Genomic DNA, 144,179 nt, shown 5'->3' with positions numbered 1-144,179 from the left:
CTTCTAACTTGCAAGGAATAGTGTAGGTGCTAAGATGACCACCTTTCACACAGGAGATCACATATCAAGTTTGTCGACTCGCCCTTTGTTTTCATTTTTGCAATGTTTTTTTTAGATCGATAAAGCAGCACCGAATCTTTTCAGATATGTTGATAAAGCAGAACAAAATGCTGAGTAAACATTGCAAAATATTGTAAACTCAATAAAATTCACTTTGAGTCAACTAAAATATAGTTAAATTTTGACGTTTGACGTTTGTAAATTCAATCAAAAATATAGTTGTCAACAACTATATGGTATGGTTATGTTTAACAATATACTGTCAATTCAACTATATGTTTAGTTATCTCCAAATTAACCTTAAAATATAGTTAAATTGACCGGAAAAATGATTACGAACACTATATTTTGTTCTCCGTGAACTTTGAAAATTTCTTTCCACAGAGTCAATGTTTCAAACATGTGGGTAAAATGAACATGTAACGAAGGTAATATGAACATACACTTGGGGGTAATATGAACATACAATGGGGGTAATATGAACATATACTGGGGGTAAAATGAACATGCAGTGGGGGTAAAATGAACACCATTCAAATTGAACGAGTTGCGGCTTGTTTCTCGGTATCTGGTACATGATCAATGCGTATCTCACAGACATTCCGGAATCGATGGAATGTTTAGCTGCGACCATTTGGATGGCTGTCCATGTCTGTCTTTGTATTTTCTCCGGAAACTCTCGGCATTTGAAATAAAATCCGGTAGTATTTGCCCTACCATGGTGTTCATATTACCCCCATCTCGAGTGGTTCATTTTACCCCCGAAGAATCAACATAATCAAATCATTTGTTCTAAGAATTTAGAAGATAAAAATGCTTTCAATTTCCGTCTACTTATCATGAATACCTTAAAGATATGATGTACTGCGCAGCTCAATAGATTATTGATGGTTTTAGTCATAAAAACCTTAAATTCCACGAGTGAAAATTTACATCATATGAGTAAACGGAGAGGCGTATTTTGTTTTTGTTTACTTTTCCAGCTTTTGACAGTTCTAGATCGCGCTAGAGTTGTCGAAATAGTTTCTTAGTCTGAGGATTAAGGATGGTGCTATGTTTTGCATAGATTTATAGCGTAATTACCGTAAAACACAAACCTGTTCATTTTACCCCCCCTGTTGATTTTACCCACAGTTCCCCTACTCTTTGCCCAGGGAAGTCAAGGAAATTTCCATTACGAAAAGATCCTGGACCGACCGGGAATCGAACCCAGACATCGTCAGCATGGCTTTGCTTTGTAGCCGCGGACTCTAACCACTCGGCTAAGGAAGACCCATGTCCTGTACTATTTACGTCAAAATTGTATTTTTTTAGATTCATACGCTATGTGTCAGTCAAATTCGATAACAATCATCACTTTTAACATCACTTCACTCAAAAAGTTGCAAGTTTTTACAATAACTTTTCGAGGATCTTTAGTGTGTTAGGGGTTGTCCATTAATTACGTAATTGTATGGAAAATAAGGGGACTAAGCAGAAACCTATTTTTCTCATTGGAAATTGCAATGGTCAATATATTGTGAAACCTCCACGAGTCAATGTTCCATGCCTCGATACCGACTCACGGAACTTCCATGAGTCGATGGTCTCTTTAGATATCGACTCATCGAGTATGAATGACTGTATGCTACCAAAAAAATACAAGATGCACGTCTAAAACCAACAAATCGCTTAAATTACCCAAATTTCAACTGGTTTATATGATAGTTGAGAGTGGAAGTCCTTTATTTGAATAGCTTTTTAACCATCATAACATTTATAACATTTGTTTTGAATTGAGCTTGAAAAGATAAGTTTGCCCCACTTTACTCTACGTTAGAGTGTAGAGTGCGACTATGAGTCTTCTAGGAAACTGACATCCCTGCCCTGGGCCGTATTTACGGGGGGTCTAAGCCCCCACAATTTAGGGGCCCTCACAAAATACAACTTAAAAAATTATTGTTAAACATTTGAGAATTATTAGAAACCGATGAAATGGTGCCAACTTTTCACATCCAAATATTTGAAAAATTTAAGGTTTCCAGTGGCGTCTCGTCCTAAGGTGCACTTGGTGCACTGCACAGTCAAAGATTTCAAACTAACAAATTAAATATATATTATAATTCTCAATACTTCCAACATTCATAATGTGTAGTTGCTTGAAAATGTTGTTTGATTTCTTCACCTTCAATTGGTGCATCGCCCTCAGTGAACAAACCGTTTGATTCTCCCCCCCATGGTCTTGTTCAACCAGCAAGCGAAACAGCAAAGCAAACAAGACAAACTGCCATGCGTCTCCATCGTATTGCAGAGAATGTTCTTTTCAGCCGTGCACTCTTTCTTGTGCACGAAAATAGCGTGTATGGACACAGCAGGAATGTGCATTTGTATTGGCATTTCTAGAGCAACAGTGGCATTGTATAGGTAAAATATGGTTCACTCCAATTTGTGCACCCGAGAGAGAAATTGCCCATGACGCTCGCATTGGTTTGCAAGAATTGAAAAAGCGCGCGCAACTGGCGTCTCGACGTCTGCTGTTAGAAGAGAAAGCGTCAACGCCATACATGCTTTGTGTGTATGTATGTTGCATGGAGCTTCCAGGTGTCGCGCGATAGTAGGCGCAATATTGATTGGAACCAAAACTAGATGTTATAAACATATTGGCCAAATTGATTATGTTTTATCTTATTAAATATACAAAATTTATGTGGCTTTGAATAGATTCATAAACTATGTGTGAATATAGTGTTTCTTGCTCATAAAGTGGGTTTCAGCGTTCAACAGTCAGTCATCATTTCACTTAAAAGCTTTGATGTATCAACAAAAGTATACAAAGAGACACAGTTCGAACGAAACGTGTAAATTTCTGAGACATATAATGCACATAATTGGAGCGTGGAATATCATGGATATTTACATGATATGTCATGTAAACTTCAATTATGTGTCATGTAATCCAGCAGGATCCTGAGTGATTACATGACATATAACACATTTTTACATGATTTCAGATTTAAATTTACATGACGTCATGTTTACATGGCATAAATGAAGTTTACATCATTATTTTTAACTGTGGATGTACCAGCGCTGGACAGCGCCAAAAAGCTAAGATATCGTGATACAATTGACAAGCTGTAAATAATAAGAATTATTATATAGAATAACAACGTTAGGAATAAAGGAGATTCGGAATTTCGCGAAAGCCACGAAATCCACGGAATTTATCCTTCATCGCGAAACTTGGAAAATAACTCGTAAATAGTTGAATTCTGAAGGTTTATATGATAATCTCAGAAAAGTTCAGATTTTTGCTCATAAGAATGGTTTTTTTATTTGCAAGCCGAGTTTCATATAAAAAAAATGTGCTAATCGTTTAGTTTCAAGTTAAACGTCTTTCTTCTTGCTTTAAATTTTGTATTGATAATATTGCGCATTTCTTTCACCACTGGACTATCGCAGAAGTTTTTACAAGTGCGAAAATGCTAATAAAAGTGCGCGATTGTAGCAAATCGAGTCGGTGTCTTCAGCGGGGTTATGCCTCACAGTCCAACGAATAAGTGCTCTGAAGATACCAACATGATTCGATGCAATCCCGCACTTTTATTTGCATTTTCGCACTTATGAAGCCGCACTTCGCAGTCCAGTAGTGAAAGAAATACACAATATGATATATGATTATATGATATCAGTTCGCAAAATACGAAAAATGCTTGAAATTTTCGCGTATAAATCATTTTTATGTCAAATATTATCAAACTATGGGACCGCGATTATTACGCAAAATTTTTCTTTCATCACCTTGGTATCAGCGAAATTTTGAGAATTTTCCTTGTCCCTAAACATTGTATATTGAAATCATCCAAAATTCTTAAAACTTACAACTAGTGATTGAAACGAAGAAATCAAACAAAAAACACGTCCAATGAGCAACAAATATAAAAGCTTCCAGACACTTCAAGATTGCATACAGTATTGGAAATTACATTTTAAGGTGTTGATAATAAGACGGTTTGTGCGAGTCAGTGCACAGGTAATCAAATTCCTCACGGGACGCCTCTGAAGGTTTCTAATTTGAAATTAGTTTAATCCCTTGGCTGAAATCTAAATTATTTTAAGGCTTTTCTGTAGTGTGCAGTACCTACATTTGATCTATTAGTTTGGATCTGAGAGATTCAGTTTTTGTTTGTTTCTAAGAATTTTGTTTAGTACTCTTTTACATAAATCCAAAAATTAATAAAAATGAAAAAAATGCTGGATTACTGTGACGAATATGTTCACATTGTTCACATGTTGAATTTGAAAGAACAAATACGACATCAATTTCATACATTTCAAATAAGTTATATTGAATTATAATTGAGGGCCCAAAGTAAGTAAAAGCGACATATTGATCGATTTTGAGTTAGGTGTACTGGAATATTAAACTGTTTCAAGCTTTCCAGGAGGTTTTTCTGTCTCAAAAACATAACAATTAGTGGAAGATTGGCATGTTTTTAAACTCTCATACAATTTGCGTTGGCCTTCCTTATCCGAGTGGTTAGAGTCCGCGGCTACAAAGCAAAGCCATGCTGAAGGTGTCTGGGTTCGACTCCCGGTTGGTCCAGGATCTTTTCGTAATGGAAATTTCCTTGACTTCCCTGGACATAGATTATCATCGTACCTGCCACACGATATCCGTATGCGAAAACAGCAACTAAGACAAAGAAAGCTCTCAGTTAATAACTGTGGAAGTGCTCTTAGAACACTACGCTAAGAAGCAGGCGTCTGGGACAGAGAAAGGACGTAATGCCAAGAAGAAGAAGAAGGAGAAGAAGACAATTTGCACGGAGTAAAATATTTTAAGCTCGATCAATCATTTGAAAATGTAATTCGCCGAAAACGGATTTTTCTCAGTATCCATGCTTCGGAAGTTGGGCGCATCATAGCGCATCTGGATGCGAATCGAATGTATCACTTCCGAAGTTAGGTATCTAGCTAAGATTCTCAAAAATATCCAAAATTGGGGAGGAACGGTTTCTAACTTTTTACCGTGTCATGAATACTGTTGAAAAACTTTAACACCGTTTTTCTTACAAGTACGTTTCGTCACTTACACCCATTGATCTAAAATTGCGGTTAAGGGGTTTAAGCGGTTCAAATTTAACATCTGGTAATTAGAACCTCATATAAAACATAAGGCACAAAAGTAATGGGGAAAATTATTAATGAGAAGAGCATCAACATTATTTTCTGGTGAAAAGACACCTACAAGACTCTGGCCCCGGGGCCCCCACATTTGTAAATCCCTGTCCCTGCCTAAGTTAAAATGACTACCGGCCAATTTATGCAAATAAACGGATAGTGCCTGTTTTTTCAATAAGTTTAAATCGCTTATGAAACGAGTAAAATTCATAATGCCAACAATCCTGTCTTAAAATATCTAACTCAGTATCAGTAAGTTCAATGTCATTAATTATGAGAGCAATATGACTTAAAAGAACAGCCTTTGATTACAAGAAGGGTTAGCCTACGATGAGAATTGAAGCAGCTACAGCTATAACGCAGATAATCAACATATCTGTATGTATATCTTGATAGAATATCCCAAATTACAAATTCGAATTGTTAGTAGTGTCAAAGCATCAATAAATAAACACCTAATGTTACTTTGACACTAATAATCGACAATAATCTTCGAGCTGTTTAGTTGAAATCCTATAAATCGATGTTGAATTGATGTTTAGTCCATCTAAATTCAAGTGAATGGTTTTTAATTCGATTTTTCGATTTGATACATTATGAGTATATCACTTAGGGTTGAATTAACAAAATCAAATCTCAAATTTCGAATTAGCTTTGAAGTGTTCATTGAATTTCAAGAGTGGATCAGTTGAAACTTATTCCAAATTGAATGCAAATGCATTAGGTCTTAATTGGGGTGCTTAAATTTCAAGCATTCCTATACATCGAATCGATTTAGAAACAGCGATTCAAAGGATTCGATTGAATCGGTGAATTGATTTGACAGTTCAAATATGAATCGATTCAGTTACATCATAGTTTTTATCAATCTTGTCCAACACTACACTGCAAAAATTGCATTACTTGTGTCTCGACACTTATTAATTAAGATTAATCTCACACATCAAAACTATATAGATGAGCTCAATATTATACATCAAAAATGTGTGTAAATCCACATAGCAAAAATCTATGTTGTTTTACACATAACCCCGATATTAAAAATGAACTCATGAACGTCAACCATCAAATCAGATCAGACCCAAGTCAGTATCGGATCAAACATTTTATGAAAATTAATTAACAGTTGGTTCTTCTGTAAATAAAAGTGAGTTAAAAAGATATTTTGATTGTAATTTTGCTTAATCAATGTTTTTACACATTATTTGCAGTTCCTGTACCGATAGAATTACAGTATCTGCACCAGTCTATAGCGAAGGACAAATAGGTAGTGAAATTCGCAGAATTCCATATCCAATAGGTGATCGAAGTAGGAACAGTGCACAAAGCCAATATTACTGAGAGAAATCTATAAATTGAATCCCAAATAGTCACATTGAGTCACAAATAGTGAGCCTAATTATAAGTATTATTAGCAGTTAGGGGTCATGCACAAATTACGTCACGCTTAGAGGGGGGGGAGGTGGTCAAGCCAAGCGTGACAAGTCTTACAAAAAAATCGGAGGACTCATACAAAAAACGTGACAAAGGGGGGGGGGAGGTGTCAAAAAAGTTGAAATTTAGCATGACATAATTTGTGTACCATCCCTTAGTATCAAACTACATACTGCAAATTATAAGGTAAAGTTTCATAATTTTAATAGGTATACGAATGCGAGAACTAGAGTAAAATTGGGATCGGAAAGTCGCAGTTATTTACAGTTTGAGCCGATCTACAAAAACTGCTCCAAAAACTTAGTTGATCTTCATAACTAACTCGACAAGATTTGTGAAGATCTAGCGACATGATGCCACATACTTCAAACATCGCTAAAAGTGTTTGGGGAGTAGTGTGGGACAAAATTTAGATTCTCGCTCCAGTCCACTTCTTGAATTGCATTTAGGTCCCATAACAACTGTGCAAAATTTCAGCTTGATCGGAGAAACTATATTTTAGCGCCAGCCGTTCAAAGTTTGTATGGGATTCACTATGGGAAAACTTACTTGTACAAAGAAAAATCGCCACAGGTCGCCCATTGACCTCTATAAAAATTCTGAACATAGACCTCGATAGGTATTTTTACGATGAAGAATGTTGCCGAAGACCGCAAAGCAATCCGACGCTTGTGAAAAAAGTTATTCAATGAAAACCTTTTGGCAAGGCGAAGTTGAATAACACGTAACGGAATAACAATAATAACAAAATCGGGCAAAATTACCGGATAGTCTATGCTTAATAACTTTTTTCACAAGCATTGGATTGCTATACGGTCTTTGGCAATGTTGTTCATCGTAGGAATACCTATCAAGATCTGTGTTCAGAGCTTTTATAGAGGACAATGGGCGACCTCTGGCGATTTTCTTTGCAAAAGTAAGTTTTCCCATAGTAAATCCCACACAAACTTTGAACGGCTGGCGCTAAAATATAGTTTGAAATTTTGCACAGTTGTTATGGGACCTAAATGCAATCCAAAAAGTGGACTGGAGCGAGAATCTATTTTTTCATATATCCGTGTCCCAGGCTATTGGGGAGCCTGCTGATTGGAATTAGAAACGCAAGAAGGCAAAGTGCATTGTAAATACTGTCGAATTTGGTATCACTATTCATGCGTTGACGTAACGGGAACAGTGCCAATTGAATCAGAATGGTATTTTCCGGAATAAGATTATCAAAGTCACAAGAAACGAGACGATCAAGCATTGAGGACCAGAACGACCAAAACGAAAAAGAAGAAATCAGGAGATAGTCACTTAAATACATTCAGTGTGAAATATGACAGTGACCTCTGTCCACCATTGGATCGTTAACTAAGATCGCGACGCGAGAAAAACGGGACAAGTTAGAGGAAATACAGCAAGAACGTATTTTGAGGACGAAGAGATTGGAAAAAATTTCTCCAAAAGCAGAGGATAGAATTAGAGAACGATTTGCAAGAAAGATAATTACAGCAAGAAAAACAGCTACTGGAGGAGATTTTAAAGAAGAAACAGATTCATTTAGAGCGCATGAAGGATTTGCGTAAGTCGTATCAAGTACGTTTTTGATGCAGTCCAGCAGGAGTTGGATAATATGAGGCACCATAGGCCGAAGCAGTCAGAGAGATGGGTATCGGAAACCGTAGCTGACCAACCAATCCACGGTGTACAATTTGGCGGAATAGATGGAACAGAGAAATGCGAAGATGAAAGCACGGAGGAAACAGATAGTGAAATATCCTTTAGTCTTAGTGAAGAAACTGTGGATGAATTGGGAAATGAATATAGCAAGAAGTTTGCCAAGGGAACGGCGTCATACAAACAAGAGCGAAGATCGAATACTCCAACGAACTTGCTACACGAAACGGCATTTCTCATAAATTACCAACATTTTCTGGTAAATTAGAATATTGGGCACCCTGTGATGCCTGTGGGTTTTCTAACGTCGAAAATTTGATTCGTCTGCAAGAGAGCTTGAGAGGTCCGGCACTAGAGAGTGTTCAAGGGCAGCTGTTGTTTCCAAAAACAGTTCCGAATGTGATAAAAAGCTACAGCAGATGTATGGGCGACCAGAATTACTTCTCCAATGGCACCTGGAGGAGTTAAAAAATTTGAAATCTCTAAACTCGGATCAATTAGCCACCTACATTCCATTCGGTAATGCTGTAGATCAGCTATGCCAACACCAAGAGGCGGCGGATTTAAAAAAGCATTCAATCATTGAATTTCAATGAATCCTCTCCTCGTTCAACAGTTAGTCGATAAGCTTCCTACTAATGATAAACAAGAATGGATTCGTTTTAAGAAACAGAAGAAGAAGGTAACTCTCCAACCGTTCAATGAATTCATATCAGGAATTGATTGTTTATGTAGCGTGTGAAGCGAACGTTTGCTTAGAATATGGAATGGAACAGTTGGGAGTACGAGATGGGAAGCAGTGGGAGGGACGAAAAATTCCGCATAAACCTTGCTGCAAAGGGAGCGGTTTATATACATTCAACACCGCCGGTGGATTGCAAGTTCAAGGACAAGCGTTACCATAATCCCTGTAAACTGTGCTGCCGAAACTATCATCATCTTCGTTTTTGTCAGGACTTTAGGTCGATGCAGCTGGAAGACCGAATGAAAATAGTTGATGCGTGGGAGCTTTGCGTTTAATAATTGCTGAAGCTTTTCCTTGAAAAATCTGAGAAGAAATTTTTGAAGAATCTGTAGAATAGTCGCGTTTGAGTATCTGAAAGTTTCTCTGGAGCTTCTGGAGTTTTGTTCCTGTATTGACAGTGAAGAAAATGACTTAAGAGACCATTTTGGTTCGATGAGGAAGACTTTAGAGACCTGCTATCAACCCTGAATCGCTAGAGGTTTTGTCCGGCTAAATTCCGTCCCTGTCCCAGCAGCAGTGTGCAACGTTGAGAACAAAATAACCACTCCATACTCACCTCGGAATGTTTCTTAACGTGTCGCCTATACTGCCTATTATCTTCAAACTCCATATCACAGACCTTGCAGTGTCGCCCATTACTATCATCGTCGTCATTGAACAGCTCATCCTCATCTTCTTGCCATTCCTGTAGTTGGCCAACCGCTTGGACGCGTTCCTCATCGTCGTTTATCAAACAGTCAAAATTGTCCTGCTCCAACCGGTCTTGGACGGGATTGTTTGTGGGGGCTACCGATGAGGCCAGTTGCTTCTCCATACTCTGAATGTATTCTTCTGTCAGAGCGTCCTTTAGATAGTCAACGTGAATCATTTCATCGTCATCATTGTCGTCCAGTTCTTGATCTTTTGCCATATCGGCACAGCCACTTCCGATAAATTCGGACAGTTCTTGTTTCAGGTTCTCTATTATTGCGATTTCTTCTTGCAGTCGCTCTTCCGGTTGGGAATCGGGTAAAGGAGGTGTGGGTGCGGGTTCGTTTAAAAGTTCGCTTGGATTGACCGTAATAGGAGCATCTTCTTCTAATGGAATTTCATTTGAATTAGTTTCCGTGGCCAACATTTCGGTCGGAGTGGCAAACCCTACTTCCAGATTGTCTTTCGGAATGGTTATTTCGATGTTATTTGCTTTGACCACCTCTTCAAAGTTCGATAGCTGGACTGCATTGTTGAGTTCCATTATCGGAATATTGATTGCCTCCGAAGGAACTGCATTACTGATGCTTCCTCCATTCATTAGTTGGAAACGCAGTTCTTCAATCGGAACCACCACGGCGGATGTTTCCGTGTTACCGTTGGAATCGGTCAGTACAACGTTCAATACTTCATACTTAGTTTGACTATCCTGCTCGATTATTACCGATTTCTCGATTAGGTTCCGAATTGCCACATCGGATCGTTCACACATCTGTCTAAAGTTGACTATCCTCTCCACCTCCTGCAGACACTCCATACAAATATGGCATGGCAATCCGTCGGATTCTTCAATCGTAATATTCACACAGGCCATCAACGTTTCGTCCAGGCAAAACTCGAACAAATCCTTCAGCTGTTCCTTTTCCTTCTCGACCAGGCATGTCCGGCAAACCCGGTCCAGATAGATGATTTTCGGATTTCCTGTGGCACTCCCCGTACCTGCCGACGAGGTTGATGGTTGTTGAACCTGAAGCGTCACACTTGCTGCTGCTGGTGTTCCGGATTGTGGCTCTCCGGAACCATCACCGAGCGGAACAGCTGCGATTGTGGCAGCCGTCAGGTCGCTGTTGAAGCTGAGCCCGTGCGGGTGCAGGAAATGGCCATTCATTGTGCTCACCACTCGTACACTCGTTAGATGGGAATCTTCTACATTTTTCTGCTGATAAATAGCGCTAGAAAGGCCGTTTTTTGAGGAAAACTTGGGAAAACTTTTGATCGCGTACCAAACAAAAATGTATTTTCACTTCTGGTGACAGAACAACGTTGTTGTTTTGGCAATCAGTAATCATTGCGATGATCATCACGCGGTTACGTGCTTCACTTCCTACGCACTTAAAATTCACAAACGGAAAAAAATATCCAAAAACAAAAAGAGTTTAAGTGATGGGGATCATAGGCCTATTCACATGACGTTCCTAATCAGCTGATCGGGAAGCACTTTGACAGTTCTTCTATGGAAATGACAGCCTCGTGTTTGCACCGGTCCTCCACCGATGTAATCAAATGCATAAGCGGACCTGACACATGAAAAGGCCTATTGCCGTTTCCGCTATCATTTGATCGATTCACATCGGCCCAAACAGAGACCAAGTTGTTGTGTTGTGTTGCGGTACAGCGTATTGGAGCCGTACGATCTGCAGTAGAGCTTCCTGTTTCGATATGATGGATTCTGCGAGAATATCGTCAAAACGGAATGGAAGTGGATAATTTTATGTTAATAAATCTATATTCATCGCACAAACTTGTGTTTTATTATTGATAAATAAAAAAAATAATATGAAAAACAAACCTATAAATGGAAATGAGGAATAAAACCGTTTTATGCGGTTGTCCGACATTTCGTGGTAAACCAATCCGCGGTCAATCATTTCGCGGTTTATATCATTCTGAGGTTTACCGTTTTGCGGTTAGTACCGATTGTGTAACATTTTGCGGTAATCCGCTTCGCGGTATACCATTTTGCGGTTTGTCATTTCGGGGTACGACATTTCGCGGTTAGTAGCATTTGGCGGCATGTCAATTCGCGGTCAGTACCATTTCGCGGTGTATTGTCGCACCGCCACCAAACCGGATCGCGCCAGTGAGACTCGCGACGCGCCTCAACTCGCGCGATTTTGAAATCAGTTTTTTAGTGTGGCGCTGCATTCTTACGATTTTTATGAACACAGTGCACTATTCACATATTAGCTGCGACGCACGGGGCCTGAGAAAACAATAATTATAAATAAATGTTGGTCTTGATTTCTACCGGATACATAATACCGTTTCGCGGTTTGGACCGAGATGTTTCATCTATCTAACCAGTGAAATTTGAAGGACTGCCTGTGTTCAAGAGAAGGGTAATTCACCGATGAAAATATTATTAGTGATAATGCCAACAATTTTCAGTGCAACACGTAGGAAAAACCACACCGCGAAATGGTATAGACCGCAAAACAGCATACCGCGAAATGGTACTCACTGCAAGACGGTAAACCGCAAAATGAGACTAACCGCGAAATGGTACACCGTGAAATGTTTGACCGCGGAATGGTTTACCGCGAAATGTCGGACAACCATTGTAGGCATTATCACTAATTACATTTTCATCGGTGATTTACCCTTCTTTTGAACACAGGCAATCATTCAAATTGCACTGTTAAGATATATGAAACATCACGGTACAAACCGCGAAACGGTACACCGCGAAATAATACTGGCCTCGAAATAACATGCCGCCAAATGGTACAAACCGCGAAATGTCGTACCGCGAAATGGTATACCGTAAACCCCCGTTAATTTGAACGGTACCTCATGCAAACCAGCGGGGTTCATTTTTAATTTGAACATCTAGTCACCCTAGAAACGTGTTTCTGGTTACCTCTTTCACTGTTTTGTTTTGAACCTGCGTTCTGTTCCACAGCACTCCATTTCACTTTACTCCGTACCATGAGCTAAATGACGTTTGAACCATTTTTAATCTGAACGATGTGCAAATTAGCGGGGTACAAATTAAAAAGTGTTCAGATTAAATGTGGTCAAACCAACGGCCCGCATAATTGTAAACTATATTTCTACTATTTCCTTTATTATCCCCAACAATTTGCGACAATATCTGAATAATTTCATTTGACATCCAAAAAAAAAACAATAAACCAACCGTATCGCTAACGGTTTTGACAGTCTGGGAAATTGTAATTGCGAAAATCACAATATGGGGAATAGGCGGTTAAGTTATGTAACCATAAAAAAACGCCAATTTTCCCGAACAAATTTTAGCGTTTACAATTTGTCAAATTGTAGATATACCATCCATTTTTCGCTCATTTTACTGTAAGGCAAACAGTTTCAAAATAGTAAACCCATAAAGCCGGAAAAGGAATAAATAACGTACGTGTAATGATTGTTTAATGGTGCGTTATAGTATTTTCATCCCATACTATACTGTTTTCTTTTTCTTCTTCAAGTTTAATAACAACAAACACAATGTTGAAAAGTTTATAATATATTTTCACTTATAAAAATGAAATCATTTCCTGGATTTCCTAGATTTGCGAAGTTACACAAAAATCACTTTTGCCGAGCTCTTCTGATTGGCAAAAGCTGCTGAATTTCGGCCGGTGTCATTTCCTTATGCCGAAGGGAAACAGATCCTATGAAAAATGAGACAAGATGAGGTTAAAAAACACAAAACCAATATTTTCAATAGTACTTTACGATTACAAACTCACCCAACTAGGTACTTCGCGATCACATTTATAAAATGTGCTGAATATGGCCCGGGTTTGCAATGATTTAGGTTCGCCGAAAGTGTTATCCATCGAATGCTTGTTGTAGATAATCCGCTTGTTGATTGCTGGGGATCGAGCGGTAACGAACCCTACGGGGATATATCGATTGTGGAACATCGGTCCGATCGGGATGTTGTGTTTGAATTGGTTTTGATGCAGGCTTCACATCCGGAGGTTTCAATTTTACACAAGGCGCAGAGGTTTTCGTTCCCGAAAAGTAGTAGAAGCCTCATTGGAACACTTCTTTTTGAAAAACACAACATTCAACACAAATTGATTCACCTTTTTTCGCTTCACAACTTTTTTTTCTTTCTTTTTCTACGTCGGAGGCAAACAAACTTAACACGCTTAAAAAATTACACATTAGTTTCGAATTTTCACAGTCACAAAAAAGTTTTTTTTTTAATCCCGAACAAAAAAGTGAAAATAAGATTGAAACCGAAACAAAATTTGTACTATGTGAAACTCAAGTAAAAGAATGTCTGTTTCATGAAACCCTACTCAACCATTCTTTCATTTTTGTTGGGCGTGTGCAACAGAACGATGTTTTTTCCGTTTACGAATACCAAAACGTGATGCTGTTTGCCAAACTGTCGAAGATCTGTAACATACAGTGAAGTGTACGTGTAGTAGTGTGTTGCGCAAATATAATTAACAACAATTCGTCAGAAGGTAATGATATTTTTCTACCATATCTCGCGAGCCTTCATCCATATACCATTTAACAGTATCACGACAGCATAATAAATTGTTACTGTATGGCACGGATTACATAAACTTTTCTTTATTGTTTAAAATGTGGGATCTCGTATTGTTCAACATGAAATTGACTGTTTGTGATAAATTAACATTACCAGTTAGAAGCAATTTACTGTTTGGAATGTAAGGCAAAATGTATTTTTCTATGCGGGGGGGGGGGGGGGGTACCCGGTACCACGAAGTGAATTACCGCAAAATGTTATGCAATCGTTTTATTGCGGCGCTCATTTTAAATCCACATCCAGCGGCGACGGTAACGCGCAAAAGATATGCGCGCAATTCAAACGCAACGTCACAACTCAAGTAGGCTTGGATTTTTTCGTTCTTCAAGGACGCAAATGTTTCAAATTTGCTAAATCTTATATATTTGGTGATTTTTATTATCACTGCGACGGTATATCGACATTTCCATATAAACGCATTACGTGGATATATCTTGCAGAACACAATATGCATGACAATATTAATTACGCAATATACATGCTGTAATATAAATGCCATTACCATTATTACACACTTAGAAAACATCACCGACTCCGGTATTTTTTTTACCGAACCGAACGCATTGTTCGTAACAGCAGGCAGTTGGAATAGAATAAAACAATGAATCTTATCTCGATATCAAATTAATCGATTTCATTCGTGTTTCCAATTTTTTAATCGAGTAGACATGTTTGAGAAGTGTAACTGCTTGCCTGTTGGTGAAGCTGGGACATTGAAACCATCAGCAACATCACCAATAACTCGAACGCAGGCTTAAGGCTAAAGCACAGACAAACAGACGTCACACTCTCATCATTGACCATCGACCACCTTTTTAACGGTCGGTTCAAAAATATGGTAGGTGGCCGATTCACCACCCGCAGCGCTCGCATCGTTTTTGTTCGTGTTTGACGTTTGCACACTACCGCCATCTGTTGACCTATCGGCCAAATACACCGATTTTAGCATTGGGCGTACATGTCCTCGTGACTATGATTTTGATCGACATTTGTTCTAAGTGTTACGTCTGTTTGTCTGTGGCTAAAGGCTGAGCTACAATGATGGGAGCGGCAACGCGGCGCGGCAGGATTTGACAGTTAACCCATACATTTTCTGTCAAAACCTGCCGTGCCGCGTTGCCGCTCCCACCATTGTAGCTCAGCCTTAAGTAGCCCGTCATTCTTTTTGGCAACAATGATGACTTTTCAGCATGAATTTAAAAGTGATAAAACTCAATCTTGATAGTTTATATTGACTTGAAAAAGTATCACTGTACGCGCTAACATGCATAAAGTATGCTGATACCTTTTTCAGCTGTGTCGGTACAAAACCAATTGATTTTCTTTGATTCGAAATCGTGAGATGGATTAGCAACAATCATCAACGACGCGTACAAAATTCAATGACGGCCTACTTCGCCTTAACTTATAAGAAAATAATCCTGGCTCATTTGTAGCTGTTCACCGCTATCGAACAAAACCGGTGCCACCAATTCCCGTAATGGGTGATACTACAACAAAAACATTTTATTACATTTTAAAAATTAACTTTAACAACCTGAGGGTTCCTATTAAAAGTAACCCTCAGGTTGTACTTACGGAAAAGAAGTATCAGACGCTCATTCCCTGCTGCCTCAAATATAGAAAACCTATTAGACAGTATCGGATGCAATAAAATCGTGTTGACAAGCATTTCGAAACAAATATGGCGGCCTCAGAAATTTAAAGGTACCATTTGTTCGGTAAAGCATTGTAGCACTATGAACTGAAGTACGGTAAAATATTAAAGTCTACGGCGATTTTAAACGATTTACCGTTTTTCGGTACATAAAACGACGATTTCAGTAAATGTTGTTTTGGTATTTTATTTTTTTAAGGTAAAGATAAATCGAAGCCAAACCTCGAATTTTCAAGTGCACGGATCTGGAGAACCGAACACCCGTTTGAGCTGAAAACTTAATCGATTGGTCACCACCAGCTAGTAACCAATCGATTAAGTTTTCAGCTTAAACGGATGTTTGGTTCTCCAGATCCGTGCTCTCGAAATTTTGAGGTTTGGCTTCGATTTATCTTCACCTTAAGGTTGTTCGGTAAATCTCGTTTGTAATACCGAAACATCAGTAAAATATTTATTTACAGTACGTTTCCGGTAAAATAAATTTCCGAACAACGAGAAAAAAAACTAAGTGTGTATTATTATTAAGTACCGTTACCGTCCCGAGAACGATAGTCACGTCGCTGGAATTTCTCCTTCTTTAGCTGAAAATTGTGATCGTTTATATAGTCATTTTTACTATCTGTTTTACCCCGATCGATCGTGCGAAAGTATTCGTTTGGACATTTCGGTAAATTGTGGGTTAGAATCGAAATATATCTTAGTTGACGGAATCCTAGAATCACTATTGGTGAAAAATATTGTGACTGCTATTCCCGCACCAAACTATCGACTTTGAAGCCGAGCTCTATACCGTCTGTGAAGGAGACTGTGCTGGATTTTTTCATGCAAGTTGCGTGAATGAAGATGCGTTGTGCGCACTATCATCCAACATCATCTGGATGTGTGATGAGTGTATCAGAATGTTTCATCGAAGGAGAGATGTACGTCACGATACTGCTGATGATGTGATCGATTCCAAGATCAATGTTAACAAGCGTGTAGAAAATGTAGTGAACCTCCTGAAAATCACTGTGGCTGATTTTCAACAAGCGTTATCCAATACCGTAAAAGTATCCTCGACGAAAGACGCATCACTACTACATTCGACTTCTCTTTCAATTTCATCATGCGAACTATTCAACGGAATGGATGCATGTGGTTCAAATGCGGAGAGAGATGAGAATCAGCTCATAACAAATGACGACGAGTTCTCGTTATTTCTAACGAATATCGACGTGAGTGCTACTGAGCGAGATGTTGGTTTAATGATTTCCTGCGCGCTGGATGTTCCCGATCCCGAGCAAATTGATGTTTCAAAACTGGTACCAAAGTGGACTCAAAGGCGTTCGTGGGACTATATATCATTCAAAGTAGTTTTGGATAAAAACTTGAAATCCCAAGCAATGAATCCGGCGACCTGGCCAAAAAATATGAAGTTCAGAAAATTCGTAAACAGAAATAGGCAAAACGTAACATGGAAACCTGTCTAAATTTATTTTTTTTTAAGTTTCAAATGATTCTCTATAAATTGATCGATAATTTGAATTGTATGATGAATGTATTTGCTTTTAATGTATTAATATTTTTGTTTTAGTGTTGTATTGTGGGTTCCGTAATTTCTATGATTTGTAATTGATGTATTATTGTTAACATAGTAATAAGTCATTCAATGAGACCTTAACAGTCAGTTGAATTAAAATAATAAATAAATTATTATTATTATTATTATTTATACCGTTCTGATTCAAATTCCGGACACTCAAGATTGTAAGGGAAAGGTTTCAATTGAAATGTTTCAAAATGTGCCGTTCAAAAGCTCATAATTTTGAGACTCGTTTTATTAAGCTTTTTACATAGAAACCCATGAAAATTTACAATGCTCGACTGGTGTTGACGTTTTCTAACGGCTGGTAGTGTTTATTTAAGGCGAAATAGGCCGTCATTGAAATTTGTACTCGTCGTTAATGATTGTTGCTGATTTATCTTACGGTTTCAAATAAAAGAAAATCAGTTGGTTTTGCACTGACATCGCTGAAAAAGTATCAGCATACTTTAAGCATGTTAGCGCGTACAGTGATAATTTTTCAAGACAATTTAAACTATCAAGACTTAGTTTTATCACTTTGAAATGCAAGCTGAAAAGTCATCAATGTTGCCAAAACGAATGACGGGCTACTTAGCCTTAACGATTTAACTTTTATAACTTTTGCTTTTCACAAGCTGTCCGGAATTCGAATCAAAGAGTCCGAAATAAGAAACAAAAGTGAGGTGATGTCCGGAATAAGAATCATGAAAAGGACACACATTTCTCTTTATTTAAATTTATTGGAGTTGTGGAATTCAGATCTTTACCTACTGTTGCGAATTGCGCTAGCTCGGCCCATTGTCTGGTTCCATCTCAAGTCGGCGCGGAAGAATGTCGACGCGTTGCGTTGTACGCCAACGATGACACGTCGGTGACAGCCGCCCAATGATGACATCAGCAAAAATATCCACGAAAAAGTGATGATCTCATGAAGAAGCTAAAACTTATCTAATATTCTATAAAATTCTATTGTATATTATTAAATACCTTATTTCTAAACAAGTGAATTTTTTACCGTGAATTTGATCTAAAACAGTTGGAGGTTGGTGAAGATTATTTTACGTGCTAGTATGAAAACAGAAGTTGTAACGATATTTTCTAGGAATCTAAAGCTATTTCTAAAACATGCCTTAAACAACTACTATTATTTCTTAAAATTACAGTTAAAACAATTCTTATAAACTAAGCTGACTAAAAGCACAAGTTCTTAACTAGATAGTACGAACGGAGAAGTAAGTACAAAATAGTTACTCATTCAGTTAGTGGCAGATAACAGTGTTTTCTTTTATTATTATTAGCCTCTCCAACCTCAAAACTAACGCTGGAACGATTTTTGGACAGGTAGAATAGTTGGGAAACTAATTTGTAAGTTGATTACAATATTATGGATTGAAGTCGAAATCAATAAACTTTATTTTTCCAGTCGAGTTGCAGAAAAAACCGAACTACGAAAAGTTTTACAACACCTACCATTCGAGAGGTAAGTGTCCTGATAGCATAATAACGCTGAGATATCATATGGATTGATTTAATTTATATGCTTTTAGACGGCTCACGCTTCGAATAGGGCTTAAGTGGCCGTAATATGAATCAAAACGGTAATAGCGAATCACAATGCTACATGGCAAGGGGTGAATAGACCGAATATGGTTTTAGTATGATTGTTATGCTGTTTACCATATATTTTTTTAACCGTGTAATCGTATTTTGGATGAGTTAAGATTTAGCGTGTAATGAAATATTTCACACGTGATTCACTTGCTCAAATCCATTCAAATCTATTTTGAGCAGCTGGCAACTCTTCTTCTGAGAAAAACAAAAACTGCTGTCAAACGTCAGTTTCGTAACCACCGCACATTTTTCGCTTTTTCCATTTTCTCGCCTCAATCAGTGAAAACATCGGAGAATTTTTAGGATTTTAATGTTGTAAATTAAAGTGTAAGGCAAAAAATGCTGTCGCAAAGTTTCCGTCGCAATTTGCAGCTCATGCTGCGAAGCACGAATCGCTTATCGCTGTCGATGAGAGCCCTTGCAAATCCCAGCGAAGAGTACACGGCACAGCCTCAATACCCGGCAATCGAAGATCCTAGCTTTCGGTCCAAAAAGAAACGAGAAGCTGCTGAATGGCACGAACGGATCCAGCAATTGAGTTCTGTGGAGGAGAAATTGTTCGAAATCAATATGCCTAAGTATTATGGCTATAAGGCGCACATTATCACCGATCAAAAGTTTCCGTATAACGTTCTGCCTTTGGCACAGTACGCTACCCGAACTCATCTTCAGGAAAATCTGCCGGAGACCTATGGGAAGTTGGGAGAGGAAGCCAAAAAGCTGCTGGAAGAAATACGAGGCAATCTGGAGGATGTGATAGGGTTCGAACTGACGGGATACAGGTAATGTTTTAATCAGCACAAAATCAATAATTTAGTGACTAAAATTTTACTAGTAAAGTAAAAAGTAAAAGCGAAATTCCTTGGTAAACTTGACTTGGGATTCCTTACGAAGTTCCTTCAGAAAATTCGCTAGGAATTTCTCCAGCATTTTATTCAAGGATTCGTTCCGCAGTTCGTCCAGATATTTCTCGAGTATTTTGTTCATGAGTTCTTCAAAAATGTGTTCAGGTGTTCGCACCAGCACATATCTCAGAAATTCTTCCGATCATTCCTACCCAAATTTCTATCGAGATTCCGTTCTTTTTTATCGACTTGCTTATGAAAATCCTGCAGGATATTATCCAGAGAACTAATGTATTATTTCCAGCTATAATCACCATTTCAATACATCAAGAATATCCTGTAAGACATCCACACAAGTTCAGAAATATTTTTCAGGGATCATGGCAGAAGTTAATCAACTATTACAGAAATTTCATCGAAGATTACATTAGGTTTTCCTTAGGTTCTCTAGATTTTCTAAATACTTCCCGTATTTTTCATTAATTTCTAAAAAATTCTCTAGCATTTTCCTGAAAACAAAAAATGTAAGAATAAAATCTTGAAAGATTCGTTGGAGAATGTTCAAATAATTTCAGGAGTAGTATTTGAAGGAATCTGCAGAAATTCGTCGAGGAGTTCCTTAGAATTCCCAGACATTCTCTGACTTTCCAAGTAGTCGGCACCCTGTATAAATTACAGCTAATTTATTTTTATTTTTTTTTTTCTTACTTTCTAGTCGCTCGTACGGATCCATCGAAGAAATATCTCCGGAAGAAAAGGAGGAAATAGTCACTTCATCGCTTTTGACGGCCCTAAACCGAGCTTTGATTAATAGTCTATCAAAGAAATATACCCATCTGAATGAAGTTGAAACCGATTTCGATCCGCGACATGAATCATTCTGGTTTTTAGGCGGCATTCCACCCCCATCCTTGGTGAAGAAAATCAAAGAAGGAGTAGAATGGCAGAAAGAGTATGCCAACGATCCATATGATCGTAAAATTCAGTACCTTGGCAAACCGTACATCGCATTGAGGCACAAACATCCCTTGGATGTGTTCGCTGAAAATAATGTAGATAATCTAGACGCTAAACGCGATGGGGTAGAGATCCCTGAGTTCCGTTTCGACCCGATAACCCTAGGTTATAACACCGAGCAGCGACATGCTACGACTATTCCTGGCTTCTGGCCTGGAGATCAGCATGAATTTGGATTGGTTTCATTCCAGCGTAGAAGTCATGCTCACCTTCGTCCTTCGTATTGCGCCATCGACGACTTGCAGGAGGCCCTTCACGCTCAAGGTATTTTTTCGAGCTATGCTTGGACATTGGGACAAGCTTGCTACCAAGGATTCTCTACTTTCAACGATTTGACCTACCCACTGGCCACACAAACCGTTATAACTGACGGAAAAATGTGGTCATTCTATGCCTACCAACTCAATACCACTCTATTGCATTCGGATCAAGTTGATGTGAATCCTCGCTACAATCAATGCTGGGGAACGAAAGAGCTTCAGCTGTATGAGCATGTCGACGAGAATGGCAAAGTGCATGGGATGAACGACGAAGTTTTGCTGCATTTAATTTCATTCTACATGAACACTCCTTATATCCGCGAGGGCGTCGACCTAAAGCCATACTTGTGCAAAACCGAAACTCGAGTGGCCGACATTTTGGACGAGAAGCGTCGTGTCTTCATGGAGGAAAAGTACAAGCATGTGGCCGCGAATCGACCTCGACATCGCCCGGAACCGGAACTATACCAATGGGAGAAAATCTACAAGGTAGACAACAAAACACGCCAAATGGAACCGAAACGGAGACCGTTCGAACTCGGCCAGAATATGTATAAGCGGCGAATGGACGAGCACGCTCTGAAGTATATCCCCCGGAAGGTGCGCCCGGATGGGCCCAAGAGTAAGCCACGGTTCGAAGCGACGTACTATCCGAATGTGAGACGTTAATAACGATAAGTTTGCTACATTCGTTCATAGTTCTATTAAAAATAAATACAGATCATTTTATGCGTTTGTGCAGTTTTCTTCGAAACACCTTTTTTCTCTAATATAAATCAAGCGTGTGCTAGAATAAGGGCGTAAGTCGCATGATCGATTTCTCTTCATCGATCCTCTCTTCTGTGAATAAAAGTGACGAGATGCAAGATAATTTTTCTTCTCAGAATGCAAGATTGCATCGTCGCCTAGTATTCTGAAATGAAAAACTTCGGATCGTGCGAATGCTCCCCGTATCGTACTGCTTTCTCAGGAGCTCCAGAATGGGACAGGTGTACAAGAAGTGTTCAACAGAGTTATGCACCCGGCAAGTCTCACTGATTCTTCGGAAATTGGGTCCGCTACTCATCGAGTGGGAGACTCGCGTATGCCCCATTCGAAATCGGGAGAGGATAACTTGTTTCCTTCTGTCTGGGCGATTTTCCCATTTTCTAACATCCCCCTTAATTTCCCTGGTGAAGAGACTCCTTTCGCTATGCCATTTTTCCCTCCATTCGTTTTTTTTATTTTTTCCAGTAGCCACGTCGCTCGGGACGATGTCATTCAGACGCTCGCTGTCTCGACCGGTATTGACACACCTATCCGCTTCCTCGTTGCCCGCAACTCCGCTCTGATCGGGAACCCAAACAAGCGTGATGTTTTCTTCGTCGTCAAGCACCTCCTGTATCTCCTGAATTCAAGGGTTGGTGTCCGATAATATTGCTGCGATGGTGCTAGTTGAGTCGGTAGAGATGAGTACCGGTCGGATAAGGTCCAACGGTTGCAATATTGCTTGAAATATGGCAGTTGCCTCTGACGAGAAGACCGAGCATTGGCTAGGACGGCTCCTTTCCCAAAAGCCGGCGTTACAGTGTCGCTCAGATACCGCAGGTAGCTCTATGCCGGCCACGGACCTTAGGATCTGGTTGGCCTGTATTTCGATGCAGGCCTCCGATCCGTCGTTCTTGGTTCTTCCCAAGAAACTGATATCCCTACTGCCAATGCTCTTGACCAATTTGTATTGGAAAGGCAAGACTCCGATTTCGGCACAGGCCGAGTCGGTTGGCATAGAAGGCAGATGTCCCGAGATTATCGAGCTGAGATCGACGAGCGTTGTTTGTCGAAGCGTTGACCCGTTATTTCGATCCTGTAAAACAATCGGCTGTTAACGATTGCATTGGCAACACGGATTCTGGACGTTCGATCGCTTCTTTTTCTTTTTTCGGATATCAGCTTCATTAGGTTGATTCTGGACTTGCACGCCGATCGGATATTATTAAAGTGGACTTTTAAAGAGAGGTGCCGATCGAGGATGACGCTAACGATCTTAACGGTTTTCTTGTTTGGCATAGCAGTACCGTTGACCGTGATTGGCTTTTTTGGTGGTTGGTGTTTCGAATTATAGGTGTGGAGTCTTGCACATTTGGTTGCTGAGATTTCAAAGCCCATTTGGCGACTGCATTTACGGCTGCCTGCAATTTTCGCCTGACCATCTTCGGCTGTACCCCCGTGGCTTTCGGCAAGATGTCGTCGGCGTAGACCAGTACGTATGCACCTTTCGGCAAGGATTGGAAGACACCATTCATTCCCACCAAAAAGAGCGTAACGGCGATAACCGATCCCAGTGGAACACTGTTTTCTTCGGAGATTTCTTTGGATGGATGGGGTTAGTTAGAAAGTTTTTCACGAAGCTGGCAAGATTCCCAGTAACATCCCAGTTCGACGTTTTGTCTTTCTACTGATTGCCCCTACACCCTAAGTAGTTAAAAGGAATTTCGAATCAATGATTTGGGGACCCGGTTTGCCGAACGAAACTATTTATTTGGAAAAGGTAGTACCTAACAGTAATTATTTTCTTTCAAGCAACCTGTAAAGTAATTTCTGCGTAATGACCGGTTACAATGTTTGAACTCTACCTGGAAAATTGAAAGATTGTTGGCATTAAAAATTCACGCTGTAGAATGGGACGACCAAACGGAAATATTTGTTGTTTCGGGTTCTAAAAACAGGTACACCTCTTCCAATCAATGTTATGATTTAGTGTTCTATTAGTTGATTTCAAATCGTATTCTCGGTTTGCGTAAAAGAAAAATGCTCACCAAACTAGCTGTTGTAATTGTTGTAGTAGTAGTCATATAAAAATATAACAATTCGCCAAAACGAAAAAAAAAAACTAACGTTTATTGATTGCACTGGCAAAAGAATGTGAGATGGTTGTTCTTTGTCTCCAAGAAGACGCTGTGGATACGGTTGCCACACAGCACTTTGCCAGTGAAAAAAAAGAAGTGTAACCGAAAAGGAATAAAAAATAATCTGCTGAAGAAACTCAAGGATACAGAACTGATGGTTTCGCGATTCAATAGAATAGGAATTTAAAATTTTCGAAGAACTCGACTCATTCATCGCAGGAACATCTCCCAAACCTGTTCAGCTAACGGTGCTCCCTTCCGACAGGGATTAGGAACTCGCATTTCCGGTGCACATACAGTGAATCACGCTGAGAACCACGGTTGCATTCGATCCTCTACTATTCCATAGCAGGAAATGAGTTCTAACTGCTTGCTGCCGATGCTGCTGCTGTTGCTGTTGATGGTTCCAGGGAAATTGTCCCAGTGAGTGGCTGCTGCTTGTTGCATGAGAGTCGTTCTTCGTTTTCCAGATTCCTCCTCGCCTTTTCTTCCGATCCGACAAGACGACGATGACGACGACGAATGTGGCGAGGGGCCTAACATCAGGATACTCGCCAGGGAGGTTTCCTACCCCCTCCTAATGCCGTGTTCCGTAATAGGTCTCACCTCTTACCTTGCTGCGTGTTTTTATTCATTACTCGGTATAACTGCGAATTGGTGACTTGGCGTAGACGTAGATTTTGCTGTTGGCTGTTTCTGCTGCTCTTGTTGCGTTCTTCAGATTTCCCTGTGCGGACAATACGCCATTCTGGTTCAACTGATCCTTTATCAATACGGCTGCGAAAACTGATTTGGCGGCAGGTCAAATGCCAAACGCTCCACAGCAGATTGGCTAGGTCCAAAGTTGGAGTCTTGCGACAAAAGTCCATCGACTTGGGACTGATATTCGGCCATGTAATCCTGCGAAAAGTCCGGTTGTTGCGAGAGACTAAATCCAGGCTGCGACATATTTTGGGACATGCCTTGAGTTAGCGAACCAGTGCCAATTGCTCCAGAAGTGTTAATCTGACTGGACGGTGGTCCAATTGGGCGTGGTTTAGGTTTGCTTCCGATGACACCCGGTTTAATACGACGAGCTTGTTTGGCAGCCTGAACTGCTTGCTGCTGCTGGAAATAGCGTGGTTGAACATTTGGCATGTTCATGAACATTCCAACAGGTATCGGCATATTGTTCATGGCCGCTTGGACACGATCCGGTGAGATGTAACTGATGGGATCATGAGTTCTTGAAAACATGTCTAGAGGTTGATTTCTGGGTCCATTCATCATGCTACCAATTGGACCTGGATTACCAAAGGAACTACCGGAAAATGCTGAACAATGACCTCGTTCAAAGTAGCCAGTATCCTTGGCGTCGTACATGGTGTTGTTCATAAAATGCGATCCGGGATTCAAAGTATTGACAATCTTTTTCGGTTTCGTAAACTGGATCATCGATTCCTTAAGATTATTCAAGGATCCTTCGACCAACACTTTTTTGTCTTTATAGAAATTTAGTAAATGGTTCCATAATTGCTGCTTCGATAGAACCTTCGGATTGCCGACAATGATTATTCCATACTTGGCACGAGTCAAAGCTACATTGAGACGTCTTGGATCGTTCAAGAAACCTATTCCTTGATGTTCATTGGAACGAACGCATGACATAATGATGATGTCCTTTTCTCGGCCTTGAAACGCGTCAACGCTAGCAATTTCAATCTCCTGATACAGCTTAGAATGCAGCGATCCTTGATACTGCATGTACTGTACTAAGTAGGCTCGCTGGCCCTCGTACGGTGTTATGATACCGATCTGATCTGGTTTCACTCCAGCCTTCAAAAAGCGAGTCGTTATTTTTTCTACGTTCGATGCTTCTGTACGATTCAGGTAAGATGTTCCTGAACCTGCGATTTCTTCTTGCCCTTGTGTTACCAGGAAAAACATCGGCGTGTCCGGTGAGGGCCATGGGAAATCTACCTTCAGCTTACGTTCCTCGGCACAAACTCCATTCTGCAAACTTCCTTCGTAGAAAAAGTTGGAAGGGAACTGTGACAACTCCGGATGCATACGGTATTGTACTTCCAAACGGAATGGACGAATTCCCAGTACGACCAACCGTTCAAACAAACTCTGCGATAATCCAGCCTTGGCCGCCTTCTTGCACATTACAACAGGGCCAAGCTGACAGTGATCTCCGACCAAAATCAACTGCTTGGCGCCAAGAACGACCGGGACCATGCATTCAGGTTCAGTAGACTGCATCGATTCATCAATGAGAATGGAACTGAACTTGATACGCTGCAAACGAGGATCGCCAGCTCCAACACAGGTACAACAGATAACGTCTGCGGCCTCGAGAAGTTCGCGCTCAGCTTGCTTCTTCAATGAACGATAGCGTTTCTCATCAGACGAACTCAATTCACCTGTCTCATCCTTTAGTTGTTGCAGCTTCTTCAAATCACTGTTCTGTTCCATATTACGAATCTGGTTATGCAGTGCCAGGAAACTAACAGGCGATTCAATAGCTTCACGGGACTTGGCACAAACTCGGACGACTTTCAAGCTTGTGCGATGGATCTTCTCCGTCAATTGATCCACGGCAGTGTTACTTGGAGCGCACACCAAAACAGGACCACCATTCAAGCGAACCAATTGATACACGATGGTCGCTGAAGTGACCGTCTTTCCAGTACCGGGAGGTCCTTGAATTAAGCTTAGGGGACGTTGAAGAGCATGTTTTACTGCGTACACTTGCGAGCGATTCAAATCCGGTAAATTCGGAGCGCTGAAATGCTTCGGAAGATTATTGATCCGAAACGTAACGTCATCCGATCCATCTGCTCTACCATGGCCAAGCAGTCTCGAATAGATGTAGTTCGAAACACTGTTATCGTCAACGGCGAATTTGCGCAATGCCATTTGCATTCGGTCAAATGATGTACCCTTCCAAATGAAATCCACTGCAAAGTTTGATGTACACTCGATCGGAGCCTGGTGGTTATGCTTCAGTTCCAATCCAACATCTTCACCATAATTGTCCGGCACCTTGATGACGTGTCCAACGCAACTCCACGGCTTATGTAACTCTCCGGTGTATCTCAAACGCAACTCATCTCCATGCATCAGCTTCATATCGCCATCATTTTTAGCAAGTGTGAAGTAAGCAATCGTCTTCCGGTTCAATCCCGTATCCCAACGAATCTCGATGTTTTCCTGCGTTTGGCTTTCCTTCAACCGCTTGTCATAGTCCGCTTCCAGCTTCACCAACGGTCCAAAAATGTTCTGATATTGGTACCCGTCAACGTAGCGGAACAGAACCTGAGCCGGTTCCTTGTCGATTCCCGGCTTTTCCAAATCTTGGAATGTCGCATCTACATTCTCCTTCCACAGTTCTTCCAGTTTGTTAATCTGGGCAGCCGACACCTGCCTAGCACGCAGTTGCTCCTGCTCGGTAGGAACCTTCACCAACCAAAACAGGAAGCATCGATCGGCAATCAAGGGCTTCCATTGCTCCTGATCCCAGTTCATATCTTTGATGGAATTTTGAGCAGCACAGGGTTGTCTGAAACAAGACATTTTAAATTGAATTAAAAAAAATATATTCGTCAAATTGTCGTCCACGTTACTCACCTGCACAGCAGCACTACAACCGAATCCGCCTTGGCCGGAATGAATCCCAGCACAAACACATTCCTAACGCCGCAGGAGTAACACTCGAGCACCGTTTCTCCAAGCGGACCATCGCCATGCAGCGTCACTTCACGATGCTTAGCCCTCACCAGGTGGTTCACGATATGCGATCCCGAGGTGCTGCCACGTCCATTGCAGAACCACTTCTTGCAGATGTTGCACATGACGACCGTGCTCGGCTCGTGAATACCGCAGTAGCGACAAGCATGCGGTGGCAACTCTTGACTTTGGGCCACCGGGTCATCTTCGTCCTCCTCGAACTGCAGCTCACCGATAGCCGATGTTATTCCGGCGACCTTCACCTTATCCGAACCGCCTAGACGACGGCCAAACCCGTTAAGCTGTGAACGAAAGGTGAATAAAAGTACATTTTTGATTAGTAATAATCAATTCTGAGTTTCATCAATTGGCTAGAACAGCGGTTTCAATATCGTGCTCCACGATAGTTTTGAAGATTTGAACCAACGCGTTGCAACGCCCTAAAATATTTCAACTTTTTGCTTAAAAATATGCTTTTAATTATACCAGCAGAGCAAACGATCGCGCTGAAAATTTGGTTACTTGCTACCAATCGATCGAGTTCTCATTTAAAACCACTGTTTTGTACTTAAGCTTTGCACTTTTAAAAATTTAAAGTTAGTTTTGATTCATCTTCTTCTTATGATGTATTCGACGTTATGATGGTTGTAGATGATGATAATTTAATAGAATACAGTTTCAGTATATCTTCCAATGATTTTTCAGCTGCACTAATAGGACGACATGATTTATTTAAAAAAAAAACACACCAAGGTAAATCTTACAACAGATTTCTTCACCGTGTAAAACAATCTTTATATTTTTTTCTCTGAAAGATATTGATGAGAAAAGCAAATTGTGAAAGTGTCATCGTGATTGAAGCATGTTCCAATCTTCTGGAGCTTTTAAACTATTCGTATAACGAGCTTGTTAACCTCTGATTCGATTTTGAATTCTCAGAGCCAAAGGAACGAACGACTGTTTTGCGCTGCTTTCTTCAGAAATTCAACTTGCCTTTGCCCAAAAGGAACAGATGAATTCAGTGTTTTTGGATATTAAGGGTGCTTTTGACTCAGTTTGTGTTGATGTCCTTTCAGACAAACTCCACGCAAGTGGCTTTTCATCAATTTTCAACATTTTTTTGTACAATTTGTTGTCCGAGAAGCATATGAGTTTTACTCATGGCAACTTGTCAGTTTCACGAATCAGCTACATGGGTCTCCCCCAGGGATCATGTCTGAGTCCCCTTCTTTATAATTTTTATGTGAGAGACATTGATGACTGTCTCATGGAAAATTGCTCGTTAAGACAGCTTGCAGACGACTGTGTTGTTTCTGTCACAGAACCAACAGCAGCCGAACTACAAGGATCCTTACAAGATACTCTGGACAATTTGTCTACTAGGGCCATAAAGCTGGGTATCGAATTCTCTGCGGAGCAAACTGAGATGGTTGTCTTTTCAAAGAAACACAAACCTGCCAAGTTTCCGCTTACACTCATGGGTAAAACAATCACTCATAGCATGTCTTCTAAATATCTCGGGGTCTGGTTCGACGCCAAATGCACCTGGGGGAAACACATTGTGTATCTGACACAGATATGCCAAAAACGAATCAACTTCATGCGAACTATAACCGGAACATGGTGGGGAGCCCATCTGGAAGATATGATCAAGCTGTACCAAACAACCATCTTGTCGGTAGCTTTTGCTTTCAATCCGCGGCGAAAACACATATACTAAAGATACAGCGGATTCAGTACCGCTGTCTTCGCATCGCGCTAGGCTGCATGAACTCGACTCACACAATGAGTTTAGAGGTACTTGCAGGAGTACAGCCCCTGACAGATCGTTTCGCGGAGTTAACACTCAGGTTCCTCATCCGTTGTGAGGTTCTCAATCCATTGGTTATTGAAAACTATGAAAAGCTGCTTGAACATAACCCTCAAACTCGTTTCATGATTGTGTACTAGGGTCAATAGGGGCAGTATGGTCCACCTAAGCAAAAGTTCTTGAAAAGCATAGAAACATAATACAATTTAATGGATCCATAAGCTTAATTTGTAGTTTGAAGTATCTCTTTTTATATCACATTTGTATTTTGGTAAAAAGATTACTTAGAATTTTTTTGGGAACCTTTTTGAAAAACACTATTTTGAGTGTGACTCTACACTATACGGGGCGAAATGGTCCCCCCTACGGGGCAATATGAGCCACCATACTAAATATTATTATTTTAATTGGAAAACCGTTTGCAAGGCTTAATTTAGAAAAAGACAATAATGTATGATAGAGTTTAATACAAAAACTGGATTGAAGTCTGATTTGAATCATGAAATGGTATGTTTTGCTGACAGTTCAATAAATCATGGTTCTAAGAGCTTCAGTTTTCAAACATAGTCGTTCAAACAAGTTTAACAAGTTAAAAATTCTAGTTTTAATTGAAATCACGCGCGATAACAATATTGCAATAAAACTGCTAAAATGACATGCCATTTTTGGTTATCTATTTTTGTGATAAGATAGTTTTGACCGGCTATGACCATATTGCCCCGTTCCTAGATGTTTCATATAAATTATGTTTTATTGAAAATTTATTTTAGAATCTGTACAATTTCGTGCACATAATGCCTATAAATAATGGAAGAACGAACTGCTGTGAAAAAAATTGAAGTCAATAAACAAAACTTTATGCAAAGCTTATTTTTACATTCAAAATCTTATAAGATTTTCGTAGTAGCATCAACGTTTCAGATTTTTATCGATATATGAAGTTCAAAATCAGATTTTTGCGTAGTTTTCACGGTGGTGACTAATTGAAGCATACTTTATAAGGTCCTAAGGTTATCAAGATCAAAATCTGTGTTTGAAGCTCAAATGAAAGGTGGCCCATTTTACCCCGTATGACCATACTGCCCCGCCTTCCCCTACTGGTACATGACGCTGGAGGTTAGCCTATCTTTGGTTAACACCAATCGTGATAACTTCCTAGACTTCGACTGTTCCTCTGTAGTATTTGATTTGTCCATGAAGCAAGATATTCATGGTATACCAGATCACTTTCGTTGAAAGTTTATCCCTCCCATGTTTGCAAGTAAATTCGGACATGTCAGCGAGAACCGACAGTTCTTCACTGATGGGTCAAAAATGGATGATATCACTGGTTTCGGTGTTTACAACGTTTCTCATAGCGCCTCCTTCATGCTTCAAAAGCCATGTTCTGTATATGTTGCTGAGCTAGCAGCTATACGTTACACCTTAGAGTACATCAGTTCTCTCCCACCCGAGCACTTCTTCATTTTTTCCGACAGTCTAAGCTCTCTGGAGGCTGTTCGGTCAATGAAGCCGGTGAAGCACTCAGCGTACTTCCTGAATAGAATACGCCAAGCATGGAGTGCTTTGTTAAATCGCTCTTACACTATTACCCTAGCTTGGGTCCCTTCCCATTGCTCTATTCCGGGCAATGAGAAAGCGGACTCTCTGGCTAAGGTAGGCGCTAAAGAAGGCGATGTTTACGAGCGTCAAATCGCCTTCGATGATTTTTTTTGCATTGGCCCGTAGGGAAACCTTGATCAGCTGGCAACAGAAATGGAGAGACGGAGAAATGGGTAGATGGTTGCATTCCATATTTCCACAGGTGTCGAAAAAACCATGGTTTAAGGGGTTGGGCATGAGCCGTGATTTCATTCGTGTCATGTGGCGGCTTATGTCCAATCACTATTCGTTAAGCGCGCATACCCACCGTATTGGGCTCTCAGAAAGCAATCTCTGTGTTTGCGGCGTGGCTTACCAGGATATCGAACATGTTGTGTGGGGATGCGGTGAGCATCGTGGCATCAGATCTGAGCTGACTGAAACTCTCCGGATCCGAGGAAAACAGCAGAAACCTGTCAGGGAAGTGTTGGCGGGCCTTGATTTAGAATATATGAATTTAATCTATCTGTTTTTGAAGCGTATCAATATCCGAGTTTGATTGTGTTCGTTCCCTGTCTCTCTTTTTCCCCTTCAAATTGTCCTCTTCTCGTCGTGTCTCCCACAAACCGTTTCTGTTTAGTTTCATTACAGATCTGGACAACCTGTCCCTTCAAGCTTCATCAGCTTAGTAGTCTAAGTAGCTTAAGAAATTCCGAAAAATCCTTTCCTTCCCTGTTACAAATGTATTCACTAACCTTAAAACTTCCGCAAACTAACATAGTTTTTAAAATAAGTTCAAATTTCAAAATGTAAATAATCCCTCCCCTTGGTTATGCGACCTTGCCGCGATGGGAGGGCATAATCCATTAGCCCATATGATGGAAACCAAAGGCGTAACCTGAAGCGACTCTCCAGTGTAAAAATCTGGATGAGGTCACCGATGCAGCGGAGGTCTCGGCTGCCCTCAAAGAGCAGTGTGACATCGACGTAGCCAGTAAGGCCATCCACCTTAGAAAGGGCCCGCAGGGCACCCAGGTGGCGGCGATCAGGCTGCCGGTCGCAGAGGCCAACAAAGCGAAGAACTTGGGCATACTCAAGGTAGGCTGGTCTGTTTGCCGGCTGAGCATACAACAGCCTCCTGAAGTTTGCTTCAAGTGTTTCGGGAAGGGCCATAAGTCGTGGAATTGCAATGGTCCCGACAGAAGTAAGATGTGCAGAAAATGCGGCGCGGAAGGCCATAGGGCAAGCGATTGTAAGCAAATCGCTAAGTGCCTAATATGTGTCGACAGAGCAGACAACGGACACTTAACGGGCGGACCCAAATGTCCGGGCACAAGCGGAGTATCAAAGCAGCCAAAACGGAAGTAACACAGTTAAATTTAAACCACTGTGATGCAGCCCAGCAGCTGCTTTGGCAGTCAGTCTCGGAAACCAAGACTGACGTGGTGTTATTATCGGACCCATACCGCATACCAGCCAACAACGGGAACTGGGTGGCGGATAGGTCTCAACAGCTGGCAGCTATAGGGACGACAGGACGATACCCAATCCAAGAAGTAGTCTCTAGCTCAAATGACGGTTTTGCGATAGCAAAAATCAACGGCGTGTTCTATTGCAGTTGTTACGCGCCCCCAAGGTGGTCGATTGAGGAATTTTCCCACATGGTTGACAGGATGATGGCCGAACTAGCTAATCGGCAGCCAGTAGTGATAGCTGGCGACTTTAATGCATGGGCAGTGGAGTGGGGTAGCCGCTGCACCAATCAAAGAGGCCAGCTATTGTTGGAATCCCTGGCCGCATTAAATGTAGAGTTGGCAAATGTGGGTACAGTGAGTACCTTCCGCAGAAATGGTGCAGAATCGATCATCGACGTGACGTTTTGTAGTCCTAACCTTTTAGGTACCATGAACTGGCGCGTTGATGACGGTTATACTCATAGCGATCATCAATCGATTCGCTATAGTATAATACCAGGCGGGCAGAAGGCAGCGCGATGTAACTCGACCCAAGCCCGAGGATGGAAAACAGCGCGCTTCGACGTCGAAGTATTCACTGAAGCCCTGAGGCGCGAACGAAACACTCTGGACCTAAACGGTGAAGAGCTAGTTGCTATGATATCACGAGCGTGTGATGCTTCCATGCCGAGAAAAGCCCCTCCTAGAGAGAACAGGCCGCCAGTGTATTGGTGGTGCGAATCAATTGCAAATCTTCGAGCAATCTGCCTTCGGGCTAGACGAAGAATGCAACGCGCATGCACAGAAGCACAAAGAGAGGAACGCGGTGCAGCATTCAGAGAGGCAAAGTTGGCTCTCAAAAAGGAAATCAAGAGTCGAAAACGGGCATGCTTTGAAAGTCTATGCGAGAGTGCCAATTCTAGTGCATGGGGTGACGCCTACAGAGTGGTAATGGCTAAGACCAAAGGAGCCATAGCGCCCCAAGAGAAATCGCCCGAGTTGCTGCGATCGATAATCGATGTACTCTTCCCGCACCATCCCATAAGCCCATGGCCCCCAGCGCCGTATGCGGCAGATGAAGGAGAAGAAGTGGCGAGAGTGACGAACGAAGAGCTGGCAGAAGTCGTGAAATCATTCGCGTCAAACAAGGCACCGGGACCCGATGGTATCCCGAATGTTGCCTTAAAAGCGGCAGTGAACACGGATCCGGACATGTTCAGAACCACGATGCAACGCTGCATTGATCAAGGAATCTTCCCGGATGTATGGAAGCGACAGAAATTGGTGCTACTACCAAAGGCGGGGAAACCACCAGGTGACCCGTCGGCGTATAGACCTATCTGTCTACTAGATACGACGGGCAAGTTATTGGAGAGGTTGATTCTCAACAGACTAGTACCGTATACGGAGAGTGCGGACGGCCTGTCCAACAACCAGTTTGGATTCAGAAAAGGTAAATCTACTCTGGACGCCATCCAGTCGGTCGTTCAAACAGCTGAGGTGGCAATCGAGCATAAAAGGAGCGGCATCCGTTACTGCGCGGTTGTCACTCTGGATGTGAAGAATGCGTTCAACAGCGCAAGCTGGGAAGCAATAGCACACGCGCTTCACCGCCTCAAGGTACCGGTGCAGTTGTGTAAGCTTCTAGAAAGCTATTTTGATGGTAGGATTCTACTGTATGACACAGAGGAGGGGCAGAAAAGCGTTCGAATTACCGCGGGAGTACCTCAAGGTTCAATCCTGGGCCCGCTGTTATGGAATGCGATGTACGATGACGTACTGAGGCTGCCCCTTCCGACGGGTGTTAAGATTGTTGGCTTCGCCGACGATATCACCCTAGTGGTCTATGGTGAATCGATGGAGGAAGTAGAGTTGACAGCAGCGCACTCTATTTCCCTGGTTGAGGAATGGATAAAGTCTAGGAAACTAGGACTGGCCCGTCACAAGACTGAGGTGGTGGTGGTCAACAACCGCAAGTCCGAGCAACGGGCGCTTATCTCGGTAGGTGATTGCACCATAGAGTCCAAGCGATCCCTTAGGCATCTTGGGGTAATGATCGATGACAAGCTGAGCTTCGCTAGCCACGTTGAATATGCCTGTAAGAGGGCATCTACGGCTATAGCGGCGCTTTCGAGGATGATGTCTAACAGCTCTGCTGTAATTGCCAGCAAACGCAAGCTGCTGGCAAGCGTGGCGCTATCCATACTAAGGTATGGAGGACCAATCTGGTCAAAAGCGCTTAGAACGAACAGAAACCTAAAGCGGTTGGAAAGCACGTACAGGATAATGTGCTTAAGAGTAGCAAGTGCATACCGGACGGTATCTAAAGAGGCCGTGTGCATCATAGCCGGGATGACGCCCATCGGACTCATCATCAAGGAAGATGTTCAATGCTTCAACCAAAGGGGTACCAGAGGAGTCCGCGACACGTGTAAAGAGGAAACGCTCAGAAGCTGGCAGCAGGAATGGGATAACTCCACTAAGGGTAGATGGACCCATCGACTAATACCAAATGTGTCAGATTGGTATGGTAGAAGCCATGGGGAAGTGAACTTCCACCTGACGCAGTTTCTGTCAGGACATGGTTGCTATAGACAGTACCTGCATAGGTTCGGGCACTCAGAATCTCCTGCGTGCCCCAATTGTGCTGGTGTAGAGGAAACAGCGGAGCATGTCGTGTTCGATTGCCCCCGTTTCATTGTTGTGAGAGGTCGCATGCTCACTACATGCGGAGGGGACACGTCCCCCGACAATATTATAGAGAGAATGTGTGCGGATGCCGAGTGCTGGAATGCAGTAACTACGGCTGTCACTCACATTATGTTAGAATTGCAGCGTCTATGGCGCGCCGACCAAGAGTTGGCTGCAGAGGATTAGCCCTGCCGAGGCTAGTCCCTTGTAACATTGTTTAAGTCGGCTAGGAGAAGCAGTTTGCCTAGGCTACTTCTGCTACACGTGTTGTGCTATATGCACTGGTCCCTTCCCGAAGAAATACCGTAAGGTGGTTCCGGGGAGATGAGGGTCTGAGTCCAAGGGTCATGTCGATGCACTGTTCACCACTTGAGCAATTCTAAATGAATTGCTCATGCACAGTGCATAGGCTGGTTTTAGCGGGTCGTCGTTGGTGCGTCATCCCCGCATTCCCTGAGTTATCTTCTCAGGGGATCTGTTTGCAGATTTCCCCCTTGTAAAAAAACAAAAAAAAAGGCGTAACCTGTAGTGGTGGTATCACATTTTGGCACTTTTTGCTTAAAGCCGCGTCATAATTCATATGGCATAGACGCAATAATATCTCGGATGTGATCCAACGGACATTCTGCGTCATTGATAGAATTGATGCCCATTTCAAATAATTAATCTATTCGAAGTGGACATTAATACTATTGGTGACGTTCAGTTTGTCTTTTGCTAACCAGAATGATCCGTAGCCACTCTTACTATTAGCTAGTTCGATACATCGTTATCATATACGACGTAGGGAATACATAGAAACTCTTAGGAAAATGACTAGTAGATTCACTGAGTAGAAATAAGTGGCGACAATCTTATTTTAATATGGTTTTTACATTGCCATAATAAGAAATACCTCTTTTGTAACAGCGGTATAAATAATCTAATTCCAGCTTCATTTTCGCAAAATTTACAAGTAGAAAGTAGGCGTTGTGAAGCATTGCATTTGCCACCGAAAAGTGAATCATGTAGGAGACTGTAATAGAAGCCTAAGGTAACTTTACTCTTCAATATTCACTATAAAATGACTATGGAAAGTAAGACGCTGAGATCGATCATTAGGGTACACTTGCTTGTTTCGAAAAATTGTTGAACAGACAAGGAAAGCGACTTTTTTCTTTAAGGATATATGAACGTAATGATCAATAAACACTTTTAACAACAAAAAATAAAATTAACTAGAACTACTACTAAACAGCCTAATTTTGTTAAAACTTGACGACAATTGACATTTAAGACTCTAATCTTACGTAAAAGACAGGAGTAATCAGAATAGCACTTGAATGACAAATTATTCAAAACCATTTCGACTAGACAGTATTAGTAATGACACTACTACACAACTATTTCAAACAAATTCTGATGGAGCTGCTGATTTTCTCAATGCTTCCTTTTCTCAGAAGCAAGGGAATATGGGCACTTTTCAAAAACTACCACGTCACAATACTAATAAAAAAAAACAGTGTTCATGTGGGCGCCATTGCCTAGTCCGTCTGAGTATTGGTCCTGGTAGAGGGGAAACTTGGCAAAAGCCAGACCGAGGGTTCAGCCTTGACAAGTTAAGCTGTCAGGCAGCTCCAACTGAATACCATACAAAAAAAAAAAAAAAAAAAATCAAAATGTAAATAATGTAAAAAAAAGAAAAGATTTCGGATCTGTTATGCCCTAAGGCGCCTGAGCCTGCCAAATAAACGAGATAAGTAAAAAAAAACTATGGAACTTTCATGTACCTCTGATATTTTTACGAATATTTGCAAAACACCCAAATATAGTTTCATTTATATATGTGTGTTTTAAGATATTAAACAGCTTTGTAAAAGACATGAAAAATGTTCAAAATCTCGTAGAAGAGTTATGGAATTTTGAACAAAATTTGCTTAAATTTGTGTGAGAAAACTTGTTTGAAATCATTCTTGTCCATAACCTTTTACTAAGAATGTTAACATTGTTTATGTATTCTACAAAGATCTTAATTCTCAAAGATATCGTAAAACGCGTGTTTTTGTTGAACATCACAACTGTCTATCTCTCAAAGTAAAGAAGTTATCGCTCGATTCTGATTTCTTAAGACTTATTTGTTTGATAGTAAAAACGCACGAAAAGTCTTTTATAGATAAAAGATTTTTCATAATAGAAAAATCTTGGAATAAAAAATATGATTTTCAGGAGTCATTCGCACACAACGACATATATTTCAAAAAGTATAAGAGATAGTAAATCAAGCGTGTGCTAGCATAAGGGCGTAAGTAACATGATCATTTTCTTTTCATCGATCCTCTCGTCTGTAAATAAAGGTGACAAGATGCAAGTTTGTTAGCTTTTTTCACCTCAGGACGCAAGAAGGCATTGCAAGATGGCAACTTGCATCTTGTCACCTTTATTCAGGATCGATGAAGAGAAATCGATCATACGACTTACGCCCTTATTCTATCACACGCTTGAAATGTTCTCTTCCGCAAAGTTGTTTCGACAACTTTGTCGAAGACACAATATGTTCATTTTAATGTTATGAAAAAAAGGTCACTACTAGCAGCGCTCCAAGTACAAACTCCAGTTAGGTTCCTTAAAAACCATACGTCCACTACCCATCTTTCTGAGGATGAATCAGTTGAATCTCCATAGTATGAAACGTTAGTCAGCCCGCAAACACCAATGGAAACGTCTTCTGCACATCTAGCGGTCCGCTCCACCTCTACCAATGCGAGCCCCCACCTGAAAGCTTACCCGCCCGGATCTAAGGGTCCCTTTCTGTTTTTTTTTCCGGCCCAAAGGTAAACCGTTAAACAAATTGCAAATCTATAAAAAAAAATGGCAAAGTCGTTTGGGGGCATCGAGTCTGTAGATGCACTCCACCGTAACAAGCTCCGAACCACTGTCAGTGATCGTGAACAAGCCAATAAATTTGCTTCCTACGAGCTCCTATCGATGGAGTACAGAGTATACATACCACATCGAGAAATTGAGATTGCAGGGGTTGTCACCGAACCGTATTTGAGTTGCGCTGACATCAAAGCTGGAGGGTTTAAAAACCGTGCTGTTCCCTTAGTCACTATCCTTGATGTCAGACATGGCACAAAACAGCCCTTAAATTCGTTTTGGGTCACATTCTCTGGATCAGCGTTTTCGGACTACTTGGTGATCGGCAAACTTCGGTTACCCGTTCACCTCTATAAACCTACGGTCATGCACTGTGATAAGTGCCAACAGATTGGTAATACCACACCTTTCTGTTGTAACAAACCTGACCACGATGCGCTGAATGTGGTGAGCAACATGTTGGGGGTGTGCCTGCAGTACAGAACAAGTGTATATGCTATGGTCAAGCTCCACATGAACTCACCACAAGTCCTAGGTATATAGAGGGGGAGAAACATCAAATTCGATCCCTACAGCAGCGGTCGAAGCGTTCTTACGCAGAAATGCTAAAGAAGATCGCCCCAGCTGTTGCTCCGGCAGCCCATTCAATAGCTAGCAAGAATATTTTCACCTCCCTAGCTGACGATGAGCAAAGTTCTGACTATGAGGAGGGTGCAGAGTATACTATTGTGCAAACATGATCAAAGAGAAAGTGAGCTGTTGCTCGGTAGCTTAGACAACGTCAGCAAAATTCTCAAAACACACGGCAGGAACTCAGACCCTTCCTGAAAAAGTCAATGTCAAGAAGTTGTCACCACTCCGCAGAGGGCGCATGAGACTTGGAGACAAAAAAATTAGTAAAATAGAAAGGTAACGAGCATTGGTCCCCCGACCCTAACACTTGACCCTTAGCAGCAATCTGGTTCGATCAAAAGCGGACCCACAACGCTAACTTAAGCGAGCCATCCCAAACCAATAAAGAAATTACAGCTTTACATATAAAAAATGGAATGATCAATTAGGGTGTACTTACATTTATTGATGAGCTTATCCTAAAGTTGCGCTTAGCCTAATGTTCTGTTGAGTGTGGTGGGTGTGTTGAAGTGTATCCCACGGCGGAATTCTGTCCGGACAGTCGGGGGGAAGACTACCAGCGCCATGCCGGCCAGCCCCGCTGCTTTGCACGCCATTAGCGTATTACCATCACGACATCACCACTCGATTCAGAATCACCACCATGCTTGGATTAAAGAAAGGCCTATGAAGGCGTTCAACTTCACATTAGTATTGCACTAACAATCAATTTCGGAATCATGCTTTATAACCCCGTTAGTTTCTTACCGATCACATTGAAATCCTCTACTCCCGCCTATGCATCGAAATAGCAGTTTTAGCCATCATGATAATCATGCTACGTTCTGGGGGAAACAATTAAACACTTCTCGCGGAACATTACTAAAGGACCTATCTAACATTGAGAGGCTCTCTTTGTTTACTTTCTCTTTCATTAATAACTGAGTCACACTAACCTCTACTGTTGCGCTTTTTGTATGAAACGCTAGTCAAGGAAAGTGACTTTCGATCTATAGTGATAAACTTCCCAAAATCTTTAGTATTCCACTGTTATAATCGAAAGAGAACGAGAGAGGAGAGAATCTCTCATTTGTACATAGGTCCTTTAGTAATGTTCCGCGAGACTTGTTCAAAGGGGGTATACAAATTTGCACCACACAACTCACAATCGATCAGACCAATAAATTAACTGGGAGACACTGGGAATCTGACTGCACTTCTTTATCTGGCACACAAATGGTCTGCTTGGTGTTCAACCGATAACTGATGGCTTTGAGCAACCTGTGCAATGGTTTTATTGGTATCGATTGTATGCGCTAAGAAGTGATGGGTGAGTTTAGGTACTCAAACACTATCGGCCTGATGGTCAACGGGAGATCATTATCGATCCTATCAGAGAATGAGTGTCTGCTGTTAGGGTTTCTGATACCGGTGGATTTTTTTATGGTGGTGATGATAATGATGTGGATCAAAACTATTGGGGTGATTATTGGGTGGTATCAATTGGGTGATGTCGGATGAAAATTAATCTGATAGCAAAGCAGCCTGCGCCCAGCGGAGCATACATTCGAGGCATGCGGCGCAATTGATCGACAATTGGCAACGATCAATCTGATGAGTTGTTCTGTTGTTGGTGTTGTGAGAGTGTGATGATTCGACATGGTAAATCTTTAACCAAAACTCTTGTGTTGGTTGGTGAGGCTTTGAGCACCATCAGTGGCTCAATACACGAGTAGTGATCACCCGCTATAGCCACCAAGCTAAAGGAGCAGGTTACAAAGTGTTGAAACTACCATTAAAGAGAATCATCGAGATGTCAGTTCGATTTCCAGTTTTTCGCCCGGAAAGCCATCAAGCAAATATTCCATCGGCATGTCAGGAACGCGTCGAAGCATCCGACAAACTAACGCTTTCTGGGATTGTGGAAATCATTTTCAATATATTGGAAGTTTCTTCCGCAACAAGAAACCACTTCTGAACCGTCTGTTTACACAATGGCCCATTAATCCTACAGTAGAATTGTAGAAGCATTCTTAAAAATATTGATGCATTTGAATTTTTAGTTCACTGCACGCGTTGTGACATATTTGCCTTTAGTGAAACATGGCTCATTTCTGATAAAGACATTTCTTTCCACGATTTAAATATTATTCGTCAGGATCGAGGGGACGGTTATGGAAGGGTGTTATTGGGGATCCGAAAACCCCACTCCTATTATAGTCACCTTCCCTCCGATGGGTCTACCCCGTTTGGCATAATGCCATATGGCATAATGCTGTTTGGCATACAGTCGTTTGGTATAATAGCTGTTTGGCATAATGCCATTTGGCATAACGGTCGTTTGGCATAATCGCTATTTGGCATAATAGCCGTTTGGCATAATTGTAAATAGCATTGGTTTTGATAAACTGCTCGTGATCGCACATTCTGCTGTCAGTTATTATTAGGACATACATAAAATCTTCATTTTTAAAAGGAAACCAACATATAATGAAGCTCTATTATAATTGCATCATACATGACTTCCGGGGCCATTATGTACGAGATATTATAGCGCATTTTTTTAACAAATTGTGTCCAACGCCTGAGTTATGTCATGTTATTTGAAAAAAGAAGGAACATAATGTTTTATGACGCATCTTATGGTCCTGGATATTACTATACCATTGCAGAATTTTCTTTTTCAAATTATGCCAAACGACCATTATGCCAAACGACTATTATGCCAAACAACTGTTATGCCAAACGACTATTATGCCAAACGGCTTTATGCCAAACGACTGTATGCCAAACGGCATTATGCCAAATGGCATTATGCCATACGGGGTAGACCCCCTCCGATGACTGGCACCGAAGTAGTCGCATTACAATTCACGATATGAGGCAAAAGCTTTAGCATAGCAAGTGTTTACCTGCCGTCGAGCGCCAGGGTATCTCGCAGTGATCTTGCCGTTATCTGCTGTGCTAGGTCAGCTCCACGGTTAGTCGTTGGCGATTTTAATTCGCACGGTACAGCCTGGGGGTCAATGTATGACGATAACCGTTCGTCCTTGATATACGACTTGTGCGACGACTTCAACTTGACAATTTTAAACACTGGGGAAGCAACACGAATAAAACCTCCAGCTCCATCAAGCATGGAAAGACCTCTCGAATTCGCTGTCTTTGGATTGCACGTGGAAAGTGATTCAGGATCCCCATGGTAGTGATTACCTATCAAAATTTCAATTACCAATAATTCGTGTCAGGCCCGCCAAATCGACGTCGCATATGACCTCACTAAACACATTTGGGTTTATTCTACGAGTGGCGTGAGGTGACAATTTTCGACTCGAGTGAAGTGACTCTCCATTTGATTTACATTGCCCAATTGATTGGGGAAAATATGCCGAGGCGATCTCCGATGGCGCGCAGTCGGTCGATGTTCTTCCTCCGTTGGAAGACTATCAGTTTCTATCCGAGTTAACCCGTATAGGCCTGAGTGAAAGCAAAAATTCTAAAACCCTCACCGCTTAGCGAATTCTTAATGGATTCAAATGATTTTTTGTCAGTATACTGGCACACATATCTAGTTTCTAGCAGTGGACAGAGGAACTCGGAAATATTCTTGTGGCCGGAGTTATTCCGGTGGATCACTGGGTCAGGTCGGGTAAGAAGGGTACTGTGCGTGTGTGCCCCTGAAGGTAGGCAAATTTCAAGTCACGGATAATTTCCGAAATCGGCTATAATGTGGCCACTACATGACGGAATTTTAAGAAAATTGCTTCAGTGTAAACCTTTTGAGAAACGATTGAATTGGAAAACTATGAGTTTTACATTAGATTAGTCATACAAATGACCATTTTCGGGTCCCGGGACGCCTCAAACTTATGATAAAGTGGCCAATTTGTATCTGAACATCTGTGCCAAGCTTATGGGAACTCATTTTAGTGCACAGTTATGTTTGATTTCTACTTTTCGAGAGTTGAAACGGTTTAGTATCCAACGAATCTACAGCTGGTTCTTCCGGGCATTACGTCCGAAGGGCCACATCAGGTATATTTTAAACGGTGCAAAACTCTTAATTTATAATGTTGAATATCAGATCTTAATGATTTATGCAAATTAAAATGATTGTCATTGCAAATAAATGAAGGTTGTTTGGCATGTCCCAAAAAATAGCCCTTGACCCAGTGACCCACCGGAATAACTCCGGCCACAGGAATATTTCTGAGTTCCTCTGGCCACTTCCAGAAACTAGATATGTGGGCCAGTGAACTGACAAAAAATCATTTGAATCCGTTAAGAATTCGCTGAGCGGTGAGGTTTTCAGTATTTTTGCTTTCACTCAGGCCTATACGGGTTAATCATTAGCAGTGCTCTTCAAGCACAGCGTCGACCAATACCGAGATCGAAAGTTCGGCGCCGGTCACCCACCCCGTGGTGGAATGAGGAGTGCACCGCAGTGTACCGGGAAAAATCCGCCGCGTTTAAAGAATATCAGAAACGCGGCTCGCGGGAAAACTACGAGTGCTATACCTCTCTTGAACGCAAGTTCGGTAGCCTCGTCAAGGCAAAGAAATTTCGTGAACGGGCTCTCGAGGGAAACTTCGATGACAACATTATGGACCGCCGGAAGAAGAATGCGCAACGCATCGGTAAATGAAGACACAGAGCACTCTTCTCGGTGGATCTTCCAATTCGTCAAGAAAATGTGTCCTGATTCCGTTCCCGTGCACGAGACGGTTCGCGTTATTTTACCAGAGAGAAGAGAATTTGATAAACCCTATTCGATGCTTGAGTTCTCACTTGCTTACAGGATCACACAGGATCAGGGGCGGAGGGGCGGATGATCTGCTAAGACCACTGCAAGACGCTCTAGACAATTTGTCTACTTGGGCCTTAAAGCTGGGTATTAAACCTGTTCATTTTTGAAAAAAAAAATCTGGAAAACTCCCGGTCAAGCAGTATTCTGAATTCTCATACTAACAACAACGTCTGGTCAAATTTTCAGATCATTTGATATTACGGTACCGTAAAACGGGGCGAATAGAAAAAGTGGGGCGAATAGAAACAAAGCGACCTTTAGTTAAAAATGCGACTATTATGCAATGATAAACTTTAGAAACCTACTGAAATATATTTTTTTCATTAGTTCAATAACAACAAAGTATCGCTAAACTATTTTCAAATTAAAAATTTTGCTACATTTCTCATTAAAAATTTCAGAAGAAAATATTGAAATCTCAATCATTTTTGATAGCATGAAACATCCGCCATTTTGGCTGATTTCAAAAATGATCTAAAATTGAACTTGGTTTCAAAAATTTTAATTTTTTTCTTCACTAAGTAAATACATGTTGATATTTCTTCAAGATGCAGTTAAAAATGTGTTTGTTTTCCCATTTAAATAAAAAAAGTATTGATATTTACTGAACATTGTTTCTATTCGCCCCATTGCGGGGTGAATAGAAACATACAACATTTTCATAAATCTTTGTACGATATAATTTTTATTTTTTAACAGCGATTGGGGTCTTAGCAAAGGAAGACGCGACCCATATTTAAGACTAATAAAATTGGATTTTATCCACACGGTTTAAGTTGTACACATTCAAACATGTCGGAAAGTGTTTCTATTCGCCCCATTTTACGGTATGGTTCAAGTTCAAAATGTGTTTTTGGGCTTATTTCAAGTTTTGAAAAATCATAACTAGCATGTGGAAAATCAAAACCACTAGCTATGACCACTATTTGAACACTAATTCCATTCCGTTTAAGTTTGTCGAACACACTTATAAGATTAAATTGAGTTTTAACGTTCAACGCTCAGTCATCGCAATCATCGTCATCATCGAAACTTCAAAAGCAGTTTTTCTGTTCAAAACTGAAAATTATTCGATGAAAATGAGTTCACTGTGTTTCGGTTGGAGAATAGAATACAGTGAACACATTTTATTATAAATTTTGATTTTGAACGAAAAAACTGCTTTTGAAAATTCCGAAATCATTGACGGATCCTGCCTCCTTAACATTGTTTGATCCAGATTTGTCCTCCACAGTACTTAGAAATCACAGTTTTATCAATATATATAATATAGAAAACACAGATTGACATTATTTTTCAGGCCCTAGTCAACGGGAATCAAACATAATAAATTTATAAATTCATTGACCATCAACAGGTTACATGTTGCTCAAGGCAATAAATTACAATTAGGGTCAATAGGGGCAGTATGGTCCACCTAAGCAAAAGATCTTGAAAAGCATAGAAAAACAATACAATTTAATCGATCCATAAGCTTAATTTGTAGTTTGAAGCATCTCCTTTCATACCACAGTTGTATTTTGGTAAAAAGATTACTTAGAATTTTTTTGGGAACATTTTTGAAAAACACTATTTTGTGTGTGACTCTACACTATACGGGGCGAAATGGTCCCCCCTACGGGGCAATATGGGCCACCATACTAAATCTTATTATTTTAATTGGAAAACCATTTGCAAGGCTTAATTTAGAAGAAGACAATAATGTATGATAGAGTTTAGTACAAAAACTGGGTTGAAGTCTGATTTGAATCATGAAATAATATGTTTTGCTGACAGTTCAATAAATCATGGTTCTAAGAGCTTCAGTTTTCAAACATAGTCGTTCAAATAAGTTTAACCAGTTAAAAATTCTAGTTTTAATTGCAATCACGTGCGATAACAATATTGCAATTAAACTGCTAAAATGACATGCCATTTTTGGTTACCGTAAAATGGGGTGTTAAGGGATGAAAAATAATTTCAGCTCGAATTTCAAGCAACTTCTTGTATGTCAATAATTAAAAAAAGAACAGCCCTACCATTCTCTCGTCGTGTATATCAAAAGTCAAATACATTTATGAGGATCTTATGACAGATTTCTGAGATAATCATGAAAATATGTGATTTTTGATGGAAATGCAAAATGGGGTGTTAAGGAATTTGAGTTTCGTAAATAAAACCCTATTTTGCCAACAACAAAACATAATCTTTTTGGCCAATAACTTTGATGCTTTCATTCAATTTCAACTTTAATCAGATTATACTTCAATATTACAGTCGACTCTCTTTAGACATCTCTATGTTCTAAATCTCGATATCTCTCCCTATGTCGATATCTCCATATCTCGATGTGTTTCTGTTGATTTTTTGTTCCCAATTTTCTCACCATATGTCGATTTTGAACATTATCAAAATACCCTAGACCAGATTTACGTGATTCATACCATTTGGGAAACTCGAAATGAAGTTTGTTTGTTTATTATTTTCCTAGTAACGGAATGATTTTCAATCTAGTGTTCATTAAATTAATGTTCTTTGTCTCGATCTCTACCTATCTCGATGGTCCCTTCGATCTCGAGATGTGGAGAGGTGACTGTATTAAACTTAGAACTTCTGCAAACGCAAACCGTTTAATTTTAAGTGCTAAATTTTTCATAGTTATTGATCCTTTTGGGAGCTATCAATACATCGTAAAATTGTCTTGAAATAATTGTTATACTTATATGCAACATGATCTTACGTTTACGGATTCTACAAGCTATCCAGAGCACCTTCGTTAATAAGCTATCATATAAGGATAATTACAACAAACTTGTAGCTTTAATAAGGAGAATAGCCAATTTGCCCTGTAAATAAGGCACTACACTAAACAACGTATTTACATGCAACACCCAGTGGCATGGTCGAAAACATACTGAAGAAAAGTGTTCCAGTATGAAGCAGAAATCTAACGCACACTCTAAAGCATAATGCGCTCAGTATTCGACGAGGCCGCGAAGTTTCTCAAAAAGAGCTCAGGAATGACAAAATTTTTATTATTGTTTTCCACTTCATAGGATTACTACTAAAAGTATTAATGGCTTCAAAACCATTTCCAAATAAAAAAATCATTTCAACATTCCTAACATTATTCTAGTGTGATCGAACAGGTTTTGAAAATAGTATCAAGAAAATCCCACGTTGTCCCTACCAGTTTTACCGATTTTCGAGATTAGACATTTTTGGTGACATTCAGTAACAAATAAAATAGATCCCTTAACATTTACAATGTAGTTTTACTTCACGAAACAAGCCAAATGTATATTGGAGTATCTTACGACATAAATTGAATGAGTTTAGTAACTTGGAAAAAGTAGAAAAGATAACCCCTTAACACCCCTCTTATTTTCAAAAAGAGACTTCTTCCATAAAAATGATCAAAAATCGAAATCTAGATGAAATTTTCCAAAGCTTTTGTCGGCGTTATGATCTCAATTAAATATACTAACCTTCTAAGTTACTCACATATTTTTCTCAATATTGAAACATAGTTTTGTAGTTAAATGTATACAGCCTATAAAATTTTAACAAAAATGTTTTGGAACGTTTTCAATATCTAGACTCTACAATACTTTATTTTAAAAGACATCCCCTATCACATAATGCAGCTCACAATCCTCCGAACCAATGAAGCATTTCAGATGACTGAAATATCGACTTTCGACATTTTAGTGACTTGTCAAACTTGATGGAGAAGTTCAATCCCTTAAAACCCCACGAGTCCTTAACACCCCATTTTACGGTATCTATTTTTGTGATAAGATAGCTTTGACCGGCTATGACCATATTGCCCCGTTCCTAGATGTTTCATATAAATTATATTTTATTGAAAATTTATTTTAGAATCTATACAATTTTGTGCACATAATGCCTATGAATAATGGAAGAACGAACTGCTGTGAAAAAAATTGAAGTCAATAAACAAAACTTTATGCAAAGCTTATTTTTACATCCAAAATCTTATAAGATTTTCGTAGTAGCATCAACATTTCAGATTTTTATCGATATATGAAGTTCCAAATCAGTTTTTTGCCTAGTTTTCACGGTGGTGACTAATTGAAGCATACTTTATAAGGTCCTAAGGTTATTGAGATCAAAATCTGTGTTTTAAGCTCAAATAAAAGGTGGCCCATTTTACCCCGTATGACCATACTGCCCCGCCTTCCCCTAATGCCCAAAGATCGAACACCGCATCGCTAAAAATGCTATTAAAAACCTCAATCGGCGGAGCAGTTTTTTCCAAAGTTGCTGATAAATCTAAGCAAAAGATTAATAATTTCTAATGTCTGCTACGTTTGCTGGCATGAAATTTCACTCAAACGGGTATTTATGATTCGATGTGATGCAAAACCAATCATTTTTTGCTGAGATGTTCATGTGAGGTTTTGAACAGCATGCGCATAATTGGTATAAACACTAAGTGAAATAAGAAAAAAAACTTAGCAATCACAGAAAAAGAAGACCGTCTTCGCGAGTCTCGTCTCAGGTTAAATCGTGCATGACACATGTACCGACGAATGAATGAATTGAACAAGTTAGCATTGCTTTTTCTTTCCGAGTGATGATTGTTTTGATCGCATTTCATTGACCATTTAGAACGATTTGAAAACAATCTTCATCATCAACTGAGAAAAGGCCTAACGTGTTAACGTGTTCATTTTTTTTTGTATTCTTTGAAGCTCACGGTGGTGCCCTTGGCTCACCCACAGTGGATTTACAAATGTGCTTAATAATTACCCATTTTTTACAATTTATTTCATAAGATACATTGTAACTTTGAACGGGATTGACTTTAAGACTTTAATTATAGTGCCGTCCATAAACTTTAAAATCCTTGTTTAGTATACGTCGCAGAATTGGCGGCTATACACTATGCATTAGAGCGGATAGCATCTCTTCCCTCTGATCGATATTTCATTTTTACGGATAGCCTCAGTTCCATTGAGGCTATACGTTCAATGAGGCCGGTAAAGTACTCTTCGTATTTAATTTGCGAAATACGATCTTCATTGGGTGCTTTATCGAATCACATTGGTATGGGTCCCTTCACAGTTCGATAGCGGGTTGAGTTGAGAAAGCTGACTCACTCGTCAAGGTGGGCGCTATGAAAAAGGATATTTATGACCGTCAAATAGCTTTCAATGAATTTTTCGCAATTGCTCGTCAGCAAACCCTGCTTAGTTGGCAACAAAAATGGGACTATGGTGACTTGGAGAGGTGATTGCAATCCATTCTCTCTCGGGTATCCAAGAAGCCGTGGTTTAAAGGGTTAGACATGAGTCGAGTCGGATTTCGAATATATGACGCTTATTTACAAATTCTTGACGCAAGTTGATGTCATTGTTTGATTTCCCAATTTCGCTGTTTTTATTGTCCACGTTTGGTTTGGTTTCGTTTGTCCACCTTGTCCCCTCGGAATATGTTTGTTTGTACCGTTACAGGTTGTCGTCATGTCCACTCTACGGTTGACCTGCAGCAACAACGATACTCACTACTACGCTGAACGTCAACGTGGAAACTAATATAAATTATTAAGAAGCAATTATGAATTTGTTGAAAAATCAATTAAATTCGGCTCCATTATGCCTAATGGCGGATTGAGCCTGTTAAATAAACGTTTAAGTAAAAACAACCACATTGAGATTATACATGGGCCTCATAATGTAGTAGCAATGATATTACTATCAGGTTTGCTTTCTGGCAATTCATCCAATATCCGATATGAGCTGTACACAATTTCAGGCTCGAATAGTATTGTTGAACCCTAGGATTTTTTTTTGAATTTTAGTTTCTTCCCATATTGACTACAACCGGAAAAGTTGCAAATGTATTGTCCATAACGTTCGCTTCGATATCAATAATGCTTTTCCAAATGTGCAAATATTTGGCTCGCCATCGTGCACTGATAAGCAATAACAATAAGGTATTTGATTAAACTACTTATCTATATGATTAGATGTTGTAAATAAGCTACGTAAACTAACTTTTGGACATTTCAATTTTTCCTTTCTCCGCACGGACTATTATCCATATAAAATATATAAAAAAATGTTTATAGCTAAACTGCCCATACTCGCATAACAGTCCCATTTATATATGAAATCCCATAGAATATGAGACTGTTATGCGAGTGTTAGTAAAATATTGTTAAATAATCCCTTCAACCAAAAATGCACATGGTTCACGGACAATCATAAGCAAACAGTCGTATACACAAAACTAGTGATACATATAATCTGCCTTAACATCTTTCGAACCTCTCATTCAAAAGGAACTAATAATAACAGTGAATCATACCTGGCTTCCTGCTCCGGCACCCAAATGGTCGAACTGCGAGGCCAACGTTTGGCTCTGCGATGGAATGGTGAAATCGCGAAAGTCATAATCCGTCCCCTGGGTGTCCGCTCCGATCAGGTCGTTTTCCTCGGTGTCCAGGAACGTCAGCGTTTGGGAATTGACCACCCCATCGTACGTGTCCACACTCATCGCCCTCGAATAATGGTTTGGTTTATATTGCGCTCTAATCGTAAGCCGTCTTCTTCACCTTGATTTTTTTTTGCTTCTTTTGTTCACTTTTTTTTCGAAGTACCTTCAGCTCACGTCAGTTCTGGCCCTGGAAGAAAACGAAAAATCTTCCATTAAATTCAAGTAAATCACGTTGATTTTACTTCCACAAGCTACAATGGCACAAATAGCAAGCAATGGACATATTTGTTGGCCAAAACTTACCAAAAAATGGGTATTTTTCACGAAAAATGAGCTCTCTATTTTTTTCGCAGCAGCACATTTGAAAGGAAAAACGCGATGATGTTTCTTTTGTCAGTCGTCACGTCTGCGGGGTTGTCATCTCTCTCTTTTCCATCAAGGCGAATCAGTCCGATGGTCACCCTAATCGAGATTTGACAAATGAAATGTTTCATCGCGTGATTCACTTGCTACCAAGATATGTATGGACCAACCCAGTGCTAGGCAGCCATGTTTTTGAGGTCGGCATAAAACTCAAGAACAACAACGTAAATTGGCGTAATCATATCAGGGAAATTTTTCTCCGATTTTTTAATGTGTTCCACGCTAACCACACCAACTCAAATTACCTTGCTTTACTGCAAACGAATAGTAAGCAACCGTTTGTTTGTGCCAATATAACTGTTCTTGAGAGAAAAGATTTTTCTCTGCATAAAATATTACGCCTTTTTCGATTGTTAGTCCTTAAACGACTATTTGTTTACAAATATTGAGTTGTCAGTGGGAACCAAAGATGTTTGTTCTTTATTTTCCAATGGGGTAGTATGGGCGGTGTCAGGAGGCTGGTATGGACCGATGCACAAGTTCACTAGTTTGACGTTTGAGCGGTGCCGAATTCACTTGTTGCCATGGTCACTTAAATAACACGGCACCGCTCAAACGTCAGATAGTGAACTTGTGCATCGGTCCATAGAAGATATTTCGCGCACGGTTGTTTGTGAAAACCCAATAATGGGTATAAAAGTAGTCGTTTTGAAATAAGCCTGATTTGCTGCTGGGTAAGAAATTCCTATAGGGGTTTATTCACAAAGGGCCCATTCACAAATTTCATAACGCTGGAGGGAGTGGGTGGGTGGCCAATTTCAGCGTTATGAAATAAATGAATGAGCCCAAATTTCATAACGCCAAAAATGACCATTTAAGACACCCACCCAACCCCTCGTAACGCTTTTTATATGAGTGTTTGACAAATTTTATATGAGCTGTAACAAGTCAAGGACACCCACCCACCCCCTTCAGCGTTATGAAATTTGTGAATGGGCCCTAGGGGTTTATAAACGAATTTCAAAACGCCGGAGATGACTATTTTCGATACCCACCCACCCGCTCCTAACGCATTTTTTATGAATGTTTTTCGAATTTCATATGAGCTGTAACATTCCTAGGATCCAAATATGACGTCCATCGTTTTTCGAGATTTCTAGACACCCCTCCCCCCTCTGTCATGCTTTTTTCAATATCTAATATATGCACTGTCACACTTCCGTAGACCCCCCTCCTCCCCCAAATGATGGACGTGGATGATCCCTTGGCATATGTTAATGCATTGGAAATGCCCTTCTAGTGTGACATATGTTTGTCTGTGTTTATAGTACGATATATTGCGAATCTTTACTTAAATCCGCAGACTGTCCAACAAGTTGTGCGCCGGTGGCCCATGCGCCGAGTTGTGCGCCAGCCAAAAATTAAATAAAGAAATGTCAAAATATCTCGCCAAGGAAGTGAATCACTTTTAGGGCTCGAGTCCTAAACTGGAGAGCAGTCATAATTGTTTTATCGATACAAAACATATGGAATAAAATTGTTCGTACCTTCTTGTGTTCAAGTTGCAAGCGATTGAAATTGTTTTGACCGTCCCACAACTCGGCGCATAATCGATCGGCGCGCAACTTATTTGGTGGTCTGCGGTTTTGAGAAAAGATTCGCAAAGTGCCCAACTAGTACCAGACCATGGCGCGTAACATTCGAAGTAAAAAGGAAGTCCTCGAAATGCTAAAAATTTTCGAGAAGCTCAATATACGCTAAAATAAAAGTACCCATTAAGGCTAAGTAGCCCGTCATTCGTCATTTTGGCAGCTATGTTGATAGTGTAGCTCGCCCTTTCAAAGTGACAATACTAAGCTCTCATAGTTCATATTGATCTGAAAAAGTATCACATTATGTGCTAATAAGCAGAGAGTATGATGATACTTTTTCAGATGCGTCAGGACAATACCAACTGATTTTCATTATTTCGAAATTGCTACATGATTCAGCAGATCATCAACGATGCGTACAAATTTTATTGACGGCCTAGTTTGCCTAAATGGGTTTCTTGTACCCTTTTTTATACACTGTAAAGCTAAGGATGCTGTTTTGCTCAAGAATAATAAAAAATTCCTTGACAGAATGGGTCAAGAAATTTCCTACAGAGAGCCCCCTTTGAAATTACATTTCTTCTGAACTGCGTACTACCACAGACAAACAGACGTCACACTCTCATCGATGTCCATCGACCAACTTTTTAACGATCGATTTGAATATCTGGTAGGTGGTCAATCGACCACCCGCAGCGCTCGCGTCGTTTTTGTTCGTGTTTGACGTTTACACACTACCGCCACCTGTTGGTCCATCGGCCAACTACAGTGTTTTAAGCATTGGGCGTACATGTTTTCGCGACTATGATTTTGATCGCAATTTGTTCTAAGTGTTACGTCTGTTTCTCTGTGGTACTACGATCAGAAAAATGTGATTTTCTGGACCATTACTGGGAAGAAATTTTCCACGCATCAAGATAGGTGATTCCTTTTCTTGTCAGTAGCAAACCAGCCTTAAACAATCTGAGTATCCTCCCAATATTTGAGCTTATTTATGGATGAAATCTGAAACTGCACAAGCCCTTCAAAGTTTGTATGGGAGCTACTATGGGAAAAGCAAGCAGTTCGTTGAGTCGGTCATAGTGTTTGCCGCTTATACTGTAGGGGCTTATTCATTTATTTCATAACGCTAAAATTGTAACGCTTTTTGTATGAACATTAATGAATTTTTGTATGGGCCGTAACATCCTTTGGACACCCACCCACCCCCTCTAGCGTTATGAAATTTGTGAATGGGCTCTAGATACATTTGTCAGCTATACAACTTTGCCGAGGACTGTATTAAAATCGGACGAGTCAGTAATTTACTTATTGATTTTTTATTCGAAATGTCGGATTTTAACCTGAGACGAGACTAGCAAAGACGGTCTTATTTTTTTTGTGATTGCTTAGTTTTTTTTATTATTCCAGATTGTGTTAACATTAACCATGCGCAAGCCATTCAAACTTTCATATGAACAACTCAGCAAAAAAAAAAAATATTGCATTTGCATCACATCGCAGCATAAATAGCCTTTTGAGTGAAATTTCATACAAAATCATCAAAGCAAACGTAGCAGACATTAGAAATAATTAGTCTTGTGTTTAGATTTATCAGCATCTTAAGAAAAACTGCTCCGCTGACTGAGGTTCTCAATACCAGTTTCTCGTCGCATTTTGAAATCAGTTTTTTAGTGTAGCGTTGCATTCTTACGATTTTTATGAACACAGCGCACACTGATAAAAAAGACATGGTAACGCTGACTATATCAAGGGTCAAACCACAGAAAAACAGACGTCACACTCTCATCGTTGTCCATCGACCACCTTTTTAACGGTCGATCCAAAAATATGGTAGGTGGCCGATCCGCCACCCGCAGCGCTCGTATCGTTTTTGTTCGTGTTTGACGTTTACACACTACCGCCATCTGTTGGCCCGTCGGCCAAACACACCGATTATAGCATTGGGCGTACATGTCTTCGTGACTATGATTTTGATTAAGATTTGTTCTAAGAGTTACGTCTGTTTGTCTGTGCTATGGTCATAGTTATTAAAAAAATAATGGATAGTAGACTTTCAATGCAAGCTTCAGAATGAAAAACAAAAGCAAAACAGAAAAAGGCAAAATGTTGGTTGTTATTGATTAGTTTTTTATCCTTTACATTTAGTATCGCTTAATGCTACCCGGATAAAAAATACAATACAAAAACAATATAACGTATTGAAACAGTACCATTCAATATATTGGAAATACAATACAGTATATTGTAAAATGACAATACAATTACAGTACAATATATTGTTTTGAACAGTTCACTGTATGGTATATGAGATTTTTGCAATACAATGTATGGGTGGTTAAGTATCGTAACAATACAAATATAGATATTTTCTCATACAAACATTTTGAAAATACAATACGATAGATTGTTCATATATTGTCTTGATAAGCAATTCGTGTATTGTTGTACAATACAAAAACAATTCATCAAACTGTATCATGGTTGCATTCGTCGTTACAGCTGATGTCAAGTGACTTCTAAAAAACTACTTATTTTTACTTTTTGAATATTTTCCACCCAACATTTCTTGCTTTTTGAACTTGTTTTGATTATTTTTTTTCAGCAAAGCTACACAGAAAAACGCAACAGTTGTTTTACGCGAAAATAGGACTTTGACCAAAATTGTAAGGTATAAAACCAATTAAAAACAATACAATGTTCTGTTACAATATATTATATTGTTTTTGAATTGTATATCCAAACATGAATAATATTGCTTCGACATTCAATTCCAATACGCTGTATTGTATCCAATACGTTATATTGTACATTAATGGTTTATTCCATTCACTGAATCATACGTTTTTATCCGGGTATGTACTTCATGAGAATTATAAATATACCAGAGTGTTTTGGTCGCTTCAATTTACACTAGTTTGAAGCTGAAGAATCACCGAGAAAAGTACTCCATTCCAGGTCGACTTGCCGTGACTGTAACCTAGAATAGCTTTCACATTGCTAGTTTCCAAAGAACATCGCATTCACATCGGCAGCTGTCGCGGTTCTCTACAGGAATATGCTGGGATGATTCCATTGCTTCTTGCCACTCTTCCGGTTCCATTGATCTAGCTTCCTATTCGCTGCAAGCATTCCCCGCTCGAACAGCTCCATCAAGTGTCAGATTCCGAATCGAACCCGAATCCGAAAATGATGATAGTGCTGTTTAAGCAAGAGTTGCTGGGATTCTCGCAGATGCCTACCGTGATCAAATTCGGTGGCAATGTTGAACTACTACGACGTCTCGTAATCTGTCCGCTGCTGTATTATGCATTGTATTCTCGATCGCAGCTAAAAATCAGATCATAAATTATTATCGTCAAAATAACAGATGAATGAAATACATACCTTGTTCCCATGTTATTCTGTTATTACTATCAAATAACGTTAAACTGAGATTATGGAGATTATAGATTATAGAAATATCACAGACAAACAGACGTCACACTCTCATTGATGTCCATCGACCACCTTTTTAACGGTCAATTTAAATATATTGTAAGTGGCTAATCCACAACCCGCAGCGCTCGCATCGTTTTTGTTCGTGTTTGACGTTTACACACTATCGCCATCTGTTGGCCTATCGGCCAAACACAAGTATTTTAGCATTGGGCGTACATGTCTCCGTGACTATGATTTTGATTGAAATTTGTTCTAAGTGTTACGTCTGTTTGTCTGTGGAAATATTTAACAACAGGCAGGAAAAACTCACGGCGCGGACCAACATTTGGAAAACAAATGGCGATGAAGTCGACTAACATGTGTAGTTAAAATTACCATACCTGGTAATTTCAACAAAAATGTGGTAAACATTACACAATATTCGATTATTGTCACTATTTTGTGGCATGGTGTAATTGAACATGCACCAATGGTTGACTTTACTATGTAATTTTTATCAGTGCACTATTCACATATTTGCTGTGACGCACGGGCCCGAGAAAACAATAATTATAAATAAATATTAGTCTTGATTTCTACTGGATACAAAATAACCAAGAGTTAAACGAATCGGTGAAACGGTCCACAGCCCTAAAATTAATTATAGAATTTCCCGTGTATCCTTCCTATCTGTAACGTTCTTGTTGTTTTGGCGCCAATTTCCTCCGGGCGCAACATTCACAACGTTTGAAAGGTAAACAAACAATACCACCGTCACTTTCTCACCAACACGTTCCGAACGGATCGGAAGGAGAGCGAAGCGGCGTTCCATTCATTTTCAATTCCTGTACTTTCGTGGTTCGTTGAGTGTTAGATCAGTCTCTGTGTACCGTGAAAATTCGAATTTTCTTCTGGAAATTGTTGTCTGTTTTAATATTCGCGTTAGGACTAATAAAATCATTTTTGTGAGGTCGATTGAGGACGAAAATGGATGCTCAGAACCTTCCGTACGTGGCGGAATACGCCAAAAGCGGTCGGGCCTCATGTAAGATGTGCAAAAACAAGATTGACAAGGATGAGCTCCGCCTTGGGGCGATGGTCCAGTCGGCTTTCCACGATGGGAAGCAAGCCCAATGGTATCATGAAAAGTGCTTCTTCCAGAAGTTGAGGCCGACTACCGAGGGGGACATTGCCCATTTCGAAGGGCTCCGTTACGAAGACCAGGAGAAGCTGCGAAAGAAAATTGGTAAGTGGCGTATCGGTAAACACAGTGACTCAAATTTATATTTGTACAGGGCACTGATTTCTCATCAAGTTACAGGGCTGGTAGCAGATCTCCAAAGTATCTGTTTAACTTGAATGGTCTCTAAATTTACTATGTCCCTTCTCCTTGCAAGGATTCTGGTCCGACTAAGAACATCTAAGGGAAATTTAGAAGAAATTCATTCATGTTTTTTCAAGGAATCCCTACAAGAATTCCTCACATTTTCATTTATTTTTCCATCCATTTCCATATAAATTTCTTTGTGAATTCTACGGTTTATCTAAAGAATAATTCTTGCTCCTAAATTCTTCCAGGGATTCATTATTAAGTCCTCCAGAAATGTATCTAGAAATTTCTTCAGCATTCGCATCTATAAATTACTCCTGAAGTTCTGCCAACAAATTCTCGAGTAACTTTAAAAGTAAAACCACAGACAAACAGACGTCACACTCTCATCATTGTCCATCGACCACCTTTTTAACGGTCGATTCAGAAATATGGTAGGTGGCCAATCCGCCATCCGCAGCGCTCGCATCGTTTTGGTTCGCGTTTGACGTTTACACACTACCGCCATCTGTTGGCCCGTCGGCCAAATACACTAATTCTAGCATTGGGCGTACATGTCCTCGTGACTATGATTTGGATCGAGATTTGTTCTAAGTGTTACGTCTGTTTGTCTGTGGTAAAACCTTCATGTATATTTTAACATTTAATTTTATGTTTTATACGAGCAAATATTACAGCAATTATGCCGACAATTTTTTGACAAGGGATTCTGATTATTTTTTCTTACAATTTATCTAAAAAATCTGCAATACTTCTTCAGAAATTAGGGAGTTTTTCAGATATCCTCGCAGAATTTCATAAGGAATTTCTACAGAAGTATTATCAGGGATAAGGCTGATACAAATATTAATTTTCTTTTATGTCCGAGAACCACTTGGAAAGTACGAGGGGGGGGGGGTATAAAAATAAATTAGGAACAAAAAATTAAAAATTAAAAAAAAAGTTATTTTTTCGAATTTTTATTTTTAACGATAGTTGTTAAACTTTTTCCAATCGTCATCTGGATCATTATTTTACCTGGTTTTTACTCTAAAAATTAAAAAAACCTAACTGATGTCAAAAAAATGATGAATCTTTTTTTTCTCCCCTTCAAAATTTTCAGATTTTTGAAGGGGGGGGTGACATAAAAGAAAATTAATATTTGTATCAGCCTAACTATAGGATTTTTATAGCTATACCTATAGGGTATTTTTGAGGGATTTATCCAATAATTACTGAAACAAAAAATCCTTGATAATTCTCTAGAAAAAATCATGAGGGATTTGTAAAAGAACTTTATTGGGAAGTTTTTCAAAAAGCTCCTGCTGGACGCATTACTAATGGCGACGGTCACGTCCTTACGGTCATCAGAAAAGGAAAGGAATGTTGGTGTGACATCCATTGTTACTAAAGATCGAGTATACCTCTGCATCTTCATCGTTGTCACGGGAAAGAGTTTTTATTTGTGAGAGGATTCAGAAGCTACACAATTTGAATTCACCTTGGCAAGTAATGCGATTCATAATCTCATTTTTTTAAATTATCTATTTGTTTCAACATCTTCTATTCTATTCTTCTGAACACAAAAAAAAAGTCCACACATCTGTTGACGAACCATCCAAAAAGTTTGTAAATACAGTATCGGGCATATTCATTTGGTAAGTGATTCGGTTCATTGGACCTGAAACAAAATAATCTTCCATCATTGTTTGAAGAAAACGTCAGCACTTATTTTATCAAACCATTCAAAGTTTTTTTTTTGCGATTACAAAAACAGAAGTAGAGGTATGCGTCCTTCAATATGTATTATGTAAGATATGAGTTATAGTACGGTGACACTTGGGGTGTCGAACCAATCTTTGTCTTTCGAACAGTGCGCATCGTACCTTCGTGCTGTGCTAATGCCAACAACTTTTAGTGCAATTCGTAGGTAAAACCATACTACCGCAAAATTTTGCAAAACGCGAAACGGTACACCGCGTATTCCTTGACCGCAGAAAGGTTTACCGCGAAATGTCACAACCATCAGTACTTTTCAGTACTACATATTTGTTTCTACTATTGATCCCTTTACAATCCTTGTTTGGACCCGTTCCTTCGATTTTTCGTTGGACTAGCAGTGGTAATCCTTCTTGGACACCGTCTTGGAAAAAAACCTCTTGAAGGTCTCGTCTTCTTTCGTTTATTCACTAAACCAAGGGAGGTACTGACGACTCTTTATTGCTACCTCAACATGTCGCTGGTAAACAACCATACAAAATTACGACCAAACAATAGTAAAGCCGTAATAAATTTTCTCAAAAACATTAATTTTGTGAATTTAGCTAAATTTTATGATTAAATTGCCAACAGCGCACAACAGTAACACGTAGCAAATAACTCCTTGTAAATAATTTCATTCAAGCGCATTGATTACCTGTAATTTTGCGAATAATTATTTTTACTTTTCCGCGTTAAGCCTTAAAAATGGTTCTGGACTTAGGTTGGCGGCTTTGCAATTTTACTCCCAGTTGACAGCCGCCCTCCTCCCTTGCACTAAACATGATTGCAACTACAAACAAAAGGAAGCAAATTCACAACTTCCTTCCAAAAATAAAATGGGGTTAAAACTGTCACTAAACTTGGCAAGAATGGAAGAAAGGACGTTTCTCCGGAATGCGAACTTTCTTCCAAGTGTGAAATGGATAATGTTGATAATTGCATCGAAATGAGCTATCAGTTCGATACTCTAGACAAATTTTCCGAGCACCAAATCGAAGCAGTCAAGTGAGGAAGCAAAGAGAGCCGCCTATCGCGGTCAGTTGTTCCGAATTTGGGGGATTTAGGCAGGAGATCTTGAACTCCATTGGGGGATTCAAGGTTCCCTTTCAAATCGCAAAGAAAGAAGACTTGCATTTTGCCGGAAACTCTTAAAGATCGCGAACTTCTTCTCAAAAAGAAGAAGCACACTTTTTTAAATTATGACGACAAAACTGAACGTTTGAAGAAGTCGCCTGGAAGGGTTTCTCAAGTGACTATAAGTTACCTGAAGAGATCGAAAATGGAATAAAAGATTTATGTACTTGGATTTATCCCAGTCCAAGTAATCATTATGAAAAAGAGAACCCAATCTGGAATTGTTCGGAAAGGGCTTTCTCAAGAATATTATTTAGTTCAATTTAATAAAATTGATCTAAATATTATTAAAGCTTTAGAAAAAGCAAGACTTATATTCGATGTCTGTGTGACTTGCGAACATTTCCAGAAACCTGGAGGAAATTTCCAGGAGCTAAATGCATGATGGTGTAGGTTCTTCTCACGCTAAGGACGTCTGTCCTGTGATGGATGATACCACACAATTTGTATGCGCAAATTGCGGAGACCCTCACAAGTCTAACTTTTGGGATTGCCCTTCGCGTAGGCGAGTCGTCGATGCTCGTGCCAGGCAGATGAACGTTAATGTTCGTTACGATAACGGTCGTTTCCGGAATTCCCCTGGTACAATGCTTATTTTTCAGTTAACGATCGTTTGATAAACCCTCTGTCTATGCGGGAGGTAAAATTGACCCCAAATTTCAAATCGTAATAATTTCATGAAATTTCAATCGATTTTCTATTTTTCTGCTGTTTTGAAAATAACCTTTAATTCAGTTTCACTTAAAAATATAAGAAAATTCAAATGAGGAGATGGGGTCTTGGCGGGGAGGGGTTATAGTGAAAAACTATACTTTCTTTGCAACAGGAATAGGACTACTGTGTTACACATTGGTTAGTTGTGATGATTGCCGTTCATATCATTGTAGTTCAGCCTTTAGGAATTTCACTGGTGTAAGGTTGGTTAGACTACGAAATGATGATACCATGTGTTTTGGGGCAATCGAGTTCAGTTCGCCTCCGAGCGTCGCGATCTCTTAAGGGGCTCCGCGGCTTGTTGGTTGTAGACGCCCATCTAGCGAATAGGGAGTCGTGGGTTCGATCCCCACCGAAGCATGTAGTTTCTACCCGCAGTTTCAATTTCACTTTGTACTTTTGACACGTGTTCGTCGTGCACAAGTAAACTTTAAAACCTTACAGCAGTTAATTATTGTCGAACAGTAGATGACACATATGCCTTTCATTTCTGATAAAGTATTTCGAAGTATATTATATGATAGTTCTCTACCAACTCGATGTGGTAACAGTGCACTGTACGAATCAGAGTTTGAACCACTGGTGGTAATTGGAGGAAGGACAGAATATAATCGATTTCCGTTTTACAGCCACGGTGGGAAATGGAGTGGTGGTACCATCATCAACTTCAGGAAAGGGCAAGGGAAAGAAACGGACGGCCGATCAGAATATGGTGCTGAAAGATTTTGCCGTAGAGTACGCAGCATCCGGCCGTGCCACTTGCCGAGGATGCGAGATCAAAATTCTGAAGGATGAGGTTCGAATTAAGAAGATGGACTATACAACCGAAGTCGGCATGAAATACGGTGGCCAGGCTATGTGGCATCATGCGGAATGTTTCGCCAAGGTAGGTATCAGATCATCATCGTAAAAAAAAACTGCTTAATTTCCTGATTGTATTCGTATCAGGGCTGGTAGCAGTATAATTGTAGTCACTTTTTTATTCCAAGTAATTTTATTTAGTCATTCTTCCCTAACATCAATGGAAGATGTCTGGAGTCTCTTTTTTAGCAGTGGGATTTGCGCGGGCGTAAATAATAAGACGCAACGATATTCCACTCAAATTTTCACAGAAGCTTTTGGGCCATCATAATGTAGATATAAGCCAATTTCCAAGTTTTTCCGCGAGATAATATATGGTACGCACTTTTGCCCCACTATGGACCAAAAATGGTTTCCAAATATTCTTATAAAAACTAATAGCCCTCAAAGCATCCTTTTGATTGACCTAAAAACACCCTTACATAAAAAAAATCGAATGATATTTAATTGTTTTTGACTCATAAAAGTTCGACCGAAAATTACAATTTTTCATTAAAACTTTCTAAATATTGATAGATTTCTATAACACTTGGAGTAAAAGACTCTTAACCCTCTCTTTCCCATGGTAGTTCCAGAGCTCCATTGATTTTCGATGAATCTGAGTCGAAGTCAAACCGAATCAGATGAACACTTCTGCTGTTACTAGAATATGATTTTCCATTCTCAGCAGTTCAAACCAAGAGTAAACGAATTGTTTCAATAGTAAAACTTTTTTTTGTAAGGAAATAGTCGTTAGTGAGAAAAAATAATTGAACGTTAGACAAAAACTCCAGGTTAAATTCTAGAAGGCATCTTGTATAAAATTCTTGTGGAAATTTCTTAGAAAATCTTCTGAAGAATTCCTGAATAAATCTTAGAAGTAATATCTAAAGGAAACTTTGAGCAAATATCTGAATTAGTCTTATGAATTCACTAGAAAAAATCATACTTGTAGTAAAAAACCAAAGGTAGGTAATACCTGATGTAATGGCACGATGCAAGCCTATAGGATTTCTCAGAAGTGCCCTTTGAAAAAAGGCTGCTAGGATTCTCCGCGAAATATTATATAAAATTACTTTTTGAGAACTTGGTGTATTCCCTGATTTTTGTTAGATCCCATTTAAAATTCCTGATTGGTCTCTTTTTGATTTCATGTTAGTCTCTTTTTTCAGAACTATTTTCTCACCCTGATGTAAATTTGGATCACTTTTTAAATTTTGATTTCCTTGTAATTTATAGCTACGTTCCGAATTGGGCTATTTCGAGAAGGGAGAATCTCTGCCCGGTTTCAATCAGCTGAAGAAGGAAGATAAAGCGAAGGTAAAAGAGCTTCTTCCGGCGATAAAACAGGAAGAAGTCCCAACAAAGAAGGTAAAGTCCGAACCAAAGGATGAAGTCGATTCTGCCAAGGAGGCTATCGACGAGAAGCTTTACGCTCAACAGCAGAAAGCCTTCTTCAAAATTCGTGATAAACTCAAGGGTGACGATATGAAAAAGCATGATCTGATCAGTATTTTGAGCCGTAACAATCAGTCCATCCCGGAAGGATATGATGCCTGCTTGGAGCGAGTTTGTGACATTCTGACCTTTGGGGCACTCAAGCCATGCCCGAAATGCAATGGACAGTACGTCCTGCAAAAGTCTGCCTACATGTGTGAAGGCAATCTTACGGAATGGGTCAAGTGTTTGAACACGAACAAGACGCCTCCCCGGGTTCCAACGAAAGTCCCTTCTGAAATCAAGAAAGCTTTTCCATTTTTGGAGAAGTACAAATCTGTAGTCAGCGACAGAGTAATTAAATACGTTCCACCGAGTCTGAATACTACAATGAAAAAGGTAAAGAAAGAGGAAACACAAGAACCCAAAATCAAACGCGAGAAGCCGCCACTATATGAGTTGCAATTTGTCATTCTTGGCAAAACGGCAACGCCAAAGGATGAGCTCAAAGAGAAGATTCTGAAGCTGGGTGGCAAGGTGAGTTCTAAAATCACCAACACAACTGCCGCAATTATTTCCACGCCGGACGAGGTTGAACGAATGGGCAGTCGCATGCAAGAAGCCAAAGATCTGCAAATACAAGTCGTTCCGGAAGATTTTCTGGAGGATGCTAAGAGTGGTGGAGCCATTTCTTACATTACCAGCAAATCGATTTGCGATTGGGGCTCAGACCCGCACAGTCGTATTCCACAGGATGAGGAAAAATCTAAATCGAAGAAAAGCATCTACACCAAATCGGTCCCCTCGAAGATGACACTCAAACTGAAAGGTGGCCTGGCTGTTGATCCCGATTCGGGGCTGGATGAGGTGGCCCACGTATACAAAAAGCATAAGGAAGTGTACAATTGTGTACTTAATAAGGTCGATATTCAGACGGACAAGAATTCATACTTCAAGATGCAGGTTCTGGTTGCAGATAAGGGCAACAAGTAAGTTTTAGATTGTTAGGCTTTTCGAAAGGAAAATAACACTTATTCCAATATAATTTGTCCGTAGGTTTTGGTTCTTCCGGTCATGGGGTCGCATTGGAACAACCATCGGTGGCAACAAGTTGGAAAGTTGCAGCACATTGTTGGATGCCATGAACTTATTTGAGCATCACTTCCAAGACAAAACCGGCAACAGTTGGGATGAGTATCGTCACGGGGCCTTCCATAAGCATCCGGGAGCTTACTACCCTGTGGACATTGACTACAATGATGAGGAGACCAAAACGTTGGCTGAAAACAATGACATCAAATCGAAACTGGAGCCAGCTGTCCAGGATCTTGTGCGCATGTTGTTCGACGTGGACACCATGAAGAAGGTTATGTTGGAGTTCGAGTTGGACATGGAGAAGATGCCATTGGGTAAACTTTCGCAAAAGCAGCTCCAATCTGCTATGAAAGTTTTGTCTGAGATATCTGAGTTGATTGTCAACGGAGGAAGCAATTCTCAATTTATCGATGCTTCGAATCGTTTCTACACGTTGATTCCACATAACTTTGGCGTGGAAACTCCCACAGTTTTGGATACAGTGGAGCAAATCAATGAGAAGCAAGCAATGCTAGACAGCTTGACGGAGATCGAGATCGCTTACAGTTTCCTGAACACCGACACGGATGCGAAGAAGAACCCGCTGGATGCTCATTACGAGCAACTCAAGACAGACATGGAAACCGTTAAACGAGACTCTGAAGAGTTCAAGATCCTCGAACAGTATGTCAAGAACACTCATGCCGAAACGCATACGGCCTATGAACTGGAGATTGGTGAAATCTTCAAGATCAAACGTAAGGGCGAAGATCGTCGGTACAAACCATTCAGGAAACTACACAATCGAAAGCTCTTGTGGCACGGTTCTCGTCTTACCAACTATGTGGGTATCCTATCGCACGGTTTGAAGATTGCTCCACCGGAAGCTCCAGTTACCGGTTACATGTTCGGTAAAGGTATCTACTTTGCCGACATGGTTTCCAAATCGGCCAACTACTGTTGTACCAGTCCTTCCAATTCGACTGGCCTCATGCTGTTGTGCGAAGTGGCCCTGGGCGACATGGTCGAATACAAGCAAGCTCACTACGTTACCAAGCTACCGGCCGACAAGCATAGTACCAAGGGTATTGGTCGCACTCAGCCCAATCCGAAGGAAGCGCATGTTCGTCCGGATGGCGTAGAAATTCCGCTGGGCAAAGGTGTTGTACAGGATCCCAAGTTGATGACCTCGCTGCTATACAACGAGTACATTGTGTACGATGTGGCCCAAGTCAACTGTCAATATCTGTTCAAGATGAACTTCAAGTATAAGTATTAGAGTAACGGAGACCACAGGTAAGTCATTCTTTACTGGAATCTATACTGAACAAATTTCCAATCTGATATTGAAATCCAAAAACCTAACAAGTACAACAATAATTGGCAAGTCCATTTCTTATCTTTTTTAACTTACGCGTTGCGATTGCCAAAGATATTGGTGAGCGATACTTGTTTAGTCTTGAATTAAGTTTGTTACCTTTTAATTACCTCTCAAAGAAATGCATTTAAGATAATCCAACAGACATGAGGTTCTTTCAATGTCACTAAAGCAGTCCGAATGAATTGACTAAAAACCCTATGTAATTTGCCTCAACTTGAAATAATGACGTCTTCAATCACCATGTCATCCGATGCAATATCAACGACAGCATGTTCACTGGTTGGTAATCCGTAATCTTTCGTGTCGATCAGCACCATGTGGACCTTTTCCGTGTGCTGCTGTTGTTCGTGCTTTTTGCGGTGTAGCGTGAGACCACTGCTCTTGATGAATCCTTTTCCGCATATATCGCATTGGTGCGGTCGCTCTCCGGTGTGGGTTCGTCTATGGGCAGCTAAATCTCCCTGCTGGTTGAAAGGTTTTCCACAGTCCTCGCATGAAAACGGTCGTTCGCCGGTGTGTGTTCTTTGGTGAATCTGCAGCAAGAATACGCGAGAAAAGGCACGGTTGCAAATTGTGCACACGTGTGGTTTCTCCTGGGTGTGAATGCGACGATGCACCTGAACAGACAGTACAGAAAAAGATTGTCAAATTAGGAGGTTGTCATATTTCTTTGAATTAAGTTAAGAGATGAGATAGCTAAGATTGTTGAACTAGCTCCACTTTGGCTATACCGTTTTGTGTAAGCCTGCAAAGATTTATCATCGCTTTTCTTTTATGCTTCTATGAAAAAGTTATCCTATACGTAGCCTAGCCACTACCGAAACTAGACAGAATTGCAAAATCAACACAAAAAAGAGCAGCAGCGATAAAAACAGATCGGTATCTACGAGAAATCATGAAAAGCAAAAAAGCACAGAATACACTGTGTAACACGGCTAGTATGACAATACAGTAGCATATCCACGTATCACAGGGATACCAACAGCAGTCGTAGCAAAATTATTCGTCGATGATGCTGCACTTCTTCCAGCAGATGCAACAGCAAATAAATCTGCAATTTCAGCAGCAGCAAACGCTCCTCAATCAACAGGTGGATTCACTGGCGAGCAATGCCGAGAATTCCGGTACGAACCGGACAATAAACTCATCTTTGGTAGATGGTACGTCCGTTACGAGGATCTATTCGCCAAGGACACCGTTCGACTTGACGATGAAGCCAAGGTGAGAATGCTATGCTGCTACGGAAGTTAGGCCCGTCGGAACACGAGAAGTACACCAGTTTTATCCTTCCGCAGAGTCCCAACGAGATCAATTTCGACGACACAGGGAGCAAGCTCAAAAGCCTTTTCGGCATGCCAGAATCTGTGATCAGCAGACGGTAACGATGCATGCAAGTCAAGAAGCAGGCTACCGAGGACTACAAGGCGTTCGTCTGTCGGGTGAACAAGTTGTGTGTCGAGTTCGAACTAGGGAAATTGTTGAAGGATCAGTTCAAGTGCGTCATGTTCGTCTGTGGGCTGAAGGCGGATAGTGATGAGGAGATCAGTACGAGGTTGCTCAGTCGCATTGAAGAGCGAGACGACGTAACGCTGGAGCAAATATCGAACGAATGTCAGCAGCTTCTCAACATAAAACACGACACGGCGATGATAGAGACAGCGTCTTTATCGGCAGCAGTGCTAGCAGTGAATAAGCAGCACAGCAAGAAGAGTTTCCGCTCCGGAAAAGGATTGCCAGAGCCAATATCCAGCAGTCAGAAGGGTGCCAGTCCAGAAATTCCGTGTTGGAACTGCGGCTCCATGCACTATTCGAAGGATTGTCAATTCCAGAAGAATCCGTGCAGGGACTGTGGTCAAACGGGTCACAAGGACGGGTATTGCTCCAGAGCAAAGATAAAATCTCCAAGCAACGGCCAAAAGCGTGCAGATGAAGACCATCCGAAAGCGACGAAGGTTCGTCAAAGCGGACATCAACGGTAGGCAAATAAGTTTACTGCTCGATACTGCGTCTGATGATGCTGATCATTTCCGAGCATACATGGCAGAAAATAGGGCTACCAGCATCAAGTCCTGCAACAGTGCTAGCCGCAATAGCGTCTGGCAATCCGCTGAAGCTGAAGTTTTAGTGTAGCTGTGAAGCGTATAGGTCGATTCTTCGTAGTCAAGCAACAGCTCAACTTGCTTAGACTAGACTTCATCGACGCGTTCAATCGCGGGTCTGTGCCAATGGATCAACCACATCAGTACCCGCTTCCGCTGTCGGAGGACAGCTGCTTCGCAAATCTCACGCTTGAGATTTTGATGCAAAATCACTAAATCAACTCAAATCGTAAAAAAATGATTTAGTCGCAAAACCCGTCAAAAACTCGTGAAACCCGAATATTGTGGTTTACATTAGAAAGGGTTACTATAATTTTACCAGACTAACAAGAAATTATTGCCGTGTGTGAGTAAACTGTGGAAATACGAGACAATGAATCAAAAAGGTGAGCCAACTCATCCATGATTTTTTGACTGCTGAGTTGCGTGATCGACAACTCACACATGAAAAATCTCAAGCGTGAGTTATGAGAAATTGAGTTTCTCACAACACTGCTCGCAAAGCTAGCGAAATGCAAGGTGTTCAGCCAGATCGACCTGTCAGATGCGTTGTTGCAGGTAGAAGTAGACGAAAGCTGCCGGGAGATGCTCACCATCAACACGCACAGAGGTCTCTATCGGTACCATCGGCTCCCACCCGAAGTCAAGATGGCAACTGGAGCATTTCAGCAGCTCGTAGACACGATGCTCGCTGGGCTTGAATGTACGTCGGGGTATCTCGATGACGTTCTAGTCGGTGGCGTAGACGAAGAAGATCATCAGCGCTATCTTGAAGCCGTTCTTCGGCTTATCCAGGAATTCGGATTCACCATCAAGGCCGAAAAGTGCTCGTTCGGCTAGTATTAGATCAAGTACGTCGGACATCTCATCGACGAGCAAGGTCCTTCACCACCTTCACTTGTTTTTAACGCATTACAATCCGCAGCTTAGGATAGTGGTTTCCACGGATGCTTCATCGGTAGGCGTCGAAGCGACAATCAGTCACAAATTTCCGCCATCATCTTCACCGTGACCAATCCACAAGATTATGTTTGGTCGACATTTCACCTTGCAAACAGACCACGCACCGTTGCTTCGAATTTTCGGTTCGAGGAAAGGCATCCCAGTCTACACGGCGAATCGGCTACAGCTTTGGGCTCTGTCATGGGGGGATAGTCATGGGATAGTCATTGCAAATATTGTTTATAAACAAAGTCGAAATCCTCTCCGCGTTTCTCTACTCATATTTTCTGTACTCTACGACATAGACATCGTTAACGTGAATACCTAAAAGTTCGGAAACGCTGACATTATTTCCTGGCTAATCAATCAGCACGTCAAGCTGGAAGAAGTCAGCATCATCACCGAGTACAATCTCTGTATTAGATCAGTAGCATTAGATGCAGTTGATGCACTTCCTCTTAATTTCAGGGCGATTCAGCATACCACCCGTTCCGACCCTGTTCTCAGCAAGATTTATCGCTACATTCAGCAAGGCTGAAATCAACCATTATTCCGGACCGTGAGGTTCATGTTCGTTTGGCTCACACTTTGACAGCTCTTGCTGCTCGATTGGCTCACACTTTGACAGAAATGTCAACTTTCGCGAATCTCTCTTATAAAGGATTACTACACGGGAAAAAATTCTGTGGTAAAAATAACTATTTTAGCTGACTACGCCCATTCTTAAAACTACCATGGAAATTCAGACCAAATTACTATGTTTACGATACACCCCAACGCATTACTGATACATTTGACTGAAATAATTTACGACAATCTGATTCCAACTACAGACATGGTAAAATCAAGTGCATTTCTGGTCTGCTGAAAATTGCCGGTGCGAGCGCTTAAGTTGGTAGTTTTTACCGCACAATTTGTTTGCGTGTAGTTATACTCATAGCGATCATCAATCGATTCGCTATAGTATAATACCAGGCAGGCGGAAGGCAGCGCGATGTAACTCGACCCAAGCCCGTGGATGGAAAACAGCGCGCTTCGACGGCGAAGTATTCACTGAAGCCCTGAGGCGCAAACGGAACACTCTAGACCTAAACGGTGAAGAGCTAGTTGCTGTGATATCACGACCGTGTGATGCTTCCATGCCGAGAAAAGCCCCTTCTAGAGAGAACAGGCCACCGGTGTACTGGTGGTGCGAATCAATTCCAAATCTTCGAGCAATCTGCCTTCAGGCTACACGAAGAATGCAACGCGCACGCACAGAAGCACAAAGAGAAGAACGCGGTGCAGCATTCAGAGAAGCAAAGTTGGCTCGCAAAAAGTAAATCAAGAGTCGATAACGGCCATGCTTTAAAAGTCTATGCGAGAGTGTCATTTCTAGTCCATGGGGTGATGCCTACAGAGCGGTATTGGCTAAGACCAAATGTGCCATAGCGTCCCAAGAGAAGTCGCCCGAGTTGTTGCGATCGATAATCGATGTACTCTTCCCGCACCATCCCATAAGCCCATGGCCTCCAGCGCCGTATGCGGCAGATGAAGGAAAAGAAGTGGCGAGAGTGACGAATGAAGAGCTGGTAGAAGTCGTGAAATCATTCGCGTCAAACAAGGCACCGGGACCCGATGGTATCCCGAATGTTGTCTTAAAAGCGGCAGTGAACGTGGATCCAGACATGTTCAAAACCACGATGCAACGCTGCATTGATCAAGGAATCTTCCCGGATGTATGGAAGCGACAGAAATTGGTGCTAGTACCAAAGGCGGAGAAAACAACAGGTGACCCGTCGGCGTATAGACCTATCTGTCTACTAGATACGACGGGCAAGTTATTGGAGAGGTTGATTCTCAACAGGCTAGTACCGTATACGGAGGGTGCGGACGGCCTGTCCAACAACCAGTTTGGATTCAGAAAAGGTAAATCTACTCTGGACGCCATCCAGAAGGTCGTTCAGACAGCTGAGGTGGCAATCGAGCATAAAAGGAGCGGCATCCGTTACTGCGCGGTAGTCACTCTGGATGCGAAGAATGCGTTCATCAGCGCAAGCTGGGAAGCAATAGCACACGCACTTCACCGTCTCAAGGTACCGGTGCAGTTGTGTAAGCTTCTAGAAAGCTATTTGGATGGTAGGGTTCTACTGTATGACACAGAGGAGGGGCAGAAAAGCGTTCGAATTACCGCGGGAGTACCTCAAGGTTCAATCCTGGGCCCGCTGTTATGGAATGCGACGACGGGTGTTAAGATTGTTGGCTTCGCCGACGATATCACCCTAGTGGTCTATGGTGAATCGATGGAGGAAGTAGAGTTAACAGCAGCGCACTCTTTTTCCATAGTTGAGGAATGGATGAAGTCTAGGAAGCTAGGACTGGCCCGTCACAAGACTGAGGTGTTGGTGGTCAACAACCGCAAGTCCGAGCAACGGGCGCTTATCTTGGTATTTGATTGCACCATAGCAGCGTCCAAGCGATCCCTTAGGCATCTTGGGCAATGTGGCAATGTGCTTAAGAGTAGCAAGTGCATACCGGACGGTATCTAAAGAGGCCGTGTGCATCATAGCCGGGATGACGCCCATCGGGCTCATCATCAAGGAAGATGTTCAATGCTTCAACCAAAGGGGTACTAGAGGAGTCCGCGACCCGTGTAAAGAGGAAACGCTCAGAAGCTGGCTGCAGGAATGGGATAACTCCACTAAGGGTAGATGGACCCATCGGCTAATACCAAATGTGTCAGATTGGTATGCTAGAAACCATGGGGAAGTGAACTTCCACCTGACGCAGTTTCTGTCAGGGCATGGTTGCTATAGACAGTACCTGCAAAGGTTTGGGCACTCAGAATCTCCTGCGTGCCCCATTTGTGCCAAACAATGGAAACAAGAGGCCAAATAAATATATAATAATAATAATAATAATAAAAACAGTCTTGTGACGGGCTAATCCTAGTTTCCTAGACTTCATCCATTTATTTAATTATTTATTTATTTACTGCTTTAGTCAACAGGTGAAGTTCCCACCCCAATGACAATTGATCTTAAGTCTAAAAGCACAAACAATCTAAACAAACATTCCACATGAATTAACATAAAAATTGTCTAAAATTACACTTATTTGTTCCACGCGATACATTAAAATTAAACACATGATAACAACTATTAAACACACGGGACATGCTACGCATTGGTTCGTGAAGGCCATAATTTGTTCTGGCGGAAGGAATGTTCAGAAATGGATGAAACCGGAGATTTCGGCGACGAGTGTTAATGTCCAATGAACTGAGCAGCAGAGGGCTGTCTATTGATCCGTGCAAAAGGTCAGAGATGAAGCACGCCTTTGCTACATTGCGTCTAGGTTCAAGAAGGTCCAGATCAATAAGTTTGCAGCGGTTTTCATAGCTTGGCAAGTTCAGTGGATCTCTCCACCTAAGTCGGCGAAGGGCGAAGCGCACGAATTTGCGTTGAACGGCCTCAATTCGTTGAATCTCGTTCCTGTAGAATGGTGACCATACAACCGATGAGTATTCCAGGATAGGGCGTACAATTGAGCAGTATAAAGCTTTCAGGCAATATACATCGGTGAACTTTTTGCTGAAGCGGAACAGAAAACCCAGCTGCGCAGAAGCTTTCGAGACGATGTAAGCAACATGATCCTTAAACGTCAGCTTAGTGTCCAATAGAATGCCTAAGTCCTTCACCGTAGTTACACGTTGCAGTTCGACACCAGCCAAACCATAATTGAACTGTAGAAGTGTGTGTCTGCGGCCAAAAGAAATCACCGAGCACTTGGACACATTTAGGGACGGGTGCACGACGTTAGGCATAAATACGTTAGGCATAAAGACGTTAGGCATAAGTACGATAGGCATAAATACGATAGGCATAATGGACGTTTGGCATAATGGATGTTTGGCATAATGGACATTAAGCATAATGGACGATAGGCATAATTTACAACCTAAAAAAATGAAATTGTTTGAGTAAAAAGTGAGCTGACTTTTTTTGATAATTGTGAAGGGCTTCGAAGATCAAAAGTGAGTCATTTGAAATACGACTGCCTTGCAATCGTCCCATAGTTGTGAATCCTTTGAAGTCAATTTCTAGAACAAAACTTGATTAAATGATTAGTATTAAAATGCTATCAATTGCCTTTATTAGCTTTGTGGTAACTTCTGTGACCATAGAGTAAAGCCATGCTGAAGGTATTTTAGTTCAGTTTCAAGTCGACCCAGGATCCTTGGCCACGAAGTATAAACGTGCTTATGTATCGTGCACAAATGAGTATGCAAAATGGTCACTTTGGCAAAGCAATCATGTGGGTAATAACTGTGGAAGTACTTCTAGAACACTAAGCTAAGAGCTTGGGTTGAGGTGTTATGCCAAAAATATGAACGACGTTGTAACTGCTGCTCGTCTTTTGAGTTTGGTTGTACACATATTATTGGCAATTTTTTCATCATAGATTATCCCTTCTTTAAATTGAAGACAGTTCTTTATAGTTATATTGTCGATACAATTATTGGAGCTAGTGGTGCTAATGTTTTAAACAGAAAATTTTTCTTCTTTAATAATTAAACTGTTCTTTCGAGATATACTTATTCAAAAATTAATGTCACTATCGCTCTTAATACTTTCATCATACATTTTCCCTTCTTTGAATCATAGGCTATTATTAATACTTATACGGTCAATTTACTGACTGTAAGAAAGGCACCTTTTTCCTGTTCCTGTTTTATGCTGTTTTGTGAATTCTTGGTGTTCTAATAGTTATTGGAACTGTAGATGTAAATATTTCCATCAAAAAATGCACGCCATGCTGAATGCTGCATATTATGCTATGTTAAATTTGAGCTTGACTGCTAAATTGACTTTGAAATCTAATTTTACTTTTTACACTAGACGAATTTCAAATATTTTCAAGGTGATTTCGGCAATGCTTTCATATGTGGCTGATCAAAATTGTTTCAAAATCATCAAAAATTCCAGTAGAGGCAAAGGAACTGTTTTACCACATTTGTGCTCATTCTGCGCGGCGTGTGAGGTGACACGAGTCGAGTGAGGTGACAATTGTCGACTCGCTCCCATTTGATTAGCATTAGTCGTCTCACGTCTCTCGCGGTGAGAGCGAGTCGTCTCGACTCACACGCTGCGCAGAATAAGCACGATTAAATTGATGAGCAGACTCATAGTGGGAATTTAACGCTTTTATTGGCGTCACACTACCAGAACCTTAATGCCTAAGACAATGTCACCTATCACAACATGAATTTTTGACTTGAATCTAGATAGTTGTTTTTAATTTAATCATTTGCATTATATGTAATAAAAATGTCATATACTCCCCAAACTATACATCTCTAGAAATAAATAACACTTGCATATCGCAAATATAAATGGATTGAACTGGACTTAAGAATGATAACAATGACCATGATGACTATCTTCTTCCATATCTTGAGATAATTGATTCATTGTCAAATTTCATTACACCGGAATTAGTAATTTATAATCAACCAATTATCCTACAATTAACGCTTTTTGTATGAATTTTCTGCTATTTTTTATGAGCTGTTACATCTTAAGGACTCCCACCCACCCCCATCAACGAAATGGAATTTGTAAATGGACCCGAACAATTTTCGACATGAGAAGAGTTTTGAATGACACACACGCAGGTTATTTTATGCCTAACGTCCATTATGCCTAACGTATTTTATGCCTAACATCCATTATGCCTGATGTATTTATGCCTAACGTCCATTATGCCTAACATACTTATGCCTAACGTCCTTATGCCTAACGTCTTTATGCCTAATGGGGTATACTCTTTAGGGACATCCTGTTGATATTACACCATTCTGCGAATATTTCCAACTGATGTTGCAAAAACTCAGAATCTTGCGGTTTATTGATTGTGCAGTAAAGCTTTATATCATCAGCGTAAGAAAGTTTTAGGCAGTCCAGAATAAAGTTGACATCGTTCATGTAAAGCAAAAACAAGAAAGGCCCGAGGTGGCTGCCTTGAGGTACGCCAGACCAGACCGAGAAAGGCATTGAAACATGTTCGCCAATTTTGACGGACATGCTTCGTCCAGTCAGGTAAGATTTCAGCCAGAGAAGCATGTTGTCATTCAAGCCCAGTTTGTCAAATTTCGCAATTGCAATTTGATGGTTCATCTTATCAAACGCTGCCGATAAATCGGTGTGTATCGCGTCTACTTGGTGACCAGATTCTATTTGGCGTATCACGAATGAGGTAAAGCAAGTCAAATTGGTTGTCGTTGAACGTCTAGACATAAAGCCATGCTGATTAAGCGATATGTAATGAGAGTAGCTCTGAGTTAGTTTGCGAAGAACAATTAACTCAAACAATTTAGATGTTGAACTCAGTGCAGCAATTCCACGATAATTCGAAACGCTCTGTCTACATCCTTTTTTAAACACTGGAAAAACATAGGAGTGTTTCCAGCAGTCCGGGAAAACGTTCGTGCTTAGAGATGTGTTGAATAATTTTGCCAGCGGCGATGCTAGTGAATTCATACAGCGTTTGAGGACTAGAGAAGGTATGCCGTCAGGGCCAAATCCAGTAGACGATTTCAGTTCCTTTCCAGCCGAGATGACCATGTTGTCAGTGATAGTGAACTGCTCTACTGATGCAGGTAGTCGAGGAACATTTGTGGTGGCATTGGCTATGTCTTGAGGGTGGAGATGCTCATTGATGAAAACTTTGCTGAACTGGGTGCGAAAAAGATTTGCAATGTCCATGGTGGAACTGAATTCGTTCAGGCCATCGGTCATCGTAGAGGGCAATCCGACCTCCTTTCTTTGCTCATTTACATAACGCCAGAAACTTTTAGGGTTAGTTTTGAGGCGGTTTTGCAAACGATTTTGGAAAGAGTTGAACAGACGATTATTGAGTTTCTTGTATTCGGCATTCACTTCCATGTATGTTGCTCGCGTAGAGTCTGTACGGTACTTGCTATGTCGCCGAAGAGCTGATTTTTTCATTCTTTTCAGATGGTTAAGTCCGGTATTCGACCACGCTGGCTTGGGCGTATCGCGCCTGAGCTTGACTGGAACGAACTGGTCAATAGCGTACAGCAGTATACCAGACAAGGTCGACGCAGCGAGATTAGCTTCAGAATCGTGGAGGGTTTCGTCCCAGTCAACATTCGCAAGAAAATTATTCATTCCGGAAAAATCGGCCTTGCTAAAGTCGTAGTTGACACCTTCAGTTGTATCACGGAAGCGTAGTTGTGGTCTTATCGCAATTTTCGTCAGCACAGGTGGATGGTGCCTACACATTTTTACGAGTTCCTCAACTATGGAAATAGAGTGCGCTGCTGTAAACTCTACTTCCTTCATCGATTCACCATTCATAGTCCACTATGGTGAAATCGTCGGCGAAGCCAACAATCTTAACACACGTCGGTAGGGGCAGCCTCAGTACGTCATCGTACATCGCTTAATGATTCACTTCGGCAGGGTTATTTTATAAGCTACTAAGTCATAGTTGGACACAATGCGGAACATATTGAAGTGCTTCTTATAGCACAGTTTCAGACAATTTCACCGAGAAAATTCCTCATGCCAAAGTTGGTCAATCACGGAATAGCAACCATAGGGTTGTCCGACATTTCGCGGTTTCTGCGCTCGTGTACATACACGGTACATGTCACCAACACTACTTAAAAATTGCTGGTGGAAAATATAAACAAAGATCAGCTGTTCCCAGCATAATCAAATGGCAGTATTTTCAACCAGCAAATTTGCGCTTGTGTTCGTGACTCCGCTCGGCGAGAGCTCAATTCCGCGGTCAACCATTTTGCGGTGTACCATTTCGCGGTTTGTATTATTTTGCGGTTTACCGTTTTGTGATTAGAACTATTTCGCGATATACTGTTTCGCGGTCTATACCATTTCGCGGTGTGGTTTTTCCTACAAGTTGCACCAAAAATTGTTGGCATTATCACTAATAATATTTTCATCGGTGATTTAACCTTTTTTTGTGCACAGGCAGTTCTTCAAATTGCACTGCTAAGATAGATGAAACATCTCGGTACAAACCGCGAAACGGTACACCGCGAAATGACATGCCGCCAAATGGTACTAATCGCAAAATGTCGTACCGCGAAATGGTACACCGCGAAGTGAATTACCGCAAAATGTTATACAATCCAACCATAGATATGTGTAGTCAATCTAAGCTAATGCCAAAGTGATTCATGGAGGTGCTGAAGTAGTTCTTTATCCTACAGCCAGAATGAAAATTTACCTTAAGGTTACTGCTCTCGGCGAATCCCTTCCCGCAAAAGTCGCACTTGTACGGCTTGACTCCGCTGTGGCGCCGCTCGTGAAGCTCTAACGCTCCAACCGTTCGGAACCGTTTCTGACAATAGCTGCACGGAAATGGCCTTTCTTGCGTGTGTACCCTAACGTGAGCTACCAGCGCCGAGTTCGAGGCAAACGCTTTGCCACAATACGAACAAGGATGGTTCTTCTTCGGATTTTGACATTTCTTGGTCTCTTGTTCCGTATCGTCCATGGGAGAATTAGAATGATCTTTGGCGTGGATAAGTTGATGCGCTGCCAAATCTTGCCCGCTGAAAAATAGACTTGATAGTTAACAAATAAACCCTTCAAATATTGTAGGTATTGATCGGTATTTACCTTTTGAACACAATCGAGCACACTTCACAGGCATAGTTTCGATGTATAAGGAGGTGCTTGGAAAGGTTCTTTTGCATGGCGAATCCTGCTCCGCAGTGTTGACACACAAAATTCAACTGGATTGGTCTTGGCCGAGCTACTCTTGTTTCTTTCTGGACAGGCTGTAAGATCGATACTAACTTGTCTGGTTCCTGAATTGAATCCAGCTCCTCGACGCAGATCGTTTCTATTTCCTCTTTGAACTTGTGTGGTATGGTAATTAAATTATCATAGTCAATGTTTTGCAAGTCAGTCACAGTTTGTTCCTCAGCAATTATGTACTGTATATTGGTAGATCGACAATCATCGTTCGATTCCAGATTTTCAGGAAACTCAGTAGCTTCCTCTGCCTCTGTGCCATCCTCGACTTGTTCCATTATTAGCTCCTCTATAAATCTATCTCTCATATCCTCGACTTCTTCACTCTCTGTGTGGGGTTGGTATTCGTCGATTTCCGACTTGATTGGCTCATTTGTCTCGATGGTCATGTTCAGCAGGACATCCATAGTTCTTAGGCATCGCTGTCGGAATCTGGTTGCATTGGCTAATTCGTTCAAACAATTGCCACAAATGTGCTTCGAGTACGGATCTTCTTCAGTGATCTGGAAGAGAAACGGAACATTAGCAAAGGGTGTACATCAAGATGTAGGTACTGCAAAAACTTACCGTAATATCACCGCAGCTTTCGATCAGATCGCAGATCTTGCTATCGAACTCGTCCAATATGTCGAATACGTACACCATGTCGTCCTCCTTTACCAAACAGCACCGGCAACATTCCGTTACGGTTGGTAGAGACATTTTTTCCACGAGAAGCAACAGTTCGTCTAGTTATTTAAAACAACTTTTAGTTTTTCGATAGTTCCGCACGTCCAGCTCGCATTGTATCCTAAAGTGATTGCTGTGATTAGAATCTGAGACATGAGGAAGTGTCAGTTTGTGTTGTGTTTGGTTTGTTTTGATTTAGTCGTGCGTAGAGTAAAGGTACCAGTTATGGACTCAAAACTACGTAGTGTTCGATTCATTAATACAATATATCTCGCATAACTTCTGATCTCGCCTTAAAAGCCATTAGTAACTGTTCCCGAAGGAAAACCAAATTTTTCGGCAGCGGCTGATTGGTTTTCAGCAACGCTTAAAACTGTAATATATTTCAAAAATTCATAAATATTCTCTAATTGTAGTAACTAATATAATGGATACTCACAAGAAGTGGTTTCCTCTCTCCTTCAGTATTACTCGTGGGATAGTGTTAGGTACAGTTACCCTAAACAGTCAGCTGTTTCACGGATGCCTTTTTCTACATATAACAATTTCTTATTACAAATCACTGAACCAAGGAATCATGTCCGATTTATCTGAAAACACATATGGTTTTTTTCCATGTAGTTTTTCACATGACGTTCATCAATATATCACATAAACAGTGTCGAGATGGTTTTGATTGGATTTATCTGATGAAACACATACCTTTTATGTGATAAATATATATGAATTATGGGACTCTGTTAATGAACTTCATGTGAATTTCAGATGATAATGAATAATTTTTTTATTGATTTCCATGTGATATTATAATAAATTTTAAATAAACGTGTTTTCGAGTTTGTTTCACTAAATTTAACATACACAATATTTGAACTTGAAAATGATTTATTTACAATTTATCTGATTTTGCTTCTAAACTCTAATTACATTGTTTTCATTGAACCAGAAAATAATGTTCTACCTTAGCAACGTATTTGGCGGACTACCAAATATATCACCGCTGTTCCCTAATTGTTGATTTGCTGCACCAGAAACTCAAGCGATGAAGTACTCAGAACTGCTACTTTCTGTAAATTTAAATACAAAATAATAATAATTTAACGCCAATTAGTTGTGTGTCTGAGCATTCAACTTACATTTCGTTATCAAATATTCGAATCCACGTCGCTCTGGCTTAAAAGTATCAATGGAACTCTGAAACGCATTCTGAAAGATAAATGTGCTTAGTTATTTGGTATTTATGAATTATACGCTAAAAAGCTTACCATGAATTGTACGAGCATCCTAAATCTGCAAAGAGTGGATCAAACAGCTGCGCCATCTTCAAACTGTACTATAAATTTTCACATGTGCACATCACATAGACTTTATCGGGTAGCATCCATAACACTTGCTCATGTATAGTTTACCGGTATAACAGATAAATATTATTAGGTATCATATTGATTTTCACGTGTTTTGTACATGAAATTTGATGGATACACATAAGATAAATGTGAATTCGATAATCGTTGAAGTATGTGACGTTTTTAATACTATCTATGATATTTCTTCGTTCAGTGATATACAACAAACTGTTTTCAATGGCGATAATGGACCAATGCACGAGTTCATTATTTGACGTTTAAGCGGTGCCGCGCTATTTAAGTGGCCATGGTAACGAGTGAATTTGGCACCGCTGAAACGTCAAATTAGTGAACTCGTGCATCGGTCCATGGACCTATGCACAAGTTCATTATCTGACGTTTTAGCGGTGCCGTGTTATTTATGTGACCATGGAAACCAGTGAATTCGGCACCGCTCAAAAGTCAAATTAGTGAACTCGTGCATCGGTCCATATCACACCTATCACACAGTTTTTCGCATCTTCTACTTCAACAAACTATGTTTTTGTTTTACCTTATCTTTCTCTACCTACATTACCACTTCACGCGAGCTGTCATGCTGTGGTTATGCTCCGGCGTTAGAATTGTTCAGACGATAGGCCTAACGCCGGAGCTTCGCATAAAAGCTCTATATTTTCGGAAAAGCATCAAGAACGCTTGGCTTCGTCTTTAGAACTGTAAAAAAATTTACCGACATCTATTGCCTGAAAGGGTTTGTTCAAATATTTCATAACGCTCAAATTGGCCATTTATGACACCCACCCACCCCCTCGTGACGCTTTTTGTATTCATGTAAAAATTGATTTTTCGTGTCTGAAAAGAACATTTTTCGCACGGATATATTCTAGCAATATTATCAACTTTCGACTTTATTTCTGATTTATTTTTATTTGATTAAATAATTCTTTATATTAAAAACACAAGACCTCGTGAACGGTTATTGGATCACTAGGTATTTTTGTGTGTTCCAATAACCGCTTATGCAAAAAATAAACAAAACTTTAAAGAACTGTCGAATTAAGTATACAGCCTTTATTGCAGTAGTAACTATGGTTTGACCATAAAAAAATATCAGGATAAATAACGAAATTCGAAATAATGCATTTTTTAGTAAGTTCATCACGAAATATGTTTACCGTGAACGGAAATAGGAACACTTAGATGTAGTAACAAATGCAGTTAAATAATTTTTTATGAAAGTTTTTCAAATTCCTTTTATATTGCCGATGATTACCTATACGTGGAGCTACAATGTGACATAAAAATATAGTATTGATCGACACAATAGTTAGTTTATAGTAAGCATTTGAACACATAACTTTCCTTAAATGAACGGAATCTGATGCACTGATGGCATCAACTAGATTAAATTGGTGAACCAATTCGATAGTTTAAATTTGAATCAATTCAGTAACATCGATATTTCATTCAAATTTGTCCAACGCTAGTTATCATCCCCTGCTAAACCCTAATTAGTTTTTGAAATACCCTGTGTTCTGTTTATCATTGACGTAAATAGAATTACGCCCTTTTGTGATATTCGAAATCGTTTTGTTGTTGTCTCACCATTCAATCATCAAGGTAGTGGATTTTAAAAGCCAAGATAAAATTGTGTATCACTCCTGTGCAATATTCCAACTTTTATCACTGAAACATTCTAAATGAAAACGGAAGTTGATTTCGAATCAGTATGTTTAGACAAACTATCGATATCCTACACTTGCCGCACTTGTCTTGCCACTGACACAGGCCAACAGTTGACTTCAATTTTTGACTCTGGATTACTCGAAGATGAATCTCCCATAGATTATTTTGAACTATTGCTACTGCTAAATCAGAAGGTAAGTCAATTAAAAATTTTCTAAATAAATACAGTTGGTTCATTATAATTTCAGATTACTAGAGATGATGGTTATCCAGCTAATCTTTGTGGCATCTGCCTGGACCGTTTGTTGGCTCTCCATGCTTTCCAAAAGCAATGTCAAATGGTTCAAAACTATCTGGAAGAGAACTTTGTTAAATTTACCGATGGACACGAAAGTAAACCGGATATTGGCGAAATTACAAGCGACGTGAAACTCTTAGATCTGGATCTAGATACCCAGTTCAAAGTGGAATCATCGGAATCAGTTGATCCAGCAGATCTAACATCTCAAGAGCCCAATGTGGACGAAATTGAGTCTGATACAGACTCGGACATGGATCCGATCTGGGAAGCTCCGGCGGATGATACATCAGAGGATGAAAAATTAATCGACTTGAAAAATAGAATTAAGGAAGACAAGATCACATGCCAGATATGTGAGAAAACATTCACAACCGTGGCCAATAGAAACAATCATATGTATTTGCACAGCGACAAGAGAACATTCAAGTGTGATCAATGCGACATGTCGTTCAAATGTAAAATATATCTGCGCAAGCATAGAAAGAGAGTTCATACAGTGGGCGACCACGTTTGTGCCGAATGTGGAATGAAGTTCACCAAAACATCCAAGTATGAGTACCATTTGAAAACTCATGAGCCGGAGAAGAAGTATAAATGTCGGTTTTGTGACAAATCCTTCATTCAACATTACCATAGAAAAAGTCACGAACAAACCCATCACTTGGAAAAACCAGAAAAACCAGAAAAACCAACGTGTTTGTGTAACATTTGCGGCAAAAGTTTCAAACACGAAAGTAGTCTCAAAAAACACATTCAAATAAGCCACGATGAAAGCAAAAAGGAAGTAAAGAAGTTTCAATGCGATATCTGCAAGAAAGAATTCATACAGAAAGGTAGTCTAAAATCGCACATTGCAGCTCATAATAATGTTCGAGCCTATCAGTGTGAGCAGTGCGGTAGAAAATTCACTCAAGCAGGGACCCTTATCAAACATTTGGAGCTTCATAACGCTGAGAAGTCGCACCAGTGTGAATTTTGCCATGAGTCCTTCCTGCGAATTCGATATCTACGACGACACCGCCTGTTGATTCACGGAAAAACCGATGTGAGCGTGAAAATTGAACGATCGTTGGACGATACTGAAAGCAGCGAACAGATACAAGTGAAACGAGAAGAGCCGAAATCCTCGAAAAGACGGAGAGATTTGTCATACGGTTGTGAGTTATGCAATCGAACGTTCAAACTACCATCCAGTTTGGCAGCCCACGTAAAAACCCACAGCGAGGAGCGCAAATTCGCTTGCAATGATTGCGGCAATTCATTCAAGAAGCTTGAACATTTGAAGAACCACATCAACGGAGTACATCTGAAGCTGGCGCATAACTGTGTGGTGAGTACCTGGGAATTTGCATGTTTTATATTCGAAACTTATCGGTAAAGGGAAGAAACTTTAGGCTGACATAGTTTTCGATTTTTATAGATAGGGTGTCTGATCCAGTCATAGTGTGTGTACCAATAATAGTGGTAGTGCCGTTTCAAGCGTGTTATAGTCAATTTTTATTTTTATGTGTATTTTTCTAACATGGACGTTGTCAAAATGATATGAATGTGTGAAAAAAAATCTTGTGAAATAGTAAGGAAATAGCAGAAAACAATTAAAATCCTTAACTTTTTTGCTCCTTTGCACCAGTTATAGTGGGGCGTTCCTATAATAGTGAGTCTCAATGGGAAATCAATGTAAACCACTATTATAGGAACAAAAGTTAGCAAATACCACTATTACTGGAACGTGTTCCAGTAATGGAGGAAATGCTTTTTTGATAGATTTAATGATTTTATCATTCTAAGATTATTTTTTTACGTGAAATATAATAAAAAAGCTTTCGAATGACGTATTCAGATATAAAAAATAGTTTCCGTTATTTTTTGGCGATTTTTTATTCCTCAACCCGTTACTATTGCCACTATCACTGGTACAGACGCCCTAGTAGGTATTCAGAATTTTAATAGTATTATTCAGTCATATGGTGCACAAATGTGTACAATAATAGTTCCATACAAAAAACCCAACTTTGTCTTGGTTTGTAAACATTTCACGCGCGCTCTTAGTTTTGCTTACTGACATTTTAAACATGTTTTGCGGAAGTAATTTTTGTTGGTTAGTATTTTGAATAAGTTTACTTCAATCATAGTTACATAACATGCAATTATATAGTCCAATATGTATCAACAAACATGGATAAAATGGCATCGACCGAAATTAGGAGCGTGCGCAAAATTACGGTAACATCTTGTCTGTAACATGGCTTCTGTATGAATAAATTAGTAGAAATTAGTTAACTATAAATTTACCTTATTTTATTATCACATAATTTGATTTTTGTTCTATGCGCCTGCTTAAGAATAACAGTAATAAAAGGTACCGTCGTCGTGGGTGAGATTGTGCCAAAAATGCATATGTCCTGATGGAGTTTTCAGCCATTTTCGTAAATTCACATGAAATGTTCTTCTAAATAGAAAAATACGTTCATGGGTACTTACTTCTTACTTGATACTTGATGGGTTGCAATTCGCTACGATGAATATGCGCCGAATGGATGAGTCTTCTCCACTGGGCTCGGTTCTGGACCAATCGCTTCCAGTTGCCCTGAACGTCAAGTGCCCTCAAGTCCTCCTCAACTGCCATCGTGTGCGTAGCCTAGCTCGAAGTCGTTGGCCTCGTCCGAGTTCTCTGTTGAATACTATCTTTGTCGTTCATCACCGGCGAGTGACCAATCGATCAAATTTGCAGCACATTCGGTTTTCTGGTTCTTTCTTCCTTCAGATCGAGGAACAAGTGAACAAAATATCGTATTGCCACCTTGGGCAATTTTGAGACTATATGAATGAGTTTTATCAAAATAACGTCATTCACTGTTGAATTGAGGCTCTTCCAACTACTATGCTTGATAATAGTGAGCTTGAGCTTGAGCTTGATTGGCCGCCCGTGGTTGCTACTCCAGTATCGCCAGATCAGCTGCACTTACACAAGGGACCAATCAGATGACTGCTTGGGATTAACAGACACCCTCAGTGTACAAGTACTGGTGATCTTCTATTTTTAGGCAACAATGGTGCCTGCCACGTCAGAATGCAGACCAATGAGGGGAAGGGGAGGGATGATGCATTCAACTGGCTCCCACGGTTGACCGTATATACCACTGCATCAACGCCAGTTCATGCGGGAAGAGTGAAAGGGTGGGGTAATTTTTATGGCAGAGGGGCTTGCTGGTTCGGTTAGCAGACTGCCTATGTATCAGGCGTAAAGGAAGGCATGCTATAATGATGAACGAATGGAAGCGTAGGGAAACGGTTTATTTCTGTCCGTCTCGGGTTCTAGCAAATTCTTCTTCTTCTTTCTGGCGTAACGTCCCAGCTGGGACAAAGCCTGCTTCTCAGCTTAGTGTTCTTACGAGCACTTCCACAGTTATTAACTGAGAGCTTTCTTTGCCAATTGACCATTTTTGCCTTTGTATATCGTGTGGCAGGTACGATGATACTCTATGCCCTGGGAGTCGAGAAAATAGGTCGTATGAATAAACTGAGCAAAAGCTTTTACTTTACTCAGATCCACCTGTCAAATCATTTTTTTGAGCATTCACTCAAATTGGTATGATAAAACTGAGAACTTGAGCATTTACTTTTCGAACATCAGGATTCGTATGAATAAAGCGGTAAAAGCTGAGTAAATGCTCAAAAAATTCTGAGTCACCTACTGACCATGCTCAGATGAGAAAAAGCGCGAAAGTTATGTTTGAAATTGTAAAAAATAATGATGTACTCGGACGCTTTCATCATTTCACCGATATCTCAGATAGTAGCTGACATGGAACCCTCTCAAAAATCCATTTTTGAATCGATTGTATCGTTCTTTTAGCTTTATATGAAAGACATGAAACCCTAGAATAGGACTCTTCACATTTTTTGTAAGTATGGCCGTTCTGGACACAAGGGCACCTGGAACCTACGTCGGAAGGAACTAGTGCTTATCATATTCAGAAATTATTATGCATGTATGGTGCGATGGTTCAAATTTCACGATTTTTCATTACGATTTACAGAGCATCAAGAAGTAGGGGCGAGCATCAAGAAGCCCAACAATTAGATTTTCATTTGTTTAGCCCAGCTTGGCCGGAGCATTCCGTAAGCGGTTCCGTTAGGGTGTGATGAGGACATTTTTAGACCATCATATAAATCCATCATGCGACAGTTCAAGTCAAGATTTTTTTATCCAGACCTAAATAGACACCATACGAAATACTAAACATAAAATTCTTCATCTTATTTCTGGCGTTACGTCCCAACCGGATCAGAGCCTCCTTCTCAGCTTAGAGTTCTTATGAGCACTTTTACAGTTATTTACTGAGAGTTTTTTTTGCCGATTGATTATTTTTGAATGTGAATATCATGTGGCAGATACGAAAATACTCTATTGCCCATTGTACGGTGACGTCATCAGAAAATCGCTTTCTTTACCTCCTTCGGGGAATCTGAAAACAACGGTGCCAGTACCTTACCTTGGTGCCAGTCAAAGTTGACAGGTACTGGCACCATTGTTTTCAAGTTTTTTTAAAGAGTGAAAGAGAGAGAATTTCGTCGTAAAATCGTGAAATCGTGGAAATCAAAAAAAAAAATCCAACCTGAAAATACGGTCGACGCGATGGGATTCGAACCCACGAACGACCCTCACAAAAAAAATATATCCAAATACTCAGAACCACTTCCGTTACGGCCAAATTTGGTAAATTTGAAAATATAATGAATTAGAATCAGCCATAAATCATGTTTTTATGCCTAAAAAGAGGTTTTATCGCTGACAAATTAGATTTTTTGACCGCAATCGCAATTTCTAGATCAGTTCAAATAGGGCTCCAAGAAATTCTTCAAGAATTTCTTCAATACAAACTCCAGAGATTCTTTCAAAAATTCTTCTCGAAATAGAATTTATAATTTTCCAGAGATTCTTTCTGAGACTTCTCTAGGAATTCCGTCTAGAATTCCTCCAGGGATTTTCCCAGAAATTCTTTCAAGATAATCTCTGCAGTAATCAATACAGCGATTTCTCAGGGATTCCTCCAGACAAAGGTTCCTTCAGGGATTCCTCCAGACAGAGGTTTCTTCAGGGATTTCCCAAGCATTGGATCGCTACAGGATTGTTTAACCAGTTCTGATTCAGCTATTTTTGCATTAATTCTGCAAGAATTTTCTTAAGGGATACCTCGAGGATTATTCTAGGGCTACATATTTCACAGAATTTCATGCAGAAATGCCTCCAGCGATTTTTTCATGGATTCCTCCAGCAATTTCTCCAACGATTCTAACAAATCTCTTCATAGATTCCTCTAGGAAAATTTCTTCATGTGTTCCTCCAGGAATTTCTCCATAGATTCCTCCATGTAATATTCCAGGAATTTAACCAGAAATTTTTTTATAAGGTTTCATGGATTCCTCCAGCAATTTCTCCAACGATTCTAACAAATCTCTTCATAGATTCCTCTAGGAAAATTTCTTCATGTGTTCCTCCAGGAATTTCTCCATAGATTCCTCCATGTAATATTCCAGGAATTTAACCAGAATTTTTTTTATAAGGTTTTCTTCTGCAAATCTCTACAGTTATTCATTCAGGAATTCTTCCAAGAATTACTCCAGAAATTTCTCCAGATCCTTGCAGATATTTCTTCAGCAAATTACCCAGATAACCCTTCCTTGATTCCTTCAGCAATTTGCTCAGCTAATCCTTCAGACATTTCTACAGGGATCCCTCCATCAAAATCTTTTCAAGGATTTGTTTCAAAGATTTTTCAAGCAGTTTATCCAGGAATTCCCTCCAAAGATTATTCCACAAAATATCTACATGAGTTCCTCTGAAATTATACCAGAGATTTCCTCAGAAATTCATCCAAAAACTTCCTCGGCTATCCCTCCAGAGAGTCCTGCAAGAATTTCTTGGGGTATTTAACCAAGCTTCTCCCCGGAATTCCTCAATGAAGCCCAAAAGAAATCCCTCCATATTTTTTTCAAGAGGTTCCTCCAGGAAACCCAGAGAAATTTTTTGGAGTCTTATAAACGAGATGTGATATGAGATATTTTCGAGGCACAGGAGGAGAACCCAAAATCAAATCCTTGAAGTAACTCTATAGCGATTTTCCTGATGGTATCCGTGGGAGAATTCCTGGAGAAACATTTCTGGAATCCTTGATTTGTGAAGGAAGTGCCTGTTCGTAAGGAAAATCCATCAATAGGTATTATTTGTGGAATTGCCGATGAATTGCAATACGCTTATTTTTGTAAAATAAAAAATGGCTAATGAAAAGTGTCTGTAGATGTTTTTAATTATATCTTTCTTGATTAATTTTGCTAGAATTCTTAGAACCATCAATTCTCCCAGTTTTTTTTTTAAATTCCATCTATAAAGGCATAAATTGTATCCAGACTCTTGGCAACAAAATACATAAAAATATATAAATGAACTTTCTTCAACTCGAGCTTGAGCTTGAGCTTGAGCTTGATTGGCCGCCCGTGGATGCACTCCAGTATCGCCAGATCAGCTGCACTTACACAAGGAACCAACCGAATGACTGCTTGGGACTAACAGGCATCCTCAGTGTATAAGTGCTGGTGATCTTCTATTTTAGGCAACAATGGCACCTGCCACGTCAGAATGCAGACCAATGAGGGGAAGGGGAGGAATTGATGATGCATTGAACTGACTCCCACGTAGACCGTATATTCCACTGCATCCACATCAGTTTCATGCGGGAGTGTATGGATTGGGGGGAAAGGCATGGCAGAGAGGTTTGCTTTTGTGGTTAGCAGACTGCCTATGTATCAGGCGTAAGAAAGGCGTGCGCGTGGAAGTAGGAAGCGTTAGGGAAACGGTTTCTTGTCCGTCTCTGGTTCTAGCGTTTGCTATGAACGAATAGTTTGAGTGGGATATATTTAGAATGGAAGATAGAAGCAAGTGAGAGATATACAACTACTACAAAGTACGAGGAAAGGGACGGGCCTGGGATTGAACCCATGACCTTCTGCATATGAAGCAGAAGCGGTAGCCATCAGACCACCAACCCCGTGATGTATAAATGAACTTTCTTCAACTTCGAAGAAAACTAAAAAAATCTCCACGAATATTTGAAAAATACTTGTAGGTTTGAACGATTTTTGAAATTTATTTTAACTCGATTGTTATTCATTTCACATGATTTTTTGATAAATTGGTATCGTAGTCCGATGAAGTGTTGGTTTGTATTACTGCATAAGTCTTGCCAAAACGGCTTTCGGTGAAATTTGTAGTTTTTTTCACAAAATTTATCTAAAACTTCATTTAATTTCAGGAGCAATTTGTGATAGTTTTTTTTGGGTTTTTTAATGAATGTTCGATGTATTGCTTAAAAAGTTAAAGAAGCGGAAAATTATTGTTAAATTTAATTAGGTTGAATTTGTTTGTAGAAATAGTCGGTGGGATTTTGCTTTGAGTATAATTTCCTTAGAAGTTTTGCCTAAAGTTATTCGATACATTTATTAAAAATTGTTTTGGATTTTCAATTTTGTCAAGAAATTCTCATGGAAATCTTCCCGCATCCCCTTAAGCTTTGATCCTACTCTTACGCCAATACATCCCGATGAGAATATCGACTACCTTGGAATGCGGTCAGTCTCTCCATTTGGCTTCTTGTCCACTTATTTGCCAATCCGATGGCATCGTGAATCCAATCATGTCTGCGGGTCAATTTTTCTTTCGATCGTTATTGCTAACACCGAGGAAAAGACGGAAACGGCTGTGATCGGTGCCAAACGGAATCAAAGTTCCTTGCGCAGCTGATGCTGAGCTTCTTGCTGCCGATTCTAATTCTGCTGGTACTGTTGCTGGTCTTCTGGTCTTATATGGTAATCGCACATGCTCTAATATGGTCATTAGCCTGGGACACGGTTATATGAAAAATTTAGATTCTCGCTCCAGTCCACTTTTTGGATTGCATTTAGGTCGTCCCATAATAACTGTGCCAAATTTCAGCTTGATCGGAGAAACTATATTTTAGCGCCAGCCGTTCAAAGTTTGTATGGGATTTACTATGGGAAAACTTACTTTTACAAAGAAAAATCACCAGAGATCGCCCATTGTCCTCTATAAAAATTCTGAACACAGATCTCGATAGGTATTTTTACGATGAACAACATTGCCGAAGAAAGCGAAGCAATCCGTTGGTTGTGAAAAAAGTTATTAAGCATAGAATATTCGGAAATTTTGCTCGATTTTGTTATTATTGTTATTCTTTTAAGCGCTGTTCCGCTCAAGAAAAGTAAAAATTTCTGCGGAAGAAATGGTCAAGAAATTTTCTACAGTGAGCTCCATTTGAAATGACATTTCTTTTCAACTGCGTACTGCGATCAAAGAAAAATGCTTTTCTTGACCATTTCTTGCAAGAAATTTCTCACGCATCGAGATAGGCGATTACTTTGTTGAAGTGCATATTTACTCAAGAAATTTTCGACCATTTCTTCCGCAGAAATTTTTACTTTTCTTGAGCGGAACAGCATACTTAGCTTTACGTGTTAATCAACGTTGCCTTGCCAATAGGTTTTCATTGAATAACTTTTTTCACAAGTTTCAGATTGTTTCGCAGTCTTTGGCATTATTCTTCACCGTAAAAATACCTATCGAGGTCTGTGCTCAGAATTTTTATAGAGGACAATGGGCGACCTCTGGCGATTTTTCTTTGTTAAAGTAAGTTTTCCCATAGTAAATCCCATACAAACTTTGAACGGCTGGCGCTAAAATATAGTTTCTCCGATCGAGCTGAAATTTTACACAGTTGTTATGGGACCTAAATGCAATCCAAAAAGTGGACTGGAGCGAGAATCTAAATTTTGTCCCACACATTGGTCATCGATTCTGCTGGGGGACACGGTCACCTGCTGGCTCGGTAGGCGACTACACACCGATGAGAGCTATTTAGAAGGGAAGGAACAGAAAAATAAATTGAAGAATAACACAAGTGTATTGCACCACTTACCGTTGAAGACGACGGACCAGTTACCGGTTACGTGATGTGTGGCGTGGCTCCTTCGTCAGTTGACAACAAACGGCACTGGTCGAACTATTTTTTACGGCAAAAGCCGGATGAGATCCGCAATGACACTACTGCTTGCATCGTTGGCTTTCTTCTGTTTCGCAAAAATCAGATAGCCAAAACAAAAACAACATATTTGACAGAGTAAATGCTCAGTTCGAAATTCGAACTTACTCTGAGTAAAGTATCGTTTTATTCATATGGTTTTGAGTAAATGCTCAAAGACTTTACTATACTAAAATTGGCTTAAGCATGAGCAAGTACTAGCGTTGGGCAAAATTGTCTATAACATCGATGTTACTGAATCGATTCACATTTGAACTGCTGAATCGATTCACCGATTTAATCGAATCTTTTGAATCGATTCGAATCGAATTCAAATTTAAAATATAGTTTGAAATGAGACCAAATGCAATTACATTCAATTTTAATATACCTCAATTAAATAAGTTCTGAAACTCAATAGAACAGATTTACTATTGCAATTTCATCATGCCATTAAGAAATATTCATAATTTTCAACAAAATGAATCGAATCCAAAAATCGAATAAAGAGAATCGATTCACTCGATTTCTTATGCCCCAAACATCGATTCAAAAAATCGATTAATCCGAATGAAAACATCGATTTTCGGAACATCGATTCAAAATCGCCCATCACTAGCAAGTACTCGGTTTTATTCATATGACCTAATTTCAAACCCGAAAAGATTCTCGACCGGTGGGAGTCGAACCCACGACCCTCAGCTTGGTCTTGCTGAATAGCTGCGCGTTTACCGCTACGGCTATCTGGGCCCAATCTAGCAAATGCTATGAACTGTGATAGATAACATCAACTGTTATATATTAAGAGTGGTAGATGGAAGCAAGTGAAAGATACAACTACAAAATACGAGGAAAAGGGCGGGCCTGGGATTGAACCCATGACCTTCTGCTTATGAAGCAGAAGCGGTAGCCATTAGCCCACCAACCCAGTCAGGCTCTTCCAACTACTATGCTTAATAATAATCTATTAGAAATAATAAGAATTTTAAAATATGAGTAAATAATCACAACTTGTGAAAATATTTAATTTTGTTAATACAAATGACCAGATCAAAATAATAGCTTTGTCGTCTAACAATATTTTGAGCAATTTTCAGATTTTCTGCTAACATTTCAAGCCTTTTGGATTGCCTTTCAGAATACAAAGATAAAAATACAGTATTTTACTTGATTTGAGGAATTTTTACAAGTCTGGGTAAGATAAGCGCTCCTCCTGGAAATAAGAAAATATTTAAAAATATTTCAAAGATTCTTCGCAATGCTTGGACTTGTTGCTTTAGCTTTATTGCATCTACAGTATGGCTCATAAAAATGCGAAAATCGTCATTTCATATTTAATGGTAGTTTTTGTATGAAGAATGTAGACTGATCAAAATTATTATTAATTATTTGTATTGTTTATTCTGTTTAGACTCTATGTTTCGCTTTGAACTTGATTTTCAACTGTTACATTCTCATTAATAGAGGGGAATTAGAAGCATACATAAATTGATAATCATCGTGATCAATATTTTTGTTATAAAAGCTTTTAAAACGTCAACGATGGGGCGATATTATTCTTAGGCCTTATCTCGAATATTCGCCCATGTAAAATGATACAACGGATTTATACTTCCCTGGGCTTGGAATTATGTTTTCCAGGGAGCGATGATTTTAGATATTTGATCGCTGTATTTTGTAGTGTTGATTAGAGGCTGCATGAATTTCAAAACAATGGCAAAGTTTTTATTGAAATCAGATTTTTTGTATTATGATTTAGTGATCCTATTCAAACTACTGCATAATATGGTTATCATTCATTGAAATCATTTATACTCCAGGAAAATATAATTTCAAGCTGGTGAGAAGATTGCAAACTAAGGGTGGGTTAGGAGCACAATTAGACCCTTGAATGTGCAATGTGGGTTAGTATATGGGAAATGTCATTGACGGTTTGTAATCTTCTACGAGGTTTTCGAGACCCAATAGGACGCGTGCACCGGGTTGCGGATAGGCAAAGGGCGATCAGTAGCATCCACTTAAATAATAAGACAAAATGCCGTTCTTTGACTAGGTGATGTTATGTGATCTCCTATGGTGTTGTAGTACTATGAATTATTTCACTCTCTGGGAATTCTGGCCTTGATATTATTTTTTTCACTTAATAAATAGGATAAAATAATCATGCTTAATAACACACAAAGCACTTTCGCTGCAGTAATAAATCTGATCCATCAATTATCTAAATTTGACAAGGTTTTGAAGAAAATCAATGAGTGAAAGAACTACTTATTAAATAAGCCAGTATTGATCAAAGTTGTATCCAACCAAAAGGCCGGTTTGCTACTGACAAGAAAAGGAATCGCCTATCTCGATGCGTGGAAAATTTCTCCCAAGAAATGGTCAAGAAAATCACATTTTTCTGATCGCAGTACGCAGTTGAGAAGAAATGTCACTTCAAAGGGGGCTCTCTGTAGGAAATTTCTTGCCCCTTTAATCAAGAAATTTCTTTACTTTTCTTGAGCGAAACAGCATACTTAGCTAAAGGATCAAACTTTTTCCCCGAAAAACTGTTATAAACCTTTGTATTTGTTTTTTTTTTTATTAAACTTCAACAAAATATAAAGGCACATCAAACCCATAAGATACAAGTGCTTCTTAAAACATTACCCTGACAAAATATTTTATTGTAACCATGGAAACACATTCTCTAAGACCTGTCCCATCCTTTGCTGCCGAACAAACCATAATTTTCAACAATTATGTGTGATTTTCGAAGGCGGAAAGTTTATCTCCATAGTATACGACGATCAAACGCTTTTTCCGACTTTTAGAGAACAAAACCTTCAAACTGTTTTGCTTTAGTATATTATTTATATTAGTACAAGCAATATAACAAAAATTGTCATATATAGCAAAGATTCATAAAAATAAACTGCAGTAATCAGATATTAAATTCACTAACGAAAACAACGACAAAAAATGCTTGTGTATGCTAAATTCACGCTCAAAAAATTTTGCATTTTTATGGGCCATACTGTTTTGGTTGAAGTTGAGCCGTTTATTTCTAGTAAAATAAAATAGCTAATGCATTTAGGATGCAGAGTTACTTGGACACTTTAATGATTCACCTTGGCATGGGGGGTTTTCTCGGCCGTATTGTTTGAAAATTTTCTATGAGAAGCACTTCAATACGAAGCATATCGTGACCAAATATGAACACAGTAGCTAGTATCAGTGAATCAAATGTTTCAAGAATATGATCCTACTCCCTATATCTCTGAATTGAGAATGAACCAAGAACATGCTCAAAAAAAAATTGGCATGTAGTTTGATGCAAAATAAAAAATGCGTAGCAATGGTTAATAGTTAAAAAATGTAATTTCTCCCATCTTGCCCCGCGGAGGTGCTCAACTTTCCCGGCAGCGTATTTAAGCCAAATTGAAAACATAGTTTTTGTTTAGTCATTTTGTTCAATGAAATTTTTATTTTTTGATCCCGTTTGGTTTATGGATTATAGATACAGGTTATACAGTCGCTTACCAACATCTCGATATTAAAAGGACCATCGAGATAGGGAGAGATCAAGTCAAAACACTTTTTTTTTATTGAATACTAGATTGAAAAACGCTCCGTTGCCAAGGAAATAATAAACAATCAGACGTCATTGCGCGTTCCTATTTAATTTTGCACCTCGAAAATTTGGTCTAGTAACCTTTGATATTGGTCATATCGTGTGTTTAATTATCTGATATTATAGATGGATGTATGACTTATTTTTCAACTAAACACGTGATTTTTGTCAATTAAAAAAAACTGGAGTCTGTGGCTACACACTCAAACAGAGTGTGAAAGTATTTTTAATCGTATGTTGGAAGTGAAATTACCGATCTCCGGTGCTGTAAAAAAAATCACCGAACCATCTGTGAATCACCAGTATTATCGAAAACGTTAAAATATTTAACTGAAGTGAAGTTTTGGTGAGCTATGGGTTATATCACCGAAATCAATAATTCAGCAACAATTGACAGCGACAAATTATTCATGTTTTTTGTATCGTCGAGTTGAACAAAAATGCCTGGGTCGGCATATCGGTAGAGTTGACTTTATCAATCGTCTGGATTCATGACGATTTGGTGAATGGGATACGTATAGGAGATACGGATTTGAGCCAATCTACTTTAAAAGAATGAGAAAAAAAAACTATTGAATTAAAAATATTTTTGCGCCGCATTAGGTTTTAAAGCTCTAATTTAGGAAAAACAATCATTTTTCATTACGCATTGCTTAAAAAAAGATGCATTTTAATGTTATTTAATTGTTTGATGTTGTTTAATGATCAAAAATTCACATTTTTTGTAGCTTGATCGAAACAGTACATTTTTCTAACTATAACACGATTTTATTGCGCTTCAATATCTCAATTTTGATATTACAAATGATTAAAACAAGATTTAAATCCGTCGACCCAATGACATTTCAGTTTACACAATGACAGCTCGTCCCGAAGACTATTTTGTCAAGGGGTGATTCAAAAGTGATTTCCATACTAACTTCAAACGTGTATTAAAAATACCTAGTTACAGGTCACGGAAAATTTTGAAACTTTGTATTCTAGTTCAATTTGTAGCGTAGATTCAGAATATGTAAAAAACTGGATACCCCTAAACAAGCCAATTTTCTTGATTTTACTTTTTACTAAAACGGCCGGAGAGGGTGTTCCGGTGACGCAAACTTTATAATTTTGTCATTTTTCAGCACTGCTTACGCCCTTTTAACTTTGAATGGACACGCTAATCATGATTCACACAAGGGAGGTACTCACGGCTCTTTATTGCTATCCCAACGCGTCTATCGCTGGTTCTAAAATGTAAACAACCATACAAAATAACGACCAAACAATGGTTGATTACGGCAACTCTCTTGAAACATGCATTTTGGAAATTTGAAAGAATTTGCTGATTAAATTGAAGCGCACTGTAGTAGCACGAAGCTACTTACTGTTTGCTAACAATATCTGTCAAGCGCATTGATTACCTGTAATTTTTCGAATCATGATTGATTTTTGCTTTTCAGCGTTGAGCCTTAAAACTGGTTCTGGACTTAGGTTGGCGGCTTTTTAATTTTACTTCCATTTGACAGCCGCCCTCCACCCTTGGATTCACATAGTGTGAAATGAAATATATAATATAATTATGGGGGATCCAAAATCAATTAGACCTTATTGTTCATGTAACTAACAATAATATTATGTCTTAATTTTTGTCTCAATTTGTTTTCTAGGCCATTTATATTTTGAAGGAATAGCACGTGCATTTTGTGCTGATTGGTGCATACTTGTTGCAGAATTCTTCCCTTATTGTTTAAGGTCAGCGTTCTAACATATTTTGACTCGTGTGAATCATTTTTAGCGTGGATAATATGTTTTTAGAGAGCAGTGCAGCAAAAGTTATAACCTCACTTTTTTGATAGTTCAGTGGGGTTGTTTACAAGGTGCTGGAATTTTGAGACGATATGCCAAAACTTAATTGTCAAATTCAAATTGATAATTTGCAACATCCACATGAAAACAATCGTTCAATTACAATTTTACAAAAAAAAAACAATGAAAAACAGTCTTGACAATTCTTTGCCAATAACTAAGGCCATGTAAACAATCCCTCTCAACTGTCATATGCCACTTTCATGCCTTCATCTTGAAGTGGCCTATTGTTGGTAGCTGCATTTTCTACAGCCAAACTGAATCCGTTTAGTTTGTACATGGTAGCTGAATGCGAATACAATTTTCATCTTGTTCTACTCAAAACAGTTAAAGTATTGCAACAAAAACAGTTCAAATGAAGAACGATATTGATTTAAATACAATGGGTGTTAACAATCTTTCGATATCTTTCACTTGTCGAACCTGCCTAGCCACTGATCCCGACCAGCAAATGACTTCTATCTTTGAAGAAAACAAAACCAGTGGTTCAGTTCCGGTGGATCTTCATGAGCTGTTGTCACTTTTAGAACAAAAAGTTTGTATAATTACCATGTTTAGGTGAAGTGTTTCTCACAAGGTAGTCAATCAATTTTACTTATTGCAGATTGCAAGGGATGATGGATTTCCATCAAAAATTTGCAGCATCTGTCTGGATCGTTTGGTGGCCATCGACAACTTTCGTAAGCAATGTACTAAGGTTCAGGAATATCTTCAAGAGTATTTCATAAAACACAGGCAACTTGAGGAAACTGAAACTAATTCATCAGTCAAACATCCGGGCGATTCGGAGCATTTAGACCCAGGCCAAACAAGAAAACTCCGGTCAGAAGTTAAAGCGGTTAAATCAGAGAAATTAGAATCTTCTACTAAGCACACTGACGCTTTAGAAAACGACTGTGAACCGAAACTTGAGGTGAATAGTTCAAGTGATTCAGATCATTCTGATGTAGATGCTTCCTGGGAACCTCATACTGAAATAAAGGAAGAGAACGAAGTTCCTCTTATGGGCACTGAGAATATTAAAGATGATAGGGTTAAATGTCCTATTTGTACGAAAACGTTTTCTACCATTGCCAGTAGAAGAAACCATATGAAATTACATAGCGAAACTAATGCGTATGCGTGCGATGAGTGTGGCAAAGCATTCAAATGTAAACGCTATTTGCGTATACATAAAAATACTCATGTAGTTGGTGATCATACTTGCGGCATATGTAATGAGAAGTTTGATAATACTTCCAAATATGAATACCATTTTAAATCGCACACAGCTGAAAAGAAATACAAATGCCGTTATTGTGAAAAATCGTTCATCTACATTCGACATAGGATAAGTCACGAAAAGGTTCATACGAAAAAATCAAAATCTCCAACGCCTAAACGATCCTGTTTATGCAACATTTGTGGTAAAGAGTTTAAGCACGAAAGCGGTCTCAAAAATCATATGAAAAAACATGACGCGGTTGAAAAGTATTCCTGTGACATTTGCCAAAAAGAATTCTCTCTAAAAGGAAGTCTCAAAGTGCACCTTTTGGTGCATAGCAATGAAAAGGCCTATCAATGTGAACAGTGTGGCAAGAAGTTTGGACAAGTGGGTAACCTCAATTATCATCTCGCACTGCACAACGCTAAAAAATCGCACAAATGTGAGTTTTGTAGCGAGTCTTATCTCAGGATTCGCGATCTAAGGCGTCATCGGGTGATGGTTCACGCCCAGACGGATATAACCGTTAAAGAATTGAATGAAGCTGAAGATACCGGTGGCGAACACGAGACCCCAAAGGGCGCTCAGAAGAAGCCGAAAGATTTACCGTACGCATGTGATTTATGCAGCAGATCTTTCAAACTGCCCTCATCGTTAGCATCACACATAAAGGTCCACAGCGAAGACCGGAAATTTGTTTGCAATGACTGCGGCAATGGCTTCAAGAAACTAGAACACTTGAAGATGCACATCAACACGGTTCATTTGAAAACCAAAGCGTACAGCTGTCAGGTAAGGATTTTAGTACGCTTGTCTAGCTTATTTATGGCATCAACAGCAAAAAAAAAAAATCAAATTTTTAGTATCTTACATAAAATTCAGTTAACAAATGCTTCAACTGAAGGGATGGTAGCAGGTCTCTTTTAAGAAATTTGATCATTGAATTAAGGGGCAGGATCCGTAATTGATTTCAGAATTTTCAAAAGCAGTTTTTTCGTTCAAAATTAAGAAAGTTTATACGAAAATGTGTTTGTTGTATTGTATTCTCCAATCGAAACACATTGAACATACTTTCATCGAAGCATTTTTAGTTTTGAACAGAAAAACTGCTTTTGAAGTCTCGATAATGACGATGATTACGATGACCGATCCTTGAACGCTAAGCAACTGAAAATTGAAGATCTTTAAAGTTCCTATTTAAACATTAACATCTCCTCAGATTTTTAAACCAAGCTTCGGGGATCCCTCCGAAAATTGCTCTAGAGATTTCTCCATCAATTTTCTCAGGGATTCTTATAGCGAAATTTCAATGTATTGCTTAGAAGAATTTCTCCAGAATTTCATGCAGGACAACCTTGTGCTCTTCAAAGCTATTAACTCAAGTAATTTCGACAGAGATGACTTTGAACATTATGCTACAGGAGTTGTCCCAAGAAAATCCACAAACTGTTCTTACAGAGTTTAGGTAATTCATTTAGGTAATTTTCCAAGAAATCGTAATATAGTTCCTACGTCAATTTTTAGTTATTCTCTCATGTACAATGTATGTTGTATGTCCTGATTTTGAAACTCATACAGATGGTCACCCTATCGAACAAATTAAGCAGTTATGGAAATGTATCTTCCAGAAGTATTAGTTTGTGTAATCTCATGTTACAAAATTATTACATTTTTATTACTTTGACAACATAATTTGAAAATTTAAATGACGCTTAAGTTTATCCAGCAGCACAATATGAAATTTCTTTTTAAAATAAAACATTATAAGATATTTAAAATTATGCAGTGGACACAACTGTTCAATGGGCATGAGCATGAGCATGATTGACCGCCCGCCGTTGCTACTCCGTTATTGTAAGAACAGTTGCACTTACACAGGGAACCAACAGACGACTCAGGATCAGTAGCATACTCAACGTACTGGTGCTCCCCTTATTACAACAAACAATAACGGCGCCGGCAGCGTCCGAATGCAGGTCAATTTGAGGATGGGAGGGAAATGTTGACGTGTTACTTGCTTTACGGAAGCCGAGGAGTCCTCTGCACTTCCACAATGAAATTTGTGTATTCGTGTTAGATTCGTTTTAGTAAACGATAAAGATATGATTTGAAATGTATATGTTAACTTATGAACGGATAAACGAAACCGACAGCATGGTTACTACGCATACCAGACACAATCCTGATTTTGTCGTTCGCCCACAAAGGAGCATGCAACAGATTCAACGAATCACTGACGCACTTCTTCTTTTTTTGGCTCATCCGAACACTTCGATTTTTTTCCATCAGCACAACGCGAACCAGACACGGTTGATCCGAATTCCGTTGCTCGACTACAAAGAAGAATGCAACAGATTCAACGGATCAAACCCTACTGACGCACTTCATTGTTTTTTTTTTCACCCACAAACTTCGATCGTTTTTTTTACCCGCATAACGCGAACCGGACCTGGATACAACTGTTCAATGGGCATAGATTTAAAGAGCTTACAGTAATAAGTGCTCTGAGAAACACGATCTGACAATCATTGCCTTAGAAAAAACCATCGTGCCTTTATTGTTTTTACCACAGTCATTCTATTTTCTTCCAGGTCTGCAACAAATCGTTTGCCCGGGTAGGCGACCGAAACGTTCACATGCGTTCCCACGCGGAAGAGAAGCCGCACCAGTGTTCGTATTGTGGCAGAGGTTTCCATTTGGCCAAGGCACTCCGGGCCCATACCCGGCAGCATACCGGAGAAAGACCATTCGTGTGCATTATTTGCAATGCCGGCTTCACTTGTCACAAAACTCTAACATGTGAGTTATACTACTGATAGCTTCAATGCATTAAATTCTAATATGTGATTTGATTACAGCTCATACTCGGAAGCAGCATGCAGGTGAACAGATTCTTTCCAAAGTTGACGAAATAGCACAAGCGGTGCTATCTGCGCCACAAACTGAGGCGAACGGTTCTTCAATGTCGATCGTAAGTAAAGCTGATACGCACAACTAAATATGATACCGCAAACAGTAAGAAGCATAGTGCGTTGACAGCTTTCATTCATCCGATATTTCCTTGTATCAGCTAAAAAAAAGGGATTTACATGCCTAAATGGTATCTACTTGGCTACAGTTTTAGCTTAACTCCGCGCGTATTATAAAGCTCCATCTTCGTCGGTCTTACAATTAGATGATATTTTTGTCTATTCTATATTAGCATCACCAACCTTTCCTTATTCCCCACGAAGTATTTTCCGCATCACTTAACGGTTAAAAACAACGAAGGGTTTTCGGTTTGCTACCCTCAAGGTTTAGTATTTTCCAGGCTTGCCTCTTTATCTACCTATTACCATACACGTTGTGTTGGTTGAGTTGATGGTTAAGCCCATACTCGCTATTTCCTCTTCATGGGAATGGAAGCTTCATCTACACCTCTGCGATCGATTCCCATGAGTTCGATATCGTCTGTAAAGCCAAACGCCATATATGACCGTGTCTCTCATACACATCGAACTACGTTCGTTTCACGTATCAGCCTGATCTGTTTTGCTGGAAAACCATGGTCAAACATTATCTTCTACAACTCATTTCGAGTCTGCAGAATTCCTCTTGGTTCAGCCCCGACTCCGTTGTTGATCGTTCCGCACTGGGACTGACTTACGTTCTCTACTTACCCGACTCGCAGAATACACCTGATTGCTGTCCTGTCGTGCTCGGTTCCGTTGACCAGCAGGTAGGGGCGCCTGGGGTAATATGCACTGCCGGGGAAAAACGCACCTTGTTATTTTCTCTGAAATAAAAGAGTTTTGAGAGAACAACACTATGCGGATTGATAAAACTTAGCAAATTGTGGACACCCTGAGAATTTGATACATTTTGAAAACTGAACAGGGAGATAAAACAATAAATTCGATAAGCACGATTCTGATGTAACTTTCCCGATCATTTCACTGTTGTTTTGGAAGCGATGGATTGAGAATTTTTATAACCATAACCATAAAACAGATGATTAGAGACTGGGTAAGTTGTAGATGACATGGCTTGGCAAAATAACACAAGGATTTTTATTTTCCATAATATTTTCAGTTAAGCGCCCGGTTGGGGCAATATGCACTCCATTAATCGGGGCAGAACGATCCATTCCAAAATAAACTACAATCATAGAAATAAGGTCATTTGAAGTCTTTACTAACGTACCATCAGTGCACCAGATTCCGCTCATTTAAGGAAAGTTATGTGTTCAAATGTTTATTATAAAATAATTATTGTGTCGATCAATACTATTTCTATGCCACAATGTAGCTCCAAGTATAGATAATCAACGGCAAAATAAAAATACAGTCGACTCTCCACATCTCGATGTTCTACATCTCGATATCTCTCCCTATGTCGATGATTTCATAAGTCCCTTCAGTCTGCATACATTTTCACTCTCCACATCTCGATATCCTCCTTATCTCGATGTGTTTCTGTTGATTTTTCGTTCTTAATTTTCTCTCCGCATGTCGATGTGAGCAATTTCGAAGGTTACTAGACCAAAGTTTTGGAATTCAAAACAAATTAGAAGCGCAAAATGACGTTTGTTTGTGTATTACTTTCTTGGCAACGGAGTGTTTTCCAATCTAGTATTCATCAAAAATTTGTTCTTTGTCTCGATCTCTCCCTATCTCGATGGTCCCTTCGATATCGAGATGTGGAAAGGCGACTGTAGTTTGAAAAACTTTCATAAAAAAAATATTTTATTGCATTTGTTACTGCATCTAAGTGTTCCTATTTCCGCTCACGGTAAACAGATTTCGTGACAAACTTACAAAAAAGGCATTTTTTGAATTTCGTTATTTATCCTGATATTTTTTATGGTCAAACCATAGCTACTACTGCAATAAAGAAAGCTGTATACTAAAATAGACATATTTTTTAAATTTTGTTTTATTTTTTGCATGAGCGGTTATTGGAACACACACAAATATCTAGTGGCCCAATAACCGCTCGCGAAGTCTTGTGTTTTAAATATAAAGCATTATTTTATCACATAAAAATAATGTTAGACGACTTTATTTGAAAGTTGTTAATATTACTAGAATATATCCGTGCGGAAAATGTTGGTTTTTGACACGAAAAATCAATTTTTGCACTAGTGAGCGGAAATAGGGGCATGAGCGGATACTGGTGCACTGATGGTATTTATACACAATTGTACCATCTTGTAGACGAAAATCTTCCAAAACATGTGTTTTTACTATAAATAAAATTACGTTTAAAACACGATGGTGCATCTTGCCTCATTGTTGTGGTACATCATGCCCCTTTGTTTAGGTGCGTCTTGCCTCAATGTTGTGGAGCGTTTTGCCCCAAAAAGCGGTGCATCATGCCCCGCATCAATCTTAATTCACGCGAAAGTAGTGTTTGAAAAAATTTAAATTTTCCAACAATCTAATGTAATTATGATGAAAATTTGCTCAACACCATGTAGTGTGAACCCAAACCAACTAGATTCGTGTATTAAAACGCTACATACATGTTGTTTAGTGTTCATTTCGGCACATTTTCCTTAAGTAGTGCATATTACCTCAGTAAAACCCCTACATAACAGTACCATAACTGTAAAAAGTACACAATAAGAAAATATCGCTCGAAGTCTAAGTTTTCTTCTCATACACATGTTCGTGAGTTTCTAGTACACTTCTATCTAGTTAAAAATAAAATAACATAATTCACGACAAATTGAAATCTGTTGAAAATTGTATCTTGTCTGTTAACATAATTCTGAACGTCTAAAACAATGTTGAATAATAGGCACGACTGTCCATCACCTTGTTGAAGTCTCCGGTGGTATGCAAACGAATTGATGTATTTGCCGGACATCTTTTTCATACAGTTGTATACACTATTCGCAGGGTCGGCTCATCGATCTTATAATCTTCTCCGAAAAAGGCTGTTCTCGTGTGTGGTTTCCAATATATCTATGCGTATGCCACCTTGTAGTCAATGAAGAGGTGATTTTTTAAGTTGCCGTAAAACTGGAACCAAAAAACTTACGTATTGTTGGTGAAATTCAATAACGCTCAAAGCAAGACACACATTTGATCTTCATTCATTCCATTTATTTAGTTACCTTCTAAACAGATAATACTGAATCAACAATTCCACGCCACAATACTCGGTTCGTGGCCGCATCTCTCCATCCTCGGCTCTGCCCCACGCTCGCCAAATCGATACGCACTTGATCCGCCCACCTAGCTCGCTGCGCTCCACGTCTTCTTGTACCAACCGGATCCGAAGCGAACACCATCTTTGCAGGGTTGCTGTCCGGCATTCTTGCAACATGCCCTGTCCATCGTATCCTTCCAGCTTTGGCCACCTTCTGGATACTGGGTTCGCCGTAGAGTTGGACGAGCTCATGGTTCATCTCGCCGCCACACACCGTTTTCCTGCACACCGAAGATCGTCCTAAGCACCCGAAGTTCGAAGACTCCAAGTGCTTGCAGGTCTTCCTCGAGCATCGTCCACGTTGCATGCCCGTAGAAGACTATTGGCCTTATGAGCGTTTTGTACATGGTACATTTGGTGCGGGCGTGAATCTTTTTTCACCGCAGCTTCTTCTGGAGGCCATAGTAGGCCAGACTCCGTATTTCACGGCTAACGTTATTGTCAGCCGTCAGCAAGGATCCAAGGTAGACGAACTCGTCGACCACCTCGAACGTATCCCAGTCTATCGTAACACTGCTACCTAGGCGAGCCCTGTCGCGCTCGGCCCCACCAGCTAGCATGTACTTTGTCTTGCCTCGCGTTTCAGGGAGGTGTACAGGTTTGCCACCTTTTCAAATGTTCGGCCGACAATGTCCATATCATCCGCGAAGCTAACCAATTGACTGGATCTCGTAAAAATCGTACCCCGGCTGTTGAGCCCAGTTCTCCACATAACACCTTCTAGCGCAATATTGAACAACAGGCACGAAAGTCCATCACCTTGTCGTAGTCCCCGGCGGGATCCAAACGAACTGGAATGTTCGCTTGAAACCTTTACACAATTTTGCACACCCTCCATCGTCGCTCTTATCAGTCTCGTGAGCTTCCCGGGAAAGCTGTTCTCATCCATGATTTTCCATAGCTTCACGTGCTCGATACTATCGTATGCCGCCTTGAAATCGATGAAAAGGTGATGCGTTGGGACCTGGTATTCACGGCATTTTTGGAGGATTTGCCGTACAGTAAAGATCTGGTCCGTTGTCGATCGGCTGTCAACGAAGCCGGCTTGATAACTTCCCACGAACTCGTTTACTACAGGTGACAGACGACGGAAGATAATCTGGGATAATACTTTGTAGGCTGAATTTAGAATGGTGATCGCTCGCAAGGTCTCACAATCTAACTTGTCGCCTTTCTTGTAGATGGGGTATATTACCCCTTCCTTCCACTCCTCCATTAGGTGTTCTGTTTCCCAGATTGAGCATATCAGCCGGTGCAGACAAATGGCCAGCCTCTCCGGGCCCATCTTTATGAGTTCAGCTCCGATACCATCCTTACCAGCAGCTTTGTTGTTCTTGAGCTGGTGAACGGCATCCTTAACCTCCCTCAAAATGGGGGCTGGTTGGTTCCCATCCTCTGACGAAGGCATTTCCTGCGTTGTCTCGACCTTCATTGCCTGTGCTTTCAGCGCCATTTAGGTGCTCGTCGAAGTGCTGCTTCCACCTTTCGATCACCTCACGATCGTCCGTCAAAATGCTCCCATACTTATCCCTGCAAATCGCGGCTCGTGGCACGAAGCCGTTGCGGGATGCGTTGAGCTTCTGAAAGAACTTGCGTGTTTCTTGAGACCAGCACAGCTGTTCCATCTCTTCGCACTCCGTCTCCTCCAGGCGGCGTTTCGAAAGAGGCGGGTCTGCTGTTGCCGTTTCCGTCTATAACGCTCCACGATCTGCCGGGTCCCTTGCTGCAGCATGACCGCCCGCGCTGCGTTCTTCTCCTCCAGAATCTGCCCACATTCCTCGTCGAACCAATCGTTCCGTCGACTTCGTCCCACGTACCCGACGTTGCTCTCAGCTGCATTGTTGATGGCTGCCTTCACTGTTCTCCAGCAGTCCTCAAGAGGGGCTTCATCTAGCTCACCCTCTTTCGGTAATGTAGTCTCGAGGTGCTGCGCGTATGCCGTTGCGACCTCCGCTGGCTTGAGCCGCTCTAGGTCATACCGGGGCGGCCGTCGGTACCGTACGTTGTTAACGACGGAGAGTTCTGGGCGCAGTTTAACCACAGACAAACAGACGTAACTGCTAGAACAATTATCAATTCAAAACATAGTCTCACGAACATTAACGCCCAATGCTAAAACCGCTGTGTTTGGCCAACCACGAACTAGGTGGCGGTAGTGCGCAAACGTCAAACTCGAACAAAGGTGATGCGAGCGCCACGAGTGGCCCGTCGGCCAACTACAAAATATTAGAATTGAGCGCTATTCTACTGCACGATGAAAATAATTCGAGTGTTACGTCTGTTTGTCTGTGGTTTAACCATCACCAGACAGTGGTCAGAGTCGATGTTAGCGCCACGATAGGTCCTGACGTCGATAATGTCGGAGAAGTGCCGTCCATCAATCAGAACGTGGTCGATTTGTGATTCTGTCTGCTGTGGTGATCGCCAGGTATGGAAGGCTGTGCTGGAAGTAGGTGGTACGGATAGCCATATTCTTGGAGGCGGCGAATTCAATTAGTCGTAAGCAGTTTTCGTTCGTCAGCCGGTGGGCGCTGAACTTTCCAATAGTCGGTCTGAACTCCTTCTCCTGGTCCTCTCGTTGAGTATGATTAATGTTCGGAGGACCATAGTGCGCAGTTTAGCTTAGAGTTCTTCTCTGGCACTCGGACGATGATCAGCCGCCCCTGACATGGGGAACAGACGCTGTTGTGAGCCGCTCCTAACATGGAGTACAGACGCTCATGGTTTGCAAAAGCAAAAGAAAACCCCCCCTTCCCTGTCAGCATACGACCAAAGTTTCCATTGGGGGTTGTTTACCCGATCTTTCCTAAGGATACTTGTACCCCGGCCAGTACCGCGAGGAGGTAGTAATACGAGGTGCTGGGCAAGAGGCTAAGGACCGCACAGATGGGTCTATTTTATTCCTTCAGGTACGCGAGGTACCAATGGTACGCCATGCCCAGCCATTTACCAACCTCACATTTGTTCTGTTCCATGCAAAAATAGGAACGCATCAGTTTCCCGGGAAAGGGCGTAGCCAGGATTTTTCAACGAAAAAGAGTTTCTGAAATTTGTCAGCACAATCTCAGCAATTTTTTTGAGTTTGGAACACTTTTTTTTTATTTATTTCTCCAATAATACCACAAAGAATTATGTTATAAACTATTTCAGAATGATAATAAATCTTCGAGCTGTTTAGTAGAATACCTATAAGTAGATGAAAAAACCGAATTTAGTACTATACCTACACTGCCCATAACTGCAAAACAGTAACATTCGACATTTTTGACAAATTGGAGTTAATACCATGGAGAGTCATCAAATGATAAATACTTTCGATCAACTTACTGAAATCTGTGAGATTGTTCTAGAAAATTCGAAAAAAATACCAAGTTGTTTTGTCACATTGGTAATTATAATCGCATAACAGTCACATTGAGATTACAAATGGGCCTCGTAATGCAATAGCAATGAAATTTCTATCACAATTATTTTCTGACAATTCACCTAGTATGCGATATGAGTTGTACAAAATATCAGCCTCAAATAAGCACTTTTGAGTTCCTGGTAATTTTTAGAAATTTTAGTTTCCTCCCATACTGCCATAAAATGCACACTTTGTAGTCCATTTACTCAATGCCTACTTTTGTCGAATGTTACAAATATGCAGTTATGGGCAGTACAGTTGAGGTCGAAATACGCGTATCTGTCAAAGGATGCAAACTCTAGTGGAATTAAATGGTATAGTACTAAATTCGTTTTTTCATCTACCTATTTCAGAAATTCTTACCAAGTCTCCTCCTTGAAATATTTCAACGATTTTTCTACTCAATATATCAATATAAGACTCCCACTTAGTGCATAATTCAAATAGGTTTTATCTAAAAATTGTAAAAAATAGATTCAGCCATTTCGTCTTGACTTCGCCAAAAAGTGATACTGGGAATTCCATGCAAAAATAGGAATCACATCCATAAAACGTTTTACGTACGTATTTCGAAATTAAGGATACATTTTCGGAACATTACAACGTACGAATGTTTCGGGTTGAGAAAAAAACATCTTTATTAAACTTTGATCCTATCCACCTTCCATTCGACTACTGCTTAGCTACATTCTAGCTTAACTCAAAAGTGTAGTTTGCCCTTCATGTTTGAATTCATATTCATCTTAAATAATTACATTTACCGGGTATTTGCACACAGTCGTTCCAATGGCTATCGTAATGGTTATACTAGCTTTCATTTATTAAATACCGCTTTTACATGTTTGTGAAACATCGTTGACGTCAGTTTTTATGAATGATATTTACTAAAGCTCCTTCTAATCTTAGAATAATCGAAAAATTGGAACGTGATTTGAACTAATTTTGCAAAAGAATAGTAAAACAAATGCAAGATTTCACCTTTTCTTCCCATGCAATTATTCGTAGTTTAGTTTTAAAATTTCCCTTTCAATCCCCTGCATGAATCAGTGAGAATCGGTCGTATTGTACATACAATGAAAAGATTTAAACCCCTAAAATAGATTTTCGGAAATATGAAAGGTGAACTAGATGTAGTGAATTGAAACAGTACGATAGAGTAGCTGTAGACAGAAGCAGTTAACAATCATCAGGCCTTCGGTTGGTCAATTTGCTTTGGCTATTTCCAGTCCACCGAAGGCTTGCTCGAGAGCGGCCACGTCTTCTTTGGGTTGTTTCTCGGATGATTTGCCACCCTTTGCTAAGACAGCAGCATGACTCGCCGTTTTTGCCTGTATCTGACCGATCGTCCATTGCGCCAGCTTCTGGGCTTCTTTCCGTTTGTTGAGAGGGGCTTTAGAGTTGGCTATGTGTCCACAACACTGCGAAGAAAGTGCACAGAAATGTATGAGAAAAGGCATTGCTAGGCTTGCCATAAGAATATTTCAGAAAGGAGGGCATTTTGCATCACTATGCAATTTTAAAAATATCAACAAGCTACACACTTGATTACCAATGGATTTTAGGGCGAGATCAGAAATTATGCGAGAATTCGTAAATAAAACAACAATTTACTTACCAAGAATAAACCGTAAAGCGCTCGCAGGTTTTGATTGTTCAGCTTAACGGCTTGACAGTAGTACGACTTTGCGATTTCAATATTATCGAGTCCACCCTGGAAAGGTTTTCAGAAGATATTGAGATAATTGAGGACAAAAAGTCGAACCCACAAGACTTACCATCGTATAGCGAATATCCGCCAGTCTTTGATGGATCAAGTGGCTGTGCGGATTATGCAGCAGAACTTCCTCCATGCAGAAGGCCGCTTTTGCGTATTCTCCCTCAGCCAGATACAGACTGCACAGCTCGTGCCATCCTTCCTGGTCGGACATAAACCGCTTCATGTAGTCGCACAGTTCCCGAATCGCGTCTGCAGTTCTTCCCTGTGCCTTGTAAATTGCCACCTTCCGCTTCCGCGGTGCCGCATTAGTTTCGTCCTTTTTGATAATCTGTTCCAGAACATCCAACGCATCATCGTAGCGTTCCAGCGCCTCCAGCAGCATGGCCTTGTACTTTTGAATCCGCAGACTTCCCGGGAACTCCGCCGTCAGTATCCGGATGCAATCTTCGGCCGTTTCTATCCGATTACAATCGAGTGCCGCAATCATCACCTGTTCCAGAACCAAGTGACGCTCGTTGCCCAGTTTGGTCTGCTTGTCGCACAGAATTGCATCCCACAGCTGAATCACGTCTTCGCTCTTGCGCTCGTTATCATCACGCCACTTTCGGAAGATATTCCGAACATCTAAACCAGATAAAAAAAATCAAAACATGATTGAGCTAATTCCTATTTCAATGTGCCTAAGTGCGAAAACGCTTTTCTCACCTGACCAGCTCATCTCGTCTATGTTGTACGACATTGCTAAACCCGAGAACCAATTCGACGAATGCAGTTGATATTATTTGTGTAAGAAATTATCGATAAATTATACATTAACTTCAATTTAAATTAATTGGAAAATTGCTGGGCGACGTGAAAATTTTCTCGCACGAAACTCGTACTTTTTCTGTCTGTCAGCCGATGGATGACAAGATGCGAAACTGTCAAATTTTGGCACAGGGTGGTTCATATCTACACAGAAACGGGGTTCTACTCAATATTCTGAGTAATTTAACCAATTTAACTCAAAAAATCGCCATTTTAGGTCGTATGAATAAACAACTGAGCAAAGGCTTTTACTTTACTCAAATCCACCTGTCAGATAGTTTTCTTGAGCAATTACTCAAGTTGGTATGAAAATTGAGAACTTGAGCATTTACTTTTCGAACATGATGATTCGTATGAATAAAACGGTAAAAGCTGAGTAAATGCTCAGAAAATCCTGAGTCAGCCACTGACCATGCTCAGTAGGAAACAAACAAGCGCGAAATTGTCTTCAAGCTAGCATTTGTCTGTTGGCCGATAAGAACGTTTATGATCCATTGTTGGTGCCAAAGGAATGTCTGCTGAAGAACTAAAACAGTAGTAGTTGCCGTAGTAAGGACTTCCACCTCATTAGGATTATGGATGTAGAGATTAATTTGCAGTTTCTGCCACTCGTGAATCAGCGGTAAACTTTGAAATAAAATCAGGTTCTCGAAAAATCAATCTTCGGACTCAAATTTGTGCCATCAATCCGGGAAGGATATCGAGAGCCTCGTCAGTTAACATTGCAAGAATCGGAATCGACATGAAAACGCTGACTTCAACGCATCAGTTTCCCGAGAAAAGGCGTAGTCAGGATTTTTCAATGAAAAAGAGTTTTGCTGAAATTTGTCAGCACAATCTCAGCATTTTTTTTGAGTTTGGAACACTTTTTTTATTTATTGACTTCGCAGCACCAAACCGTATTCGCACCTCCTCATACGGTGCGAACTTTTCTAGATGCGAAGCTAATGTCAAAGTCGAAACAATGGCATGGCGGCTGTGAAAACTCCGGGCGGCTTTCACGAATGTAAATAAACGGCTAAACAGATCTCTTACACACTATGTCATTAATGACGAAATTCAAAGAAATGTTGTGCAATTTGGGATAATTACGTCTCAGAAGTAAAAATTTCAGTTTAAGGTGATTATAGAACGAAGCCACACCTCAAATTTTCAAGAGCACAAGACTTGAGAACCAAAAAGCGCTCCGCGTTGAAAATTTATCCCATTGGTCACCACCAGCAAGCAAGCGATTTGATTGGTTTTCAACGCGATCTGTTGTCAGATTCTCCAGACTTGTGCACATGAAAATTCCAAGTTTGGCTTCATTTTATAATCACCTTAAAAGGGTTGCATTCCATCCATTATTATATGTAGTTATCTAGTCTGGCAGGGAATACGAATCATCAATGTGTATTCCCATCTTTTTAGCTGCTTGTGGTGTTGAAAATTAACATCGTTTTTGTACTATGTAGTGGCCAATTTTCTTTCAACGTGCAAATAAGTTCGCAGCTTCCAAACTGAGCTGCGATCGCAGTTTGGATTATGGCAAAATATACAATATTTCTACAATAGTTCACCAGCGACTCTTCTGAAATATATTCCAAAAAATTCTCGACTGTTTTTCTTTAAATATATTTCTGTAATACCACAAAGAATTATGTTATAAACTATTTCAGAAACTCTTACCAAGTCTCCTCCTTGAAATAATTCAACGATTTTTCTACTCAATATATCAATATAAGACTCCCACTTAGTACATAATCTACATCTTTCTTTCTTTCTAGCATTACATCCCCACTGGGACAGAGCCTGCTTCTCAGCTTAGTGTTCTTATGAGCACTTCCACAGTTATTAACTGAGAGCTTACTGTGCCAATGACCATTTTTGCATGCGTATATCGTGTAACATAATCTACATAGGTTTATCTAAAAATTGTAAAAAATAGATTCGGCCATTTCGTCTTGACTTCGCCAAAAAGTGATACTGGGAATTCGAGGGAATACAGAATGAATACTTCCAATGGGGCATTCCTTAGTCGAGTTATTAGAGTCCGCGGCTACAAAGCCATGCTGAAGGTATCTGGGTTCGATTCCGTTTAGGTCCAGGACCTTTTCGTAATGAAAATTTCCTTGACTTCTCTGGACATAGATATCATCGTACCTGCCACACGATATACGATTGCGAAAATGGCAACTTTGGCAAAGAAAGCTCTCAGTTAAAAACTGTGGAAGTGCTCATTGAACACTAAGCTGAGAAGCAGGTTTTGCCCCAGTGAGGACGTAATGCCAAGAAGAAATAAAAGAAGACTTCCAATGGATTTTTCGAGAATCATTTGTTTTTTTCTCCAAATCTCGAAAATTTATTCGAATAGTCTCAAGTCAAAAAAGTGAATAAACTTACTTTATTGATCCTTCGTGTTTCGCAGACGAAATTTCACATGTTCCGCTCCTACTCAACTAGATTTTGCACTTTTAGAACGTTTAATTAATTTCAGGATTTACAAAACGACGAAAGTAAGATTTTCAACTTTCGCAACCTAACCACTACTTTCGCCGCCCCGCTGTATAGAGAGACAAAGTGACAACCACGAATCAAAACAAAACACTACTTGAGCCGATTTTACACTGGTAGAAAAACGTCGAAAGTAACTGTATGAAATGGCTTATCATTTTGTTATAATTATTTTTGTTGAAAATAATAGAAATTACCTAGTTTTTGAACGCGATCTGATTGTATGCAAAATTTGAGCGATGTACATGGCGAAAAAATGTTAAAAAGGTGATTTATATTAAAACAGTTTTAGAAGACAGGTTGTGATTCTTCTCAATTAGTTTTCTCAAAACCATATGAAAGTTACTTACGTCGATTTGAAAAAGTAATCGAGAAATATTTTTATTTTCTCTTCTTCATGATTTTTCATGGTTTTCTACCCCGAGGAATTCAAAAAAAAATATATATTTTCAAAAAGAATTGAGGATTCTCTCAAAAATTTGTTCGGAGATACACCGAGAACAGCTAGAATAATTCTTTAAGGAATGTCTCCAGATTTCATCCTAGAATTCATCAATAACCTTATATATTCGATCACATAAAAACGCGACGTGAGACGGAACACATCACTTATTGTTCTTACAAATAAAAAGGATATTAAAAATTACCTTTTTATGTCGACCGGTTTCGGGCTCGATATTGCCCATCTACGGGACGATGTCCGACTGATTATTCAGATTCACAAACACATATTCATACTGATTGCAGCATACGTCGAGAGGGGTGGGGGGGGGGTCAGTTTATTGCTAGGTCATCCGTTTCGTCAAGTTGAAGAGAGGTGATGTTATTGGGGGATCGTCCTCATTCATGAGAGGGCGATCAGCGGTAGCTATATACATAGACTCCCATGCGTTGAGGTGTGAAGCTTTTCGGACATTTTTTAGCAACTTAGCCTGTTGCCAATCTATGTTATGGTTCTGAGCTATAATAGCTAGCAACCGTGATCAATATCCCCGCCAACCTAGCAAAGAAAAGCTATCTTTGACTTCGCCTTCCTTGTGAAAAATCTTACCGCGTTTGGTGTTCCCGCATTTGATATTTGCATTTCACACTTTCCGTCTTTAGTATCTTCCACATCATTGTTAAAATCAGTTCTTCACAAAATCTACGCAAACCTTAATGGATGTGGCTAGCGTCTATTTATTTGTGTGAGAAGATTTACATATCTCAAATTGAGACCCAATCGAAAAACACAGTCAGTTCCCATGATTTTTTTGTATCCAGCAAAAATTGAGAACACCGTTTACTTGTTGTTTAACCTGCAAATGGAGAATACTTTGTCTCCCCCGACAATGGGAAATACAACTTCTTTTCCTCCTTAGATTGGGAATTTTGATTTTCCACCGAGCGATGAGAATTACTTTTTCCACACATCAATGGAAATTACGACCTTTTTCAACCAGAAATGGGAATTACCGTTTTCCACCCAATATTGAGGATTGCGACTATTTGTCCACCCAACACCGTCTCTTATTGAAATCAAATCCAAATCCAATAATAATACAATCCAAATCCAAACATAATCCTATAAAATCTGTTTAATTTTTTGTTGAATCACAATCTCAAATATTCTACGAAGTTCATCAATCCATGATGATGAATTGCTTTCAAACTATTGCCTCTTGCCAGCGTATCAATATTCAAACGTGACTTCTTTCAATTGACTGTTTAACGAGAAACTTGCGACGATCGACGCGCCACCATATTTCATATAACGGAGGTTATTAGAACTAACTTGGAGGTGATGATTTGGAGGTTATTTGGCAATTTGGAGGTTAAAATCACCTTCAAACACTAGCGATTTTGCGGTGGGATGTTAACGTTTGATCACGAATTCTATTTGTCTTCATTTTCTTTGCAGCCATTTTGTTCAAAGCCCACTCAGTAAATAAATGGATGTTGCTAGCGTCCATTTTTTATGAGTAGATTCAGGTTACATTTAAACGTCTTCATATGAAGTCCCACTCACCTTCATCATGGGACTTTTTTTTCACATCAAAAAAAACAAAACTTTATTTATTTTAATCTTTAAATGAAAATTGAAATTATTTTCACCCACGTGTGGTATTTGCGATTTTTCCACTTAAACTTTTTTTTCCACCCATGGAAGGGAATTATGACTTTTGCACCCAAAATGGGAATTACGATTATTATCCACCTAAAAATAGAAATTACGATTTTTCTTCCACCCAATCTTGGGAATTACAATCTTTCCACCCAAACATGGGAATTACGATTTTTCCACCCAAGTGTACCAGCCTAGCATCATGATACGGTACTTTCTACGTATCCGGGAAATGATGGTTTTCTTGCAATTAGCCTGACGAAGCAAAGTAACGGATGCTTCCTCGTTGCAGTGGTTTGTTGCGTAACTGCAAATAACCAGAAGTCAATTTGCTTTTGTTTGTTTTACCTTGGCCGACAGTGCCAAATTTAAAGTGACATAATTTTACCGCTATGGAGTAAAGCAAACAAACGTGCGCGAGAACTTTTTTACTTACGCAGCTTTCTGGTTTGCTTAGCCCTATAGGCGGCGGGTAATCGTATTGTTTTGCTTAAGTTTTTCATTTCAGCCACACCACAAACCGCGAAGAACGGTGACTCACATGCGGATTTTGTTACGCTCATCGCTCACGGATCGTTAGAACAAGACGACAAGTTCTACCAATTAAGAGAGTGAGTTCCTCGCCAGGGGGTGGAATCAACCCTTTAAAAACCGACCCGCCAAGATGGAAGAGCCTCGGTGTGAAGAAAGTGTACGACGTCCGCAGTTCTGACGGTCCCCCAGTTCGGACGAGGTGTGCCGTTCGTTTTCGACATTTTCGTTCAAAGTTCAGTGGGCATTTTCTGCCAAATTGACGAGCGGGCCAATTCGGGTCGAGAGTGTTTGGTAGTGATATAAGGTGGATAAAGTATAGGTGGATAAAGTATATTTCGGGAAATTGGTGGAACCCCCCACATACGCTATCAGAATCGAGGGTAAAGTGAAAGTGTCTCAATCGATTCCTTAAGAACGATTCTAAGGGTGGAAAGCTAGTGAATTGTGACGACCTTTTAGTAATAAATAAAATTGTTAGAAGAAAACAGAGTGATCAATATTCCGAAAAAAACCAGTGACCTAGCCGGGGGGAATGCCCGCTACACAAGCATGGGAATTATGATTCTTGTCACCCAATCTTGGGAATTAGGATTTTTTCACATGGAAACTGCTAGAGCTGCAAATTTCACTTACTCACTTCGAAACACCTTTCAATTATTGTCATTCGCTTATCGGATAAAGGCTGAGCTACAATGATGAGAGCGGCAACGCGGCGCGGCAGGTTTTGACAGAAAATGTATGGGCTAACTGTCAAATCCTACCGCGCCGCGTTGCCGCTCACACCATTGTAGCTCAGCCTTAACAATGAAGCACAGCTATTTCTACCGACTGCGCCATGTGGTAAACGAAACCTTTTCAATGAAAATTCGAATCAAGCTCAACTTTTCGATTCTCATCTACAAGTCCACTGCTCGTCACAACGATACTTTCTAGAATGAAAACCTATCGCCAAGGCTACAAGCCCGAAACCGATTTAACAATCTGCTTTCTCTTTCTTTCCTATCAGGTCATCCATTCCCTTTCCTTCATTCACTTCATCTCGTTCACGAGACCACCCGCGTGCGGAACCAGATACATTCACACCACAATATTATCCATCATCATCATCATCATCATTGAGCTCTCGCCGAGCGGTGTCACGAATACATGCGCAAATTTGCTGGTTGAAAATACTGCCATTTGATTTTGCTGGGAACAGCTGATCTTTGTTTATATTTTCAACCAGCAATTTTTAAGTAGTGTTGGTGACATGTAAATAACGTGTATGTACACGAGCGCAGAAACCACTATGGACCGATGCACGAGTTCACTATCTGACGTTTGAGCGGTGCCGTGTTATTTACGTGACCATGGCAACAAGTGAATTCGGCACCGCTCAAACGTCGATTTCGTGAACTCATGCACAGATCCATGGACCGATGCACGAGTTCACTATCTGACGTTTGAGCGGTGCCGTGTTATTTACGTGACCATGGCAACGAGTGAATGCGGCACCGCTCAAACGTCAAATTAGTGAACTCGTGCATTGGTCCATTGCCGATTACGTTCATCGATTTTCTACACTCTAACAAACTCCTAGTCACCTAGACTATTTTACAATCATACCAAAATCTATAAACACGCTCAATAAATTTAAATCAATACACAACACAGCCCATTAACTACGGCTCCGTGTACCTAAAACCGATAATAGAAAAGTACTTTATAAATATCGAAAGTGTTGATAGCATGGTTGATAGAGTGCATTATTTTAGGGTTTATTCACAAATTTTATAACGCCGAAAATGACTATTTTTGACACCCACCCACCCCTTCGTAATGCATTTTGTATGGATACTCTACAAATTTTGTATGAGCTGTAACATCACGAAGACACCCACCCACCCCCTTCAGCGTTATGAAATTTGTGAATGTTCCCTTTAGGTACTTTTATCTCAGCTGGGAGTTGTTTCGTCTCTCCGTGTATGGATTGCAAGTTTTGCCATGTGGGCCACCCTGTTAGTTGGCCTGCCGTAAAGTCGGACTCGAACGTCAATCTCGCAATTTTCGCGCGCTTTCTGTTGTTTTGCGCCACCGATGGAAGCCATTCCATGCATAAGGTTTCAGTGCTGGTGGACGAACTATCGTGCTTAGCATTTCGAGGTTTTATTTTAGTTAAAATTGTGGAATATTTAAGTTAATTTATCTCTAAAATTCGTGTTACTTGTGCTGTTGAACCATGGCGGACGAAGATCAGCGAATTCGTGATGTTCAGCGGGAATATTTGGACTTTCTGGATGATGAGGTAAGCGATGTTATATTCCAACATTGGATTTAGTTGCTCAAATTGGATCGGGTTTCTTTTCTAGGAGGATCAAGGAACCTACACGGCACACGTCCGTAAAATGGTCACGGACAATGCCAAACGCTTGGTTGTGAATGTAAATGACCTTCGCCGAAAGAATCCTGCCCGTGCCCAAGCTTTGCTGAACAGTGCTTTTGATGAGCAGTTGGCATTCTCACGTGCCCTCAAAGAATACGTGTCCACCGTGGACCCCAGCTATGCCAAAACGCACGAGGATTTCTTCGTTGCATTTGAGGGCAGCTTCGGAAATAAGCACGTTACACCGAGATCGTTGACTTCCAGATTCTTGGGAAATTTGGTTTGCGTCGAAGGCATCGTTACGAAGGTCTCCCTGATCCGGCCGAAGGTGGTCAAGAGTGTCCATTACTGCCCAGCTACCAAGAAAGTTATGGAACGTCGCTATACGGATTTGACATCGTTTGATGCTGTGCCTTCAAGTGCGGTTTATCCCTCCAAAGATGACGATGGCAATATCCTGGAAACGGAATTCGGGTTGTCCGTGTATAAGGATCATCAGACTTTAAGCATACAGGAAATGCCAGAGAAGGCCCCAGCGGGACAATTGCCGCGATCAGTGGATGTTATTTGTGACGATGATTTGGTGGACCGCTGCAAGCCAGGTGATCGTGTCCAGATCGTGGGTAATTATCGTTGCTTGCCAGGCAAACAGGGAGGATACACAACGGGTACCTTCCGGACGATCCTGATCGCCAACAATATCTCCCAGTTGAACAAGGAAAGTACTCTGAACGTGACGCGGGAGGAAATCAACCTGTGCAAGAAGTTGGCAAAGCACCACGATATCTTCGACGTTCTTTCGAAAAGCTTGGCTCCTTCCATCCACGGCCACGAATACGTCAAGAAAGCCATTCTCTGCCTTCTGCTCGGAGGAATTGAGAAAAACCTGGCCAATGGAACTCGCCTTCGAGGAGACATCAATGTGCTCCTGATTGGAGATCCTAGTGTGGCAAAGTCTCAGCTGTTGCGCTATGTGCTTAACACGGCTCCACGTGCCATCACTACTACAGGTCGAGGTTCCAGTGGTGTTGGTTTGACCGCGGCCGTTACAACGGACCAGGAAACGGGCGAACGTCGCTTGGAGGCCGGTGCTATGGTTCTGGCCGATCGAGGTGTGGTGTGCATCGATGAATTCGACAAGATGAGTGACATCGATAGGACGGCCATCCACGAAGTTATGGAACAGGGTCGAGTGACGATTTCCAAGGCGGGAATTCATGCCGCTCTCAATGCCAGATGCTCGGTTTTGGCTGCGGCCAATCCTGTCTACGGAAGGGTGAGAATTGTTTTTAGGGTGCGGTAATGTGTCTAGTTTTTTCGGATCAAAGTTTTTTTTCGATTCCATTTGAGGTCCGAAACAACTGGACAAAATTTGGGCGTGTTCAGTTTCGTCTACGATTCGTCCAAGATAGCCCTCAAAGTTTTTTTTTCAGGTTTTATTTTTAGTAAATTCGTTAAAGATTTTTTTCTAGCAAAACCTGCAGGAATTCCTCAAGGAGTGAGTTCCTACCCCGTTTTGTCGGTTCCATATGATGCAATCTTTTATTTATTCTTCTCAGGGTTTTTTTTCAAGAAACCGATCAGAAATTTCTCATTAGGTTTCTCCAACATTTCATGCACGAATTAGGTACTTATGCAGTTATTCCAAACATTTCTAGAGTGATTTCTCATGTAAATTTTCCATGGATTCTACAAAATTTAATTTATTTTTTTTTTCACACCAGTAAATGCTAGCATTCCGATCATCCTTACACATTTTTTTTCTGGGATTTCGTACGATGTTTTCAAAGATCTTCTTCTGAGAATTCTACAAAATATTGTCTAGAAATTGAATTGATTTTTTTTTAATAATTTCAATAGTAATTTATCTTTAAAATTCACCAAGACTTGCTCGGGAATTTACGAGTTTTTTCAGAGATGGAATTTCTACTAAAGTTTCATCAGAGATTAAGATTTGTTTTGGAAATATCTTCCGGGTGCTCTAATTAATTTGTAAAAATAGTTAAATTTCCTTGAACATTATCTTGAACCCATTTGTGGCTAAATTCTTTGAGCACTACCTTGAGGAATTTTGCAAATAATTTCTGAAGGACTTCCTGGAGAAATCTTAGGATGAATCTCTGGAGTGGTTTCGTTTCCTTAGAGAAATTGGTAGTTGAAAGCTCAAAGAAATTCTGAACGCCAATTATGGAGGGAATCGTAAACAATCTTTGGCGGAATCTCTGGAGTATTCTCGTTGAACTTTTTTAAACTACCTAAGTATCAATCAGTGATTCTCATTTGTTTATGGTAGTGCAATACTGAAGCTTTTGGTTTTTCATTTGGAAAGACAATATCATTGGCTAGCGATTCGCATAAAAAGCAAAATGGAAGATGTAAATGCGGCTTAGATATTGATGAAAGACAAAGTCAACAAAGAGACGTTCTTTTAGAAAAATTCAGCGAGAATTAATGTTGTATTCTTGAAGAGGAAACATTGGATGAAGTACTAGCGAAATCAATGGAAAATTACTGGGTCAATTCCATGAAAACTTAGGATTTTCTTGAGAAATTTGTAAACCAATATTTGGTGTAATTTCTGAAACAAAATCAGGAAAAAAGAGTCTGGAATTATCTTGAAAAAAAAAAAAAACAGTTTGACTTCTCGGAAGTATGTTGGACATAATTATGGAGGAATTCCTTGAGAATCAACAAATGAACTCCTGAGGTGATCTTCGGAGTAATACCTGAACGAAACTTACCGGAATATACCGGAATTGCATTCTGATTATTATTATCTTATAGGATTTTTTTTAATGCATGCAGTAATATGAATCATATGATTTCCAGAAACCCTCCTCTCCTCTCGTGGTCTTTTGTACATATGCAAGTTTCAAAATTTGTGTAGGCCTGTGTGTCTTTGGTCAATCGCTGTTTAATTCCCGCTTGGTCTGTTTTTCGTTCTTGTTCGGTCAGTTTCTTTTCAAGGTACCTTAAGTTCCTATATTTGAGACACTCAGTTGTTATTAACTATGTATTTTCTGAACCCCATTTTAATTGGAACCATGATACAATTATCACTAAAGTATAGTTAAGAATATGATTAGTTCGGCCTAATTTCTGAAATATTTCCTTCTCAATTCCTTTAGGAAAAAAGTGGAAGAATTCCTCAATAAATTCATTGAGAACTTTCTTGAAAAATTTATCTAAGAATTTCTATAAAAAATACTGAAATAATCTCTGGAGTAGCTTCTGGGGGTATCATCAGGGAAATTCCAGGTTGAAATTTTAATGGAATCCTGAGCGACATTTTTGGAAGATATCCTAGGGATATCGTTGGATGAAACACTGGGTGAACTCATGGAATACACCTCTAAATTTCTTTAACAATGAGTATAAAAATCGGAGAAATTTCTGGTCGAATTTTTGAAGTATTCTCTTAAATATACCCTAGAAAAATGACATGTTTAATTCGCGAAGGTTTCTTGAAATTCTGTGAGGAATTCCTTGGGAAGCCAATACAAGATTCACTGAATAAATTCCTGAAGAATTTTTCGGAAACATATTTGAAGGAAATTTTGGCTGAATGCTTAATTAAATTTCTGATGAATTAATTTCCTGGAAACAAATTATGATAAAATACCTACACAAGGAATGAAGACTTTTAAAAATACCCTGAATTTTAAATGAATTTAGAAATTTTAATTGAAACTTCGGTATCCGGGATCCTGTTTGGTCTCTTTTTTGCTTCCGTTTGGTCCCTTAAGTTACAATTTTAAGACGATCAGTCGCTATCAGCCTTGTGTTGTAAAACATGGTAAATTTTTTTACTTATATCAGATTTATATATAAGTAATTTGAAAAACTTCGATGGTACCGTCAAACGGGGTGACTTGCAACACTTTTCAACTTCAATCTACCAAAACCATGATCTAAACGTCATCTAAAAATTTAAATTCCTTGTAGAACTTTGAATGGCCGACCCGCCTACAGAATGGGATGATAGAAGATTGAATCGAATTATTTTGTCATATCAAAAGTCATCTGTTCTGGCAGCACGGGTTCAGATGTTGTGCAGAATCCAATCGAGCGTGGGACGCACAACGGGGACTGTTAGGGGAACAATAGCTATTGTTGAAACTGCGAAAGTGAAATCACGATCGTAGACTTTATTGAAAGTGTCGAATATTATTTGCTATCCTATTAATCTTTTGCTCTGAAATTCTAGTTATTTACGGCATTGTTAACTTGTCGGCTACATTTACTATCATTGTGAATTCATTAACTAAAGTATATCGGTAAGAATTCTTTGAAAACGTCACGAGTCATTATCATGAATCCCCTTATGTTACACTAGGCTTGTAATCTACAGATACGGAAATTACGCAATACATACTAAACCAGTCTTAATCGCTCTAATCTAATCATCAATTTAGTGGCGAAAGGTATGAGTACTGTTCTACTTACGATTACAATAATTAAGTGAATTGTTCTTTAAAATAGGGATTAGAAGCCACAGCCCAGAAGCGTCATCGGGTAGAGTTCTAAGCCGGTAGGCAATACCAAATGTAAGGGAAAATACTTTAGTTAAATGGATTTAAATAAAACTACGATCTTTTCAGCTTTGAGCTGCGCCAAACTAACGCTGCTGCGAGATTTTTTCCTGCCCTTACAAACTCAAAGATTTGACGCCGTGATGCGAGCAGAAAGCGATGCCCACGATTGCGGTGCTTGTGATAAGCCGAATTCCGCCGACGTAGGCATGGTGGCATGCGACGGGTGCAGTGTATGGTACCACTACACTTGTGCTAAAGTGTCACCGGGAGTCCAACAACGATCGTGGAGATGTTGTAAGTGCCCACCCGAAATGCATCCAGAAGTTACCGGAGCGAAAAAGAAAGGAGGTAAGAAACAGCCGGCGAGCTTGACTGTCCTCGGTGCTGCATCGAGTGAGAATCCGAAGTCAAATAATGCCAGCCAGAAAAAGACCTCGGAGAAATCGAAGAACTCCGAAAAATCGAGAACCTTGGTCGTTCCCAATCTTGCGGCTAGCGACAACACTACTCCAAAGAAACATCCAGAAGTTCTTGCTGTTGAGAAATCGACCCATGGGGAGATGCGATCTTCCAAATCCAGCACTTCTACCGCCAGAGCTCGAGCGCAATTAGCATTGCAGCGATTGGAAGACGAGCGACGTTTGGAGGAACAGAAGTTAAAGGAAGAACGGGAGCGATTGGAAGAAGAGCGGATCCGTCTGGAGAAAGAGAGGCAGTTGAAGGAACAGGAGCACGCTATCAAGGCCAAGGAGCTTGCTATGCAGGAGAAATATTTGCGGGAGAAATTCGAGCTGGAGGAACAGATAGCCGACGATGATAGCAGTCGCAAATCGAGCGTGCTCAGTAGGAAAGATAGGACAAGTGCCTGGTTGAAAAGCCAGCATGAACTGAGCAAGCAGGAAGACAAAAGTGTGTCGCAGTATTCGGAGTGGCCTAATTTGGCGAACCATTTGGCAGGGCCGAATCACCATCAGCGTCCGTTGGAATTGGAAGTGGATCGGAGACAGCAAGAAGTTCTGGGCAATCCAGAAATAGTTCCGAATCTCCGGGCCCACCGTGACGCTATGGCTATCGGCCATAACCAGTCCGACGGTAATCGTTTCAGACGTCCCTATGATGCAAGTAGATCAAATGCTAGCCAGTCGCCGTCGTTGCATGAGCTGGAAAGTGCGGCGATAGGATTGCAACCTGTTTCACACGGAGCGGGGCCAAATAGTGAACAGATAGCTGCGAGACAGATCTGGCCTAAGAAGCTACCCGTATTCTCGGGCGACCCTGAAGAGTGGCCGATTTTCGTCCACAGCTTTGAGACAGCCAACGTCGCGTGTGGCTTTTCAGACGTTGAAAACATCATTCGTCTGCGAGAGTGTCTGAGAGGCCCAGCGCGAGATGCCGTCGTTACAAAACTGATGTTTCCCCAGAGCGTGAATGCGATAATGGAAACGTTGCGGCGATTGTACGGAAGACCTGAGCTCCTAGTGAAGAATTTGCTAGATAAAGTGCGGCGTGCCGAAGCGCCGAAACCAGAACGTTTGGAATCGTTGATCAACTTTGGGTTAACGGTACAACAGCTGTGCGACCATTTAGAGGCCGCGAACCTCAAAGGCCACCTGTCCAATCCCACGCTACTTGGTGAGCTAGTGGAAAAGCTACCTGCGTCAATAAAGCTCGAGTGGGCGAGATTCAAGCGAGCGTACGCGGAACCTACTCTCAAACACTTCGGAGCATTCATGGAAGAACTAGTGTATGACGCTAGCGAAGTCACGTCGCCAATCCAGCAGAAGACCCCGGTTACAAAAACCGAAAAGGATAAGCCAAAAGAGAAGGGACGAAGATGCTGCCGAAGTACAAAACCACAGGGAGGAAAGACAACCTTGTCCGATATGCGGTAAAACCGATCATCGCGTACGGAACTGTGAACGCTTCCAGCAACTGGATCTACAAGCTCGCCTTAAGGCCGTCGATCGTTATAAATTGTGTGAGATTTGTTTATTTGACCACGGTCAATGGAGATGCCGTTCAAGAATCCGATGCAACGTAGGAAATTGCCGCGATCGTCATCACCCCCTACTCCATAGTTCAGGGCGTGGTCCAGTGCAAGAGCAGCGTCAGCGACAATTTCGAGCCTCGGAATGCAACGCCCATGAGCGATCGCAAAGATCGGTCCTGTTTAGGATCATTCCGGTTACGCTGTTCAATGGGAACTTAGACGAAGGCTCCTCCTTGACGCTAATCGAATCAAGTTTAGCGCGGCAGCTTGGAGCAACTGGCGTTCCAGAACCGTTGGAACTAAGATGGACGTCAAGCGTGAAAAGGAACGAGGACAGTTCTAAAAGAGTGGATTTTGAAATTTCCGCAAGAGGACAGCTCCAGCGTTACGTTTTGAAAAATGCGCACACTGTGGGAGAACTAAATCTTCCGAGTCAGAGCTTGGCCATCGACGATCTGTCCGAGAGGTTCCCACACCTTCGAAACCTCCCTGTATTGTCATATACCGAGGCTGTCCCCAGGATTCTCCTTGGATTGGAAAATCTTAGTCTGTTTGCACCACTGGATAGTTGCATCGGCCAACCAGGAGAACCCATTGCGGTGAAATCGCTCCTTGGCTGGTCAGTTTATGGTCCGGAAGCAAACGTACAACCGAGGAAAGGATTCGTGAACCTACACGAGTGCAACTGTGGCGCGGACAAGGAACTGAACGATCTAGTTCGGCAGCAGTTCATCATGGAGGACAAGATGATTGCAGCAATTCCCTTTCTCGAATCAGACGACGAAAAACGCGCCCGCGAATTGCTAGAAAACACCAAATTTGTCGACGGGAGATACGAGACCGCTCTGCTTTGGAAAGCCGACGACATCGATCTTCCCGATAGCCTTCCCATGGCAATGAAGCGGTTAAAAAGTTTTGAGGCTCAATTAGCTAAGGATTCCGATCTGCGAGAAAATGTAAATCAACAAATTGTTGACTACATACAGAAGGGCTACGTTCACAAAGCCACCGAAGAAGAGTTGAGAGAGATCAACAGAAGGCAAGTGTGGTACCTACCGTTGGGTTTGGTGACGCATCCAAAGAAACAGAAGAAGAGGCTCGTGTGGGACGGAAAGGCGCAAGTCAATGGAATTTCCCTTAACTCTCAGTTATTAAAGGGCCCCGACCTACTAGTGTCCCTTCCATCGGTGATCTGCAAATTCCGTGAAAAGCGCATCGGATTTGGGGGTGACATCCGAGAAATGTTTTTACAGCTTCGGATGAGAACTGCGGACAAATATTTCCAGTGCTTCTTGTTTCGCTTCGATCCACGACAACCCCCAGAAGTGTACATCGCAGATGTAGCGATGTTCGGCGCCACATGCTCACCGTGCGTCGCTCAACATGTGTTGCGAGTGAACGCGGATAAGTGGGCAGATGAATTTCCATTGGCAGCGACAGCGATTAAAAATAAGACCTATATGGACGATTATTATGACAGCGCCGATACTCCCGAAAAAGCGGCTACGCTGGCTGTACAAGTAAAAACCATCCAAGCCCGTGGAGGGTTTGAAATGAGAAATTGGGTAAGCAATTGTGAAGAAGTGTTGAAGAAGCTCGGAGAGAGTGCCACTGTCGAACCGCGTCCTCTGCAGTCTACAACTGAAGCGAGATGGGAACGAGTTTTGGGAATGTTATGGCACCCGAAATCGGACACACTGACATTTTCAACGGATTTGGGGGAACAGTTGCTACCCTACACATTAGGAGAACTACGCCCAACGAAGCGCATTGCCCTAAAAATCATAATGAGCCTGTTTGATCCTCTTGGATTATTAGCACCGTATCTGATCCACGGACGTGCTTTGATCCAAGATCTATGGAGAAGTGGGGTCCAATGGGACGAGAAAATGAGAGATGAAGAGTTTGAGAAATGGACCAGATGGGTGGAGTTGCTGCCCGCTATAAGCAAGCTGAGCATTCCACGCTACTATTTCATCGAAGCCAATCGTCTTCCCCACTCTATGCTGCAATGTCACGTTTTTACCGATGCCAGCGAAATTTGCTATGGTGCCGCGGTGTATTTCCGCACTGTAGACGGTTCCGGACGAGTGCAGTGCTCACTAGTTATGGCAAAGAGTAAAGTTGCTCCTCTTAAACATTTGTCGATCCCGCGGTTGGAATTAGAGGCAGCTGTGTTAGGTGCGAAATTGCTTCACACCGTTCAAACAAATCACTCCTTACAACCTCACGAAGTTTATTTGTGGACCGATTCTTCGACCGTTCTTTCATGGATTCGCTCGGACCACAGGCGTTATAAGCAGTTCGTCGCTCATCGTATCGGGGAAATTCTGTCTTTGACCGAAACGGAATGTTGGCGATGGGTACCGTCAAAAGACAACGTAGCTGATTGCTTGACGAAATGGGTGCGCGACACCGAGCCTGACTGTAACAGTAGATGGTTCAGAGGTCCAGCGTTTTTGTACAACTCCGAAGAGATGTGGCCGCGTCAGCGTGTGAAGACGAACACTGCCGAAGAACTGCGTTCAAGCTACCTTCTCGCTCATATCTTTCTACCCGGTAGAATGCTAGATGTTCGTAGATTTTCAAAGTGGAGTGTGCTATTGCGAACTGTGGCATACGTTTACCGATTTATTGGCCACTGTCGTTTACGCATCTCAAGCAGCCCGATAGAAACCATTCGGGCGACGAAGAAGCAGGAGAAGTTGCTGAAGTGTTCGCTGAACGCCTCTATTGTACCATTGAAACAAGAGGAGTTTCTACGGGCAGAGCAGTTTCTCTGGAGAATGGTGCAGGGCGAGCACTATCCCGACGAAGTACGAACTCTGCTGAAGAACCGGAATCAACCGATCGAAAAATGGATAGCTGTGGAGAGAAACAGCCCTCTGTATAGATTTTCGCCATTCGCCGATGAACTCGGAATCATACGAATGGAAGGGCGAACCGTCGATGCCGCTTATGCTGATTTCGACACAAGATGCCCGATAATTCTCCCCAAAGATAGTGACATCACACGCCTCCTCCTAGACGAGTATCATCGTCGTTACGGTCATGCGAACAAAGAAACCGTAGTAAATGAAGTTCGTCAACGGTTTCAGATTTCACATCTACGAACAGCCGTAGACAGTACCTCGCGTAATTGCCAGTTTTGCAAGGTAAATAAGTGTAAACCTCGTCCTCCTAGAATGGCTCCCCTGCCCGAGCAACGATTGACACCGAACGTGCGACCCTTCAGTTACGTCGGTATAGACTACATGGGACCGCTGGAAGTGAGCATCGGTCGACGCAAGGAGAAACGGTACGTGGCCGTATTCACGTGTCTTGTCATACGAGCTGTGCACTTAGAGGTTTCGTACGATCTCTCTAGCGAATCGTGCATAATGGCGATCCGAAGATTCACACGCAGACGCGGATCTCCCGTTCAAATCTTCACAGACAACGGGACTAATTTTGTCGGTGCCAGTCGTGAGTTGCAGATGCAGATAGATCTAGAGTGCGCCGGTACATTCACTGATGCCAGGACCAAATGGTCGTTCAATCCCCCCTCCGCTCCCCATATGGGCGGAGTGTGGGAGCGCATGGTGCGGAGTGTTAAAGAAGCCATGACAATGTTGGACGATGGACGAAAACTCACTGACGAAATCTTGTGGACTACGTTGGTCGAAGTGGAAGGATTGATCAATTCACGGCCTCTTACTTATATGCCACAAGACTTGGATAATCCAGAGGCTTTAACGCCTAACCATTTTATCTTTGGTTGTTCGTCTGGCGCTCATGAACCGCTGGAACCACCAGTAGATCTGGGACAGACACTTCGCAGCAGTTTTTTACGCTCACAACAACTAGCGGAAGTCGCCTGGAAGCGGTGGTCAAAGGAATATTTCCCAGCAATCAATAGAAGAAGCAAGTGGTTAGATGAAATGAGATCTCTGAAGGTTGGTGACATGGTTTACGTGGCAGAAGGCAAACGAAGATCCTGGACCAGAGGCATCGTGGATGCAGTCATCTGCGGTAACGATGGAAGAGTGCGACAAGCGATTGTGCGAACGGCGTCTGGTAGGCTGAAGCGGCCTGTCGTGAAGTTGGCGGTGATGGAGTTGGGTGGATCAACGGAAGACCCTCCCCTCGATCCACGGGGCGGGGGATGTTCTGGCAGCACGGGTTCAGATGTTGTGCAGAATCCAATCGAGCGTGGGACGCACAACGGGGACTGTTAGGGGAACAATAGCTATTGTTGAAACTGCGAAAGTGAAATCACGATCGTAGACTTTATTGAAAGTGTCGAATATTATTTGCTATCCTATTAATTCTTTGCTCTGAAATTCTAGTTATTTACGGCATTGTTAACTTGTCGGCTACATTTACTATCATTGTGAATTCATTAACTAAAGTATATCGGTAAGAATTCTTTGAAAACGTCACGAGTCATTATCATGAATCCCCTTATGTTACACTAGGCTTGTAATCTACAGATACGGAAATTACGCAATACATACTAAACCAGTCTTAATCGCTCTAATCTAATCATCAATTTAGTGGCGAAAGGTATGAGTACTGTTCTACTTACGATTACAATAATTAAGTGAATTGTTCTTTAAAATAGGGATTAGAAGCCACAGCCCAGAAGCGTCATCGGGTAGAGTTCTAAGCCGGTAGGCAATACCAAATGTAAGGGAACATACTTTACTTAAATGGATTTAAATAAAACTACGATCTTTTCAGCTTTGAGCTGCGCCAAACTAACGCTGCTGCGAGATTTTTTCCTGCCCTTACACATCAAAAAGTTAATTTTTTAAATGTCCTTGTGCGGGGTGACTTGCGACACTTAATGCTAATTTAGTTTTTTTTTTCAACAAAATGTTGATATTTTTTTATTAGTCACACTTATTAAGTATTGTCATTCATGTATTTAAAGCATTCGAACCAGTACAAGAGCATTTTGAATACCTTTTTGTAAGAAAATAATTAAGCTATTTTTGTGTGGGAAACAGAGGCGTTAAATCATCAAGGTCCAATATCTTAACTGAATAATATTTTTAACGAGTGTTTGTAGTTGATTGATGAATTATTACTCTTTTGATTATAAAGTAGACCTAACACAAAAGTTTTTAACTTTTACAAAACTCTAAATTCTTAGAAATAAAGTGTTGCAAGTCACCCCGCATATGTACCTATTAAATAAAAGTTTTTATAAAAAAATTGTTGCTACAATTTCGTAAAATAAAAATCGTATGATATTCGTATTATCACTTATTAGTTATAGAAACAACTTGTAGAGTATTAATTTTGTAAATTAAATCTTTCTCGTGTTTTCAGGTCACAATTTTGAACCTCCATCAAGTTTCAGTTCTCAAGATATTTAAAAGAATTATGTTTATTGTATAAACATATTTATAATAACAGTAGGGTTGCCGGTACCAATGGTTGTAATGCACCAGTAGATTGGACTATGGAATAAAACGTACATTTTTCGATTAAAACGACTTGTACTATTTTTGGTGGATAAATCGCCTCTAGTTTAGCCGACTTGCCGAATTTCAGCTTTTTATTATATCAAAAAGTCATATAAATCATTAAATTTACGCAAAAAAATTACTCCCTTGCACCAGTAGTCGTCGTTGTGTTCCAGTAGTGGATTAACGGATGGAAGCAGTTTTTAAAATGGATGTATAAAAATGAAGGAAGGTCGCAGAGATGATCTTTATGCTTCATTCGAGAGATATTAATTGCTGTTCCGAGGGAAAAATGTTAACCTATGTAAACATTTACCATTTGGTTTTTTTTTTTTCTGTCGGGTGTGGGATTACTGCGTCCATTTTTTAGGACTATTGTGATATACCCTATTACTCTATGTACACAATGTTTTCCAGTAGCAAATGTGCCTCCGGAATACTTTGCGCATTTGACTGAACTTTGAACCATCTGCCATTGATGGGCAGAAGTCCTAGGTTGTAGTGTTGTAGTTCCCTTAATCTGGCGTGATCAGCCTAATAAAGCTAACCACCTCCCTGGGGGTTGCGTTCCAAATATCAGCTGGCTGTAAGTAGTGCTTGCCAAATATTTTGAACCTACGATGGATGTGTGCACTGCAAGAGCAGAGAAGGTGTTGTGAGGTTTCGTCCGTCTCGTCACAGAAACGGCAATTTGTGTTTTGGACGACACCGATCTTGTATAAGTGGTATCTGCTTGGGCAGTGACCAGTTATTAGACCGATGTATGTTCTGAGATCCCTTTTGTTGAGACCTATAAGTTTTTGTGTTTGTGTTGTGTTTATTGTTACGAACCTTTTGGACTGATTCGCATTGGAAACTGTATTCCAATTTGATTGAATTTGACCGAACAACCAGTTGTTCAAATCCGTGTTTAGTGCAGAGTTTGAAATGCCAAGGAATGGCTCTGGACCAATGAACATATTGGTTGATCCATGCCTTGCTAGCTGATCGGCAATTTCGTTACCCTCTAGACCCGTATGTCCTGGGATCCAATATAGTTTAACTCGATTGTGTTCAACTAGGGATTTCAGTGCAAGAATGCATTCCCACACAAGTTTTGAGTTGCAAGTGAAAGCCTTCAAAGATTGAAGCGCTGCTTGACTATCAGAGAAAATACAGATGGTGGCATGTCTGTAATTTCTTTTCAGACACAGCTGCGCACATTCCTTGATTGCATAGACTTCTGCTTGAAATACTGTAGGCCACTGTCCAAGAGAGACAGAGATTTTGGTTTTCGGTCCGTATACTCCAGACCCTGTCAGCTTATTCATTTTTGAACCATCTGTGTAGAATTTAATAGTTCCTGGTGAAATGGTGGGTCCACCTCCTTCCCATTCCTCACGAGAAGGAAAGACCACCGTGAATGGCGAGTCATAGTTTACCACTTTTTCCATCCAGTCACTACATTTTTCAACAATAGGATTTATCGAAAATTCGAGATCTTTATTTATGATTGTTTGAAGATGGGTGTTCCAATTTAGTTTTGCGTCAAGTGTGATGCCAAGATACTTGATCTCATTTGAGTAAACTAATTGTATTTGGTTCAAGAAAAGAGGGTGGAGTTGTACCTTTCGTTTTTTTGTGAACGGTACAATTGTTGTTTTTGAAGGGTTTATTCCTAGTTTCTCTTTTTGACACCAGGAGAGTGTGTGATTGAGAGCAATTTGCATCCTTGATGAAATAACGCTGTCAAATTTGCCACGTACAATAATGACTACGTCATCTGCGTATCCAACAACTTCAAAACCCCTTCTTTCTAAGCTATCTAGCAGTTCGTCCACCACTAATGACCACAATAAGGGAGATAGTACTCCCCCTTGAGGGCATCGCCTTGTAGCCATTACAGTAATGCGCAAATCACTCAGCTCAGATGAGATCTGTCGATTTGCTAGCATAGCATGTACCCAGGTTGCAATGCATGGGTCGAAGTTTCTCCTCAACATTGCCGAACCTATAGACGAATAAGAAGCGTTATCGAACGCGCCCTCAATATCAAGAAATGCTATAAGAGCGATTTCTTTTGCATTAAAGGTTTTCTCGATCTTGTTCACTAGCGTGTGCAGTGCTGAGACCGTTGATTTTCCGCTTTGATAAGCAAATTGGGATTTAGAAAGAGGCATAGTTTTTATAAATTTAGAATCTATATACTGGCATAATACCTTCTCCATGATTTTAAGCATTACCGAGGATAGGCTTATCGGTCGGAATGCTTTAGGGTTGGTTTTGTCCTTTTTTCCTGCTTTTGGAATAAAAACAACTCGAACTTGACGCCAATCATTTGGAATGTGTCCCAGAACTAAACTTGCCTTAAAAATCTCTACCATGTGTGGAATCAGTGTCTCTTCCTCTTTTTGGATAAGCGCTGGGAAGATTCCATCCATGCCAGCAGATTTGAATGGCTCGAAAGATCTCACTGCCCTAACAACCCTATCGCGAGTAAAAGCTTCTTTGGCAACCTTTATTGCGTCCCTTTTTGCTCCTGAGTCCCCTGATAGGAACCCGTGTGGAACTGAGACGTCAAGTCTGGCACCTTCAGCATTTAGACTCGTTTGTGGGATTGAATCAGGAAAGCGAACTCTTAGCATTTCACTCAGTGTTTCACGAGGTTCCACAGTGAGTGAACCGTCAGTCCTTTGAAGACTTCCCAAACCATTGGAGTGATCCTTCGAAAGAGTTTTATGAAGTCGAGCAGCTACGGGAGTTTTCTCAATGCTTTCACACATGAGAACCCATGATTTCCGTTTTGCTCGTCTCATTTCTTTGTTATACTCTGTCAGAGCCTTTCGGTATAGACTCCAATCAGAAGTGCGTTTGGCTCGGTTGAATTCCTTCCGAGCAGTTTTTCTGAGTTTATCAAGGTTGAAGTTCCACCATGGAACATCTCTGTTCGAACTAACTGTTTTGATCGGACAGCTCTCTTGATAAGCATTTAGAATTTTGTTTTTAATAGAATCCGAAGCTGCTTCTACCGTCAAGCTACCATTCACCGTACATTTAAGACAAATTTGCACTTCAAAAAAATATATAACTTTTCCAAATAATTTTAAGCGTACTGGAATACCACTACGTAGCGTGCAATTATATCATAATTCAGTGAAAAATCTAAAACTAGTGATGCATAACAAAAAATTACTTAAAAATTATGTTTGAAAATGGCATGTTAAGGTCGCCTCGTACCGTTCTATGTCACCACCGTGCACACTACTGCACCATTCACCGTGCGTATAGTTTTCGTCCTGATTTTATTTCATATCTTGAAGAAACGTTGTTAATGGATCAACTATGTTGCTAGTACTGTGCGCACTCATTTTTAAGAGTATTCAAATCTTCATATACAATAAAAACCATAAAAAGTTTAAAACTTGGCAAAATTATTATTTTTCCAATAAAATCGTTATAGGAGATTTGACTGTATTGTCCAAACAATTCCATATTCAATCAAAACCAAATATGAAGTAGTTTAATCACGACAAAACAATAAATCTAATATTACCGAATAATTTCATGGCTTTTACACTAATGCACGGTAATAGGAACCATATATATTGAAAAGGGTCCCTTCACCGTGCATTTAGGTTTCGACTGAAACACAATAAAAAAATCTGATTTGCATAAAATCTCATTGGTTATACAATGAAATACATTTTACTAATAGTATCCACAGTGAAAACTTGTTGAAATTTTGAAAATTTCGTAATCTAACGTTAAAATGAATAATCTGAATTTTTGGCGTTTCTACTAAGAGTGTTGAAAAACATCATTATCAAACAGAATTCATATGATTTTGATAACATAAACTAGGTTTTTCAAAATGCTTTGTGACATAAACTACTTCATTTCATCAGTTTTATCTTATTTTGCTGGCAAAAATATAATTTGTGAGAATTGTATGAATATTCTGTAGGAATTTGTATATGTGCACGGTGAATGGAGGCCGCACGTTGACTGGTGACTTAACGGTAACTGTATAATAGTCTGAATATTCGGCTCTTTTATATAGTCTTCAGAACGGAGAATAGCTGAGTAGGTTTCCCAATCAGTTTTCTTGGGATCTTTAAACGACTTTTGAATCATTAGACCCCCTTCCCACTCGAAGACTATATGTTTATGGTCTGACATAGATATTTCATTAGAAACATGACAGTTTTTTTATTTTATCCGAGATGGATTGACTGCATAAAGTCAGATCAAGGACTTTTTGTCGTAAGATGTTTTCAAATGTAGGCTTATCACCGACATTGCATATGTCAATATTTTTGGAGGAAAGAAACTGCAAAAGATGCTCACCTCTGATATTTGTGTTTGTACTTCCCCATACAAGGTGATGAGCATTGGCGTCACAACCGATGACGAAGGGGATGTTGTGTTTTTGACTGTAAGAGACAAGAGCAGCCATCTCTGGAGGAGGAATGTCTTCTGCGTCGCCAGGGAAATACGCCGAAACCATAATGATCTCCGTACTGCCCCTAGCAGTAGAAACCTCCATCCTGACCGCCACGATGCCCCTTTTGATGAATTCTGTAATTTATCATTGCGTATTAGAATAGCTGCTCTGGGAGAGAGCTGGCTGTCATCATATACCAACCTACACGAGTTTAGTTGAATACCTTGTATTCGAGTTTTGTTGACCCATGGCTCTTGAATCAGTGCCACGCAAAGGTGTTCTTTTGTGAACCTCTTGCAAAGCACATCTGTTGCGCACTGAGCATGATGGAGATTCACTTGGAGGATTTTAATCATTGCTGAGGCGTTCCGCATTTTCCGGACGTTTGCCGTCCTTCTTTGGATGTTGCGGATCATCAACTTTTGAATTTGGGGGATTTCTTAGATTTTGGTTTTTGTCCTTTCCCTTACCTAGGCCTGCTGGCTTATCCCCTGTGGTCAATTTTACATTTTTGACATTTCCACTGCCCTTATTGGGAGCCATTGAGGTGACACCGCTTGGGCCAGGAAGTGAGGTCAAACATGCATCTTTTCCATCAGAGGAAGACAAGCTAGCCTGTATGGTGGGAGTTGATTGTGGGATGCTACTAGAGGCCTCCTCAGATTTCTCTTGGGTCGGCTGTCCAGTTGGATTGTCATTGGAGTTTGGGGTTGTGCTCTTTACTCTTTGTGCATTTGGTTTAGAATTCCTTGTATCATTCCCGAACGTCTACTACTGGAACACGTGTATGAATAGTGTCTGAAGCAATTTTATGTTAAAAAAATAGTTTTATCACTCTTTTTATATTTAGCTGCATAGCTAAGAACAAATATTCGTAAATCGAAAAATAACGCTAGCACACCTTTACTCACACTTCAAAAGAACTCTTCACGCTAAACTTCATCCGCTCATGAGTGCCGAGTACACAAAATCGGCCTCTCTTAATGCAGCACAGATTCTGTGCAAAGGGGGCTGTACACAGTTTTGTGCAAACGGTGGTAAACAAACCGAATGAGTGAAATGCGCACAGAGGAGGAACGCTTGGAATGCGGAATTCGCTTCCATGTTTGTTTTGCTTCTGAAAACATTCCGATTTTAAAGTTTTTCAGAGATTTTTTTCATTCGAATAGCCGAAGCGGAAGCAAATGGGGAAAAAACTTTCTCATTTTCGACCATCTGCGGCTTTTCTCTGAAAAAAATCCCTGAAAACTCCCCATCTTACCAACGGCCAACTGTTTGCTGCCGCGCGGGAGATGACTGACAGTTCCATTTCCATCGATCGGCGCACAGCCAATGGCCAACACATCGGTTACACATAGCATGAGTGCGACTTACACAGAATTTTCACTCAGCCAGAGAGTCCTGCATTGTTTGCCTCATTCTGTGTAGTTTTAACACATGGGCTGCGTTGAGCAGGCTTAGCGTGTTGAGTTTGCCGCCCGAACAAGACAGTCCTCGGAGAGTTGTGAGAGCACCCTTTTTTGATGGAATTTTACTCTCTTGTGGGTTGTGCTGCATCTTCCTCGCTCATTTTTCGTTGCCTCTCTGCTTAGCATTTTTTAACTCCCTCGCAAAGAGACAAAAGCAGCACGCTGCTTGTACAAAAGTTGCTGGAAATTGTCTAATTTACTGAAATCGTAAAACAAAATTTGATTGTTTATCAATAGTTGTTACACTGTTGGATCACCAAGTAGGATGTGTGATTGTTCTAATAAGCTTATAATGTTATTCCAATACCTATGCTACAATATTAAACTCTGAAATGAACAGTTTAATTGATTGATTATACAAAATTCGGTATACTGCCCACACTGGTCCAGATTCAAAATTCATGGCACAAATTACGCATTCTCAATATTTGCCAAGTTTTGCAAAGCCTGTTTTGGGCATATTCACATTTTTTTGGTTTTCATAGAACAAAATTTTACCAAAATTGCGGTTTTCCATACATTTTGAGGCTCTTATTTTTTACAAAACGAATGTTTAGGCAAACCTAGGCAAGAGCATTCTTCTCCAGGCTTGATAGAAATTCATCTGCGAGGCAAAGAAAAGGCGATTTTGCCGTTTTTCTGAGGAGAAAAATCTGAACTCAAAATTTTCAACACAGATCCGCAAGCGATTCGAGTGAGAGTGCAAAAAAATGCGAGGATTTTTTCAGGTACTCTCTCTCTCTTGTTGCGATGCTCACCTTTGCTCACACTTTAAAAGAACTCTTGAGTCTGCCGCTCGAACAAACAGTCCTCGGGGAGTTGTGAGAGCACCCTTTTTTGATGGAATTTTACTCTGTTGTGTTTTGCGCTGCATCTTCCTCTCTCATTTTTCGTTTCCTCTCAGCTAAGCATTTTTTCGCTCCCTCGCAAAGAAGCAAATGCAGCACGCTGCTCTAGAGTATTTCACTGAACTCTAATGATGTTGAGGAGCATTATCAAGCCTGTTCAAAATATCTCCGCGGGGAGTAGCGGTGAGCGATTTGCATGATATGAAAAAGCCATTCTTTTACTATTTTACGTACTTACAAAAATAATAGCTGTTATTTTTATGGGCATACGACAGACGAAAATAAATTTGCATCAGGGAAAGTTAAATCTATGTGAAAATGTTACCGGCCAGAAAAACTTATGCTGAAAACTAGAATGGCGTATGTTTTGAAGAAGATGAAAAACTTGAGCTTTAAAGCAAAAATTAAGGTTTTTGAACATGTATACCTACATATTTAGGGTCAAAACATGTATCAAAACTATTTTCTTTTGAAATTTTTGTATGTGTTTCTTACTATTTGATATTTTAGTTGTAGATGAATGTTTGATTTTGTTTTTCAACTGAAACTAGGTTTGAAAATTGGGTTTTTGCCAGCTATGTAGAAAACTGGACCTACAGTATTGGACAAATCATTTGCAACTTTTTCGATTTTCCATACAAAATGACCAACTTTGGTAGGCTATATCTCAGTTATTTATGGACCGATTTGAATGAAATTTTGGCAGAACATCAGACATAACTTGAATTTTAACATATATTTTCGAGTGATTTTTCCAATCACAAGTTCAAAAGCAGTAACGGTTTGACTAAAGTGAATTTTTTGACGATTTTTTATAATTGACATAACTTAACATATTGAAGGAATAGCTTCATAGTATCTTCAGCAAAGTTGTAGATTTTAACGAGATGAACAAGTTTGCTGAAGACAGTTTTTGTGTAGGGCTATCAGATTTTGAGATAAGTAGTTTTGAATTTTTCGTCAAAATTTACATTTTAGTTAAACCGTTATTACTTATAAACTCGTGATTGGAAAAAATATTCAAAAATATATGTCAAAATTCAAGATATATCTGATGCTCTGTGAAAGTTTCATTTGAATCGATCGATAAATAACTGAGATCTAGCTTACCAAAGTTGGTCATTTTATATTGAAAATCGAAAAAGTTGCAAATGTTTTGTCCAATACTGTATGTGTGCCGTGGACAGGTCATATTGTGCGCGTGCTCATAGAAAATGATGCTAATTTGAAACGCCTGATAATTCATTCGTTAGGAGGTGAACCAGCGTTCGGCTGAAAGCCTCTTAAATAAAGACAAAAAAAAAATCATTCGTTTTAAAGATATGTCAAATTGATCGTCAAGCCATTGAAATTATTCAAAATTAGTGTAACTCTATTATGTATTATCCTATGAATCCATATAAAAAATACAAAAACCTACCTTTTTCAACTTTTTACCAATGAAGATTTTTTTTTATATGCCGCAAGCTTTTTTTGACTACCAAGGTTAACGTTTTTGGAAAAACAAGATCGGAGGGTCTTGCAAGTTCAACGATACCTTTATCAGGACACCTTGCTTCGTAGACGAAACCGATCGCACCCAAACTATACCCAGTCGTTTGTAGCCTCGAATGCAATCGAAAAATCTTTGATCTTTTGCACATAACGGATTACCCGCCCTAGTATTGTACCTATATTGGTTTTCATTCGAAGTAGACTAACTATATTCTGATTCTCATTACAGTATGACCAGTACAAAACCCCGATGGAAAATATTGGCCTGCAGGATTCTTTGCTGTCCCGTTTCGATTTGCTGTTCGTCATGTTGGACGTCATCGATAGCGATCACGATCGAATGATTTCCGATCACGTGGTTCGAATGCACCGTTATCGCAATCCGAAGGAGCAAGATGGGGATGTCCTTCCAATGGGTGGTACCGCTGTGGATATGTTGTCCACTATCAATCCGGAAACACGCGACGAAAAGGAAACACCAATGTACGAAAAATATGATCCTCTTTTGCACGGAAATACCCGCAAGAAGACCGATCAAATTTTGTCGGTTGATTTCATGCGAAAGTACATTCATATTGCCAAGTGCCTAAAGCCCAAATTGACGGAAGCTGCATGTGAATTGATTTCCAATGAATACTCTCGTCTTCGCTCGCAAGATATGATGGATTCTGGTGTAGCTAGAACACAACCGGTTACGGCTCGTACTCTGGAAACCTTGATTCGTCTATCGACCGCTCACGCCAAGGCTCGGATGGCCAGAACCGTTACTGAAAAAGATGCCCAGGCTGCGATCGAGTTGATCCAGTTTGCCTATTTCAAGAAGGTGTTGGAAAAGGAAAAGAAGAAGCGCAAGCGTGCCGAAGACGATTCCGAAGGCGAAGAACAAGAAGAGGATGACGAAGAGGAAACACCATCAGGAACTCAAAGCGCACGTGCCAATCGACGTGCGAAGCGTACCCGTACCGAAGATCAAGAATTGTCCGACACTGAGGAACTGGTGACACCGGCACCGGATGCTGGTGATCTTACCAAGAGACCAACCATCTCTGCTCCTGGAACAAGCGGCAGCACACCCTCGACGGTTCCGATGGAAACCGAAGAAGTCGTGGAAATCTCCGAGGACAGATTCAAAATTTTCAAGCAGGGCGTTTCACAAGTATTCCGTCAAGCTCGGGAGCAATCTATGGCAGTGCCCCGTCTCACCAAGCACATTAACGAAAACAGTGGTGCGGAGGCATTCTCCACAGGTGAAGTGAAAGCAGCCATCGCTCGGATGACCGACGATAATCAGATTATGATGCACGATGACGTTGTGTTCCTGATCTAAGCATTTGATTTTTTTTACTTTACATATATTTTGTACCTTACTACGTTTACTGTTAAAATATATCATTAGCTTAAGTATCGTAAAATTGTTCAATAAAAACAAATTTTTAAGTCACACAACAAGTACTAATACTTAATTGGTTTCGTTTATTAGCTCAGTAATGATAAACGATAAGTTATTTCCTAGATTCCAAATTGGTTCCTGGTACAGTTTTAATAGTCGATAGGTCAACCACATACAAGGAAAATAGATCGACTTTAGTTTTCAGACGGTTATTGAGACTTACAAGGGAAGGTCACGATGGTGTTACACGTGGTTTTCAACCGGAGTATTTTCGTTAGATTCTGCATGTCGAAATATGTAAAACCCCAAAGCCTTTCGGGTGAAAGATTTTTCGTTGTATATAAATACTCCGGTTGAAAACCCCGTGTAACACCATCGTGACCTTCCCTTGTAAGAAATTATACAGATTTTAACAAAGTTTTGACCAAAAATTAATATGTATATTATAGTGAACCTTAAAAAAAGATTAGGATTACGATGTGACAATCCTGTATTGTAGTTACAAATCTCACGTTTACTCTTCGTCGATTTTCTCTACAACGAATTACTTGTCCGGGCGACTGTTTTATACTGTTTTTTTTTCAGTGTTTTACCTCCATGAGTCGATGTTCCATAACTCGATAGCGACTAATAGGACCATACCAAAAACAAAATTTCATAATTACTATGATGGTCAAACAGCTTGCCTTAGCATTTCTGCTCCATTACTCGTTATTTCCATTAGTCGATGGTCCCTTCAAATATCGACTCATTGAGGTTTGACTGTAATAAAAGTAGTCTTCGCTCTTCGTCAAGCAAAATCGTAAAATGTTCCGAAAATCGATTAAATTTCGTATACTAAACCAAAGAGAAAATCGACGAAGAGAAATCGATCACTGCAGATACGCTTGTATTCGCGATTACGGAGGCAATTACCACAGTTGACCCTATGCGTGAAGCTCCGATTTCTTTACATGGCAATGCATAGGATGTCAATTTTCAAATGCTTATAAAAAAATCATAACTAAATTTAATTGAATTCTGTTAAGTGTACGGCGTTAGATTTATGATAAGCTATAGAATCCGCATAATATTGAGGAAAACATATAAAAATCAAAATAGTGTGTCTATAATGTAGCCCATCAATAGTCTATCAACATGTACTGAAAAGAATTTAAATAGCTATTGTAATTAATTTTATATAAGCATTTGAAATTTCACTTCGTATACCTTGCCGAGTTAAATTTTCGACGCTTCACGCATAGAGTAAACTTTTTCCAAATGGCAGCACCGTACCTTCGTTAGAGCGAATACTCAGCGCGAGAAATGATTGGTATTTCCTTGAACATCACATTTTTATCTCGATTTCATTTCAAAATTTAGGGACATAGAAGAAAAAAGAAATCTCCAGGAAATTACGCGTTGGAAGAAAAAAATAGATTCCTAAAAAATTAAAATACCTCGAGTTGGTAATAACTTTCATATTTTCTGGTAATGCATCCTTTAACAACCTAATTATAATCTATTGGATCATTGAACACCCCTTTGGTTGCAAACATAGCACAGAAAATGGAAAATATTCGCCTCTGTTTCTTGATCAGAAAGAGTTTAGGTCAGCGAATGTTACAAGTGTTGACACGCAGTGATCGGCGCCAAACAGTGGGGGTTGTTTTCGTTCATGGCTCGTTATCTTCCACGAACGATAAATGTCATGCATGTTGTAAGAATGCAGGCGGATAAATGGGATGAAATTATGGCTCGTGTGTCAATGATCGTTAAATTTTCCAAAGCTTGCTCGCTAGATCTTGAAGCACCTGGTCAGCCCACCGTACCCGTTGCGCTCCTCGCCTTCTTGTACCCGCCGGACCGGAAGCGAACACCATTTTTGCATGGTTGTTGTCCGGCATTCTTACAACATGCTCCGCCTAACGCATTCTTCTAGCTTTTACTACCTTCAGGATGCTAGGTTCACCGTAGAGTGCAGCGAGCTCGTGGTTCATCCTTCGCCGCCACACACCATTCTCCTGCACACCGCCAAAGATCGTCCTAAGCACCCGACGTTCGAAGACTCCGAGTGCTTGCAGGTCCTCTTCGAGCATCGTCTACGTTTCATGCCCGTAAAGGACCACCGGTCTAATCAGCGTTCTTTACATGGTACATTTGGTGCGGGGACCAACCTTTTTTGAACACAGATTCTTCTGGAGCCCATACTGCCGTGAAGTCAGTCCCATCTGTATTTTTGTCAAAATTGAGTTGAGTACAGATTTCAACATATCTTTCAATGCCCTATCAGCTGCACTAATGATAGAATATACTTTGTTCGGAAAAAATAAGAAAAACAGTAAGTAAAATTATCCCATAATGAAAAGTAATCGCATATCAGTCCCACTACATAATTCCGCACGGTGTAAGACAAAAATGAATCATGTTATGATCATCTTTATATTTTTCTCGGATAGATATCTTAGTGAAAAGCAAATTGTGAAAGTTTCATCAAAATTGGAACATGTTCAAATCTTCTGGATTTTTTTGAATATTCGTATGAAAATGAGTTTTTGATATTCAAAGTCGATTTTCTCAATGCCTACTTTTTACAGATGGGATGATGCCTAACAAGGTTCAAAACACTTTCGATGTTCAAAATTTATATTTGACGCTTTACACAAGTATTGTCTCTAACGCTACATAGAAGAAATATAAAATTTTGTGTGGAGACTGCGAGCATGTTCAAAACAAAAACGATTTAATCAAATTTTAATCGTGTAATTCATATTACATGATGTCTTTCATAAAAGTTGACGTTTTATTTTGAATTTTTGGTAAATTAGATCACTAAAAAGTTTGAAGCTGTAAGTTCGAAGTTGTAAGCATTAACAGCATTAACTATACATCTTTGACAACCTGTACCTCAACATGGTTAAGTACTTGAACATTACTGTGAATGTTTAATGTGTTTTGTTTTGAATGAAGGGACTTTGAGGGACATTTCCCTAAATGCCTCATCCCAAATATTATACATAAATACAGACAATTCAAGGAAAAATACAGATTTGAATGTAGCAACCTTGATCATGTTTTTTAGATATCGGCAGTTAAAAATAAAATCATTTGTCAATTTCAATCTTCCGTTGATTATCGGTAGGATTCCTGAAATTTCTCCAGTAGTTTCTCCACTAATATTTCAAGATATTTCTCATGGGTTGCTTTGAAGATGACAGCAGGTATTTTACCAGGCGCCTCTCCAGCGATTCCTCCGAATTTCTCCTGGAATTTTTCCAGAAATTTCTCTTGTGACTCCTTCAGGGTTTTTGACGATAATTCTTAAAGGGATTCTGTAGGATCTTGGAATTCTTCAAGTTCCTTTATGTAAAATAATTGAAATTTTCCCAAGAAAACTCCTCCTGCAATTCTTTCAGGGATGACTGTAGATTTTCTTCCACAGATTGCCATAGAAGTTCTCTCTGAGATTACTTGGACTCCTTTAAAAAATCTGTAAGTAATTCATCCAACAATTCCTCCTGAGATTCCTTCAACAATTTGTACTGGAATTCTTCCAGGAATTCCAGTAGGAATCCAAGAATTTCTCTTGAGATTACTCCATTAATTCTTGAAATGCTTGTTCTTTCTGAGATCTTTTCAGATATCCCTCCTGTTATCCATCCTGACATTCTTTTCAGCAACTCGTAGAGGAATCCCAAGAATGATATTGTACAGAATAAAGTACGCATTGACCATAAAAAATGGTCAACTTTGGAGGCTTGTATCCCTGCTCCCAGAGCTGAACTTTTATTTTTTAAGCTCAATTGACAAAGAAAGCTTTCGATTAATACTGTGGAAGTGCTCATAAGACCACTACGTTACAGCAGAAAGAAGAATCAAAAGTAGTCACTTCCAAAATATTATAAACATGAATGATATCCACTCTATATTATGGTGATAGATGAATCTCCAGAGAAAAGAAACGTAAACGACGTGAGTCAAAATGCAACAATGTGAATTGATTTAATTCCTAAGAAAAAAGTTAACATATAAGCGCACTAATCATCTCTCGAGCATTGACAATGAATTTATTTCAGCTTCACTACATAATTTTAAGCATACACTTTCGCCGCAACTCAAATTAGAAACCCATTCAATGCTAATAATGTTTGACTAAACTTAGACTCCACCCGAAGAAATCTAACCATATATTTGAAAAAGAAATTATACCCAGCTTTCATGTTGTCCAGAAAATTTATGAAAGAAACTTTAAGCAAATACCACACACAAGCTGCAATAGAAAGTTCAAGCCTCAGCGTGCAGCACTGCCTTAGCGGTGATTTATTTGGCCAACGTGACGTCCCAAACCGATGTTTACCTTGAACTTACTCTACCCCGCCCCCCAGTTGGTGACACCCAAACCGCCCACCGCCGCCAGTCGGGTCCACAAAGGGTTCACCTGGCCATGAGTACCTTCTCTCGGCTCGTCTCGGAAGAATAGAAGCGAAAGTCAATCCACACAGAGGCCTATTAAATTTCCATTTTCCCATCATATCCATCGAGATTGTAACGCAGCATAGCGGCTCTGGGGCGCCTCCTCAGTCTCGTTCGGTCGTTTGTCAATGGATGCAGTGCTGCTGCAGCAGCGCCAGCAGCAACAAATGAATCATTCCATGTATAACGGATTTTTGCCTGATTCGACCTTGTACTGAGACATTGATGATGTAATCAGTGTGTCTTTAAAGATTTTTCATTCATTTCATTTTTTTTATAGATGAGAATAAAGTACCCTAACCAGTTCTCATATTTAAGAATAATTTTAGAGGCTAAGTTTAAGTTATATAATTAGAGATAACTTAAATTTAGTCAAATCAAAATGTTGAAATTAACAAACAAAATTCTTATTTTGCCATTTTTTACCAAATTGAAACTGTTCGGTGTTTTAAAAGCATATTACTCAAATGCTTTGAGTGTCTTGATGAACGTTGACCATTTTATTAAAAAACAAACTGTCAATCATTTTAAATCTTATTCATGCAATTAGACATAATTCGATTACTTTTTCAAAACGACGTAATTTACTTTCACAAGGCTTTCATACAATAAATTGGGATCCTAATCCTAAATTTATTTTAAAATAAATCCAAATTTCAGCAATGTTTTCTGCGTGCCTCCTCCAACTTGCATGCAAACAGCACGCGCTAAAAAATTCAATTTTTTGATCATTTTCCCACATAAACTTTACAAAAAAATGATACACCGTGTTGTCCAATTACTTGAAATCATTAGATTCGTTTTCAGGAATGTTTTCTTTCCAGACCAGAAGGTCGAGTAAAAAACTTTGTTTTGTACCCATTTTCCTCTAACCCATCCCTGCATTGAGTTGCATATTCAATTACACTCGAAAGGCACCGTTTTCTTCGGTGGTATCATTACAACCGGGATGGCAATAAATCATGTAAACAATACCACTCTGTACTCTGTCCACACCCCGCTAGACAGCGTGACATTCAGTAGCCACCACCGCAACAATATACCTACCGCCACCCGTGGTTTCTTGTAGGATCAACTGGCCAACTGCATAGCAGCAAACAACGGCTCCGTCCTTTTATTCTCACATTTATTTGGTTTGAAACTGAGTTTCACTCTCAATATTGACAAAGACATATTTGGGCAAGTGAGACACGCATCGGGAGTGATACACAATTTACGAAACTTTTTTTACGAAGCGAAGGACCTGGACCATTCAGTTGGTATTCTATTGGTATTTTATATCTAAAAATCAAAAAAATATATAATCAATTTAACTAAAAACAAAATAACTCACATACATGGCTTCTTTAGAAAATGTTCAAATACAGCAAATAATGGATGACTTCCAATATCCAATATCTTGTCAAAATTTGTGAACACGTCTGAAACATTTTTTTTTAACTCTAACGGAGATTTGCGATCAAGTATGGATATATTGAAAACATTTTGTTTAAATAATAAGTTAAGCTGCATATAGAAATTGATGCCCATAACTTCAGTAATGTTCTGAAGGCTTTCAGATTATCAATATTGATAGCAGTGCACTTTCCGAGTCATATGAAGCTTTATGGATAGGAACGAGAAAGTTTTTTTTCGGGAATTGGGTGAGTATAAACTGTAGTAGATTTGATAGATCAAAATGACCTGAATTCCAGGTTGATTTGGATGATTTCCAATATCCAATATCTTGTCAAAATTTGTGAA

General features: G+C 40.2%; 8 protein-coding genes and 1 long non-coding RNA gene across 10 annotated transcripts in view; 4 read left to right on the top strand and 5 right to left on the bottom strand.

The window, feature by feature from the left end:
• The window catches only part of LOC5575409 (oocyte zinc finger protein XlCOF22), a 15,980-nt gene extending 4,896 nt beyond the window's left edge, over nucleotides 1-11,084 (bottom strand). Inside the window, exon 1 of the mRNA XM_001661879.2 lies at nucleotides 9,618-11,084. Coding sequence (XP_001661929.2) covers nucleotides 9,618-10,919 — 1,302 coding nt within the window. The 5' untranslated portion in view covers nucleotides 10,920-11,084. The remainder of the gene's footprint in view (nucleotides 1-9,617) is intronic.
• An 8,296-nt stretch (nucleotides 11,085-19,380) lies between these two features.
• LOC5575410 (28S ribosomal protein S30, mitochondrial) lies at nucleotides 19,381-22,025 on the top strand. The gene is made up of 2 exons (XM_001661880.2): nucleotides 19,381-19,956; nucleotides 20,735-22,025. The coding sequence occupies exons 1-2, from the start codon at nucleotides 19,514-19,516 to the stop codon at nucleotides 21,963-21,965; spliced, it is 1,674 nt and encodes a 557-aa protein (XP_001661930.2). The 5' UTR covers nucleotides 19,381-19,513; the 3' UTR covers nucleotides 21,966-22,025.
• Nucleotides 22,026-23,792: 1,767 nt separating this feature from the next.
• Nucleotides 23,793-50,581, bottom strand: LOC5575411 (regulator of nonsense transcripts 1 homolog). The gene is made up of 4 exons (XM_001661881.2): nucleotides 50,451-50,581; nucleotides 50,019-50,334; nucleotides 27,794-28,194; nucleotides 23,793-27,725 (listed from the first exon to the last, which is right to left on the bottom strand). The coding sequence occupies exons 2-4, from the start codon at nucleotides 50,205-50,207 to the stop codon at nucleotides 24,950-24,952; spliced, it is 3,366 nt and encodes a 1,121-aa protein (XP_001661931.2). The 5' UTR covers nucleotides 50,208-50,334; nucleotides 50,451-50,581; the 3' UTR covers nucleotides 23,793-24,949.
• A 5,717-nt stretch (nucleotides 50,582-56,298) lies between these two features.
• LOC5575412 (poly [ADP-ribose] polymerase) lies at nucleotides 56,299-65,314 on the top strand. Its single transcript, XM_001661882.2, has 4 exons — nucleotides 56,299-56,768; nucleotides 61,070-61,326; nucleotides 62,520-63,706; nucleotides 63,774-65,314. Exons 1-4 carry the CDS (start codon nucleotides 56,510-56,512, stop codon nucleotides 65,068-65,070), a joined length of 3,000 nt encoding a protein of 999 aa, XP_001661932.1. The 5' UTR covers nucleotides 56,299-56,509; the 3' UTR covers nucleotides 65,071-65,314.
• Nucleotides 65,315-65,350: 36 nt separating this feature from the next.
• On the bottom strand, nucleotides 65,351-78,129 carry LOC5575413 (zinc finger protein 569). The gene is made up of 5 exons (XM_021850396.1): nucleotides 78,111-78,129; nucleotides 77,570-77,792; nucleotides 76,865-77,505; nucleotides 76,470-76,797; nucleotides 65,351-65,789 (listed from the first exon to the last, which is right to left on the bottom strand). The coding sequence occupies exons 2-5, from the start codon at nucleotides 77,702-77,704 to the stop codon at nucleotides 65,382-65,384; spliced, it is 1,512 nt and encodes a 503-aa protein (XP_021706088.1). The 5' UTR covers nucleotides 77,705-77,792; nucleotides 78,111-78,129; the 3' UTR covers nucleotides 65,351-65,381.
• A 2,396-nt stretch (nucleotides 78,130-80,525) lies between these two features.
• Nucleotides 80,526-115,701, top strand: LOC5575415 (zinc finger protein 260). The gene is made up of 6 exons (XM_021850711.1): nucleotides 80,526-80,897; nucleotides 80,952-82,334; nucleotides 99,356-99,563; nucleotides 99,623-99,735; nucleotides 115,027-115,190; nucleotides 115,674-115,701. Exons 1-6 carry the CDS (start codon nucleotides 80,718-80,720, stop codon nucleotides 115,699-115,701), a joined length of 2,076 nt encoding a protein of 691 aa, XP_021706403.1. The 5' UTR covers nucleotides 80,526-80,717.
• Nucleotides 88,187-90,384, bottom strand: LOC110678025. Of its 2 annotated transcripts, none has more exons than XR_002501392.1 (3): nucleotides 89,998-90,384; nucleotides 89,809-89,932; nucleotides 88,187-88,902 (listed from the first exon to the last, which is right to left on the bottom strand). It is a non-coding gene; the product is annotated as an uncharacterized LOC110678025 (long non-coding RNA). The 2 variants fall into 2 exon arrangements; XR_002501393.1 differs by having other exon boundaries at nucleotides 89,863-89,932.
• On the bottom strand, nucleotides 106,979-108,998 carry LOC5575416 (ER membrane protein complex subunit 2). The gene is made up of 4 exons (XM_001661887.2): nucleotides 108,788-108,998; nucleotides 108,141-108,706; nucleotides 107,981-108,076; nucleotides 106,979-107,783 (listed from the first exon to the last, which is right to left on the bottom strand). Exons 1-4 carry the CDS (start codon nucleotides 108,819-108,821, stop codon nucleotides 107,568-107,570), a joined length of 912 nt encoding a protein of 303 aa, XP_001661937.2. The 5' UTR covers nucleotides 108,822-108,998; the 3' UTR covers nucleotides 106,979-107,567.
• Nucleotides 115,702-116,090: 389 nt separating the features above from the next.
• On the top strand, nucleotides 116,091-138,052 carry LOC5575417 (DNA replication licensing factor Mcm3). The gene is made up of 3 exons (XM_001661888.2): nucleotides 116,091-116,304; nucleotides 116,369-117,658; nucleotides 136,824-138,052. The coding sequence occupies exons 1-3, from the start codon at nucleotides 116,239-116,241 to the stop codon at nucleotides 137,919-137,921; spliced, it is 2,454 nt and encodes an 817-aa protein (XP_001661938.2). The 5' UTR covers nucleotides 116,091-116,238; the 3' UTR covers nucleotides 137,922-138,052.
• The last annotated feature ends 6,127 nt before the right edge of the window (nucleotides 138,053-144,179 follow it).

This window comes from Aedes aegypti, chromosome 3 (assembly GCF_002204515.2).
Source record: "Aedes aegypti strain LVP_AGWG chromosome 3, AaegL5.0 Primary Assembly, whole genome shotgun sequence".
Lineage (NCBI taxonomy): Eukaryota > Metazoa > Arthropoda > Insecta > Diptera > Culicidae > Aedes > Aedes aegypti.
This window is presented reverse-complemented; position numbering and strand designations above follow the sequence as displayed.

Coding starts and splice junctions, on each gene's coding strand:
- LOC5575410 (XM_001661880.2), top strand. CDS start 19,514: ATGCTGTCGCAAAGTTTCCGTCGCAATTTGCAGCTCATGCTGCGAAGC. Junction 19,957..20,734: donor TTCGAACTGACGGGATACAG/GTAATGTTTTAA, acceptor CTTACTTTCTAG/TCGCTCGTACGGATCCATCG.
- LOC5575411 (XM_001661881.2), bottom strand. CDS start 50,207: ATGAGTGTGGACACGTACGATGGGGTGGTCAATTCCCAAACGCTGACG. Junction 28,195..50,018: donor GTGCCGGAGCAGGAAGCCAG/GTATGATTCACT, acceptor TTTCGTTCACAG/CTTAACGGGTTTGGCCGTCG. Junction 27,726..27,793: donor GTTGTAGTGCTGCTGTGCAG/GTGAGTAACGTG, acceptor GTCTTGTTTCAG/ACAACCCTGTGCTGCTCAAA.
- LOC5575412 (XM_001661882.2), top strand. CDS start 56,510: ATGGATGCTCAGAACCTTCCGTACGTGGCGGAATACGCCAAAAGCGGT. Junction 56,769..61,069: donor GAAGCTGCGAAAGAAAATTG/GTAAGTGGCGTA, acceptor TCCGTTTTACAG/CCACGGTGGGAAATGGAGTG. Junction 63,707..63,773: donor GTTGCAGATAAGGGCAACAA/GTAAGTTTTAGA, acceptor ATTTGTCCGTAG/GTTTTGGTTCTTCCGGTCAT.
- LOC5575413 (XM_021850396.1), bottom strand. CDS start 77,704: ATGTCTCTACCAACCGTAACGGAATGTTGCCGGTGCTGTTTGGTAAAG. Junction 76,798..76,864: donor TGCTCGATTGTGTTCAAAAG/GTAAATACCGAT, acceptor TCTATTTTTCAG/CGGGCAAGATTTGGCAGCGC. Junction 65,790..76,469: donor CCGAGAGCAGTAACCTTAAG/GTAAATTTTCAT, acceptor CTGTCTGTTCAG/GTGCATCGTCGCATTCACAC.
- LOC5575415 (XM_021850711.1), top strand. CDS start 80,718: ATGAAAACGGAAGTTGATTTCGAATCAGTATGTTTAGACAAACTATCG. Junction 82,335..99,355: donor AGCTGGCGCATAACTGTGTG/GTGAGTACCTGG, acceptor ATTTTCTTCCAG/GTCTGCAACAAATCGTTTGC. Junction 99,736..115,026: donor ACGGTTCTTCAATGTCGATC/GTAAGTAAAGCT, acceptor CTTTCCTATCAG/GTCATCCATTCCCTTTCCTT.
- LOC5575416 (XM_001661887.2), bottom strand. CDS start 108,821: ATGTCGTACAACATAGACGAGATGAGCTGGTCAG. Junction 108,707..108,787: donor AGACGAGATGAGCTGGTCAG/GTGAGAAAAGCG, acceptor TATCTGGTTTAG/ATGTTCGGAATATCTTCCGA. Junction 107,784..107,980: donor CGCTTTACGGTTTATTCTTG/GTAAGTAAATTG, acceptor CTTTCTTCGCAG/TGTTGTGGACACATAGCCAA.
- LOC5575417 (XM_001661888.2), top strand. CDS start 116,239: ATGGCGGACGAAGATCAGCGAATTCGTGATGTTCAGCGGGAATATTTG. Junction 116,305..116,368: donor TGGACTTTCTGGATGATGAG/GTAAGCGATGTT, acceptor TTTCTTTTCTAG/GAGGATCAAGGAACCTACAC. Junction 117,659..136,823: donor CCAATCCTGTCTACGGAAGG/GTGAGAATTGTT, acceptor TTCTCATTACAG/TATGACCAGTACAAAACCCC.